Source organism: Puma concolor, chromosome C1 (genome assembly GCF_028749965.1).
Source record: "Puma concolor isolate L17-30 chromosome C1, mPumCon1.1.hap2, whole genome shotgun sequence".
Taxonomy (NCBI): domain Eukaryota; kingdom Metazoa; phylum Chordata; class Mammalia; order Carnivora; family Felidae; genus Puma; species Puma concolor.
Genome location: NC_141674.1, coordinates 2,176,775 through 2,312,899, shown reverse-complemented (window position 1 = coordinate 2,312,899; position 136,125 = coordinate 2,176,775). Strand labels below are relative to the sequence as shown.

The following is a 136,125-nucleotide window of genomic DNA, read 5'->3' as shown; positions in this document are numbered from 1 at the left end:
GCCTGAGGACAAGGAGAGGCAGAGTCAAGGGAGTCATAGAACAGTGAGGCTAGAGCCCTGATGGCACTGTGCCTGCAGTTGACCTCACTTCAGAACATGTTTCCATGAGATGGTGCATCTCTTTATGGTTAAACCATCTTGAGTTGGCTCTTCCATTACTTGAGATCCAAAGTGTCCTCATTTGCACAAATAGGAGAGTCATTAATTCATTCATTCATTCATACCGTCTTCACTGAGCACCCAGTACAGCTGGGTACTCTCTTCTTAGTACAAGGTATAAGAACACAAGAAAAAGTCCTCTGTCCCACATGCTCACCATAGAGGAGGGGAGACAATTAAGAGACATGCACCACCCAGGTGAGCATAAGACAATGAGGGAGAGTCTCTCCCAGTGAGGGATGGGTGGGGGGGCAGGCAAGGGAATAGAGTCAGGGAAGATCCTAGGGGAAGCAGACCTGTGAGCCATGGTTGGGTTGCTTCCTTATAGTACCTCGGATGGTCCATCTGACTACTGAAAAATGTTCCCTGTGTATAAACTTAGAGGGTCTCAACTGTGGCCAGACCTCCATGGTCCCTCAAATGTCCAAGCCTCATCAAGGTGGGAGTTGTAAAGGAGCACACAGGGGGATAAAGGAGAAAAAAGCAGTGGCCAAATTAAGGTTGAGCACCAGAATTTTGTTCTAAGATTTGTGAGTAAGGTCGCTTCAGTTTCAAAGACCCACACAAAGCTCTTTCAAATTTAATTGAGATTCATTCCTCACCATACTGGAAATGTCCACGAGAAGATCCTCCTGGAGCTCCCTGTTGAAGCCTAAAGCCTGTCCTCTAATGAGGCAGGACACTGGGGTGGCTGAGAGCCCCACAGCCTGGGATTGACCTCACCACTCGCTAGCTGAGTGACCTCGCAAGGCTCAATCATCTCCTGTGGGAAATGGGACAATAACAGTGCCTACTTTAGTGAATTAATATGAAGAGTCTATGGATAAGAGAAATAAAGTTCTTAGCACTGCTGCTGGTATACAGTCGCTGCTCAGTAAGTGTATTATTTTCTAGATACTTTCACTCCAATTAATGGTCTATAGGTGAAGATAACAGGGATTAGATTTACATTCCTAACTAAAAGAACCAGATAACAACAAAATAACCAAAAACAACAAAGGAAAAATGTATGAAACAACAGGTTTCATTCCATGGACATCAGGCAACAAAATCAAATAATTTCTGAGACAGAGGAAATAAACAAAGTGAGCCTAAAGATCTCCCTTGCTTGCTGCATTGGGTGAGTTTCCAGACTGCAGCACAGGCACAGGGAACACTGAGTGGAGAAGACAGCTGAGAATCCAGGGAGACCAAGGCATCCAGAGTTCACAGGACAGAACACTGGAGAGGAGAGAGCTTCAGAGAGAACTCTGGAGATCTGCAGAAGACCTCCTTCAAGTATTCAGAAGATGAGTGATCAGTGCACGTGGGTGAGGAAACTACCCACAACTGGGGAAAGAAGGTCCCAAAAAGGATTAGCAGGAACAGTGCCCAGTGCTCACACAAGGCTGAGAAGTACTGTTCCCACCACCAGTATAGGAAGTCCCATAATTCACAGGGCATTGGGTAGAGTACAAGAAGGGTCTTGCCTCAGTCATGGGGATTCATTATCCCAAAACCAGATGCTGGTCTGCTCTGGGGTAATTGCTACTGATTTGCTGGCCCCACCCAACAAATCTTAAAAACAAGACTTGAAGGGATCAGAATGTTCTCAAGTAACTTATCTGTATCCCAGAACAAAGCTCAGGACTATTTTAGATCTATAAAATATATCCAGTAACCAGCGATGTAAAATTTGAATAATGTCTGGCATCCAATCAAAAATCTCTTGACGGGGCACCTGGGTGGCTTGGTCGGTTAAGCGTCCGACTTCGGCTCAGGTCATGATCTCACGGTCCGTGGGTTCGAGCCCCGCGTCGGGCTCTGTGCTGACAGCTCGGAGCCTGGAGCCTGTTTCAGATTCTGTGTCTCCCTCTCTCTGTGGCCCTCCCCCACTCATGCTCTGTCTCTCTCTGTCTCAAAAATAAATAAACGTTAAAAAAAAAATTAAAAAAAATAAAAATTAAAAAATTTAAAAAAAAATCTCTTGACATGCAAACAAGTATGAAAATATGATTTGTGATAAGAGGAAAAATCAATTAAATCAGAGCTGACTTAGACGTTAGAATTAGCACACAAGAACATTTAAAAAGTTATTACATGGGAAGAATGGTCAAATTTGGTGAAGGGGATTGAGAAGCATAACCTTTCAGTTATAAAATAAATAAGTCTGGGTTCTGGGCATTAAGGAGGGCACTTGTTGGGATGAGCACTGGATGTTATATGTTAGTGATGAATCACTAAATTCTACTCTTGAAATCATTATTACACTATAAGTTAACTAACTTGGATTTAAATAAAATTTAAAAATAAAAAAAAAGAAAAGAAAGATAAACTTGCATGCCTAAAAGGAAAAATAATAATAAATAAATAGATAAGTCATGGGGATTAAAAAGTACAGTGTAGGGAATATTGTCAATAATATTGTATTAATAGCACTGTATGGTAACAGCTGGTAGCTACACTTATTGGGGTGAGAATTGAATAATGCATAGAATTGTTGAATCACACTGTTATACACCTAAAACTAATATAACATTGTATGTCAACTATACAATTTAAAAAAAAAAAAACTACCATGTGCCTAAAAAGAAAGCTAGCAAATTTCAAAGGTCCTTGCTCCCGAATAAATAAATAGTTACCACAGCCAATACAATATTGAAGGAAAAGAACAAAGATGGAGGACCGACACTACCTGTCTTCAAGACTTATTACGTAATCTACGGTGATCAAGACAATGTGTATTGATGAAAGAATAGACAAATAGGTCAAGGGAATAGAATAGAGTCCAGAAGTAGATCCCTGTAAATACAGTCAGCTTGTCTTTAACCAGGAGCAAAGGCAGGACAATGAGGCAAAGTTCTCTTTGACAAACTGGAACAATCATACATCCACATGCAAAAAAGTAAACTTAGGGGCACCTGGGTGACTTTGTCAGGTAGGCATCCGACTCCTGATTTCAGCTCAGGTCAGGATCTCACGGTTCATGAGATCAAGCCTCACGTTAGGCTCTGCACTAACAGTATGAAGCCTGCTTGGGATTCTCTCTCCTCTTTCTCTGCCCTCCCCCCACTCACACATTCTCAAGCATTCTTGCTCTCTCTCTGTGTCTTTCAAAATAAATAAACAAACTTTTTGAAAAAAAAGTAAATTTATAGGGCACCTGGGTGGTTCAGTTGGTTGAACACCAGACTTTAGCTCAGTCATGATCTCGCAGTTCATGAGTTTGAGCCCCATGCTGGGTTCTGTGCTGACAGCGTGGAACATGGAGCCTGCTTCGGGTTCTGTGTCTCCCTCTCTCTCTCTCTCTCTCTCGCTGCCCTCCCCCTGCTGTGCACTCACTCACTCTCTGTCTCTCTCTCTCTCTCTCAAAAATAAACATTAAAAAAAAATAGACTTTATTTTTAAAAAGTTAATTTAGATACAGGACTTACACCCGTCACAAAAATTAACTTAAAATGGATCATAGATATAAATGTAAATGCAAAACTATACAACCTTTAGCAGATAACATAGGAGAAAACCTAGTTGGCCTTAGATTTGGCGATGCCCTTGTAGAGACAACACCAAAGACATAATCCATGAAAGAACTAATTAAAAAGCTGAACTCCAGGGACGCCTGGGTGGCTCAGTTGGTTAAGCATCTGACTTAGGCTCAGGTCACGGTTTGTGAGTTCGAGCCCTGAATCGGGCTTTCTGCTGTCAGTGCAGAGCCCACTTCAGATCCTCTGTCTCCCTCTCTCTCTGCCCCTCCCCAATCTCTCTCTCTCTCTGTCTCTCTCTCTCTCTCTGTCTCTCAAAAATATACATGAAAATTGTTTTTTTAAAGCTGAACTTCATTAAAATTAAAAACTTCTGCTCTGTGAAAACCAATGTCAAGATAATGAGAAGATAAGCTCAGACCAGGAGAAAATATTTGCAAAAGACACGGCTGATAAAAGAATGCTAACCAAAATATACAAAGAACTCTTAAAACTCAACAATAAGAAAACAAAGTATCCAATTTAAAATGGGCAAAAGACCTGAACAGATACTTTACCAAAGAAGATATACACATGGCAAATAATATGAAAAGATGCCCCACATCACATGTCATCAGGAAAAATGCAAATTAAAACAACAATAAGACACCACTGCACACCTATTCAAATGGCCAAAATCCAGAATACTAACAATACCAAATGTGGAGTAATAAGAATTCTCATTCATTACTGGTCAGAATGCAACATGATGCAGCCACTTTGGAAGACAGTTTTGTGGTTTCTTACAAAACTTGACACACCCTTACCGTATGAGCCAGCAAGCATGCTCTTTGGTATTAATCCAAATGGATTGAAAAGTTATGTCCACACAAAAACCTGCACAGAGATGTTTACAGCAGCTTTATTCATAATTGCCAAACCTTGGGAGCAGCCAAGGTGCCCTTCAGTAGGTGAATGGATGATGAACTATGGTGCATCCAGACAATCAAATATTACTCAGAGCTAAAAAAGAAATGAGCTATCAAGCCATGAAAAGATGTGGATCACTGGTTTAAATGTGATTGCTAAGTGAAAGATGCCAATCTGAAAAGACCACCTATGCATGATTCCAACTGTATGACATTTGGAAAGGATAAAACTGTGAAGACCATAAAAATATCAGCAGTTCACAGGGGTAGAGGAGGGAGGGATGAATAGACAGAGCACAGGGGATTCTTAGGGCAGTGAAAATACTCTGTATGAGATTACAACAGTTAGTACATGTCATTATACACCTTCCTAAACCTGTAGAATGTACAACACCAAGAATGAACCTTAGTGTAAACTGTGGACTTTGGGTGATAATGACATGCTGACGTAGCTTCCTCCTTTGGTTATATATATATATATATATATATATATATATATATATACACATATATAACTCTGATGTTGATAATGGGAGAGGCTATGCACATGTGGGGGCACAAAGTATATGGGAAATCTCTGTACCTTCCCCTCATTTTTGTTGTGAACCTAAAACTGCTCTAAGAAACAGTCTTTCTAAAAACAAGAAAAAAGAAAAAGTTACCACAATCACATATATTCAAAAAGTTAGAAACATGGAAAATATTTAAAAGGCCCAAATCAAATCTCTAGACATGAAAATCACAATATCTGAAATGAAAAATACACCGAATGAAATTAGCAGCAGATTAGACATTAAAGGGGAATGACCAATGAATTTAAAGACATGGCAATAGAAAGTATCCTAAACTGGGGCACCTGGGTGGCTCAGTCGGTTGGGCGTCTGACTTCAGCTCAGGTCACAATCTCAAGGTTCGTGGATTCGAGCCCTGCGTCAGGCTCTGTGCTGACAGCTTGGAACCTGGAGGCTGCTTCAGATTCTGTGTCTCCCTCTCCCTCTGCCCCTCCCCTGCTCATGCTCTGTCTCTCAAAAATAAATAAATGTAAAAAGAATAAAAAAAAAAAGTATCCTAAACAAAACACAAACAGAAAAAATTAATTTTGAAAAAATACCAGAGAATTAGTGAGCTGAGGAATAACTTCACACAGTCTGATAGAGTGTAACTAGAATCACCAAAGTTGAAGAGGAACATAAAACCTAGTTAAAGAAATAATGGCTTAAAATATTCCAAATTTGACAAAAACTACAAACCCACAGATTCAAGAAGCTCAGCGAACTTCCAGCACAGGAAACATAAGTGCACACCATTTGCTTAACCTCAATGATAAAGAGAAATCTGCAAAATAGCCAGAGGAAAAAGATATGTTACATAAAGAGAAACAAAAATCAGAATGACAGCCGATTTCTTATTGCAAACAATGTAAGCAAGAAGACAGTGGATCAACATCTTTAAATCACTGAATTTTTTTTTTAAATGTCAACGTGGAATTTTATACAGTGAGTTATCTTTTTTTAAGAAGTAGAAGTTTTATTTGGGTATAGTTGATACAATATGTTACATTAGTTTCAGGTGCAAAACATAGTGATCAAACAAATCTGTACATTATCTACACTCACAAGTGCAGCCATCATCTGTCACCATACAACACTATTAAAATACCATTGACTGTATTTCCTCTGCTGTACCTGTCATCCCCGTGACTTATTCATTCCATAACTGGAAGCCTTATAGGGTGAAATTATCTTTTAAAAATGAAGGCAAGGATTCCAACTTCAGATAAGATAGAGTAAACACACCCCACCTGGTGTCTCCTACTAAACTCAACTATAACACCTGGACACATATATGCACGAGTTATTTGAGAGTTTTGAAAAGTAAATGGTGGCAGGCAGATTGAGAAAGAAAACCAGATATTTTTTAAGTACCACTAAATCAGTAGTGAATTCACCAGCTTTTTCCTCCAGTGTCCCCTGGTCTGCACACAGTGCAGCTCACAACCCCTGGGCATTGGCACAGAGAAAAGTTAAGGGAAGGCTTCTAATTCTGAAAGAATGGGGGCGCCTGGGTGCCTCAGTCGGGTGAGCGTCTGACTTCAGTTCAGCTCATGATCTCGCAATCCGTGAGTTCAAGCCCCACGTCGGGTTCTGTGCTGACAGCTCAGAGCCTGGAGCCTGCTTTGGATTCTGTGTCCCCACCTCTCTCTGCCCTTCCCCGACCTGTGCTCTGTCTCGATCTGTCTCTCAAAAATAAATAAATGAAATAAATGTTAAAAAAGGACTTAAAGGAGAAAGAATGGAGCCTCCTAATGCTCAGAAAAAATGTGGGCACCCCACATCTTTTCTCTCTACCTTCTCACACCCCAGATCCCACGTGGTCCTGTGACAGTGTTGGCAGGACCACAACAGAAACCATTAGGAGCGAAAACTTTGAGGCAGAGGAATCTTCCTTTCCAGTTAGTGGATCTGTGACCACAAGGGTAGGGGAAGCCCCACTGCTCTTTTTCCTCTGTCTTTCTCCATCACTGGCACCAGAAAAGGGTAGAGCCACAGAAGTGCATGTCAGAGCAGGGTCTCTAGAGCCCTAGGTTCCAGGCCAAAGGACCAAATCGAGCCAGAGATTACAGGGAAGAGTGCAGAGAGGGAAAAGCTCTGGAAAGCAGCCCCATAAAGTCGCTATGAACTCCTGGTCTCTCCTCCCAAGCCACACATGGCACGAATCTGATTGTAGGTGGTATATCAAAGACTTCAAGAACTGAACCACTTCTGGTTCAAAGACTGGCCCCTCAGCAGAGCACACATGGGAAAGATATGAAGGGTGTTCCAAAGGCTTTGAAAACTGTACTGACATTGAAACCACAACCCACACAAGATGTGTTGGATCATGTGGCTGGAACCCAACCTAGCTTTATTGCTTGCTAAAGCAAAAACACCACCATTCTTCAAAGTATATAACCAGAACACAGAGTCTCATAACACTCACAATGTCCAGGATACAATCCAAAATTACATGGCATATGATGAACCAGGAAAATCTCAACTCACATGGAGAACATCAACAACCATCACCGATGCCAAGATGACACAGATGTTGCAATTATCTGACAAAGATTTTAAAGCAGCCATCAGGAAAATTCTCCAAACAGCAAACACGAACACTCTTGAAACAAAAGGGAAAATAGGAAATCTCACTGAGCAAAGTAGACGACACAAAGAAAAACCAAACGGAAACTTCAGAATTGAACAACACAATCATTGAAATTTTAACACTCACTGGATAGGGCCATAGTAGGTCAGCTACAATAAGTCAAAGAGTCAGTGAAGTTCAAGGTAGATCCATAGAGATGATCAATTCTTAACAACGCAGAGAATAACAGTTGGAAAAGTAAATGCAGGGTCAGCGACTTATGGGACAATTAAAAAGCAAAAGGTCCAATATTCACATCATCGGAGTCCCAGAAAGAGGCAAGAAAGAACACAGTGTGCAAACAATACTAAAGAAATAGTGGCTGAGGAGCCTCCCACATTTGGTGACAGACAAACCTCCAGGTTGAAGAATCTCAGTGAACCACAAACAGGACAAACCCAGAGAAACCCCAATCTTGAATCCACAAAAGAGGCCGGTTCTAAAGTGACGTGGCCTTCTTTTCCTTTCCTAACATTTTCTCTCAAACTCCAACAGTTAAATTCAGCATGTGGAGAGTCATGGCAGCAGCTTCCAGGAGATCACATGGCCTTCTAGTTGGGCGGTGGGGAGGGATGGAGAGAAAGCTGGAGCCACCAGAGGTGTTCCCCACCTTGGCTCCTTGACCCAGGGTCCATCTCCCCTCCCCAGGCTCCTCCCAGCCTCCAGGGGGTACCCTGGACTCTCTGCCCTTCACATGCCACCATGGCTTCACCCTACGTCCTCGGTACCTTCAGCCTCACCTGTACTAGTGTCCCTTTCCCCCATGGGACCGTGCGGGATGGTGACTTGGCTGCTCACACCCAACAGAGCTATGAACGGTTTGAGCCCCTCTCTTCCCTGAAGACCCCCAGCATATTTGGAGGAGAGCACAGGACCTCCGGTTCCTCCTTGGAGACAGAAAGACCTCGACTCCACCTCTAACCTTTAAAGCAGCTGAGGTCAGAGTAGAGGGGACGAAGGGATCTGAGAGATGCAGAGGAAGTGTCTCCATGCCAGTGTAAGGGACACATTGACCTTCCAGCTCCAGACGCATGGTACCTGCTTGTGGGTCAACTGCCTTCGTCTTTGGCAGCCCTCCACCAGCTCTGGGACCTGCTGTGACTCCCCTTTGTGACTCTCCTCCTGCCAGGAGGGGAAAGCAGCACACACACACACACACACACACTTCTAATGCTTTCAGCCCACACACAGTCCTGTGTCAGGGTTGGGGACTCCTCCCCGCCCCCAATCAGGTGGAGAGTGCAAACACAGAAAACAGCTCAGACCTCTGGTGTCAGCCCCCTCCCCACGCCCAGCCTTCATCTACAACTGAGAGGACCACGTAGTGCCCGGTGACAGCACTGCTTGGTCTGCTAGCAATCCCCATGGAATTTCCCCCACACACGTTACCCGACCCGCAGGGCTCTTGGCTTTCTCGCTCTCCTGACACTGCTGCCGGGTCCAGTACGGCTAAGTCGGAAACCAGGACGGGTCTCAGTGTCGCCGTTCTCAGCCTCCCACAGCTCCACAGTGCGGTCTGATGCCCTGTGCAGGGAGAGCTTCCAGGGGCCCGTTTGCTGTTCCCCCAGCTGGGCTGTGCAGACTGAACTATTGGTGCAGATGTGTTTCCAGTTTGTGACTGAACTAAGGGGCCGGGGTAGGCGTTTGGTCCGGAATGGGCTCCTCCAGACACCACCCATGCGACAACAGTGCGGACAGACGCCAATGGCTAGAAGGGCCTCAGACAGGAGGGAACAACCTGGAAAAGGGCAGGGGTCTCAGCCCGAGGCAGTCACTGGGCATCTGGGTCGTGCAGGGAAGGAATTGGGGTCTGTGTGGGTGGAGGCCCCCAGGGGCCTCGCCTCAGGGCAGGAAGAAGGGTGTGGGCACCGTGTTGCCCAAGTACCATTCGGACCACGCTCCAGGTGAGTCAGGGGCCGCAGAGCCCGGGGACCATGCGACCCCTTGGCTGCCAAGTCCCCTCTGCCTCCTGACACAAGAAACGTCCTCGACGTTCTCCATTCTCCCTGCAGGAACGCAGGCCCTGGAGCTGGACGTCATACGGTCAAAGCCCAGCTCTGCCACTTGCCAGTGTGACCTCGGGTGAGTCTCCACCTCCCTGTGTCGGTCAGGTGGGGAAAAGACGGCGCCCTGCTGAGTGCTGAATGAGCCCACGTTAGAAACTCCCCCAGACTTGGCTTCTCCACCCAAAATGTGCCGCTCAACCACAAACGGGCTGCCCCCCCCACCCAGTCACTGCCACCAACGACAACTTCCCCTCCCCGAAGGAACAGAATATGGCTGTTTTTTCGTTTCTGGGGCAATAGTAATGAAGCATCAGAGTGGGGGGCAGGGAGCGGAACTTTAACCACTCACATTTCTTCCCCCCAGCGCTGGAGGCTGAAGTCGGAGATCAAGGCGTCGTTGGCCGGTGGCTCCTTCTGAGCCTGAGCGGAACCTGCTTGTGGCTGTCTTCATGTTCACACGGCATTCTTGCTGAATGTCCAGATTTCCCCTCAAGGACGCCGCCAGCCCTACTGGATCAGAGGCTCATTTTACCTTAATAACCTCTTTAAAGACCCTCCCTCTAAATAGGGTCACATTCTGAGATACGCCCATTAGGGCTTCAGCACGTGGGGCCGGGGCACCGTGCACCTGTCACCAGCCCTCTGGGTTAACGCCTTCCCTGTGCGTGAGCTCACGCAGAGGACTCTTCACGTCACACCGTGGAGCGTGTGACACCCACAGCCCCCACCAGGCCACAGCTGGGCCCCCTCAAACTGCCCGCGTGTCTATTTTCTGCTCCGTTGTGGGGGAAGACAAGTCCTTTGTAGGACAGTTTCTTAGGACAGAGATTGCTCTTTGTACTTGGAGCTTCCGAGGAGCAGGGGAATGTCAAGCTGGGAAGGAGCACGGAGAGCCAGTGACAGGCATCCCATCCCGTGTCCAGGTGACCCCGCAGCCAGCAGCCGCAGACACGTGACAGACAGTGCTCACGTGGGCTCCCCGGCCGCCAGCACTATGCCAGCGGCCTCAGGGCACCGCCATCCTCCGCACATCTGCAAGAGCGGAAGGGCAGGAAGCTCACTTCCCAAATTGTCCGGGTCCCAGTTTCCCTCGCCAAGAAAAACACAAGCACCGGGCAGTCGCTCCCTGCTTGTTCTCGCCGCTTACGGACTCTCTCTGGTTCTGATCATCGCCCACTGTGCTGGGAGCCGCATCAGAGGGCGGCCCGAGGACCCTGGTGACTCACAGCTGGGCCCAAGCGTGACCCCGAGAACCCACAGGGCCACTTGCTCGCGGCACGTCAGCGAGGCCTGGAGTGGGGGTCCCCCGCCCCCCTGCCGAGACCGCTGGGAAGCATTCAGAGAAGTTCCATCGGTGCGAACTTAATAAACTGTGGCATGAAATATTTATCCACTTAGACCAGCTTAAGTAAGTCAAGTGTGCTGGAAATCAGCATCGTGCTTTCATTTTTAATGAGCCTTCTGTACAGCAGCCCCTTCTGTCACTGTCAGGTGCTGGGGGGCAGGAGTTCCCAGAGCCCAATGCAATTTTAATCTCCCTCCACAAAGATGCTGAATAATGGACCACGTTTGCTCGCGGGAGCCTTGCCCGAGGCCCGGGAAAGTTGGCCTCTGATCTAAGCAAGTCCCATGTTTGCTCAGGAGTCTCCTCTTTGCTCCCCCTCTTCTCTGAGCACCAGACACACTGGTGACTGCTTAGGCACAGCCCACAGGGGCTGTGGTTGGCTGAACGATGGCCCCCAAAGGTGCCCCCCTACCAGCCCCGGGACCCATAAATGCGTCACCTTGCGTGGCCAAGGGGACTTTGCAGATGTGAGGAAGTTAAGGACCTTGAGGTGGGGATCATCCCGGATTATGTGGGCAGACCCAGTGTCATTGCAAGGTCCCCATAAGAGGGAGGTGTGGGGGTGTCACAGAGAGCTGTTTTGCAGGCAGAGGAAGGGTCCACAAGCCAAGGAATGTGAGCACCTCTCAAGAGAAAGCAAAGGAACAGATTCTCCCGTAGAGCCTCCAGAAGGAGCACAGCCAGGAAGACCCATTTTAGACTCCCGATGCCCAGACGGCCAAAGACAACAGCACTAGGTTCCAACAGCACTAGGAGATTGATACAAGGACTTTCTCTCTTCTCATCCTGGCCACCCCAGTTCTCCAGATGCCCGGCTTCAAACCCACCTCCCACCCCTTCCCGGCCCCGGGGCCTGGGTCAGGTGCCTCAGTCCTCTCGGACATAATCCTAAATCTCGGGGCAGCTGGGATCGTGTATCCGCCGCTCCGCCCCCTTGCCGAGCAGTCTGAGGACAGCGCGGAAGGTGGCACCAGCACGTTGGAAGCCCCACGGGAAGTGGGAAGTGTCCCCACGTCAGTGCTGCTGTGTCTCGAGACAGAGCCTCGGGGAAAGGTGAAAGAAAGAGCCTCCACGGCTCAGGTAGGAGTAATTGCGGCTGCAGGTAGCAATGCGGCTCTGGGTGGAGGGAGGATTTGGGCCAGCAAAGTCCCACGAGGAACTCTGTGACTCACTGTCTGGGACCATGACCTCGGCGGCCTCCGCCTCCCTCCCAAGCCTAGCACCGCCTCGGAGAGAGAACTGAGCTCCCGAACATTTCGATTCATGCATCCCATGTTCTGAGCCCCGGGGGGCGGGGGGCGGGGGGGAGCAGACAGGGCCCCTGCCCTCCGGAAGCCCGAGGACTGGGTGGAAGGATATTGCTGGACTGCAGTGAACTCCTTCAGGCGGGGACACAGGGGAGGATCCCGCCTCCCAGGGGCAGGGAGGGCTTCCTGGAGGAGAGGGTGACTGAGTACCCACTGGGCCAGATGGGCCCAGCTAGGAATGGTGTTGGCCATCTGCTTGGAGACAGACGTGTCCGCAGCTCACCGTGACTCTAGAATCCACGAGAGGTGCTAAGGCCCACCCAGGGCGGGGGCTGCAGAGGAGGAAGCTGATTCCCTGAGGGGCCGGGAGGTACAGAGACTTGCAGGTGACCGGCTGCTTCTGGCCGGGGTGCCTGGAGCGACAGAGGCCTGAGGGCCGGCCAAGATCATGGCCAGTGGCAAAGGTCGGAGCCGGGCTGCAGAACACAGGAGTGAGCTTGACTTGGAACCACAGATTTCCAGGACCGGGAGAGCCTCTGCGGGCAGACCCAGCGGCTGCCACCCAGGCTTTGCCCGGGGGACAGGGAACCTCAGAACAAGGCAGAGGACGCTGTCCGTTGGCCAAGAGCTCTGTCTGAAGAGCGGATCCTGTTGCTCCCACGGCAGGGATTTCACCCTCCCGTTCCGCGTCCTTCTCTCCGTGGCTGGCAGCCGGGAGAGCTACTGTCACCGTCCCCGCCCACAGTGATGGGGCACTGCTGCTGCCCAAGAGGCCACCCTGGAAGGGGTGGGCGCAGGCAAGTTAAGGGCCCGTGCCAGAGGACAGGCAAGCGGGGTCCTGAGGAAGGAGGAGGAAGGCTGCGGACGTGGCACTCCCGGCTGGGCAGCAGGACCCGAACCAGCTCCTCAAACGACTCCCGAGGTCCATCTTTCCAGCAAAACCCTCAGGAGGGCAAACCTCACCCAGGGCTCACTTGGGCAGCCAGTCGGTGACTCCGCAGGCAGATGTCAGGGTGTCCCCACTGACCTCGAACTTGCTCTTAATCTAACTCCGCCAGTGCCTCTCATACCCATCCATCCATCACCAAGGAAACATGCGATGCAAGGTCCCCAGTGACACCAACCTGTCTGGACCACAGGGGGGCTGGGACGGGGCTCCCCCTTCTCACGGCCAACAGGCTGTTCCCAGGGGCAGCTCCCCACACAGGCCAAGGGGCTGAAACCTCGTGGCCGCGGAGCCTCAGTGCTGGGCAGCTGGCGTGTCCAGGCACGGCCAATTTCCTTCGTGTGCCCTATAAAAAGGTGGGTGTCCGGGGAGGTGCCGTTCGTCCCCTGGGGCCCTGGGACACACACCAGATCTGGCACCCCTCTCACTGCCCAGCCTGAGGAGTCGTCTTTTCTCACCCCCACCCCAGGCAAGCCAGCCCCTTAACCCACACTGTGTGATGTCCAGGGATCGGGCCCCAACCCTAACACATCACTGGGGTGGTGAGGTCTATATCCCAATCTCCCTCTTGTCGTAAGGACAGTGGTCACTGGACGAGAGTCCACCCTAACCCAGTTTGGCCTCGTAACATGCATGATGACATCTGCAAATAAGGTCACATTCACAGGTACCAGGTTTAGACCTGAGCGTGTGTTTGGGACGCAATTCTGCCCAGTGCAGCTGCCAACATCGAACCAGAGTAAAACCAGGCACTACATGCCCCTGGGTGGGAGAACTCAGCGCCTCACCAAGGGGACCACACCGGCGTCCCACGGGGCCGCTGGCTTCAGCTGCCTCTCGCCAGCAGTTCCCGAGGATGGGGGGACATGACAAACCACACGGTGACGATGCGGTCAGCAAACCCAGAGTGTGGGTCCAGTGGCCCAGGCCTCTCACAGACAAGGTGTGAGGGAAAGAAAGGGATACGTGTGGAACCTGTGTGTTAAAAGAGACTTAAGGACAGATCAGCTCTGGGGTACCTGGGGGGCTCAGTCGGTTGAGCGTCCGACTCCTGATTTCGGCTCAGGTCGCAATCTCGCGCTTCGTGGGTTTGAGACCCTCGTCGGGCGCCACGCTGACGGTGCAGAAACTGCCTGGGATTCTCCGCCTCCCTCTCTCTCCGCTCCTCTCCCGCGTGTGCCCTCATGCACGCCACCCCCCTCTCCCTCTCAAAACGAAACTTTTTTTTTAATGTTTTATTTATTTTTGGGACAGAGAGAGACAGAGCATGAGCGGGGGAGGGGCAGAGAGAGAGGGAGACACAGAATCGGAAACAGGCTCCAGGCTCCAAGCCATCAGCCCAGAGCCCGACGCGGGGCTCAAACTCACAGACCTCGAGATCGTGACCTGAGCCGAAGTCGGACACTCAACCGACTGAGCCACCCAGGCGCCCCAAAACGAAACATTTTAAATAAATAAATAAATAAATAAATAAAAATAATGAGTGAGACTAAACCAGGTTCCATTTCTCGACGTGGGTGGGGGCATCGAGGCTGTTTGCTTTGATAATCCGTGAAGCTAACATTTGTCTCACCGTTTTTCTGTACCCGTGCTTTATTTTGCAATGAAAAGGTTTTGAAAGTTAACTACTATAATGATCATTAAAATCACCATCATTAGCCTTGAATCATGCTACAAGTGTTTCTAAAGAGTCCCCTGGGCCTAAGACTATGCTGGGTACCAAGCATTAGGCGATGAGGAAAACAGACCTGGTCCCTGCAGTCGTGAAACTGACCACCTGGGGCGGGTAGGTGGCGGGCAGGTGAAAGTCTGCCTGCGTAACAGCACGTCTAACTGCATTGTCCCGGCATGAGCTACGCGGGACGGGTAGCTCAGGAGACCCTGAGTCTGGGTCCTGGGACGCGTGAGGCCTTCCGGAAGGGTGGATATGAAACCAAGAGACGTTCTCCGTTTCCGCTGCAGAAAGAATGCGTTTTGCTTCGTGGGAGGGATGGTGACATACGACAGCTAGCCTGTATTGACAGTCACCGTGTCCTGGGTGTGCTTGCTAAGAGCCTGACGCAGTGCCTCGGTTATCACAACCCCCGTCTGTCCGCGAAGGGGGAAGAAAGAAGCGCTGGCTGGTGCGTGTGGCACGTTTTTAGCTGCCGTGTCATTCACACACGAGAGCGAAAGCACCGCGTGAGTGTTCGTTTTGGAGCCGGGCAGTGACATGCACCCACAGAGCCACCACCCCAGGGGGACAGCAGTAGTCTTCTCCGTCAGCCCCGAAAGTTCCCTGGGGCCCCAGCCCCACCCATGTCTTCCAGAGGCCTCGCTTTTGTGTCCTGAACCCCTGATCCGGGCGGATCTGCCCCAATCCGGGTGACTCTCTCCCTAAAGCAGAGGCCAGGGCTGGCCGCCATCCCCAAGGCCCCTGACACATCACTGCCCACTGTCACCCCCAAACCTGCCAACCTGGGCAGGAAAAAATGCCAGCCGGCTGACGCCCGGGGAAGGGGGCAGACGGGTGTGGCTCACAGGCTCCTGTCACCCTCGGATCACAGAGTTCGCCCAGCCCACCTGCATTCATGGGGTGAGGGCCTGGGAACCACAGCGGCCTCAGGCAGCAGGCTGGGAAGATTCCAGAGCAATCCCAGGGGAGGGGGGAGACGGGGGAGGAGTTCCCGAGTGGTCAAAAGTGCCCCGGGGACTGGACAGTCTCTGTCTCTTTCTCCCGGGCTCCCAATGGGCAGAGGATGGCAGCTCGCGTTTGGATCTTTCTCCAACAGTCCTACCGGCTGATGAAAACCTCCCTGGAATTTAAGCAGGTGCACAGTCCCCGGAGGTCACTTATCCCCCGCTTCCTGGTGGCCCAGCCTTGACAACACATGTGCCTTGATCACCAGGAAAAGTGGCAAAGATACTACGGGGGTGTCCGAATAAGCCCAGCCCCCCACCCCCACCCCTGCCCACTCGCAGAGTATCACTTCCCTAGCAGCAAAGAGCACAGCCATCCACTGAGAAGGGGGTTGTCGCGACAGAGATGCCTGCCGTGCCCTATTTGGAAAAGGAAAAAGACCGTCCCTGCAAAAGCAGCTGACGTCCGTGGGCTAAGATTAAATGGCAGGAGGAGCTGGCCTCCACGCTGGCCTTCCCAGCACACAAAGCCTTCCTCCCAACCGAGAAGGAGCCCCACGTGAGCAGCGGAGCTACAAATAGCACTGGAGAGGGCGAGCCCTTTGTCGCCGGAGAGTCGCCTGACGGGGGTTCAGAGGCGGGAGGGAGGCAGCCAGGGGCGTCTTGCCGGAAGGATCAGGATCACGCAGCACCATGCTTCTGTGTCCCAACAGCCCTCTGCCCCCTCTTCGGCGAGTGTCCGGGATGGGGATCCTGGAAATAAGTCCCCACCCTGTACACGGCATCCGGGAGGGCTCTGGGTCTCAGCCGTGCGGTCACACTCTGACATCACTCCAGCATCCCAGCTGTTTGCAGTGGGTGTTTTTGGATGAGAATTCTACCTGGAATTAGTTCAAGAGTTTCGTAGGAAATCTGCTGTATGAATGTCACCGCAGTGAGGTCGGGGGCCGGTTTTCATCCCCCCCCCCCCGCCCCACCCCGTGAGCTAATTCCGCATGTGCTTATTCCTAAAAAGGAGGTTAAGTACCCACTCCTATTCCCCGGCCAAGACTGCGATGCAATCTGACGTTTTCCTGTGTGCCCTTCACAAGGCAAGCCTCAGGAGGGGCCCCCTTCAAAATGCTGGCAGCCCCACTCTCCCGGGCCCCCTCCCACCGGGCCGGTCACCCCAGGAGCAGACGACGCATGGAGGTGAGCAGAGCCAGGGTCTGTGGCCAAGCCTGGGCTTTGCAGCCACATGACATAGTCACTTCCTGGGTTGGCGCCCATCTGGGTGGCTTCTCTGTGCCGCCTGAAACACCCAGAGTCGTCACCCATACTGCCCCCGCTTTCAGAGGGGAACTCGGGCACGAAGGGGTTAAGGAGCAAAGTCAAGTCCACATGCTCTTCACTCACATCAGACAAATGAGTCAGGGCTGGGAGAACCCAAATCTCACTGCTGTCACGAAGGGGTGCAGCTCTGTGGCCGAACCAGTCGGGCCACCTGCCCCGGGGCACACCCACCCAGCTGGCTGCCTCATCGGTCTGTGCGCAGAGAGGAAGGAAGGAGAGAGACCCAGTCCCTTCGGCCCATGACGTGTCCTATTTTGTCTGCCTCCCACTGGGAAAGGTGGACCACCCAGCAGGTTCACTCCTGGTGGAGGGAGGGGAGAGAGAGAGAGAGCACAGGGCAAGAGGTGCCGAGCCTTCCGTGAAGGGTCGCGCCCGAGGGAGGAACATCAGGGACAGGCAGTGACCACCCACCCGGACGCCCAGGCCTCACGGGGACACAGAGACTATGCCCAGAGCCCGCTGTGACATGGGACAGGTTGAGGAGAGACCAGCTGACCTGCTTCGTGCAGCGTCCCCTCCCCCTGAGGAGGCCGCACCTCTGCCGAGAGCTTACTGTGCGAGCCGGCCTCGGCCAGTCAGGAAGGCAGGCATCCTGCCCACGTTTCAGGAAAAGGGAGTTTCTTATGCGAATTATGGCTTCTGAGAATGTGGGGGCGTGGCTGGGGGAGTGAAGGTCTGGGAGGGGTGGGGAGAAAACCACAAGCCCCTCCAGCCAGAAACAGCAGCAGGTGGGGGGGGGAACTGAGTCCCAGGAGCCGAGGCCCCGGGTGTCGGCCCCAAGAGGGGCCACGCACGGTTCTACAGAGGGCCAGCTGAGAAAGCCGCTGTGTCCGGTGCCACCACCTCTGGCCACCAGGGCCACCTGAGAACACAGCCTCTGCTGCACCACACCCCGCAGACCTCACGCTGGCCAACCTCCCCCCCAGCCCGGAGGCGGCTTCCGGCCTTGGCGGGAAGGGCCTGGCGAGTGGACAAGAGACCACCCAGCCCTCTGGCGGGGGTGGTGGACATGATGGGGTCTGATCCTCAGGAACGGGGTTGGGGGGGACCCTGTGGCACTTGGGGGGCTGCACCTCCCCCGTGGTGGACTGGAGAGGTATGCAGGAGACGGTCCAGCGTGGCCAGAGCACCAAGGGACTCTTCAGAATGACGGCAGACAGATTCTCCCTTCTCTTCCCTTCCTGGAGGTACCCATGAGTCAGGGGAGGCTGGGAAGCACCGGTCAAGCCACGAGGGGGAGAAGCTGGGATGACGAGGGGGTGGGGGTGACGGCCAGAACAGCTGGGAGGGGGCTGGGAGGGCGGGGGAGGGGCACCGGTGGTGCGTGTTATGCAGTAAAGGAGAGGCTTTCCCGGGGATGGCGAGGTCGAGTTGACATGGCCTTTACTCCATCAGACCCGCTGTGACCGTGCAGAGCTCACCCAGGTCCAGAGGGACGCTCTTCAGCACTTGCTGGCTGCTGCTTCTCAACCTCCATTTCTTCTGTCTTAGGAAACTCCAGTTGTGTCCCGTCTCGATGTGTGAGTCTGGGCTCTCCAGACGAACGGACACAAAACGATGTGTGCACATGTGGAGAGAGAGAGAGATTTGGTTCAAGGAATTGGCTCACACAATTATGGAAGCTGCAAGGACGGACAGGCCGGCTGGGGACCCAGGAAAAGCTGATGTCGCAGTTCAAGTCCCAAGTCCGCCTGCCACAGAATTCCCTCTTGCCTGGGGGACACCAGTCAGGGCCTTCAGCTGATTGGATGAGGCCCACCACATCACGGAGGGCAATCTGCTTTTCGCTCAAATCCCACTGATTTAAATGTCAGTCTCATCCAAAAACACCCTCATAGAAACATCCAAAATAATGGACAGCCCCGTACCCAGACACTGTGGCCCAGCCAAGTCGACACATGAGATGAACGGCCATGTTTTGTCTTCAGACAAGGTGCCCCCGGGGGGCCGGCTGTCTTTGCCAGTCCTTTGCTGCAGTCGGGAATCCAGCCGTACGTCCGGCAGTGGGATGGGCAGGGTGGCGGGGTCGGCTGCCCTCGTGTCTTCCTTATTCCCCAGCAGGCAGGCTGCCCTCGGCGTCAGAGGCCGACAGCTCACGAGCCCGTGGGAGACCCGGTCTCACGGGTCCTCGGGCCTCTGTGGCGGGGCCCTTCCCGCCTCACACCCGGACCCAGGCTACCGGCTTCCGAAGCACCAGCTCTTTGTACTGATGTCAACACTCACTGCCTCCCCGCACTCCCGACCCCTACCTGCCCCGGTCTATCCCCAGCGTCCTCATGGGGCCCCGCACGCCGTGAAATCTGCTTAGCGGTATCTGGACACTGATTTCCATACCCCCACCCCCGGACCCTCACCTTCACGGGGCAGGCGTGTGGGGCTACTCGTGTCTACAGCAGTGTCCCCAACATTGTCTGCACCGTTGTCAGGAGCAAAACAGATGCTCCGTGAATGCATGTTAGATAAACGGATAATCAGTACTTCGAAACTGTATTCTAGGGGCCCTTGGGTGGCTCAGTCGGTTAAGGGACTGGCTTCGGCTCAGGTCGTGATCTCGCGGTTTGTGAGTTCGAGCCCCGCGTCGGGCTCTGTGCGGACGGCTCGGAGCCTGGAGCCTGCTTCGGATTCTGTGTCTCCCTCTCTCTTTGTCCCTCCTCTGCTGGCGCTCAGTCTCTCTCTCAATAAATGAATAAACATTAAAAAACATTTTATTAACCGTATTCTAACCTAAGCCTGTCTGGTTGAGGCCACAGACAGTGCCTCCTGGCTTCTGTCCACCATCTTCAACACCCACACACCTGTACTGTTACCTTCCCCGGGTCCACGTCAGGCACTCCTTGGGCTTTTAGAAGCCGAAATAGCAAGAGTGGGACACGGGCTGCCTGGGCATCCCTGGGGACAGGTGTCAACACAGGATCGAGGGCAAGGGGGGTGACTTCCTGAGCCTTGTCCAGAGGGCAGAGAAGTGAGGGGTGGGCTACACCCAGGCACCAAACGGCCATGTTTCTTAAAGGTGCGGCTCGCCTGGGCCTTGGGGTCTAGAGGTGGGAATGCGGTCTGGGTAGAAAGAAGCTTGTGCCAAACTTGTGTTCCTCGGCTCCCCGGCCCCGGCCCGTCTCCACAGAGAAGATCCCAACCCGGTCACAAGAGGCCCAGTCTGATGGCAGTCAGGAGAGCGTGCCGTAGAGAGACCCCAAACTGGGGTCTAGGGCAGGGCCAGGGAGCTGCGGTTAAAACAGGGGTCACAGCTGGAGAGCTGCACAAAACCACTCTCTGCCTGGGCCCCCCCTTCGGCCCAGGGGCCAGCGAGCACAGACAGCCGTGGAAAAATCACGGGTGGTGACCCAGGAAAAGCAGTCAGCCCGGCGCCCGGCCCTCCCAGCATGGACCACGCACTCTCCAGTGAGGACTCTGCATCCCCTTGTGACACGAGCTGGCATCCAGGTGCTGCCGGGACCCAGGCCAGGCTAGGGTGCCCCTCGAAGCCCCCGCTCCAGTCCCCCAGGCGCAGCCTGCTGGGTGATGGGTCCAGTAGCTCGAGGGAGTCGCCGCCGTGTGTTGACTTCGGCAGGCGGGCGGCCCTGACCTCCACGTCCTGGCTTCATTCTGTCTCCACTCACTGCCAGACACCCAGGCGGTCCTGCAAGCTCTCGGGTCACAAGGCAGCTCAGGACCGCACCCAGAAGGCTCTGTTCTGGAGGAGCCCTGTGTCTGTGACGGGTCTCTCGTTCCCTGCAAAGAGAAGCCGTGGTGCTCGATGCCCCCTGCTGTGCCTGCTGGATGGTCCGACGGCAGGTCTGGGTGCTCAGTTCCAGCCCCGTCTCTGGACCCGGGCCGAGTTCCTGATAAAGGGCACACCCCAGGCAGAGTGTCTGTGGGGACTGTCCACGTTCCATCAAGGCCGGCCTCTCTGGAAGCACGAGACTCACGGCCCTAAAGCCTCTGGGACCCACGGGCCGGTGGGGTCCCTCCTCCTGCTGGGCTGGGGGCTCGGGTGTGCGCCCCAGGAGAGAAGCTGAGGAAGGAACGAGGTTTGAACACACAGCATGGGAAAGAAAGCTGGGGGGAGAGTAAGTAGTAGCTGGAGTGACAAACAGAGACACGGAGAACGCGGTCCTGCCCACAGGGACACGCTCACCCCCAGGAGCCCCCCAGCCAGCGCCCCCAAGGCTCCATCGGGGCCTCGGCATCCTCCCTCGCGACTGAGGAATCTGGACCAGCACGACCCTCCCTCCATCAGGACTCATCGGAGGCCCCACAAAGGAAGACATGTCTTCTAGAAGGAGCCATGGAGTGGGGCTCGGGCAGAGAAGGAAAGTCTGCAACCTGGGCCTACGTCCCAAGTCCTGGCTGTGCCTCCTGGCCCCATGGCAGAGGCCCCTTGGGCGTGGGGGGCCCAGCTTGGCCCTCCTGGCCGCGCTGGGGAGAGCTCCGCGGAGGGACTGGGCTCGGGACAGCAGAGGGTGGAAGAGGGCAGGGTGAGCAGAGCTCCACCCCCCACCAGGACCCCCAGCACAGACCGCGCACGGGCGTCCCTGAGGACCTGATCGGCGTTGCCTCCAGACCAGCGGGTGGGCGCTGCGCGGGGGTCCCCGCAGGCGGCGGGCAGGTGGGTTCCTCTGTGACGAGCCGGCACTGAGCGGCTGCCACTTCCCGTGCTTAATACGCGATTCTGATTTCACGCCCGGTGCCCCCCAGGGTGTGGGGAACCCAGAGGCACCGTCTCTACAGAGGTAGCTGCCCCCGACCGGCCCCGGCCCATCCACAGATTCTGCACGTCGTTAGGGAAGGAGCCACCTTCCCTGCCCCGCACCTGCCGCCCTCCTCCGGAGCCTCCCGGAGCAGGAGCCGCGGCCGCGGCTGCAGTTCCCTGTCTCATCCTGCCCCCTGCTGCCAGGACCCAGACGCCAGACTCCGCAGGGTGAGGGCGCCCAGGACGGCTCTCCAGCCCCGGCTCAGCACCCCGCATTCCCCTCCGTGGGGGACAGGGGGCCTCTGCCCCGCACCCCACGATGCCTCAGTCTCCCCAGGTCTAAATGGGTGCAGTGAATGAACCACCTCCGGGTGCTTTGAAAATCACGTGATGTGACGCCCGGAAGAGGCTGGCTTAGAACAGTGCCAGGCACAAACGGAGGCACCCTCGGAACATGTAAGCGTCCCTGTGCCCACCCCATCGGCGCGGGGGCTCAGATGCTAGAATGGCCCCCATGTCGCCTGACTTGGTTATTCAGTCAACAGTGACCAGGGACCTGCTAAGGGCCCGGCTTCCGTCCCAGCAGGCCCACCTCTGTGTCATCCCCCTTGGCAGGTGGACACCCCATTCTCTATAAAGGTGAGAGCCTCGTGCTGATCAGGAGCTGGGGTGGCCGAGTCTGCAAAGCTGGGCCACCACACATCTCCCGATGCCTGTGCACCCTGCTTGCCCGGCCGTCCCCAGAAGACCGCACGGCACCTCCAGTGCCAGCCAACAGGCACAGTGCTGAACCAGTGACCTCATAGTTCAAAGCGTCCTCAGCATAAAGGCTGCCCAGGCCGGCAGGATTAAGAGGTCTGTGGGCATGTGGGCCTGGACCGCCGGACCTCAGTAGCCGCTCTGCTGTCTCAGAGACTCGGGCACACGGATGCTGACTGTCCTGGCTGGAAAGTTTTAAAAACCTTTGCCAATAAACAAATAAACTTAAGGGGCGCCTGGGTGGCTCAGTCGGTTGAGCGTCCGACTTCAGCTCAGGTCATGATCTCGTAGCTCGTGAGTTCGGGCCCCGTGTCGGGCTCTGTGCTGACAGCTCAGAGCCTGGAGCTGCTTCGGATTCTGTGTCTCCCTCTTTCTCTGCCCCTCCCCAGCTCACACTTTGGCTCTCTCACTCTCTCTCTCTCAAAAATAAATAAACATTTAAAAAAAAACAACTCCAGGTCGTAAGTGGACAGCACCACCTCTTTGGAGACCCAGGTAATTAATTTCTGACTGGCAGGGAAGGCTGGCCTCTGGTGCACACAAGTGGTCAGTGTCTCTCGGGGTCGGGCTGGGGACAGGAGGCTCGCCCGGTCCCCGTGGTCCTGGGAGAGGCAAGGCTGTGCGGGCGGCCCCTGGGCTCTCGCTGGCCTCACCTCGGAGCCGTGCAAATATTAAAACATCGTTGTCTGTGTGCCTCTCCTCTGGAAGATTGCATCCCCACGACAATGGGATCAAAAACTTTTAGTAAATTAAAAAATTACTCAAAAGAACATTTCCCTCTTACCGAGAAAAAGGCAGGTGACTCTCATTTTCCTGAGAGGAAGAATGTTCTGTAAAACCGCTCCCTTTGTAATCAGGTACATACAATGGGCATTAGTTCCAGGGAATTCAGCAGCAATCGGGAGAAAAGAGATAAGAAATTTCCACCCAGCCTAGGAAAGAGGGCGAGGGAGGTACAGACCCACCAGGACACTTTATATCCGCTTTTCCGTGCTGGCGGGGGCGGGGCAAAGAGTTTAATCTGGCCTTTGTCCCCCCACTTCTGGGCAGTCATGTCTAAAATGTCCTGCCTGACCGGAGGGTCTGCCTTCCTGGGGGCCGTGGGTCACCCTGGGTAATCCAACAAGGGGACCCAGAGTGGTAGTCGTAGGGTAGGGCCGGCCCTGCCAGAAACACAGACCCTGTGATTTAGAGTGGGACTTGGGGTCACAGGGATCAGTCCCCCGGAGACTGAGATCAACAATGTGGGCCACCAACCAATCGATAAGCAGTTGGTCAATCATCAGTCATACCTCTGAAAGGCAGCCCATCGAAGGAGCGTGTGGGGCAGCGAGGCTCCGGAGAGTTCCCTGATGGCAGTCCTCCATGTGTGTCGTCACACTCCACGGCCGAGAGAACATGTCCTGACTCCAGGGGCAGGGGACAACAGAAACCGCCTTGAGCACTTTCCAGGACCTGTTAATGTGTCTCTTCCTTTGGCTGATCTCCACCCGTATCCTTTCCCTGTAAGAGACCATAACCGTGGGGGTAACAGCCCTCGGTGAGCAACATGAGTCCTTCTAGAGAATCAGCTCGCCTGAGGGTGGTCTGGGGACTCCCAAGCTGGCAACTGAAGTGAGGTCTTGTGTGGACGGCATCCTTACACTTTGAAGTTGGGCTAAGCTCATGCTGTGTGTGTGAGAGAGAGACAGAGCAAGAGACAGAGAGAGAGAATGAATATCGTTCCCACAATCCCCCAACTCCTGATCTGGTGCGGATGCGTCTTCTAGAATACCGAAGTTCTATATCCTGGGACTGACAAAATCCAGGGGAAGACATCACCCCCACCTTTTCACCTCTAAATTCATGCCAACTGTGTTAGTTTGAAAATGCCCAAGAATTCCAGATGGTTCAGTCATAAAACCCTCGACGAGGCACAAACCTTGTTCGCTGCTCCTTGTGCGTGAGCCAACACCCCGCGAACCAAGAGCCATGTGTGGAGACCAGATAACAAAGCAGGCCCCGCCTGCCACTTTGTGCCCAGACTTCGAAAAGGCGACTGGAAGAAGGCAAGCTGGAACCGTTCCACGCAGCAGCCGGGAGAGGACCGGGGAGCAAGCCAGCCTTGGCAACGGCACCACCTGAGAAGCAAGGTTACGTCCGTGACATTAGCTCACACCTGTTAGCTGCTGTGAATGGGGCCGCCTGGCTAAGCCACTTAAGTTTACGTACAATATCATTTATCCGGCACGTAGCTGCCTCAGATGCACTGACCTGAATCTGCTCTGGATTCTTAGCAAGCAGCCAGACGGGGACGCAGCCGCGGGGACAGGAGTAGACAGATGCCCTTCGGGGATGGCGGGGGTTCCCTCGTGCAGAGGAGCCAGAGCGAGGGCGGGCCAACCAGGTGCCACGCTGTTCCCAGTGCCCGTGGCACACGGGAGAGAGACCCCCGCTGATGGACGCGGGGCCGTGGGGGCACGGGGGCACTGCCGGTGTCCCTTAGGACCAGGGCTTGGTCGTAACATCCGGTACCATTTTGTGATTTAACCACTTCCCCTATCGGATACCTTTCTTTGTCCCCCGAGCTGGCCACCACCCACGTGACGTGGGGACCTAGAGGGTTCTTCCTGACCTTGCCTTGTTTCTGAACAAATGCTGCTCATGCAAAATCTCTCCAGCCCAAACTGTGCATATTAACAGCGTGTCTTTCTTGTGCTCGAAAGGCCACTGAAAGGAAGGCGTGTCTTTCGTGCGCTTGAAAGGCCACTGGAAGGAAGGGCCTTGTGTGCTGTCACGTCCTGCGGGGGGGGACACTTGTGCCTCCCAGCACTGGCCCTTCCCTACCTGCCCTTCCCACCGCCCTCAAGGGCCTCCGTCACCTGTACTGACAACCCAGGAGGATGCGGACACCTGGGAGCATATCTGCTGCCCCGAGGACACCCGTCTGACTTGGAATCTGATAACGTTTCGCTCTTCAAGGCCACAGCCAGAAACGGACTGAGACCTGGGGTTAGTTGTTCCTGGTGCTACCAAGTATGGGACACCAGCGAGAACTGGCAGGGCCACCGCTGTGCCTTCTGCTGGGTGGCCGTCCCCCAGCATCGGTGGTGGCCAGGCCCTGCCGATGCTTGGGGTGCCCGGAACACAGACCGTCCCACCACGAGTGACTCCCGTGCGGCCGCAGAAGGGAAAACAGACACCCGCTAACGATCACCACATTTGTGGGCAAATTTCATCTCTCCGGCGGCTGCCCCTAACGTGTCACTCGCTGATGCTTAGCCGAAGGAGCCGAAAGGGCCGTGGGACACGGAAGCGTTTGTGCGCGGGAGGCAGAAACAAACCTGGTGAGAGCGTCTAATTGACACGTCGGGCTCCCCAGCCCCAACCTCACCCGGCCGTTTCACAGGATCCTAAGCTGATTTCTACCTGCACAGCTGGCTGGAGGGCGAGGGAGCTCTCAAAATTGGGCTTTTCCATCCTGTGGTTTTCTTCCTGCCTGCTCAAGGCTTCTCATGAAACGGCATTGTCCTCATCCAGCTGGAAATGTAGTCTCTTCCGGGCTCCGCAAATCCCGGGCTCTTTGCTCAGAGGACACTGTGGCTGCGGTCCCCCCGCCCCGCCGCCCCCAGTGGGTGTGTTTATTGTTCTCTGCGTCGTCAGGGCAAAGGGAGACGGGGTGGTCCCTACAGCTCTCTGCTCACTTGCAGCCGCTTCCCTCGGTCTCCCTGGTCACATGCCCCACCCTCCTTAGCGGGAACCACATCTTCCTGTGGTCAGGGCCCCGGCGGTTCGGTGGTGCCTGCGATATTTCTACCAATGCCGAAGCGCACGGAACTCCATCAATGTTTGCTGAACGACATGAACGCATAACGGTAACAGTCACTGTGTGCGCAGGTGTCGGGAGACGGGTTTGGGGAGATCCTGGCCAATTTCCACTGGTGCAGCTCTGGTGGGGAGCGGAGGCATCGTAAGGATGTTCCTTCATGCGCGTTCACATCTCGATACTTCCCAAAATGACTTTGTGTGACTATCAGTGGAAACAGAGCGCTGTTGGATTTGGGGGACACACACTTGATTACAGAAAAGACAGAAGGCAACATCGGAAGCCAAGGGGATGCGGAAAACCAGTACCGAGAAATCCTGAGTCGGGACCCCTGGTAGTGGCGTGTCCTCGGGGTCACGGCTGTGAGCGGGGAGAACACCGCCCCCTCCCCACCCCCCTGTCCAATGAGCCCCGAGCCAGAGGATCCCGCCCCGGATAATGACCTTCCACTGATCATGAACTTACTGACGCATGAGCAGGTGTAACCACCCACACTGGCACACTGTTCCCAACAGGGTGTAGGGGATTTGAAGCCCAACACGGCCCAGTGTTCCCAAACATTTTAATGCCACAAACTGTTTGATTAGCCTGCAAAGTGGGCCACAAAAAAAGCTCATCAGTGTGTAGCTACCGGGGAAGCTTTGTGAAGGGGCAACATCGGGCATCCCCCCCACCCCTGCTCAGGCGTGCATCCCCCACCCCCGCCAGCCCCTCTCAGGCACGTGCACATGCGCCCTACACGCTCAGCAGCACTGCCTCTTCCAGAAACCTCTTCTCGCCCAACCTACCTCTACAAGACACCACTTCCTGCCCAATGCTGGCGCCCTCTGGAACATCGTGGCACTTCCTGGCGGCCGCAGCAGGAGCTCTGCCTGCCCTCCCCCCTGCTCTCTGCAGCCACGAGCCCACACACCCTTCTCCGACCACGTCCGGAAGACGCCTCACCCCTAGTAGGGTCTTGGTGAATCTGTGTGGTATTTCTTTTTTTTTTTTTTAACGTTTATTCATTTTTGAGACAGAGAGAGACAGAGCATGAATGGGGGAAGGTCAGAGAGAGAGGGAGACACAGAATCTGAAACAGGCTCCAGGCTCTGAGCTGTCAGCACAGAGCCCGACACGGGGCTCGAACTCACGGACCGCGAGATCATGACCTGAGCCAAAGTCGGCCGCCCAACCGACCGAGCCACCCAGGCGCCCCTGTGTGGTATTTCTTAACCCAGGTGAGGAATTAAGATCTTTTCAACAGCACACGGCTGCCTACCGTAGGGCTGTGATTGCCCAGCCACGTACAGTGAAAACCAGGCTGCGAGCTTTTCCTTTCCCTTTTTTTTTTCAATCAATGCTGAAATGTATCACACCCCTTTTCTAAATAGACTGGTTTTCAGAGCACTTCAGGTGCACAGCAAAGTTTAAAAGATACAGAGATTTGCCCTGACCCCCACACCCATAGCCTCCCCACTATCAACATCCCCCCCGCCCAGAGTGGGACACTTTCTATTGTTGCTGAACAAGTGTGGACACATCATCGTCCCCGAGAGCCCACAGTTTATCCTGGGGTTCGCTCCTGCTGTTGTACATTCTATGGGTTTGGACAAAAATAGAGACTGCTCACCCAGACCCGCCTCACTGCCCTGAGACTCCCTTGTCCTCAGCTCATCCGCCTGCCCCACCCCCATCCCCAGGCAACTGGCCTGGTCGCTACACCTAGTGTTGCCTTTTCTAGAAGGTCACGTACTTGGAAGCATGTATTTTTTTTCTGCTTGGCTTCTCTCTCTTAGCATGATGTGTTTAAGGTTCCTTCATGGCTTGGGGCACCTGGGTGGCTCAGCCGGTTAAGCGTCCGACTTCAGCTCAGGTCATGATCTCGCGGTCTGTGAGTTCTAGCCCCGTGTCGGGCTCTGTGCTGACAGCTCGGAGCCTGGAGCCTGCTTCGGATTCTGTGTCTCGCTCTCTCTCTTTCTGCCCCTCCCTTACTCACACTCTGTCTCTCTCTCTCTCTCTCTCTCGAAAATAAATAAAACATTTAAAAAAAATTTTTAAAGGTTCCTCCATGGCTTGATGGCTCGTTTCTTTGCAGCGCTGAATAATATTCCATTTGTGGATGGACCATTTTATTTATCCACTCGCCTTCTCAAAAGGACTTCTTGGTTGCTTCCAAGTTTTAGCAGTTACAAATAAGGCTGCTATCAACATCCTTGTGCAGGTTTTTGTGCGGACATAGCTTCAACTTCTTTTTTTTTTTAAGTTTATTTATTTTGAGGGAGAGAGAGAGAGAGAGAGAGCACGTGCGTGTGCACGTGCAAGAACAGGGGAGGGGCAGAGGGAAAGAGAGAATCCTAAGAAGGTTCCACACTATCAGCACAGAGCCCACCCGCGGGGCTCCACCCCACAAACCGTGAGATCACGGCCTGAGCCGGAATCAAGAGCCAGACATTCGAGCGACTGAGCCACCCAGGCGCCCCCATAAGTTTCACCTCCTTTGGGTGAATACGAACGAATGTGACTGCTGGATCGTATGGGACGAACATGTCCGGTTCTGTAAGAAACCACCAAACTGTCTTCCAAAGTGGCTGTGCCATTTTGCATTCCCACCAGCCACGGGTTTCTGCCTCACGTTCTTCTGTGAGCTTTTTTGCGTATGGCTTTCCCTCGCTTTTTAAAAAACTATTGTATGTGTTTTTAAATGTAAAGGGTCAGCATATAAGAGACAATCCCTCGTCATACAGGCCACCGTGTGCTGGCGGTAAGGAGACGCACTCCAGGCCAGGATGACCTCAGCGAACAAATCCGCTGACTTAATCAATTGAAAATTCTCTTCAACTTTCTCGCCAGGCCTGCCAGTGTTTGTGAAAGGCAAATACTGAGCTGTGGACATACCAGTGTTTGAGGAGTGAGTTTGCGTGATGGGCGAGAATACAAAGTTTCCTTGGAATATTCAATCCTCGATTTCTTTGTGTGCATTATCCCCACCATCCATCCATTCAACAAATATTTGCTGAGCACCTAGCATGTCCCGGCCACCGAGCTGGGTTCTGAGGCCGCGGTGGTGAGCACAACACGGTCCTCGCCTTCAGGGAGCTTACGGTCCCCATGGGGGGCCGACCACAAGCCAGAACCCCAACAACATCACACGCCTGCCACTGTGAGAGCGGCCCTCACTGTACGTCCACGCAGGAAGGCGGGGAACAGTTCAGCTGGAAGAGGGAACTGAATCGCACGTGCAGAACCGTGCGGAGGCGTGAGCCTGGGTTCCGGTCTGTCTCTGTGCCCTGCGGGATTCATGGCATCCCGACGCCGGGAGCCAGAGGATCCAAGAAGGGATCCTCCACCAGCTCGAGGCCTCCCACCCCACCAGGAGGGGCGGCCGTGGCCCAGGTGTGGGCTCCTGCCTGCTTCCTCCCACCGGGCCTGAAAGGGGCTCGGTCCCGAAGGGAAAGAGGTGACCCTGAATAACTGTCACTGTCACTTCCCACAAGAAGCCTGACTCCCTGAGCAGAGCTGGCACCTCCACCCCCACATGATGTCCCCCGATGTGGCTTCTCCCCCGTGGCTCTTATCAGATTTACAATTCCTTGTGTGATTATTCCACCAACGCCCACCCCCATCCCTGCTGGACTAAAAGGCAGACCTGGCGATTCACTGGAGCAGGCCACCATTGTAACCCTGGGCCTGGCTCAGTCATAGAGGAGCTCAGCACACATGAGGGGCTTAGCACACATGAGGGGCTTAGCACACATGAGGGGTTCAGCACACATGGGGGCTCAGCACACATGAGGGGTTCAGCACACATGAGGGGCTCAGCATACGTGAGGGGCTAAGCACACATGAGGGGCTCAGCATACGTGAGGGGCTAAGCACACATGAGGGGCTCAGCATACGTGAGGGGCTAAGCACACGTGAGGGGCTCAGCACACATGAGGGACTCACCACACATGAGGGGCTCAGCACACATCAGGGGTTCAGCACACGTGAGGGGCTCAGCATACGTGAGGGACTAAGCACACATGAGGGGCTCAGCACACATCAGGTGTTCAGCACACATGAGGGGCTCAGCACACATGAGGGGCTCAGCACACATATACTAAGTGACTGAGTGAGTGAGTGTGCCATGCTCTGGGACAGAAAAGAGCTAACTTGCCCCTGTCCTGAAGGAAAAGCAGAATGCTAAATAAAGCCATAATGAGGAAACTCAGGTTGTGAGCGGCAGGAGGACGGCTGGTAATGTCCCCCTCCCCCTGGGGACCTGCAGTTTAAGCCGATTTGAGGTCTGAAGCATGGGATTAGCCCGGAAAGATAGGTGGGGGGCCGGGAGAGCAGGTTTTCCAGGAAGAAGGCAGAGCCCAGGCCGGGAGGGGGAGGGGATCTGCTGCACTCTGAGCGCCAGGAGGGGAGCAGGGGAGGGTAAGGGGAAAGGGCAGCAGGCGCCCCACCTGCTACACGTTCATCCAACAAACATTCACTAAGCACCTACTATGTGCTGGGCCTTACAGGTCATATTAAGACCGGCTCTTGGGGTACAGCTCCATCGGGTAAGCTGCCGACTCTTGATTTCGGCTCAGGTCACGATTCCACAGTTCGTGAGTTGGAGTCCCGTGTCGGGCTCTGTGCTGGCAGCACAGAGCCTGCTTGGGATTCTCTCTCTGCCCCTCCCCTGTTCTTTCTCTCTCTCTCTCTAAACAAATAAATAGACTTTAAAAAAAAAAAGACTTATTTAAAAAAAAGGACCAGCTCTTGATCCCAGAAGCAGGGGGGAAGCAACAGAGAGCTTCAGCAGGGGGTCAGGCCACCACTGGGAAGTGACCGCCCCACTGCCGTGGGCAGCGTGGGCAGGAGGAGAAGGGGGTCCAGCCATGCGGCTGTGCAGGAATGGTCGCTGATTCGAAGCAGGGGCTGAGGGAGTGTCACCTATCCCGGGTGGCCCTGGGTGTCAGGCCGGAGCAGCTGGGGGGCTGGAAACACCATTCACACAAACCCAGGGGAGGGGGCGCAGGGCAAATGTGTGAACAGAGATGAAGCATCCCCCTCTGGGAGGCGGTGCTCAGGGGCACCGAGGGCTCGGGCCTCACCGAGTCAGGCGCGCTCGGGTAGCAGTCCCGACATCAGCGGACACCACGATCCCCTTCGAGGCAAACGCTAGCTGGTGACAGTCAGCTCCTAGTTTATGAGAACCGGAGCTCTGAAGGACCCCAGAATAAAACCACTGAACCTAGTTTATCAGGAAACCAATTTCAGTGAAAATGGGACAGGTGTTTAACGCGGTTCGGCCTTGGGTGTTTCTTCAACAGCTGGCAGTGGTTAGATTAGTTTCCCTTTCAAATGGATTTTTCCTGCCAATCCACATTTGTCTTCTCCCTTCCGCGGAGACCACGGGAAACAGGCAGCCGGGTGGACAAGCACGTGTGAGCACACGAGCGTGCCTGTGTGCACACCAACACTGCGTGTGCTTTCACTCACGGCCCAAAGCAGACCCCACATGAGGCCTAATCGAAGGGGCTCCGCCTAATTACCCGAAGATGCCTCTGCAAGGAGAGGGTAGTGTGAAAGGGGGGGAGACCTGGCAGGATCCTTAAGTACCCTCACTTTTTATGCACTAAAAAGAGGCATCGAGTGTATTTCCAGGCTTTGAGGGAGTCATTCCGCAGGAGCAGAGCACGTTAGTGTTTCTGGAGGAGAATATGAATCACCCTCTGCTACGGAACAATGCACACGGGACCCTCGAGCGGTACCTGACGCGGGAGCACAACACAGGTCACTTTTCAACCTGTACAGTTTAACCAGAAGATCTAATCCTTCTGACAAAACTGCCTGGTTTAAATGTCCTCACCTGTAAACACATGATAATAAAGTAAACACCACTGTCATTGACTCGCAAAGCACACGTATGGCTGCTTCCGCCTTTGTGCCACGACTCCGGGAGGCCAGTTCCAGAGGGGCACCAGCAAGCAGGGTTAGAGGACAGGGCTGGGCATCCCTCAGCCCCCAAAGGGGGTGGGGGGGTTGATGGGCTGGAGGACAGGGCTGGGCGTCCCTCGGCCCCCGGGGGCCCACCGAGTCCTCTTCGAGGCACAGGTCCTAGGGCCCAGAGCTGGGGGCCTGGAGTGTTTAAAGGCAAGGCTGGATTTCATCTAACTTTAAAACTCTCAAAGGCAGACACTGGCTTTAATGCACAGTCCCTGAGCTGCCAAAAGCCAGGACGCCGGAGAGGGGAGAGGGCAGCGCCTTTGGGACCATCACCGTGAGGCCAGGGCTGCAGAGAAGCGGGACTGAAAGGGCTGAACCCGGGAGGTACGGCCGTCCGAGGGCCAGCTGCGCTCCACCGGCGCCGGGGAGAGGCTCGAGGCTGGGGGCGCCGGGGTCCCTACGGGCAGCTTAGGGGCAGAACCACGCAGGGCCTCACCGGCCCACCTCCGAGATCCGGGGCTTCGCCAGCCCCCAGGCCGGGCGCACCCTAGCGCTGCCGGGCATTCACACGCCAGGGCAGGAGCCCATCTCCGGGGCGAGGATGAAAGAGACCGCCCTCTTGTGAACAACCACTTCCCGCCATCCGCCCAGACACGTGGCCGGGCTTCCGGGGGGGTGCCCCTCACAAACATGGCCGCCGCCACGCTTAAACGGGGCCGCCACGAGGGTGCCCCTCACAAATATGGCCTCCGCCCCGCCCATTACGCCCAGCGCCGACTTTGTTGGGTCACATGCCGGAGGATGCCGGGCTGTGATTGGCCAAACTTCTGGTGCCGTCAGACGCCGGGCGCGGGCCGAGGGCCGCCGGGTCGCTGCTCCTCCGAGAAGCGTTAGGCCGGGACGCGGGGGTTCGGGCAGTGCTGGGGGCGGCAGCGCGCCGCTCACACTCATGAGGAGCCGGAAGGTGAGGCGCCGAGACCGAGCGGGAGCCGTGCCGATGAGGCTGGGGCTCCCGCCACCCATTGTCTGGGGAGTTGAGGAGGCCGCGGTATGCCCTGGGCCGGGGGCTGCCTCTGCTCGAGACTCCCTGCCCTCGCACTCGGGTCTGAGGTCTGAGACCACGTCCGGGAGGGTTTCCACATCACGACCCTGGGTGGGGGGCGGGTTTGGGGTCACGCTTTTGGGTAGTGGGGGGGGGTTCCCACATTACACCCCTGCGGCGGGGGGAGTCTTGGGTCACGCTTCTAGGTAGGGGCTCCCACATTACGGCCCCGTAGGCGGGCGCGGGTCCTGGGGCATGCTTCTGGGTAGGGGGGCTCTCAGCTTACGGCCCTGAGTGGGGGGGCAGGTCCTGGGTCAGCCTTCTGGGTAGCAGGCTGCCAGATTACGGCCGGGGGGGGGGGGCGGGTCCTGGGTCAAGGTTCTGGGTAGGGGGCTCCCAGATTACTGCCCGAGTTGGAGAGAGGGGTACTGGGTCGCTCTTCAGGGTAGGGGGCTGCCGGACCACATCCCAGGAAAGGGGGCCTCCCTGTCCAGAACTGGTCTGGACCCCTGAGTACTGCTGCCGCCACCCAAGCCCTCTGTTCTTCAGCATGTGAGCTCAGCCTGGCCCCAGTCACTTCAAGTGCAGAGGGGGAGAGGACTGACCCGGCACTGGTTCCTGGCACTCTGTACCTGGCGACGGACCGGGACACAGAGCACCCGGTGCCCAAGGAGCGGGTCCTTTTCCGGGCGGGGGGGTGGGGGGGGTCTTACCAGCCTGGCCTCTCTTTTGATGGAATCTTTTGGCCCACATTTAAAGTTACTGGTCTGGTTGGATGCGCGCATGCCACTTTACTTTTGTTTTCTTTATGCACGTCTGTTATCTTTGTTCCTTGTGTAGATGGATGAAAATGAATGTTTTCTGGTGGGCATTTGTGTTTTCTTTCTAGCAGTTGCTCTAGGTTTCACCGTATGCATTGTAACTTAGTGGAATCGGCTTTGTGGTGTGTAAATGGGGTGACTGATCGGTCAGGGGCCCCCACATGTGGGGCGGCAGTGGCGTGGAAGCCAGTGGCCCGGGGCGTGAAAATTCACCTGAGGCCGAACCCAGGAGCTGGAAGGGCGCAGTGCAGGAGGGGCTGCTGGGAGGCAGTGGGCGGGGCTGCGGGAAAGCGGGAAGAAGCGGAGGTGTGACCACCAATGGGGTTCTCCCTTTTCGGGACCTGTGCCGGTTGTAAGTAGCCCATTGGCCAGTTGGGGCCTATGGCTATTTCCGGGGGCGGAGTCGCCTCGTGGGTCTGTTTTCAGACAGGTGGGCGCCGGCGCCCTTTCTGCACCCGGTTGCTCCAGCCTGTTTGCCTAAAAGCGGCCTCTACAAGCTCCAGATTTGTCGTGAGACCTAAAAATGTACCTTTATTCCCTTCACCCACTTTCTTGGTATGTCGGGATACCTGTTATATCTATTAGCGTTAGAAACCCAACGACCTGTTCTGATCGTTTCTCCATGTGTGGTCCTCTCGTTGCCCCAATGGTCCTGCTCCCACCCCCGTCTTTTGTGCTGTAACTGGCAAATAAGTCACATTCCTTTTTTTTTTTTTTTTTTAATGTTTTTATTTCTTTTTGAGACAGAGAAAGACAGAGCGTGAGCAGGGGAGGGGCAGAGAGAGAGGGAGACACAAATTCTGAAGCAGGCTCCGGGCTCCGAGCTGTCAGCACAGAGGCCGACGCGGGGCTCGAACTCACGGAGTGTGAGATCATGACCTGTGCTGAAGTCGGACGCTTAACCGACTGAGCCACCCAGGCACCCCAAAGCACATTCCTGTCTACGTTGTATAATGTTATTTCTACAACCGCTTATAAATCACCAAGAAAGGAAGCACCCGTGCTTGTACGCTGTCGGTAAGCATCGGCAAAAGGGCGCCCTCTTTCTGTGAACTTGAACGGGAGTTCGGGGCCACTTGCTGTCAGCCTGCAGAGCTCCCCCCCCCTCCGCCCCGTACCTCTGGCAAGAAACACGGGCAGCGTTCTCTCCGCTTATCCGGAAGTGTCTCTTGCTTTGATCGCTTTGCTAGATACAGGGTTCTTGGTTGGCACATTTCTTCTTGAAGAACTTTGACTATGTTTGACTATATCCATTGCCCCTCCTCAGTTAGCGGTGTGTTTGTTTATCGGGCTCCCCTGGTGAGTGTTTCCTCTGCCACTTTCAAGAGTTCTCTGTTCTTAGGCTTTCAGCCTTTAAGCGGCGCCGTCTGTTTACACAGCTCTTTCCATTTCTCTTATTGGGAGTTTAGTTTCTGGACATTCCTGTGTGTGAAGGTGGTTGGTTTTTTTTTGTTTGTTTTTGTTTTTTTTCAATAACTGGGAAGTTTCAGCCATTATTTCTCTGTGTATCTTTTCTCTCCTTCCCTCCCCTTCCTGGCACTCCCATTACACATATGTTGGTGCCCTTGATTGAGTCCCATGTTTCTTGAAGACTCTTCATTTTTCTTCATTCTTTTTTCTCGTTTGACTTGCATGACCTTGGGTTTGCTTATTATTTCTTCTGCCAGTTCCCTCCAGTGAAGTGTTTATTTCAGTTCTTGTACTTTTTCACTACAGAATTTCCTTTTGGTTCCTTTTCATAATTTCTTTTTATCGTCATCATTCTGTATTGGATGCAACATTGTCAAATTTTTTATTCCTAACTGTGGTTCCTTTTAGCCTTTGGACATGTTCATCATGGCCACTTGGAAGGCTTTTTCTGGTAAACTCCACCCCAGGCACCATCACAGGTTCTTGGAACATCGCCAGCTCTTGTTCCGCTGTAGACATCTGCCTTCCTCTCGCACGCGCCATCATTTCTTGTTGAACCTGGACATAGCAGATAGTGCAGCAGTTCTGGGTACCTGTCTCCCACCCCCACCCCCACCCCCACGGCCTATTTTTTATAGGCTTTTTATTTGGTGACTGGGTAGATTTCTTCTATGGGAGTCTTTTTCCCCTCTCACCGGGGCAGCTGGGACGCGCCCCTGCCTGCCGGGCAGCCCGCATCCTCCCTGGGGTGGCGCTCTTCCTCTCCTCCCCTGACCACACCCAGCTGTCCCAGTAAATGCCTGTTGATTGCTCAATTGTTTTCAGCAATAGCCTGGGGCATAAATTGCTCTGCCGATAATCCAGTCTAGCTGTGGCTTCTTTGAAGGCCTAGTTTCTGGGGTCAGTGTTGGATGTTTGTGCTGACCCCAGGAGGGCTCTTCCAGCTGCATTATTCCCTGGTTGTCACCTGCAGACTATCTGACCTAAAGTTTATCTTGATGTCTCTTTCTAACTGCCTTTCTCCACAACCTCTAGTGTTCTGGAGAGCCCCTTTACGCATGAGCTTTATCCACACTCTTTGCAAAAGAAGTCAGTTCTGTAGGGAACAGATTAAGAATTCTGATTAGGAACTCTGTTTTACGTCTGTCCCTCCCTGGGCGAAATGACAGTGCCTTCACTGGTGTGACACCTCTGCCCCTGAGCTCTTGGAGGAAGGCTTGCTTCTCCTGGCCTGGACCCACCTCCTCCCAGCAGGGGCAAGGGTGGTGGGACCCGCCTCGCGCCTGGGAGCCCAGCGTCCTGGTGGTGGCGGTCTGGTGGCAGTCTGGAGTCCATACACCACTGAATTTTGTGGGTGGTCTTGAATAACATTCTTTTACCCTTTGCATGCCATAGGACCATTTCCAGAAGTCTTAAATGGTTTTCATTCTTGCCAGTTCTGTGGGGGTCAGCGGGGTTCCTTGTGCTGACCCGTTGGAAGTCAGTCTTGTCCTGCCCTTTTGGGAAACCGCAGTGTTGCCTGTGACATCCCAGTTTTTAACCACTCGCTTGGAAGGCAGAAGACCGACGACGGGAAGCAAAGCAGCTGTCCAAGGCAGAAGAAACTGCCGGATCCCGTGTGGGAGCTGGCGCCTGGGGGGTGGCTCCACCCACAACGAACCTGAAGCCAGCGCGATGCCATGCCGGATGTGACATGCCATGCCGGATGTGACGGCAGCTCCTGAGAGATGGCCTATACCCGCCAAGAGAGCCTCTGCAGGGGGCCCAGAAGTGAAGGTTAAGGAGCCCGCCTGGGGAGCCTGGAGCCCCCCGCCTCAGAGGTGAAGCTGGAAGGCATCGGGAAGCACACAGCTGCGCAGAAGGGCCTGAGCGCCTCGGCGGCACAGAGCCAGGACTGCTGCTCCCCGGTTCCGTCCCTGGGGAGCGGGCGGCTCCTGGAGCTCATGTCGGGGAGAGCCGTGCGTGATGAAGCAGGGTGAGGAGGACTTTGAGGCCACGCATCCCTGTGTAACCTCACACAGGCCCCTCACCGGAGCCGCCATCCTCTTAAGAGGAGGCTGTTCAGGCCCCAAGCACAGCACGTGCTAGCTACATCAGCACTCGGTGATAGCGGCAGCCATCCTCAAGGCCAGTCGTGTCTCTCAACCAGCACCGAGCACAGTCACAAGGGGGAGTGTCGGGAGCAGGACTCGTAGGGGAAGAGAGGACAGTTGGTGGCCTGGGACTAAGGCGGCCGTTCCCTCCTGGGAGGTAGGAGGACTTCGGGGGTCATCTGGGCAGGGCAGGGAGGACGGGCGTGCTGGAACCGCTGCAGACTCCCCCACAAGTGGCTGTGAGCCCAGACCCTGCTGCACCCACCCGGCAGGACCTTCACCTGGCCTGGAGCGCCGTGTCCCCGCTGTGCGCACAGGCCACGGCCTTTCCTTTTCCTTCCATCCTGAATGCCGTATGGGACAATCCAGTATCTCATGGCCTGGGTGAGCCGCCACCTCCAGGGGCCTCTGGAGACCTCCAGGGCTGCAGATGGGGATGGGTGGGACGCCATTACAGATTTCTAAACTAGCGGTCTCCGTTTTGATTGGTTTCCTCTTCCTTCCCCCGGCCCCTCGGCCCCCAGCCCCTGCCCTTCCACCTGCATGCCGGCCCACCCTTGCTCACCACGTGCACTTGGTATCCATTCCAGAACAGAATAAGGAATTAGTGGAAAAATGGTGAGGGATGCCTGCGTGGCTCAGTCGGTTAAGTGAACAACTCTTGATTTCAGCTCAGGTCATGACCTCACGGTTTGTGAGTTCAAGCCCCACATCGGGTTCTGTGCTGATGGCTCAGAGTCTGCTTGGGATTTTCTGTCTTCCCTCTGCCTCTCCTCCGTGTGTGCACACCGCTCTCAAAAATAAATATTTATTTAAAAAGAGAAAAAGCGTGGAATTCAGATAAATCTGTAGTTTAGTGAACAGGGGTGAGCCAATGCTAACTTTTCCATTTTGCCAGACGTACCGTGGGTTATAAGTTTTACTTTTTCATTAATTCTTTTCTTGCATTAGAAGACTCTTGCATTCGGAGTAAACTGGCGGCAGACCGTGTTAAGATTAGTCCAAAGTCAACTGCTTTAAACCAGTAGAACCGGGACTGTTTCCACCTGTAATTTGAGGGAGGGAGCGATGGCGGTGGGGATGCCTTTTTGTTTTTTCATATTACCTTTTATCAGGAACTCAGATACCATGTAAAAGTTCAAGAACCTTCTGAGGAGACTGCTTCTAAACGTTTGCAGCTAGTTTAGTATCTGTTAACCTACAAATGGAGGTATAAGGTGACGGGGACAGACTGTCCCCAAGCTTCTGAGGCCGTTGGAAAGAGTAGGTCTGCATCTTCAATCCAAGACAGTTTAGTTTGAATTTGCACAAGGCCACAGGGGACTTTCCAGAAAGGTGAAGAGGGGGGTGGGAAGGACTCAACAGGGTTTTCTTCGGTTAGGAAGTCGCTGTGTCCAGGCTCGCGTCTCACAAGAGCGTTTTCTGACGCCTTGGGTCCTGGTCTAGCTCACAGGTGAAGTGCGGTCTTCGGTGCGCCTGAGAGCCCGCCGTCGCTCAGCCAGGTTGGCCTCTGCTCGGGAAGCCAGCATCGCCACGTCTGCCAGGACGGTATGTCAGGTGAGTCTCGGTAACACAGAGCTGCCGGATATCGACCGGTGTGGCCATTTGTATGCGAAATGTTCGCCCTGAGATGGGTCGTGTTAGAAAAGTGTCGTGGTGCTTCTGTCCCAGAGGAGAGAACCGCGTAACTGCTTTCAGAGGAAGGTGCGCTCTCCAGCCCAGGGCCGTGCTTTTGGAGCGTTCGCCCGTCCATGGGCAGGGGTGTCTCAGACTCCGACTCACTGTGCACCTTTGCTGGTCATTCCTTGCCGCCTTTTGCGTGGTGTCAGCTGCCATGGCACCACGCTTCTTTAGCCCTGACCGCTTCGGGAGAGAGGTTTGCCTCTGTCTGTGCCGAGCGATCCTAGCCCACGAAGTTGCTGTAAGCTCAGCCTGCCTCGGGCCGCGCTCCGGGGTCTGGTTGGGACTTGGGTTTTACACCAACAACTAGCGTAGAGTTTCAGTGGCCTACGCTGCTTTAAAGACTGCAGTCCATTTAGTAAATCCTGGCTGTGCACCTGCTCGGGGTCACAGAACGGCTTCCGTCCGAGCAGAGATGTGTGCGACCCGGAGTCCCGCGCTGTAACTACGATATGGTGGTTTGTGCTTCCGAAGGTACCTCAGGAAGTAAGAGGCCCCGGTGGGTGTGTGTCTAGATTCTTCCCCAACCGCCAGTTTACATCGTATCCCTCCGAGGGAGACAGTGACGTGACCCCATCATGCAAGTGGCAACAACGTCTCTTGCTTAAGGTGTGAGGAGGGCTCGCCCCCGGGACGGAGGCCTCCTGACTCGCCGTCCGCCTCACCATCCTACACGTGTCTGGTTCTCTCACACACTTTTCTCTCCACAGACTTCCTCATCACACAAAGCCGCCGACAGGCGAACTTCCAAGAAGTTCAAGTATGACAAAGGTCATCTTGTGAAATCAGAATTACAGAAACGAGTTCCCAAGAGCGATAGTGCTGCTCTGCCCAAGATACCACCCGAGCGCCCCTGTGACAGTGACCCTCTGGGGTTTGCCGAAGACCCCACGGCGCCTCCAGGAAGGGGAGCTGGTGCCCCGACAGAGCCGGCGGCCACGGGCGGCCCCCTCGGGCATGGCACCGCTGTGGGCGACACTCGCCCCGCAGAGACTGAAGATGGCCCGTCCCCACCGGCACACGGGCCCCTCACGGGAGAGGACCCCCACGGCAGCCGCACCGCACGGGGCGGGGCGGCACTGCAGACAGATGACAGCGTCTTTCTGGACGAGGACAGCAACCAGCCGATGCCCGTGGGCCGGTTCTTCGGGAACGTGGAGCTCATGCAGGTAAGACTGGCACCTCCGTGGCTGCCCCCGCGCGGGGCACGCGCTTGGCCGGCTCTCTGCTCTCCCTGCACGTGGCACTGCCTCGGGGACAGGCTTCGGTCCCCACGAGCAGACAGACCAGTCACTAAGTGGGCGCACCCCTTCCCCATCCTCAGCGGCAGGTGGTTGCCAGGGCACAGCTGCTTCTGGGAGGCCTCCTTCCCGCTCGGCCCTCGGGGTGGGGGCAGGGGGCCTGGCAGGTGACTCTGGGCCTCCCCGCACGGTCACGGGTGGGGAGCAACTGCCCACACTTGTGGGGCGTCCTCTTCCGTTTAACCCTTGCGTCCCCCACGTCAGCCGGTGGGGGACGAGTCCTCGCCCAAGAGCCGACAGGTGCGGTGGGCTGGCGGTGGCTGAGGGAGTGTTTCCTTCCCCCAAGGACCTTCCCCCGGCGTCTTCGTCTTGTCCTTCAATGAGCAGACGAGAATTCAGGAAGATGCATTTCAGAGCCAAAGACGATGAAGAGGATGATGATGGTGTAGAAGTGTAGAGAATAAAACACGAATTTGACAGTCAGTAGTAGTCTGACAGTTGAGCAAGTTCTGGGATTCACACGACCTTATCTCCCAAGAAAACGTGTCCTTCACCACACGTTGAAGCTGACCCACAAACGCCCTAGTGCAGAACGCCAGATACCTGCAGCATGGACACGTGTGACCCAGAACGTTCTCCGAGATCGTGCGGTTTCTGATATCCGTGTGTGCGGACGATGGCTTGAGTCCCCTGAGGGGGCTGGGAGATCTTTCTAAAGAAAACTGCTCACTTAAGCTCTTTAGTTTTGATAACACATGCGTTTATTTTCCATTATCAAAATTTGATCATTCTCATGATTGAGTCAGTGCCAGTTCTTAAAGAACTCTCCTTCTATTTCTGTACATGAAGCTAATGTTTACCTTGGGAATTTTGCAAAACACATACGACTAAGAAATAAAATATATTTTGGAAGTATTTTTAAAGAGTCTCATGTTCCTAAAACTCCATGCTTGTCTACAATATTTGAGAGTCGAGTGGGGAAAACGAATCCTTTCCCACCTGTATTTGCTAAGGCTGGGTCAGCCTTCGTACCTGCTCCCTGGGTTGTGGGCAGAGGTGAGGCCCGAGAGTTGAGAGCTGAGGCTGTGCCCTTGAAGGGAGAGGGCCCCTCCGTGTAGACTGAGGGGTTCCTGAGATAGCGGCGCTCAGCACAGTCCTCGCCCCGTGCGGTGTGGTTACAGAGCGGGTGGGCAGGTGAGGAACACCCACGAGGGATCCCCACGACTGACCGAGGGAGGCTGCCTGCGATTCAGGAAGACTGGGATTTTCTTGAGGAGCATCAGAGGCTGTTCTTCAGCTGCGGTCGTCCCCCTCGTCCGCGGGGTCGGAAGCAAATGTCCTCCCTGTGACGCAAGGTCAGAAGGTTGGAAGTAGCCCAACTCCGTGTCACCTGCCCGCATCATCAACCTCCTTCATCCCAGCACACGGGCATTTGTCATGAGGGCGGGACGGCACATTGTCATGACCACTCTCCTTTACTGTTGGTTCCTTCCTGTGCCCGATGCGAGGTTCAACTTTATCACAGGTGCGTGTACAGAAGAGAACTTGGCACGTAGCCGGTTCGGGACCACCTCTGCTTCAGGCTTCCACTGGGGGTCTTGGAAGGAACCCCCTGCCGATAAGCAGGGGCGGGGCACTCCAGTAACAGGAGCTCAGTCCTGACAGCAGCTACATTTAACCGTATTACAATGTCCTGTGAGGCACGGAAGGATCTCACGTGAAAGATCATTCGGGGCAGGTAGGTCGCTGAGTTGCCCTATAAGCTTTTCGAGCCCCTCCAACACCCACCCGAGACACTGCCCAATGTGACCATTAGCAGCTGTGACCACCGACTCTGGATAATTTTGTGGTTTATTGATCAACAAACTACTTAATAACTTGAAATTGTTGCTTATAAAGGCATTTTGACGGCAGCCAGGAAAAACAACTAACTAGTTGGGGTTACTGCAGAATTAACTAATGATCACAGCACCTGAGTTAGTGGTGAACGACTGCGTCAGATGCCAGGAGTCTCTGGCCTACGTACCGGCCTCTGGGAGAAGCATCGGCCTGACCTGCAGAAGAGCCTTGCTATCACGTTCCCACCAAAATGCAGAACGAAACCGAGCGTGCGCCTGGGGGCCCCACCCCTGCTCCCACTGCGTGGCCTCCTGGGGTGGCGAGCGGGCCAGAGACGGTTACTCCCAGGTGAGGGGTGCTGCAGGAAGCAAGCAGGTGTCCCCTGCAGAGACGGCACAGACAGCATGGAGCTGGGGAAACCGTGCTGTGCTCACGTGCTGCAGGACCAAGCGTTGGGCTGAGGCCCGTTGGGAATGACCTTAGCAGTACAAAAGGAATGCAGACTAAGCCCTGGGGACAAAATAAAGTTTCAGAAGGCATAGCGAAATACACGTTAGAATTACTTATGACCTAGCAGGCCCTGTGACAGTGTGAATTTTTAGGAAGCATCTCTACTTACTGGTCTTCACGAAGTGCTGCCCAAGTGGTTGGCTGAGCAGCAGAGGCGTTCCACGCGGTCTTAAACGCCCACTGCACAGGGACCCCCCACGGGCCTCAGGCTGGACGATCCCCACAACTGCTAGGACTCAGGAAAGGATATACTCCCAGTCCCCGTTTATCGCAGGAAGGACGCTTGGGGCAAAGTGCAGAGGCCTCGAGCTGGTGGAGGAGACCTGGCTTCCCTCTCCAGCCAGATGTGAGGCAGTGCATGTGAGGGCTGCCGACCCGGGAAGCTCACCCAGACCTTGGGGCCGCCCAGGGTCTTGTTGGAGTCACACGAGCTTGGAATGCCCACCCGAGGACCTCGGACTTGGACCCCAGCCCGGCCCAGGTCACTGGCTGGTGACAGACACCCCCCAGGGCGGGGTGTTCCTGGAGCCTCAGGCAGGCTGGAGACCGGCCTGTCCTGGCAATGGGCACTCGGGGCCCCTTCCTAAATTGCTTCAAGGGCTTCCTAGAGTGTTTGGGGTTGAAATGCCCCCTTTCCAGGCCTCGCCTCACCAGAGCCCTTGTGCCTTGCTCACACTGGTCCAAGGGCCTCCTCTGCGGACCCTTCACCTCGTCCCTCCCCCCCCAGCTCTGCACGCCGACTCCCTCCCTGGGCCTCCCTCGCTCTCCAGCCAGCTCCCTCTTAAAGGCTGACTGCCGGCCGCCTCCCTCCTGCAGGCCCTGGGTCTGGAGGTCCTCCCTCTGCAGACTTGCTGACCAAAGAGCCGGCCCACAGCAAGTGACGGGCCTGCCGGTACGAGGGACCTCCTGCCCGGACCACCCAGCATTCCTGCACCCACAGATCACCAGACTCAACACTCCCAGCCGCTACGTTTTAACTCCCTTCTTTTGTTGAAAACGGACAGCCTATGACCCCGTTTTGCAAAGAGGTCGCGCTGCTGCTGGGCTGGAGAAGGAGGGTCCACCGGGACAGCAGGGCGCGCTTCCCACGGGCCCCGACTCCCCCACGGTCTGGGCTTCCCCATCCAGCCAGGTAAACACCACGTGCTGAGGTGGCACTCGTACGGTTCCACACAGGATCAACTCGCTCTGAGATCTCGATTTCCGAAAATGGAATAATGATTTTGGCTCAGGTCACCATCTCACAGCTCGTGAGTGCAGGCCTTCAATCAGGCTCTGTGCTGACAGCACAGAGCCTGCCTGGGATTCTCTGTGTGCCTTTCACTCTCTCTCTGCCTCTCCCTTGCTCATGCTTGCTTGCTCATTCTCTCAGAAATAAATTAAAACCTTTGAAAAAAAAAATCACTAACCCCTATTTTTATCCTCATTTTCATCATTCCCAGTGAGTGCAAACTTTTTTGATAAGTCTTTTTCTGAAAAATCTTTATTGCTTTTTATGATTATACAATAAATGTAAAAATTCAAATATTAAAATCTGTGATTTTAAAAAATCAATGTTTAAAGGATCATGAAATAAGTGATCATTTCAAAAACTTCAAGTATTATAAAATACATGATTTAGGAAATTGGCTCTTTAAAATCCGGTACCCCCCACCCACCCACCGTCCTCCAGGACTACTGCTGTCCTGACGGTGTGTTTCCTGACTGTCTTGTACGTGCGTGTGACATACACTCGTGGGCTTTTATAAAACCAACAGATCGTCCTCTGCATGGTCAAGCCACTGGATGCTTTGTGCACTTGACAGCTTCCCTTTTCCGTATGAAACACACAGAGCTGCCACGTGGCTGTGCCTTAGGTCCACATGGAAGACGAACCCAGAAATTAATGGCCTCTGACAGCTTCTGAGCTACAAAGCCAGCGGTTTCCCGCGGTTCAGCACGATACCACAAGCGGGACTCACCTGTGGACAGGCATTCAGAGGGTTTCCCGCTTTCTGCCATCATAAACCATACAGCAGCGCGTGTCCCTGCGCATTCTTTACAAACATTTCACCCTGAATGGGTTGCCACTCTTTGGAGCATCCGGAAAAGTCCAGCAGATATAGCCTCACATCCGCCCGGGAGCAGAGACCCAGCAGAGAGCTGACACAGAATGCCCGCGCCTCGGACCAGCGCAGCCACGTCGGGCCTGACACTGCGTCTCTGCGGGGGCCGCCCAGCAGGGACGGAAGGGCTCCTGAGCCAACCGCGCGCCCCAGGGCACGGCTAGCCTGTCCGCTGGCACTCGGGCCGTCGGAGGTGCGAACACAGATTCGGAAGTGTAGCGAGGTCAGAACTTGTAGGAGGGCTCTGTGAAGTTTTTCCACAAACCACTGCAGCGGCAAAAGCGTAGTAACAGTGCCCAACGGGAGGACGTGCCCGCCGGGGGAGGAGGTGCCACACTTGGCCCATCACTGGCACTTGCGGGCCGGCTGCCGTCTCTTCGGCTTCGTCTGGGGTCTGTAGATCCTGCGTGGGTCACAGCGGAGCCCGTGGCTGGTTTTCTTATGGCAGGCGATGTGGACCAGCTTCAGGTTGTGTGCAGTGAAAAGCAGGCCGTAGAAGTACTCCCAGGACACCTCCCTGCCGGCCCGCTCCGCAACGGCGGCCTCCAGCGTGGGGATGACAGTGCGCCTCTTTTCTATTCTGCAGGGCAAGGCGAGACAGGGTCACGGTTGCTGCCGGCGTCCCACGGCCCCTACCGAGTAGCCTGCTATGGCAGCACGGGGACACGTTGGAGGGCTTCACCCGGTCACTGTGGCCCAAATGGGAGCTGACGTTTGGGGGCGTACAGGAGGACACGTGGCCAGAGGTTCAGGTATCAAAAGGAGCCGCACTTGGAAACACGCCCGAGGAGCAGCGGGGCAGTGACCCCTCCTCTGGCCGCGGCTGTCAGCAGGGGCAGCGCTGGGGGGACGGTCCTCACCGCATGCGGCCCCAGGGCCAGCAGCTTGAATGTCTCACGGAGGAGGGCTGGCGGTGCGTGTTTGTAAGTACTGAGAAGTACACAGGGCAAGGGGGTGGAGCCCTATGCCACCCATCCCCACTGACACCCGTCTCCGTGGTGACACAGGAGCACCTCCCCTGCTGAACCGCAGAAGTAAAGCTGAGCCCCTATCCTCCCTGGGGAGAGTCTTAAGGGCCTGACGTCTGTCTTCCCAACCACGACCTTGTGCTTGTGTGTGTGTCCACTGGAGACAATCGCGATACTGCTTTGTGTAAACCTGTTCTGCTTACACACCATTCGAAGCCCGCGTACTGACAGGTAAAGCTTGCGAACTGAGCTTATAACACGAGGAATAGAAACAAGGCCAGGAGGGCCACTGCAGCATGCTGGGCCCACCTGTCCCTACAACACGGAGAAACACTGAAGAAAAGGGAAAAGAGGTACAAAGCTGAGCAGGTGAGGGCTCCCCACTGCCAGGAACTCAAGTCCACACTTGATCCGCAGGGGCGAGCCACCCTCCTGCAGCCCACTGGGGCTCTGGTCCCGACAGAGGCCCAAGGGGAGGGCCAGGGAGGTGGGACCGAGACCCCAGTCCAGCCATTAAAGCGGAAGGGAAGCGGCAGGGGCGCCCGGGGCTCCGGGAGGGAGGGGAAGCCACCCTACCCTCTACCTACTGCTGCCTGCCCAGCCCCAGAAGAGGGGGGCGCCCGCTGACCCCGACCGCTCCTGTGGCTGCGCGACGCTGGAGGGCTGGCTGGGGGCGGCCTTGCTCCCCATGGCGCCTTTCACCCTCAAGGAGGCCAGGCCAGGGCCCTCCCCACTGACGCCAGCGCTCAAAGAGAAGGAGCCCCAGCGCGCAAGCACGTATCAGGCGTCCGCTGGCGTCCTGTGTGCTGGAGCCACATGGCCGAGCCTCGGTCAGCAGCGGGAGGGGTGAGGACAACACACAAGGTAGAGGCCCCAGGAGGCATGATTCGGGCGCACCAACAGCGTGACCATTTCCACAGTCACCAGGAAACCCAGGACCCTCGGCTCACCGTTCACACAGACCCATAGTCCGACTGCACCTGCCACAGGGGACGGGACCCAAGGCAGAAATTAATACTCCACTGTTTCAGAGCCATGGGAAGCCCTGGCTTTCCGTGAGTGTCCGGCAGAAACAAATGCAAAACCACCCTGTGGGGACAGGACAAGCCAGTGCACAGAAAACACAGTCCCCACCGAGGGTGGACTCTGAATCCAGACGCACAGATTTCACAAGGAGCACGCCGCAAAGGTCGAGGACCCCGGCGGAGGACCTGGGCTAGAGCACTCTGAAACAGACCGCTGAGAGGCCTCGGAGGGCTCCCCGACACCACCCCCACAGCACAAGGGAGACAGGACGAGAAGGTCCAACGTGCGGCCAGCGGGAGCTCCAAAAAAGCCGGACAGAGAGAAGCCGAGAAGGGGTAACTAAAAAATACTTAGGTGTTTTCCAAAACGAAAGAGAAACTTGTCTTTGGAACAAAGACAAGCCCTGGTCAGAATTTAAGGATCTAAACCCACACACACGCCATGTTCAAAGAGAAAGGGGAAATCTGAAATGTCCGCAGAAACGGCAGAGAACAGGCTGTGGGCAGAATTCTCCCAAGCAGACGCCGGGAGAGTGTGAGCACGTCTTCAAAGTTCTGAAGGCGGGACACCCACCGCCCAGAATTCAGTATCGCTAAATGACCACGCAGGAGTAGAGGCCAGAGGGACATTTTCCAAGACCAAAGAACATTTAGTGCCCACAGGACCCTCCTGGGAGAAACGAGCCTGAAATAGGACAGAAAACCGGAAGTCAGACGTGTGCAGAGAAGCAGGCCGATTTGCCGGAAAACAGAAGTACTGTATTGAGACAGAGAAAATGCACCTGAAACCAGGGTGTCAGACAACCCTGCTCCAGCCTCTGCTGCTTCGTCTGCACTCTGCTCCAGGCTGGCCTGCTCCGCCCCTTGAGTGCTGGGACCGCCCCCAGATCGATGTCCCCACGCCCCAGCGGGGCACGGAAAGTAGCCGACAGATGACCTGGAGAACCCGGCAATCGTCTCTGGGTGCTCCGTGCACATCGAAGGGGTGAGACCCAGCACCCTGCCTAGAGGGGAGCGCAGCTCCTCAGCTCAGGCACCAGGACAGCCTCCTCACCTGAACGTGCACCCCAATCCCCAGCACCCGGGTAACGGTGCGCGGAGCCCGAGAATCTGCATTCCTGACCAGTCCCCACATGCTGAGGACGCTGCCGGTCCACGGGCCACACCCACATGGCCATGCAGGTCGGTCCCGCGTGCGCGCTCAACCCAGGGGGCTCTGTAATAGCGGAAGGTGGACGGCCAGAAGCGCCTACCGGGATGGAAATGGATATTCAAACGATACTGTCTTGAAAGAGCGAGGCACTCTGCACCTGCTGAAATGAGTGCACGAAACCCACAAACGCATCCCCGCGAGCACGACATAGGACGGAAAAGCCCGGTGTAGAGTCACCACGTGTGATACCACTTACGTCCGTTTTCAAATCATACCTACGGGGTAAAGGTCTATATAAACAGGCATCACAGGGACGCTCGCAAATGGCAGCAGAGCGGTTCCCCAGCGAGGACAGGGGTGCATCCAGGAGGGGTGGAAAGTGAGCCTCAGCTGTCCCTGTCATGTCCTACATATGTGCAAAGCCACCTGTCCCCAAAGTGATAGAGCCACTTGAAGGGCACTGGAAGACCTCTGTCTTCACAAAGCAGAGACAAGGACATCATTATGTTCCAGAAAAGAGTCTGTGAAGATAACACAATTTTACTTGTGCGCCTTTTTGAGAAAGAGCTCGTCCACGTGGAAGAACACTGCTGCCGGCCTCCACGCACCCCAGTGAAAGCAGGAAATGCCCCGCGCACAGTAACCACCCAGAGCCCCTGCTCTGAGCACCTCCTGCTTGGTTGGGGCAGGACACCCCCAGAGTGCGATGCGGTGAGAGCCACCCACTGGGCCCCACAGGTGGAGCCGGACGTGACCGAGGGGCCACGTACCAGGTCGCACGCACGTGGACAAGGACCTGGACCAGCTCCTGTCGGAGGCCCCCACCGTGGAGGGCACCTAATCAGGCAGGTTAGGAGTGGGCACCTGCACCCATCCCCACGCACACCCAGGACACCTTTGGGTCCACAACCCACAAGCTCGGCACATGAAACACGAGGCAGCCGGCAGGCAGGCCACGGACGCCACGGCAGGGACAGGCCCCCGCAGGTGCCCCGTGGGTCTGTGAGCTCAGTTCTCAACAACAAGCACTCCTGACCTCTGCGGAACCCGTACTCACATGTGGTCCAGGTTCCACGTACTGAAGAGGATCCGGCTCTCCCTGTTACCATAGGGGTTGATGGAGTGTTTGGATGCACAGCTGTCCACGTCAAAGGGACCCTAGGCAACAGAGAGCAAGCTCAGGTCCTCGAAGGGCCTTACCCCGGGTCTCAGGCAAGCGGGAGGCGCTGACTGACGAGCCCCCGGTAGGGGACTTAGTCCTGGTAAACGGTGTGCTGCTTGGGGCAATCAGGAACCCTGTCTTTGGAACGGCGCCCCCTCTCCCTCGTTACCCCCAGTAAGATACTTGTTAGGAATGCCGGATTCCCAACCGAGCGCCTGCTGGGTCCCACACCCGCCTCCAGGGCCTGCTCCGTACCCTCAGTGGCACTAGAAAAGCCACCAGTGGGGACGGAGCATTTTGCTGGAAATGCATGGGGTCCAGGAGGCCGGGAAGGAAGCACGGGCAGTGAAACAGCCCCTGCCCGTCCTCGCAAAGGTCGCCGGCCCCAAGCCTCCAGACTGTGACCCTGTTCCCCAGAGGTGGTAGCACTTGTTGGGAAGCGGTATCTCTGTCATTTATCCGAGTGTCCAGGAGGAGGCCCAGGACCCTGCTCCCAGCTGCTGCCACCACACCCCGCCAGGGAGTGGAGTCAGGCCACACTAATGCCCGAAGGGTCACATCTGGCCACCAGTCCTGAAATCTGAGCCGTCACCTAGACGGCTGCCCGGGGACACACCACGTTTCAGAAGCTCTGAAACCGTCCTCTCCTCTGCCCACCACCCTCCTCCCGAGGGGGCCAAGTGGTGCCCTCCGTCCCCAGTGCCCCGCGTACTTACTCCCTGCCACCGGCGTTTCTCGAAGGAGGGCCCCGGCCCGCGGCAGCAACACCGCCCGGGAAGTGGGCAGAAGACCTGTGAGGAGCAGCTGGGGGCCGGGAGGTGGGGGGTCTTTCCCGGCACCGTCCGGGGGTTCCAGGGCCACTGAAGCCAGAGAACCACGAGCTGAGCTGATGCCCGGAGGGCCGCCCCGGCCCCGGCCCCCGGCTCACCTGGCAGGAGAACCAGCCTTCGGGTGTGCAGAGCCGGCTGTCCGCCTCGGCTCCTCTGTCGAAGTAGCTGCTGTGGTACTGCTCCGCCCTGAGCTTCCGGCACATGAGGCCAACAATCCGGACGTACTCCTCCTGAGCCTCCGCGCCCACCATGGAGGCAGAAGCGCTCACCTTGAAGACGCCAAGGGACATCGCTGAAGGCTGGCGCGGTCGGGGGACTCCGAGTCCACTCGGTGCCACGGCCCTCGGGGACCCTGCCGCCTGGGGTCCCAGTGCGCTGAGTTCACACGGTCCCTGGCCGGCCAAGCCCGGCCAGCTTCTCTGGGCCCGTGACGTGCAGCCGGGGTCAGGGTCGGCCACGTAACAGACTCAAGCTCCGGGAGTCCTGGCCCCGTCTCCCTGGCGCTCGCCGCTGCCACGTGGGAAGAAACTGAAGAAGAGGCAGGCAGGCGAGGAACGTCACCCGCCCGCCACCCACGCTGCCCACTCAAGCTGGAGGGAGGCTCACAACAATGCAGCCAAATGCTGAGCACCCAGGGGGAGGCAGAGAAAGACCCCCCCCTCCTCCCCACGGGGCTCCTGGTCGAGTGCGAGCAACAGGACAGCAGACACATTAACAGGGCACAGACCCCGGCAGGGTCTGTGTGGTGCCGAGGGGGTCACAGCCTGAGAGACAGGCCGGGGCGGCCAGGGCAGGAAGCACGCTCTCGGCAGCAGCAGGGGGCAGGCAAGGGTGGCCAGGTGGAGCGGAGGTGGAAGGACAGAGAAGGTGGGAGAGCCGGGCCAGACCACAGGGGCCTAAACACCGCGGTCCTGAGCTTTCCTTCTCAGTGGAGCACGGGCCGTGCATCGTCCTGCACCATAGACCCTGCGATCTACGGTCCAAGAAACGCGGGCAGGCATGGAGGGAGAGGGGGAGGGAGCGGGGCAGGAAGAACATCTGCAAAGTCAGGGGGCAAGACGGCCTCGGGACTGCCTTCCAAGCACACGAGCACAGGGGCAGCTCCCCCCCCAACACGCCTCTGCAGGGAGCACCCAATCTCACCCCTGCGTGGAGGGCCCGGCGCAGGGGTCACGGGATCTTGGCCTGGACTCCTGTCCACTCTGAGGAGCTGACCTCTTACATGTTTCATCCTTACAGAGGTCAGCGCCTAGGGAACGCACCCCACCTCTGTCCCATCGTACGAGGTCGGAAGGCAGCTGCACAGACCCCCACCCTCATGGCAAAAGGCGAGTGCCACGGGACCAAATTTTCCTCTGAGCGGGACGGGATACCGCTCCAGCTCTGCCCTCCGTGCCGCCAATCTGTCCGTGGGCTCTGCTTCTTCGCTGAGGGGGCAGCAGGACAGAGGCCACATTGGGCACAGATTTCTCTGGGGACGGACAGCCACGTCCAGTGAGAGCACCGAAGCTTTAAATCTCCATCTGTGTTCGCTTCTCGGATCTCCCAGGGGGGAGGAAGGATGTCATCTCCTTCCTGGGCCCGTGGAGTCAGAGCTCACACCCACAACGGCTCGGAGCACCCCAAAAGCAGATGCAGCTCAGCCCTTCCCAGTTCTCGGAGGTCAGGCCCCCCACCCAGGGCCACAGCCTGGAGACAGAAGTGTCCTCGTGGGGAAAGAGGCCAGGACCCACCCACGTGGGCGTCTGTCACAGCCAGTGCCGGATGAAGACAAGTTCACGTCAAAATCCAACCACCTGACGGGTGATGATGTTCACAGGTCGGTTCTATTCAAAACCCACACTGAGACTCCAGCGCAAAAAGAAAGGGGGCCAAGGCCCCAGGTGCCACCGGGCGCCAGCTCAGGCCAGCTCAGGGCAGAGTGCGGGGAGCCGGCCGCTAGCTGCACCCCAGGGACACCGCGAGCTGGGCCCCGGCGGGGCCGTCCGCCTGCAGAGGCGCGTAGCTCCGGGCACCGTCTCCACGCCTCGCCTCGACCCCGTGCCCGCCACCGCACACCCACCTCTCTCAGGTAGCTCCGGATACGGCTCTCGCAGCTGTACCTCAGGTAGCCAGACTTATTCTTGAATCGAGACTCCAGACCTGCCAGGAGCAAGAGAAGACGAGACCCCCCTGGAGTCCACGGCCATCCTCTCCCGGGCGGCAGGCTGCAAGTGCCACCCGCCTCGTCTGAGAAACGTGCTGATCGTGTCCCGTTCATGGGCTCCCGCCCTCTGCCTGGAGAGGGTTCTCTGGCCCACCTGCATCGTGGGCATCTAGACACCACAGAGGGGCTTCGGCTCCAGGCACCCGAACCCCCTCTCCTGCAGTCCAAGGGCGGCTCCGGCGGGCCTGAAGGCCGCGCCCCGAGGTGGACACGCCCAAGTGTCCACGGCCGGGTGACAGACAAGCAAAACGCGGTCCGGCCACACCACAGAACGAGATCCAGCCTGAAGGAGGGAGATCCTGCAGCACGCGTGCACCCGAGGGCACTGTGTCTCGTGGAGCAGGCCAGGCTCAGGGCCGAGTCCCGTGTGATCCCCCGGAGGAGGCCCCGAGGGAAGTCAGATCCAGACCGGGTGGAGGGTGGGGGCTGGGAGGGGACATAGGGACGGCTGCCGTTGAGGAACGTGAGAAGGTTCTGGAGACGGATGCTGGTGGTGGCTGCACGCCACAGAGAATGTGCTCGACCCTAGACCGTACGCTTAGAATGATTCAGACGGAACACGTTACGTCACGTACGCTTTCCCACAACTGACAGAGGAGTAAGGAGGCCAGTCCCGGGGCCTCTAGCACACAGAAGCCAGGCAGGCCCCCCGCCCAGGGACTGCAGTGGGACCTGGTGTCCCCTGCGTGGCCAGCTCCCAGCAAGCCCCACCCCTGCTCCGGGCCCCGGAGTACCTTCGAACCACGGCGGGTCCTCGGCCCTGGTCTCAGCCTCGGTGTTCTCGCTGACGGTGTGCAGGAGGTCGGCCAGCAGCTTCTGCCGCAGCGGGGCCTGCTCCCCGGAGAGCAGCTGCCGGGCAGCCTGGATGAGCCCCGCCTGCGGCTTGTGGAACGCGTGGAGGAAGTGATGGATGTCACTCACATCTGCCACCAGAAGAGTCACAGACAGAAAAGCCGGCGGTCCTTTGAGCGCTGCGGTGAGGAAGGGGTCTCCGCACGCCCAGCATCACCACGCTTCTGGACCTGCCAGACCTCAGGGGCGTCCGGGGCCCCGGGCTTGCCCGGATGCCAGCTAGCCCTTCCCCTGGGCCTGGCTGCCCACCCCTCAGCGTGGGGAGGGGCTGGATGTGGAGGCACCACAGCTGGTGGGTCGCTGCCCTTCTCTTCCCCAAACGAAACCTCCCACGTCTCTAGGCCTCCTTCCGGACCTCCCTCCTGGAGCCTCCCACACCCACCTGACTGCAGCCCAGCCAGCGCTTAGAACCCAGTGGAACCACGGTCTACCGCGACCCTTCGTGACACCTTGGCCAACAGAAGCGGCAACCCACAGAAAGAACGATGCTCCCACGGCCCAGCGGGTCGTTCCAGGGACAAGAGGCTGTTCAGTGCTCGAAAATCAACCAGTATAAACCCACCCTTCGTGGGCTAAAGAAAAAGAGTCACATGATCATATCCACTGACGAGAAAGGCAGGAGGGAAACGCTTCCGGGCCCAGGGCTTGGTGACAAGTTTCCAGTCTTCACGTGCAGAGCATGAGCACAAAAGGAAAGCACGGGCAATGTGGGCTTCATCGAAATGGAAAACTTGTTCTGTGAAAGAGCCTGTTCTGGGGATGTAAAGACAAGCTACGGAGCAGGAGGAAATCCCTAGAAGCCACGCGTCTACCAAGACTCATATCCAGTACGTATTCTGAGAAAAACCCGAAACTCAACAGTTAAAACTCCAATTAGAAAATGGACAAAATACAAACAGACAAAGACACGCCTTCTGGGCGAGGACGGGCGGACAGCCTGCTAGCCCAGGGAAAGATGGTCAACTGCACTACCAGCAGGAACACAAAGCTGTCCACACGGAGACACTTTGCACGCCCATCAGAATGGCTAAAATAGAAGAGTGGCGAAGCCAGAAGTGGGGGAGGCTGCTGAGGCCGTGGGACAGGCGTTCCCACTCTGGAAAACAGCCCGTTTCTTTAAAAACAACGACAACAATGTGGGGCGCCCTGGGGGGCTCAGTCGGTGAAGTATCCAACTCTTGATTATGGCTCAGGTCATGATCTCACGGTTCATGGGTTCGAGCCTCACGTCGGGCTCTGCACTGGCAGTGTGGAACTTGCTTGGGATTCTCACACTTCCCTGCTCTCTGCATCCCCTACTTGTGCTCTCTCTCTCTCAAAATAAATAAATAAACTTAAAAAAAATATTGAGATGCAATCCCAATCTCTCATGATTCACACACTTGAACAAGTCCGTGTTTCTTAGTCTGTTCACTTCGCCACCACGAAATGGGAAAGAAAAGGAAAAGCCAGGCAGGCTCTCAGCCCTGTCCTGCCCAGTCCCCACCTCCTGCAAGGGGCCGTCCCAGGAGGCATCACAGTGACTCTGCTTTCTGGCTGCCTCCTCTAGAAGGACAAGGCCCCAAAGAGATAGAGTGCTTGCAACCTTGGAGCAGACACTAGATGTGACTGCTAACAGCGGAGTCCCAACCGCAGGGCAAAGCCACACGTACACCACACTAGGGCCCCTTTCTGTCCCTTCGGCCAAAGAGGCAGATATCTCTGTCTTCAGGGCTCCCACTTCCTGGAGCACCAGAAGCATCTCCTGAAATGTAAGCCACTTTGCACAAGAGCCAGGAAGGCACACTCGCTCTGCCCCTGGCCTACAGCTCCAATGTGCAACTTGTCATCGAGCTGGTTCTTAAATCCGGATGCCCCTAAAGAATCACGCCTGGAAGCGATGCCTCTGATGGGCCCCCAACGTGACAGCACATCAGCAAACACCAACAGAGCAGACAGAGCACAACCTGAGCCACCACCGCTCCCTTCGCACGGCCCGACGACACAGGATGGCGTCTCTCTCTGGCTCTGCCTTACCCACAAACCTGTGCAGGTCCCAACCCCCAGATCCCTCCCTTCTGCCCTCTGGAGTTACTAGGACACCCAGAACGAACATAAAATTCACATAACTTAGAAAAGACACCTAAAACACCCAACTGGACAACCAGGCTCCCGACTCAGGGCTCCCCCCTGGGGAGCTCAGAGCGAGAAGATTCTCCGTTTCCCTGGCTGGTCCCCCACAGCAGGCCCTCAGCACCTCCAAAGCCGGGCCGGCTTCCCCGCCACTCTCCCACGTCCCCACCACTTACAGCCTTGCCAGGTCTGGCCTGAGGTGAGAAGCACGAGTTCCGAGTTGTCAGGGACACTCGAGAAGTAGTCTCCGGTGAGCTCGGTGCCGTCTTCGTAGAGGCACAGGCGGGAGCCGGTGATGGGGAGCTGCGGAGAGGGAGGGTAGGGCAGGAAGCTAACGTCTCGGGTCTTGGGCGGGCCGCCTGGGAGCATTAACCTGAGGCCCTTCCACCTGCGGTCCTCACAATCAGAAAAAAACTGTGTTTTAAAAAATCGTGCCGGGGTTACACGTCGTTCGAAAATATGACAAGTCACATAAAAATATATACCTAGCGGTGTCGACTCCACAGGATTCGCCACACAGATCCTTTCGAAACGGGCTCCTTAAAGGCACTTAAAATCGGAGCCCGTTTCAGAAAATGATGCCTGACTGCTTCCACTAAGCCCATAAACACACCCCCACCAATGAGGACACATCACCCGACTGGTATCAGGACACGCCCGCTCAGCACACTCCGTTTTCCTGAGCGATGATTAAAGCGAACATCTTCCTGAAAATGACTCATTGCCTCTGGCTGACAAAGTGTGAACGGCACACGGTCCGCTGGTTTCCTAACACTGTCCCTCCACGCTCGTCAGCTTTATGAGCGTTCAGGGCAACTCCTGACGGTCCCGCCCCCACACGCACACACACACACACACACACACACACCCCCACAACCCGCGCTGTTCCAGGTCCAGGTCAAGACAACAAATACAGTGAGACTCCAGTGAGAATGAGGACTGCAATCCCTGCGACAACAGTGCTGGTCTGTGAACACAACTCCTTCATTTCACGGAAGGGGAAACTGAGGCCCAGAGAGGCCCACTGACTGTGCCCTGGAGCACACAGCAAGTTAGCAGATATGCACTAGAACAGGGAGTCCCAGAATCTCAGGCCAGAGCTGCCGTAATCTTCACGGTCAGAAGAGGGAGGTGTTGCGCCAGAACCCTCCAGAAACTCCCGCTGAAGGGCTGAGTGACTACAGGAAGAAGTCTGAGGAGGCGCCAGGTCCCATGGACCCCGGCCCGGGGCACGTGCAAGTGAAGGCACCCGAACCCCGGCCCCGGGCACCCGCAAGTGAAGGCACCCGAACCCCGGCCCCGGGCACCTGCAAGTGAAGGCACCCGAACCCCGGCCCCGGGCACCTGGAAGTGGAAGCACCCCTTCCGCAGCACCTCCTGGTAGCTCCTCCCCGCCACCCCAAACTTCTTCGTCCTGTGCAGAGCCCGCAGCTTGAACGTCTTGGGCTTCCGGAACACCGTAAACATCCTCAGGACCTCCGGCCCCGCCGGCGGCACCTGCTTGGCCGGCCACTCAGGCTGTTGTTCGCCCAGGACCCAGAAATCAGCTGAGCGGCGGGGGTGCGGAGCTCGGTGGGCTCTGCGACCGAGACCCGGGCCGCGCGCTGTCCCCCCGGAAACTCCATTACCCAGAAGGCCCGGGGAAGCAGAGGTGCAGCCCCGCCTTGCGCGCAGACGCCGTCCTCCGGGGACTTCATCACCCAGAAGGCCTGGGGAAGTGGAGCGGCAGCCCCGCCTGTGCGCAGGCGCCGTCCTCCCCGAGACTCCATTACCCAGAAGGCCCGGAGAAGTGGAGGCGGGGAGACGCCGCTTTGTGCGCAGGCGCGGCCCAGCCCGGCCCGTCTGGTTGTCATGAGAGCGGCGGCCGCGGCCCTGGCGCTGGGCGCAGGCGGCCGGGGCTGCTCCTCGGCGGCCACCGCCGCTGCGGCTCGGGGGTGCGGGCCGGCCCGGGGCGGTGGAGGAGGCGCCGCCTGAGCGCCGGAAGCCGCTGCCGAGGGGCGGCGGAGGGCCCTGGGAGCCGTGAGGGCGCCGAGGTCCGGGCGGGCCTTCCGTTCTGACAGGTACCGGGAGTCCCGACGACACCGCGCGGGGCCTGGCGGTGTGGGCGCGGCCGGGGGCCGGAGGGCGGAGGCCGAGGGGCTTGGGGGCAGGGGCAGGGGGCCGGGCCCGGGAGCGCGTACGGAGCGGGGTGCCCGGGCCCGGGTGAGCGCTGCCCGCGCTCCGCCCGCCGCAGCCCAGGGTCCGGCCTGCGGTTGCCTCCAGTCGGCGTCGCATTTAGCGTCGGGTACTTTCTGCACGTCGCGACCTCCGTGTTCGGGCCGCACGGCTGACGGGGACCCGAGTGAGTGAGGAATGCGGTCGTGCCGCCGTGCGGGTTCGGTGCGGCTCCCCACCCCCGCCTCCCCACCCATCTTCGGTTTCGGACGTGCGCTCGGCGGCACTTGCGGCCTTTAAGATTACCTGGCCAACCGTTCTTCACCCGCCTAACAGTTAGGTTTCCGCAAAAGAACAATGGAAACAAGGTTTGTCTCCTAATCTTGTAGCCAAACGTTCGGAAGTTGCTGAATTGTTTCGCTTTGATTCATGGAGGTCAACGATCCTGAGAACATCTCAGAAAGTTGCGTTTTGATAGACTTGGTGAGGCTACCGCTGAGCTGCCTTCGTCCACGCAGCCGCTAGCGTGTGCCGCAAGGCCGAGGTGAGAGCCGTTGCTGCTGCTGCCGCGGTCCTACTTGCCGGGAGCCGAGTATTTCGGGGAGCTTTGATTTTCCCCAAAATATCAGTGGTGAGGTTCACAGAGGCTGATAATAGCGTCCTGTAGTAACACTCCAGGTATCACGCAGCCCTTGAAGGTTCCCACAAAGGGTCCCACAAAGGGTGCAGGGTGGAAGGGCCGTGGAAGAAGGTGGACAGAAAGGAATCGTTTCCAAACAGTGGGGTAGTGTTGTCCTCACAGTGCCCAGGCGTTCCTCCTACCTGGGTCCTGAAGGCCCGCACTCTGTCTGGGGCTTACTGAGACAGTGTAGTAAATGGACACCTCCTTCGTTAGGACTCTGGAAGTCTCATGTTTAAGTCTTAGCACCTTAGCAGAGAGGACTGCTCAAGGGCAGAGACTCCGGAACCCGAGCGGCTAAACACAGATTCTGCCCACACAGCTTACTACCTGTGTAACTTTGAGCAACAGCCTGTCCGTGTCTCGGCTTCCTTATCCCTGAGGTTGGCGTGAACAAACCTATGTCAGTGTGACAAAGGTGTAAGTGTGTGTCTAGGGCTGAGGACAGTCCTTGGCGCACAGCAAGTGCTTCAAAGGTAGTGTCCACATGATCACATTCAGCTGAAGGTACCTCGTAGACACCTACAGTTCCAAGGTGGAACAGGAAGTCGTGGGCCCTGCCCTTGAAGGTGATTGAGGGATTTAGGGGCGCCTGGGTGGCTCAGGCGGTTGAGCGTCTGACTTCGGTTCAGGTCATGATCTCATGGCTCGTGCAGCTTGTGCAGTGCAGAGCCTGCTTTGGAGCCTCTGTCTCCCTGCCTCTCTCTCTCTCTCTATCTGTCTGTCTCTCCCACCCCATTCGCACGTGCACACACACAGTCTCTTGTCTCTCTGTCTCTCAGAAACATAAAAAGTTTTTTTAAAAAGATGATTGAGGGATTTGAGGAATTCAGAGCAGAGACATAGAACTTTCAGTTCGGCTGGACTTCAGAATTCATGATAAGAAGTGGGGGTTCGGGGCGCCTGGGTGGCGCAGTCGGTTAAGCGTCCGACTTCAGCCAGGTCACGATCTCGCGGTCCGTGAGTTCGAGCCCCGCGTCGGGCTCTGGGCTGATGGCTCAGAGCCTGGAGCCTGTTTCCGATTCTGTGTCTCCCTCTCTCTCTGCCCCTCCCCTGTTCATGCTCTCTCTCTGTCCCCAAAAAAAAAAAAAAGAAGTGGGGGTTCAAACAGCAGACTGGGTCAGGACACAGATGACCCTTCAACCCGGGATAGGGAGCACATCTGGAGCTCTGAGTGAAGACACAGATGCTGATGAGCCCAGCTGGGCGTGAGGAGAAGCACAGGATAGTTGGGGGAGGGAGGAGTGCTGCAGACAGGGAGACTTGGCCACAGGCCACAGTCGTCCTCTAGAAAAGAGTGGTGGAGAAGAGGAGATTCAGTCCTACTCAGCCATCTGCAGGATGGTCGGGGCGTGGGGAGTGAGTGCAGGCTGAGAGCCCCTGCAGAGGACGAATCCCTGCCCTGGTGAGGCCAGAGGTGGGGCTCCACCCACACCCCTGCAGGCACACCCCAAATATAATCACTGCCTTTCATTACCTTCTGGGCGAGTTTCAGCTTTCCTCCGGTACTGTGACATCCTGCAGTGAGCTTGCATCAGAAATAACCAGGCTCCCTAATGATGGTTTATTTTTCTATTTGGAATGCCTTTGTTCCCACAGCCCAAGAAACGTTAGCAAGTACCAGCCAGTAATTTATGCATGTGGGCCTTTTCAGGTTCAGGATGGAAGTAAAAGAAAGATCTAGATCACACACCAAGCACATTAAAATAAGCAAAATTTCTTGCGGGATATGTTTATATGTCACATCCCATTCAGAATTTCAGTTGACAGTATGTCCTATCCCAGAGAACTTTCTGGAGAATTCTTTATTATCCATGTTAGTGAGGATTCTTCTGATTGCGGATACTTAAAGGTAGTTCGGATTGGCTTACTGAAGAGGAATCTGATTGGCTCAACGACTCGAAAATAACCCAAAGCTTATGAGTAGTTTGGGCTTTAAATGTGGCTGAACCTCAGGGTTCCCAAGGTGGCTGTTGCCCCGTGTCAGCCCGCTCTCTGGCAGGACCTCCCCACAGGAGGCTTCCAGGAGGCCCCTGGGAAATATTCTGCGGCCGTAGCCCCAGCAGGAAGAATACTTCTCTCTCCCAGTAGCCGCGGCAGAGTCCTTGGGGAGAGCCTCGCTGGTCCAGTGTGGGTCCTGCTCTCCTGTTCCCGTCCCTGAACTAGCTGCCAGGGAGGGATGTGGAGCGTGCGGGGGAAACTGCAGGCGGGTGCCGTCTTCACACAGGGACAGGATGGCAAAACCAGACGTCGCAACATCCACCCTCAAAATGATATTCAGCTGTGAGCGGCTCACTAAAAAATGGCATAAAACATTCGTTCGACCAATGGCTAAGTATCTGCTATGAGTCAGTCACTCCCGCAGGCCCCGGGTGCCACTTCGGCATCCGACCCGCCTCCCTGGAGTCCTGCTCTCCCTTCTGCGGGCGTGTGCTTGCCGTCAGCCGTTACCACGCTGCTGATCAAACTGCCCCTTTCCTCTTACTTTTGTGTAACTTGTTAACACGCTGGTGACATTGCTTTCTAACTCAGATTTAACAAAAAATAAAAATTTGGTATTTTTATCTTAGCAAAACTGTGTTTTTACCATAACAAAGTGCCACAAACTGGATGGCTTAGGACAACAAAACTTTGGAGGCTAGAGGCTCGAAATCCAGCTGCCGGCAGGGCCACGCTCTTTCTGAAGGGGCCACCGCCCCTGCCGGTCCCAGCTTCTGGTGGTGACAGCAGTACTTGCCGGGATGGGTCGTTGGCTTGTAGACATATCGCCCCGGGCGCTTGGCCCTTTCCTTGGCTGTGTGTGTGTCTGTGTCTCCTAAATGGACTCTGGTGCTGCTGTATCGGGCCCGCCCTGCTCCAGGACGCCCTTATCCCAACCTCATTACATCTGCAAAGACCCTATTTCCGAAAAAGGTCATATTCACAGGCACTGGGAGTTAGGACCTCAACCTATCTTTGGAGGGACACAGTTCAGCCCACAACGTGATCATGTTTTTAGGACATGTGTTTGGGAAAAGTCAAGGTAAATGATCCCTTAAGTAGAATTAGAGGCTCCTGTGAAAAATGCTTAACAAAAAACTAGATTCTTTCAAAGTGATGGGGAAATTCTGAATATGTTGTGAATTATGTCGTCTGTTAGCAAGGCACGAACTGACCCTTTCCGTGGTCTAAAACGTTGCCGATTCCTTTCTCTTAAAGAAGTCTTTCCTGCCCTTACAACCAGCCCGGCGCCCAGGATGCCGCACAAGATTGGCTTCGTTGTTGTCAGCTCCTCTGGGCACGAAGATGGCTTCAGTGCCCGGGAACTAATGATCCACGCACCTACCGTCAGTGGGTGGAGGTCACCGAGGTGAGGTGGGCCCGGCAGGGGTGGGGGGGCGAGGGCGGGCCGGCGGGCTCCCTTCCTGCTAAGTTTCTGCTCTATTGCAACTCAGGCCTCAGAACCACACTGCTGTTTTCGTGCCGCGGTGCCGTCTGCGTAGTGATGCAGTGGGCGTTTTCCCTCTTTCTGTGTTTTTAAAGAAAATTCGTTGGATCTTTTTCCCTCAGAGCATTAAGTGACGTTGGCTTCAGAAATGCACAAATACGGGGAGAGGGCGGAAACTGACCGGCCACGGTTGTTGAACTGTCTCCCCTGACTGTCCGCCGGGCCTCGCGTCCTCACTGTGCCCCGTGCCGGCTTGTGTGTCTGCAGGTCCCTGCTTTCACAGCCGAGCTCCTGTGGGCAAGGTTTTGTTAGCCCCAAACTTTAACCAAGAACGTCTCTTTCAATTGATCGTCTGGAATATTTGTACACCTTTTAAACTGTCCGTTGCTTGAGTAACATTATACGAGTTGGTATTTTTCTGAAACTAAGCCTTTTCCTTAGAGGTCGTCAGTCTTCCCCAAAGGTGAAACCATAGGAGTCCCATCATGCAAGTGCCTGACAGGCTTCCTGCCTGTGGGGCCAGCTCCCCAGTGCGCCCCACCCCTCCCCAGTGTCCACGCCTCTCACGCTTCCCACCGTCCCGTTGTGGCCTCTTCAGTGTCCCTCAACGACAGCTTTGATACGTGCACAAACTCTGTAAGCTGCATTTGAACAACTGAGTTACAGGCCCGGTTTTTGAAGGATTTTAAAAAGCCTAGAACTTCTGATTTTGTCTGGTGTCTTATTTTTCTTTAAATAATTTTGGAGGTTTTTTGTTTTTTTTTAACATACTATAGGATTTTCAGAGTGTCCTTGTGCCCAGAATGATCTCACCACCGAGTATGACGTTTGTGCTTAGCATTTGAAAATAGTAACTATCTTAAACGTCTAAAGCCACACTTGACCACCGTGAGCGACTGAGGAGTGTTCGAGTCACAAGCTGCTGGGTTCCTGGTTCCCGGTGTTTACTAGCTGTCTTCTGCTTGGTTCTGGTTCCCGGTGTTCACTAGCTGCCTTCTGCCCCAGAGCCATCTCTCTTACGAGCTTTTCATCTTTAAAACCTCAAAACCTTAGTGCTGGCAGATTTCTGGTGACTGTGCCTCCGGGGCGAAAGTCCATCAGATCTGTGCTCACCCGCCCCGTCACCCCTGCACGTCCCTTGGAGCTAGAGCTGGACTTAGAGGCTGAGCAGATTCTCCTGCATTCAGCCTGGTGTTCCTTTGTTCACTCTTCCCTTCCTCTTTTCTGTGTGCTGCTGGGAAGCAGGCACTCGTCATGCAGCAGTGGGGAGGGAGGGAGGCCACAGCGGATGGGGAGGAGGGCCCCAGCTGGCAAAGCAGGGGACCAGGAGACTGGCTGCACGGGATGGGGGAAGGTGGCAGGGGTCAGGAGTTTTTGTCTGTCACGTCTAATAACATCTATGGGTGTCTGCGTGGAAATGTCAGGTCACAGCTAGATCGTAGGCTTGGACCCAGGCAACGTTTAGTTGGGGCTCCTTGACGCAGGAGGTTTCTAAAGCCGTGGTCAGATAGGTCCCCTATGGTGAGTGTGGGGAGAGGAAGGAGCCTGGAACCCAGCCCAGGGGAGGGCGCCCTAAGGTAGGAGGAGGCCAGGAGCTGCGGACTGAACAGAGCAGGACTGGGAAGTCCACTGCACATGGCCTTGGCCAGAGTTGGCTGTGGCAGCATATGCCCTGGAGGGACTGGGGAGGGTGCGTGAAGAGCTGAGCTGGTGGCCACAGACAGCTCCTGCGTGACATTGGCAGCCAGGCCCCAGTGCGGTCACAGGAGGGGTTTCTTAGGATGGGGGGTTCTTAAGAGTGCATCTGTGTGTTGTTGGAAGTTTCGAGGGCAGGCTGGCTCTATCACTGTTCAGGAGGCTGGGGGGGGGGGGGCGGGGCACCGGCAGGGACACCACCCCATTCGGGGAGTGAGCAGCCCCATCTGAGGTTCTTGTCTTCTCAGTGGAGAGGGAGGCGCCTGGAGAGGTGGCGGAGGAGGGCCAGGGAGCACAACCAGGGGGCAGGAGTGAGCACACCCTGCAGGCCGCCGAGCCCCTTCTACCCGTCCCCTCCTTGGGTGCGTCCCCCTCCCGGGGCCCTGGATGCCCCACCATTGTGAGCCAGGGTGTGCCAGCTCAGCGGGCGCGGCGTCTACTGCCCACACGCTGTGCTCTGTTGTTCATCGTGATCAGATCACGCAGCGTGAGGGCTGTGCTGACACTGCGGTTCTCTGACTTCCAGTGTAGGTTCTTAACGCGCTGTGTCGCGTACTAAGCAAAATTAGAAGCTCCACAGTGGCCAGTCGCAGGCTTCTGCGGACCACCAGGCACGCGTGGCCCTCGCTCAGTGTTGATTCTTGCCCGGCACCCTTCGCTCGGGATTCGCCAAGCACATGGTTTTCCTGAAGCATCTGGGTTCCTGGGGAAAACCCTTCGGCCCTGCTTGCCCACTAGAACAGCCTCTTAAGACTGAAGTATTGATCTCGTGGTAAACCTCAGGTTTCATTTTGGACTGTTTTCTACCGTGAAAAGTCTGACTCACACAGGTCGGGTGTGAACTAGAGCCTCAGCCCCTCCTTGCGAAGCTGGAGGCTGGAGGGAGCAGCCGTGCCGCGTGGGGCCCTCACGTCAGCACCCGGACCGCCTTGCTACGTGGGGAGCGCCACGCACATGGCTGGAAACCGCAGCCGTGACCGTGTGGGAAAAACAATGGTTTGCTTTCAGATTTTGCCAGTTTCCGCAAGAGATCGTTCTCCAGATGGTGGAGAGGTGTCGAATAAGAAAGCTGCAGCTGCTCGCCCACCAGTACATGATCCCCAGCAAAGTGGAGTTCTACGTCAGCGAGAGCCTGCCCGAGTACTTCGTGCCCTACCAGGCGGAGCGCTTTCGAAGGCTCGGGTGAGCGTGACCTGGAAAGGTCTGGTGGGAACTGTCAACCCGACTGCCTGTCTCAGTGCGATGCAAACCAACGGATCGCCCCCTGCAGTTGGTCCTGTGTCACAGACTTGTCTTTGCTGCCGGGGGACATGGTGTCTGAGCAGCCGCCCCACGTAGAATATGCTCTGTAAGCAGGGCTGTCGTTTTCATCCATAGAGCTCGTCTCTGCCTTCAGATCTAGAACTTGTTTTAAGAAGCCTGGTTAGAATGCAACTTCTGAGCTTTTTCCCTAGGTCTTTCCACTCTAGACTTAAGTTGTATTTAACCCTGTGGAGTTCAGTGGTAGCAGCGGCCACTTCCGCTGCGCAGGACGGTCCCTGTCAACGTGACTCTGGCGCGTGCTCTCTTTCAGCTATGTCTCTCTCTGTGACAACGAGAAGACGGGCTGCAGAGCCCGGGAGCTGAAGTCCGTCTACGTGGACGCGGTGGGACAGTTTCTCAAGCTGACCTTTCACGAAAACCACCTCAACAAGTACAACATATATAATCAGGTGAGACGCGGGCCCTCCCCTTGACCGCCCCCCGCCTCCTGGTGGCATTGCGTGGGCCCGCACCCCTTGGCAAAGACATTTCAAGTCTTTCTCTAAGATGGTAACTTTTACGGAAGGGCGGTAGGCCGTTCCGAGCCACACTGTCCCATCAGGAGCCGCTGCCGCACACGGACGTTGCACCCTGGGGGCCTGGGCACCCAAGCGCGAGGGGCTGCGCGGGTTAACTGGACACTGGAGTTCAGAGGCTTCACGTGAGGAAGAGAGTCATTTCCACAGTGAAGTGATAATATTGTGGCCATGTTCAGTTTAAAATCGACGTCATTCTTTTCACAGTTTTTTACTGTGTCCATTAGAAAACTTGGGGCATCTGGGTGGCTCAGTCGGTTAAGCATCTGACTCTTGGTTTTGGCTCAGTTCATGATCTCGCAGTTTGTGTGATCGAGCCCCGAGTGGGGTTCCACACTGACAGTGAAGAGCCTGCTTGGGATTTCCCTCTCACCTCTCTCTCTGCCCCTCCCTTGTGTGCACGCACACACTCCCTCTCTCTCTCTCTCTCTCGAAATAAATAAACTCAAAAAAAACAAAAAGGAAATTTAAAATTACCTGTGTGATTTGCACCGTTTCTGTTAGAGGACACTCTTCTAGGTAAACCCACTAAATTTTGCAAGATAAATCAACCCCCTGGGAGAAATTGGGGATGTGATGAAATGTTGCATGTAGTCAAGCTCCAAGCAAATAGCTCTCATCTTTTCCTTCCTCCCTTCCCATCTTTCTTTTTCTTTTCTCTTTTTCAGTTTTGTTTTGTCTCGGGCATGATTAATGTAGTAGAAATCAACTGTGTCCACAGCAGACTCTTAATTAGCACAGATACTTTCAACACTCCCTTCCCCCTCCAAGAGGAATGGAAACATTCCACCAAATCAAAGTTTTATATTCAGCCAGTGACTTAGAGGCAAGCTCTGAGACGTTACTTGGTCCATTGCAGCCATGCTTGACCATAAACTAGAAGACTGACACTTTCTCCTCCCCATCTTGTGTGTGTGAACCTGCAGTTCCCCTCACTTCATTCTGGTAGTGATCCTCAGGAAAGGGAGGATGTGGGAAGGGGACTCCTCCCCCTTCAGGGAATCACTGATCCAGACAGACTGAGGTACGTCAATGTAGAGTTTCAGTTCGTTGTCTAGTTTACCAAGATCATGTGGATGGGCCCCAACACTTGACTGTGAGGAAGCAGTTCAACACGAGGCTGTGTTAAACCTGTGGAGGTTTTGGGGCGCCTGGGGGGCTCAGTCGGTTACGCGTCCAACTTTGGCTCAGGTCATGATCTCACGGTCCACGGGTTCGAGCCCCATGTCGGGCTCTGTGCTGACAGCTCAGAGCCTGGAGTCTGCTTCAGTGTCTGTGTCTCCCTCTCTCTCTGCCCTTCCCCCCGCTCGCACTTTGTCTCTTTCTCTCCTTCAAAAATAAATACACATTAAAAATAATTTTTTTAATTAAAAAAAAACCAATCTGTGGAGGTCTTTTAGCCTTTTTTGTTTTAATATACTTTAGACGTTAAAATAGCCACTCGATTTGGTATTAGAATATCAACTTATGTGATTCGTAGAAACTATTCGTGGTAATTCTATACACTAGAATTCAATACACTTGGCATTTTACAATGAATGTGCTTTGATGTACATCATCCTCGATGACAGTATGAGTGGGCAGCTTGTCTTAAAGGGAGTAAGTCACAAATCTGATACTTAATTTCTGTTGGTCAACTCTCCCTTAGGTTGCTCTGGTTGCAGTAAATATCATTGGAGACCCTGCAGATTTTGGTGATGAAAGCAATATTGTAAGTTTGGGAAGTTTCATTCCTAGAGAAGAAAATGTATTTCTAGCAAGAGGGGATTGATCACTTTTGTCACATAAAGTGTCCTCTTGAAAATGTTTATAAAATTGTCTGTTGAATAACTAGCAGATAATTTTTAGCAGCTATAGTGTATTAAAGTTTCTTTCACTCAAGAATTTGAACTGTCCTTCCAAAAGACTAGGGTCCTTAAAGCCTGCTGACACCTTCCTATCACGTCACCTCTTAGTTAAGGTTTTGTGTTGATCCTGTTTTCCTCTGAGACGCTAAGCAGAATGTTTTGCTCCCAAAGACCTCTAGAGAGAAGCTGATTGATCATTATCTGGGGCACAACACCGAGGACCCAGCTCTGGAAGGAACTTGTACTGGGTAAGAGTCCCTCCTCCCAAGGCCATCAACTCCTGTGACGCTCCTCAGAATCACCAAAGTGTGAGTCACCTCCAGAGGATTCTGGACTCGAGAGCCTCTCAGTTCAATTCTGAGCTAGATAAGCCACTGATGCGATTGACTTAAATACACTTAAAGATTAAGGTCACTGTTTTCTTTAGCACATCTTCATTTATTGCCCTTCAGAGACATCTTCATTTCTCGTGTGTTCAGGTATTACTGGAAAGTTCCTAAAATGCATGCAGGTAAAGGATCTGTCCACCGTGCTTTGATATTTTATTGGCACAGGCAACTTTCTGGGTAAGAATTAAAGGAATTAGTTGACCCGAATTGTCAGTTCCTAGAGCCTTCATCTTATGTCTGCTTTAAACACTCCCCGCTCACACGCACCCTGTGACGGCTGGGCTGCAGGCCCAAGGGAGGCTCCCCTGGGAGCGAGGCTCACTGTCCACTGGTGTGTGTACTTGGGACACAAGTGCCTCCTGAGCCACAGAGAGAATCTGTCCATGTTTTATGCAAGCAGAGGAGCCCGGCTTAGGAATGAATTACTCTGTGTCAGCAGTCTGGACTGCCTTGCTTCCTGCGGAGCGTCCCCGGGCCCGCCGCCTGGCAGTTACGGCATGGGTGTAAGGATGTGAGTAGGGACACTGTCCCTACGTGTGTATAAAAATAATGAGGAAAGTGACCTCTCACCTCCACAGGCCGCTCGGCCTCCCGCAGACGCTCCCTGCGCCCCACAGGGTGACAGCAGTGCCCTCCTTACCTTTCCGGGTGAGGACTGACAGTGATCCCTCCACGTCCGTCAGCACCACCCCCCGGACGGCTCCTCGGCTCTGCCCTCAGTGAAGCCCCAGGGGTGGAACAGGGACCGCCACCTGTTGGTCTTAGTAACAGGTGGTTACTGTTCTGGTTGGTCTTAGTAGCTCCCACAGAAGTTCTTTAGGTTATTTGGACTCTGTTTACGTTAGTTCTTTATCAAGTTAGCCCGCTGGAGCGGTGGTACACAGCGTGCCCATCCTGACTCATCCGCAGGGCTTTGCTGAAGGCACAGAGAGGTCGGTAGAAAGCCTGTGTGCTGTGTCGTGCGGCGGCACCAGGCATAAAGGTGCTCGGGTCACCGCCAGGAGGTACTCGTGGACCGTGGGGAGACCCGCGCTCCTGAAACTGCCCAGCGCCCTGGAATTGTGACCAAGGGGCCAGAGGACAGGTGCCACTCTTCTCTTTGTGGCATTTTCATAGTGAGATGGAGTCTTTGCTTTCATCTCTAGGACTTTTGGGCAAAGCAACTTTGACTGAAGAGTATAGAATAGGTTTAGGCGGAAATGGTTAATCTTGTACCAGTACCAAAGCATGTTACTGCCTGGTCATCACTGACCTTTGTTTCTTTTTGAGAGGGAGGGCAAGAGTGAGCAAGGGGCAGAGAGAGAGAGGTGGGGGGAGAATCCCACAGAGGCTCCACACCGTGCAGAGCCCAAAGTGGGGCTCAAGTTCACCCAACACAGGGCTCAAATCCCTGAACCGTGAGACCGTGACCTGAGCCGAAGTTGGATGCTTAACCGACTGAGCCCCCCAGATGCCCCTAGCTGTTCTCTCTCCCTTCCCGTCATCGAGATTAATTGATGTTGTTCTAAGCTGCTGAAGCTGACCCCACCACCAGGTCTGGTGGAGTGCTGAATTCCAGGGGTGGGGAAGGGCTGGGGGGCTGTGAACAATGATATCAGACAACTAGGCTTTTATGATGAGTAATATTTTCATCAAAATCTACCTATATATAAATTTTTTTTAACGTTTATTTACTTTTAAAGGAGAGAGAGACAGAGTGTGAGCGGGGGGGGGGGGGGAGACAGAGAGAGGGGGGACACAGAATCCGAAGCAGGCTTCAGGCTCCAAGCTGTCAACACAGAGCCCAACACGGGGCTTGAACCCATGAACCATGAAATCATGACCTGAGCCAAAGTCAGAAGCTTAAATGACTGAGCCACCCAGGCGCCCTCTGTATATAAAAATTTCTGGGGCGCCTGGGTGGCGCAGTCGGTTAAGCGTCCGACTTCAGCCAGGTCACGATCTCGCGGTCCGTGAGTTTGAGCCCCGCGTCGGGCTCTGGGCTGATGGCTCAGAGCCTGGAGCCTGTTTCTGATTCTGTGTCTCCCTCTCTCTCTGCCCCTCCCCCGTTCATGCTCTGTCTCTCTCTGTCCCAAAAATAAATAAATGTTGAAAAAAAATTTAAAAAAAAAAAAAAAAAAATTTCTAAGCCAAAGCCAACAACTGGCTTACTTTGTGTAGCTCATACAGCAGACGGAGACTCTGAAACATGTCCTCAGCATTTTTGTTGAGCGGTTACATTGGCATTGCTGTTTTAAATGTCAGACCCAGGAGAAGGCTGCCAGCCTGCTGTGGAATTTGAAAGAAAGAGTGGGGTGACAGTTAATCATAAATGGGCTGTTCAGATAACCAAAAAGGTCATTTATTCCTGGAAGGATTTTTCTGGTCTCCCCAGGAGTTGGGATGTCCCACAGATGGACACTTAGAGGAGAAGGCCAGGCAAAGTGCTTCTCCATCTATGGCGCCCGTCAGAGGGTGGTGCTGGTGTCAGGCATGCTGGGCGCCTGGACTCCTGGCCCCACAAGTCAGACTCCTTAAGGATGGTGCATAGAAATGTGTTCATTTTAGTTCGGGTTTTCCCCGTCCTTCAGATGATTGACGTGCACTGTCCTGTCCCCGGTGCCCAGAACAGAGCTGGGCACGGAGTCTGCACTCAAAGTATCTGTTGAAGAGTAAATAAAACGTTAAAAAAGGAATAAAATTTAAAAAAAAAGAAATACCTGTTGAAGAATGCAGCAAAGGCTCAGACGCCCCAAGTACAGTTTAACTAATGGCCAAGAGCATAAGCTGTGGAGTCAGAAAGACCTGCTTGCACTGAGAGCTGGGTGACTGAAGCCCGTCACAGTTTTTCTGAGCCTCTGCTTTCCCAGGCAAGAAGGCTCCAGGAGCAGAAGTGGTGGGGGTGCCGTGTCTGCAACCCTGTCTTCGGCACTGGACCCTCGGGGCTCCCTCCACCACTGCCCTGTCCACTCTGAAATACCCGTTTCGTTCCTTTAGGAAATCTGACTACATTTCTCCACTAGATGACTTAGCTTTCGATATGTACCAAGATCCAGAAGTTGCCCAGATTATACGTAAATTAGACGAAAGAAAACGCGAAGCCGTCCAAAAGGAACGTTACGACTATGCCAAGAAGCTGAAACAAGCTATTGCAGATTTGCAAAAGGTACTGCTTCTGGAGAGAGCGGCCCCCCCTCAGTTCTGTGAGAAGGCCGCCCGTGACCCCGATGCGTGGCACGACAAAGGCCCGTGGACGTTTAGCGTGGGTCCAAAGACATAAGCAAAACGAAGTTAGGGACGGTCCAGCCCCTAGGTTAAGCGTAAGTGAAGGCACAGGCCCCGCCTCTTCAGACCTCGTCCTCCACGGCCGCGTCACTGTCCTGAAGTGCCAGGGAACCCAAGAGGTTTATGGTCCCTGTGACTCGCGCAGGGTCTTAGATGCTGGGGCAGGGACACGCAGCGCCCCTCATGGGCCTGCGTGGCTGCTGCTCCGTGGCCCCAGCCCAACCCCCCTCCCCGCCCCCCCCCGCGAGTGATGCCGTCACCCAAGCCTCGTGGGGCAAGCCGTGCGTGTGCCCAAGGCGCGCGGGCCCGCATGAGGCAGAGTGACCCTGTGTGCTTCAGGTGGGCGAGCGCCTCGGGCGGTACGAGGTGGAGAAGCGCTGCGCAGTGGAGAAGGAGGACTACGACCGCGCCAAGGAGAAGCAGCAGCAGATGGAACGGTTCCGCAGCCAAGTGTACGAGCAGCTGCGGCTGCACAGCCTTGTGGACGCCGAGCTGGTAGGTGCGCGGGCCGCCCTGAAGGGCCGCTCGCCCACAGCGTGCATTTGTGAGACACACGTGGCCCTGTGGCGCTCAGGTCACAGTTCAGATAGGTGACCTCAGGGGCACCTGCGGGGACTCAGTCAGTGGAGCACCCAACCCCTGATTTCAGCCCGGGTCACGATCTCCTGGTCGTGGGTTCGAGCCCCGCGTCAGCCTGCTCAGGGTTCTCTCGCTCCCTCTGCCTCTCTCCCCTGCTTGTGCGTGTGCGCACGTGTGTTCTTTTTCTAAAATAAAACTTTAAAAAACTTTCTTAACTCAAAGATCCAAAGAAAAGATAGGTGACTTCAGCTCCCTCGGCCTCCGTGGGAGGTGCTGCTGGACACGAGCGGTGAGACTCACGGGGGAGGAGGAGGGGAACGGGCCGGGGCCCGTATCTCCCCGCATCTCCCCAGCCCGGTTTCCTCGTCTGCCAGCCCTTCTCACGTGTGCCTCGTGGCCTCGGGAGCATCGAGTGTGAACAGTCCCGACAGCCCCGGCTCGTTAAAGACGGTCTCCTGGGAGATGCCGTACCTCGGACCTTTAGAGCCCACACGGGCAGTGGTGTCCATCCCACATCACAGGCTAGGAAACTGAGGCCCAGAGCCGCTACAACGGAGTCCGTGTGAGAACGCGCACCCTGCCGCGGCACTGCTGGGCTCAGATCCGGCCCCATTGCTGGCGGTGTGATCTCAGGGCCATTCCTCGATTTCCTTACCCTATGTACGAGGCGTACCTCAAAGGAGATTGTCCGGTGCACTTCCCTCCGTGCCCAGTGCGAGCTAACCGATGTCACGATGACACAGAGGCACCCGCTTTTGCAGCCACAGGGCGTAGCGCACAGCCGTGCCGGGTTTGGGTCTCGCCAGGCGCGCTCTGCCCACGTACCTCGTCTCTGCTGGCAGGTGTGCACGCGCACTTCCGCCCTGCAGTGACCCAGGCTGTATGCTCGCGGTTACGCTGGCGCTCTGGCGTGCCACCACTTCTGTAGCACACACAGCCGTCGAGAGACGGGTCAGATGGGGTGACAGGACTGGGGGCCACCGTCGGTGCACACGGTCCATCTGCCTTCCTCAGCTGTCGTGCCCTCCCCCCCCACCCCCAGAATGGCGCGGCAGCAGCCCCGGGAATGAAGGGTCCCGTTTCTCCCCAGGTGCGAAGGCCTCCTGACCTGCCCCTGCAGCCCCTGGCGCACTCTGGCAGTCCTCGCCACCAGCAGCCAGCGCTCTCTCGACCGCGAGAGGACAGAGCCCCAGAAAGCCTGCGTGCAGAGCCCTTCCTTCAGGAAAAGCCTCCGGCACGTCCCCTGGGCCCTCCTCAGCCCGCCACAGCGGACCAGGCCCCGCCCGCCGCGGACCCTCACTTCAGGACCCACGTAGGTAACTCAGTTTCACGTTGGGTGCAGCACAATCAAGAGACATGCAGTGAGGACCCGTTGGTGCCCGGGCTCTCCCAGCGCAGGGATCAGGGCACATGCCTGCACAGCCCCCACCCGTCCCGCGTTCCAGGACAGGGACGTAAGTGCCGAAGCCTAAGCAGCCTGCAGGTAATCACCCCTTCCGGGGAGGCCCTGTGTGCACTTGGACCGGCCGGGCCTCCCACCGCAGGCGGCCTGGGACACGCTGGCCTCCGGAGCCTGTGCTTCACCTGTAAGCAGGCGCAAGCAGCAGCCGGAAGGATTGCTTCCAGGAATAAATGAGACAGTGTTTGTGCGGCCTAACATAAGCTGCCTTCGGTAGACCCTCAGGACGAGTCACGTGCTTGTCACGTACACATGCAAGGTACCGTGCTTCCAGAATCTTCTGTGTTGTAGGTAACAGAAAACCCGGCTAAACTGGGGGCCTGCTGGCTTCAGTAACGAGGGACTCGAGGGCCCGCATAGGTTCGGGCTTGGTTTGATTCAGCAGCTCAGCAGTGTCCTCGACGCCCGCTGCCTTCCTGTCTCAACTCTGCTTCCTGTGGGTCCGAGGCGCCCTGGGGCTGGACCTGCCACATGGCTTCAGGTGCACACGGCGTCCCGTCCAAAGGGACCGTGCACACCTGAACGTATCCGTCACGTGCTGGCCCAGAAGTGTGACAGGGACCAGAGGAGGGCCTCACCAGAGCTCCCGTCCGTGCGCCAGGCGGTGTGGCCGGTGGCCTCTGGGAGGGGAGGCAGGGTGCCAGGCGGGCACGGGGAGGGTCTGCTGCAGCCTGAGGCCCAGGAAAGCCAGCGAGGACGGCACTGGTGTGGCTGCCTCCCCAGGAGCATCTTGTCTGTAACTTCATTGCTTTAAGTCATATTTAATACCTCGGCACATGATACTCTAACGTCCCCTTTGTTACCACATCAACGTGTTTTACAGCAGAGTAGATTTTAGAAGATGAGAAACTCATTCTCGCACACGGTGTACCCCCCGTTTATGTCTCAGTGGGTATTAAGTGTGAGTGAAGTGTCCCGGTGACACCTGCCTCGGGAAATGACTCAGCAATTCTGCTCTGACTTAATTTTCTGGAAGTCTGCTACATACTTACTTGTCGAGTTGCGTGTCAGTCTCCGCGTGGGGATGAAGCCCCAGGAGGCGGGGAGTCCGTGTCGCCCACTGCCTGGGCCAGGGGCCCGACGAACACCTGTGGGGCTGAGCGCCCGCCCGGAGCAGCAAGAAGAGCAGAAGGCTGCCCTGAGGTCCTCGGCTGGGCCGCCTGTCTTCCTAGAAGTCTGCCGGATGACAAGCACGTTTAAAATGAGGCCTGATCGTTATTTCTAAGTCATAAAGTATGGAAAAAAACAGAAGTCTTGTCAAGAAAACGCAATGACTTGTACCCTAGTCAGTTCCATGTCCTGTGAACTGTAATTACCAGCAGTGAATAGCACCTGACGCAGAATTCGGGCCACTTTGTTGTTAGGTCTGTAGTGAACTTAGAAAGGAATAGAGACCCTGTCTAATTTTTCCTATTAAATCCTACCATCGTGTAAGTTGTCCTAATCTGATGAAACTGATATTTAGCGAAATACTGTTGTTCAGACCAGGTAAGCACAGAGCAGTAAGCCTGCAGTGTAGACATGGTGTTGGCAGTAGGGGAGCCCCGCCGGAGCTCTGTAGCCGCCCTTCCTCTCCTGTAGCTCCAGGCCGTGCCCTACGATGAGCGGCCCCTTCCTGCTACCCAGAAGCAGCCTGTGGCGGCCCTGGAACCAGAGAAGAGTGACTGGGATAGCAGCGAGGCTCCCAGAGGAGCTGCCACTGGGGAGCCGGAGCCCTTAACAGAGAAGGCATTGAGAGAGGCCAGCGCTGCCGTGGACGTGCTCGGAGAAGCCCTGGTAACGAGCGGGCCCCGCGGGTGGGCACGGGTCACGGGGAGGGACGAGGGTGGGAAAGCGCCCACGGCTCTGTGTCTGAGATGTCCTTGGCTTCCTGTTGTCCTTGTTGTTCAATTGAAGCCTTCTGATAATTATTAATTATATAAAACAGCAGATGCATAAGCTAGAACTTAAGATTTTATGAACAAGTATTGAAGATACTGTCTAGTATTGCCAGAGCCCGTGTTGAAAATCTGCCCCTCCCAGAACACCTGCTAAACCGGGGGGGCGGGGGGGGGCGGGGAATGATGGCAAAACAAAACAGAGGATGGCAGTCTCCTCTTTTTTTTTTTTTTTTTCAACGTTTATTTATTTTGGGGACAGAGAGAGACAGAGCATGAACAGGGGAGGGGCAGAGAGAGAGGGAGACACAGAATCGGAAACAGGCTCCAGGCTCTGAGCCATCAGCCCAGAGCCTGACGCGGGGCTCAAACTCACGGACCGCGAGATCGTGACCTGGCTGAAGTCGGACGCTTAACCGACTGCGCCCCCCAGGCGCCCCAGCAGTCTCCTCTTGAAATGAGCCCAGTGGGCCTCTCCCTGGTCCCCGGGCCCCTGGGCGCCAGCTTCACAGTATTTCTCCTGGTGGAACTTCTGATACTTTCCGTATTTTAGCAGGGCCTTCAGTGTTCTGCGTTAGAGAAATTATTCTTTAAGTGTACGTATTAATTCTGTTCTCACGAGAGATTTTTCTCCGTCCGGAACAAACAGAGGCTGGGGTCGCAGGGTCCTGGGGGGCGGCGTGACATCACTGAAATGCCTGCACGGAGTAAGGCAGCCTCCGGTCTGTGGTAGGTCGCTGGGGCCTATTCCAAGACGTGGTCGTACCGGGAAGATGCGCTGCTCGCACTGTGCAAACAGCTGATGCAGATGCCCACTGGAGCCCCCAAGGAGGAGCTGAAGAACGTTCTGCGAGCGTCCATCTTCCTCGTGAGGAGAGCCGTCAGAGACCTCGTGACCCCAGTGAGTCCCCTCCGCCCCTCAGTGGCCCCGGCTCTACGGGTGAGGTGCCCCCGGGGCTCGGGGTAGCCCAGGAGGGGGCACGGGTGTCGCTGGGAATCAAGGTTCTGTGGCACGAAGCGTGCTCAGCGAAGGGCGTCGGAGTCCGTCTCCGCCCGGCCACGCGCCCTACTCTCGAACGGCACCAGCTTTGCCGCGCTCTTTAAAGCAGCATTCGCTGAGGCCGGGCTCCCCGCCACCCGCAGGCACTCAGTTGACGTTTTTATGTTTCACAAGCCCAAGGAGCCCGGGGCCATTAGCGAATCCCCCGACCCCACAGGGGCCGTGACAGTGAGCTCGCCCAGCGGCACCGCCGTCCGCATTTCCCCGGCCCGGCAGGAAGGTCAGGTGCTTGGCGTCCAGGGCGAAGCGGGTGCCTCCTGACACGTGAGGTGCGGGCACGTGTCTTCCCAGCTCGAGGCGCCGTGTTCAGGAAGTGGTTTTCAGCTCGCCCTCTGCGGCCCTTCCCGCAGCACGTGATGTTCAGCACGATGCTCATGTTTATCGTTCACAGTAAATGTCAGAGGAGCGCCTCGGCTTTTATCACTTTCTCCTTAGGTCTTTCAGGCTTCTTTGAAATTGCTGAAAATGATAATTACACAATATATTCCCAAACACAAACTGAGTAAGCTCGAAACGGCCCACTGTGTGGAGAGAACCGTTCCCGTTCTGCTCACCAGGACCGGAGACTCCTCTGCTCGCCTCCGCATCATAGCTTCCAATTTTATCCAGGTACGGATGCCGCCGTGAAACTTGAAACGGCAAAGAAGCGTGTCACTGCCGCCGTTGGGCCTTGCGAGGTTCTGTCTCCCCAAAGAGCATCACCCATTCTCCTTCGTGACGCCCTGCCCTGCGTCTCTTGTGCTCTGAAAGCTGAGTTTTGCCTTAGATGTAAACTTCGGTAAAGTATAGTTTGGCTCGTCTGGTATTTGTCTGCGTCGACACGCGCTAGTAACTTCTAGTGAAACTAGACGGAAAGCTGAACCAGAATAGGAAATCGGGGGCAAAGAGATAAACGTGCAATGACCTCAGTCTAAGTAGTTGTGTTCTTGCCGCAAACGAGCCTCCTCCAGGCCAGGCATCGTGGGAAATCCCGAGGGAGCTCTTGCCCCGAGGTCCATGCTTGGGCTTCAGCAAGTCTGTGGACCCCGTAAGTCCTGTACAGCATTCTCAGAGCGATCCTTTTTAGTGTGAAGAACCATCGATCTCGTTTTGTTCAACAAACTTGAGTTTGTGGAGTATGAAAAAGGAGGAGGGAGTTCTGCTAATAAGGTAAAAGTGACCCCAGAGTCCTACAGGACACCCCCTCTCGCTTGTGACTCAGTTTGGGGAGATGGCAGTTTTCAAAAGGGGTGTTGAAAATGAGAGCGTGTCTTTCCTCCATGAAGCCGTTTTCAAGACCTCTGGTTTCTGAGTAGTTTGGAGGTGCCGCGGTGCGGTGCCCTAGTCCGGCAGCAGACCGCAGGGCCAGCCGTGAACGAGCTGTGGGCAGGGTTGGCTGCCCACGCACCTGTGATCGTGGGCAGAGTCCCTCAGGGGCCCGGATGTAAAGGGAACTTCTGGAAAAGCCAGAGGCTGTTTGAGGGGGTATGGCCTGCTGACTGTTAACGGATTTTTTTCCATATTGCGGCCCATATGCTTTAGTGTCCTGTCGTTTTCTTTCTGTGTCTGGTTGCTGAGTGATAAACACGTTAATTACAGGAAGACGTGTCTGTTGCTAGTGGACTTACGTGCTGTCCTGTGAGCCCCCAAGGCCCCCGTCCACCAGCCGTCTGTGACTGCTGTGCTCTCAGTTGATGTTTCCTAAATAGTAGCACAGCACTCATTTCTTTGAGAATTTTAGAAATTAGAAAACCTTTTTCTTACAGTTGGGAAATCCTGAGAAGAGAAATCTTAAGTTTTCGATCACATTTTGTGGAAATCTTTCATTTATCTTTGGGTGATCATGGTTTTATTTCTCATGCTTTAGGGTTTTTTGTTTTTGTTTTGAGAAGGAGCAAGTGTGAGTGGGGAGAGGAGCAGAGGGGCAGAGGGGCTGGGAGGGAATCTTAAACAGCCTCCACGCTCAGCACAGAGCCCGACACGGGGCTCAATCCCGTGACCCTGGGATCACGACCTGAGCCGAAATCAAGAGTCGGACCCTCAACCGACTGAGCCTCACGGGCTCCTTTAGGGTTTTATTTTTAATCAGTACACCTGGAATAGAAACACGAGCATATTTGGAGGATCATGCTAAATTATACTAAGTGGCCTCTAGCGTTTTCCAGTAAAAATTAACAAGTTCTGTTGGTTTTTATAGGAAATGGCCTTGTTTAAGGAAGTTAGGTCTCTCCAGATTATCCCACCTTACTTGGTACAGCCGTTAAAAGCCAACTCTTCGGCTCATTTGGCAATGAGTCAGATGGACCTCCTGGCCCGGCTCCTGAGAGACCTGGGCACCGGGAACACGGGTTTCACCGTCGATAACGTGATGAAGGTAAGTGCACCTGTGTGTGTGCTGCCGTGGCCTCCGCACGGGAGGTGGGCCTGGGGTGTGGTGGGTGTCCGGTCACTGCTTGTTGAACGAACAAACGAATGCATGACCTCAGAAAGACAGTCACTGTTTCGTGTCACAAACGAGTGCACCAGAAGTCTCCCTGCTGTTGGCTGTGCCCCGAGTTGGTAACTGGTCTGTACAGATCTTGGCCGCAGTGGACAGGTCACAGAGAGGCGGGTGCCGAGTCCGCAAGAACGTCAGGTTTACGGAAGTGCAGGGAGTTTGTGTGCCTGGACAACCTAGTGCAACTAAGAAGCCGCTGGAGAGACACGGCCACAGCAGAGGCCCCGCGTCCCTGGTGCCACATGGCCCGCACAGAAGCTCCGTGCATGCCACCAGCGTGTTGGCCGGACGCGGACACATGGTGCCCGGTGCAGCCGCCCCGTACTCGCTCCTGTCGGTGCGGGAGGGCAGAGTCTGCGGCGTGATTTCAGTGCCGTCTCTCCCTCCTCTGTGGACTCCGCGTGCCTGGCTCCCGTAGGAGCTTCGACTTGCAGTCTGTTGGCCATCAGTGGTCGCTCCTGAGCTCCTGTCTCTTCTTCTACAAATGCCAGGGGCAGCCGGTGGTAGCCCCCATACACAGTACCCAGCCGCCTCCACCACTTCTGGCGGCAGCAGCCCCGCGGCCACGGGGACCTCCATGTTTCTCGCCCCCACGTTCACTCCGTGCTCCCCAGCACAGAGCCTGGAGCCTGCCCCGCACACTTAAATTCCTGTTACGGGCGCCCCGCTCCACGGTGCCAACGTCAGCATCGGTTCTGGAAGCTGGCGGGGGCGGTGCCCGCGGCTCTCCCCTGCAGTCCTGGTTCTGGAGGAGAGACGGCGCTCTGGCCCACGCAGGCCCTCAGGGCCGCCGCTTCCTCCTGGGTCGCCACCACCAGCTTTCACGCACAACCTGGGAGGTCACTGAATGAAGGAAGCGACGAGAGGGTGGTGAGGGTATCCTTATGGGCCAGGCTGCTCCCGCCACACTTCCTGTGACCGCAGTGGCCCCCACACACAGGACCTGGGTAGGGTGCCACGGCTGTGTGCACTGAAGAAGGAGGCTGGCCTGTCGAGCCCGTAGCCACATTCGGGTCCATCTGAATGCTGGAAGGAGTGATCCTGATGGAAGGAAAAGAAGAAAGAAATGAACAGAAGTGGGAAGGAGGGGTCAGTTACCGCAGGAGCAAAGTCCCTGCAAAGGGTACAGAGCAAAGTACCCTTTACTCTGGTAAAGACTCAGCGGGCTGGCTGTGTGTGGAGCAGGGAACACATGGGCTTCACGGAAGCCGGACCCGATGGCAGAGGTTCAAGAGACAAGAAGGAATATGGAACGCCCCCTGGACGTCTGAGAAGGTGAAGTGACTGGAAATGCCTCAGTCGGTGCCCTGTGCACCGGGGTCCCCGTGACACCTGCGGTGGCCAGTCACCACGTGCCTCAAGTCTGCAGGCACAGTCCACGCGGCCCACGACTACGCAGGAGAAGACGGGGTCCCAGATTCGAAGGGTGTGCGTGAATGCTGGAAGTGACCTAGCGATGGACCGCACTGTCCAGGCTGGACGCCCAGGGCAGGGACGGCTGGAGGGAGGTGACAGACAGGAGGAGACGGTGGTGGGTGCAGGAATGGACCGGAGCCCCAGTGGGGTTGGGGAGCTGTCAGGGAGGGAGTACAAGAAAGTGGGGAAGGGAGGAGACCTGGGGGCGAGCCGCTCCGGGGGGCGGTGGGGGGTAGGCAGGCTCTGGGGTAAAACCAAAGAGCCTGTGGCCAGGCTGACGCCGTGGGAAGTGAGCAGCCTGGCGCCCAGACCACCACGGGGAGGTGTCGGTCCGCTGTCGCGGCAGCACCATTCTGCGATGGGGTGAACGTGTCACCACAGGTCCCCGTGACAGCGCCTGCGGCCGAAACACATGGGCGTCCTTGACAGAGGAGTGTCGAGCAGGAAAAGAAAGCTCCAGAAAGATAAGCGCAGGATGCTGTTTAAAACATTAAACACACCATGGTACACGCACACTGATGCTAGTGGACTAGTGGACGGGTAGGAGCTTGCAGGCCTGCTTCGGGAGAGCCACGCCTCCAAGGAGCACAGGAGGACAGTGGGCCCAGGAGGCTTCCACTGGAGACTCACGCCATCACCGCGGTGCCTTGCTTCTGAAAGACAGAGGTCCCACAGAGACACGGCAGAATTACAGCTTTGGTGATGTGGATGGTGGATGTGTAAAATTTACCACCTTTGCTCTCCTCCGTGATTGGAATGTTTTGTAATATTTAACGTGAAGTTTATGGAAGGTTGTAACCTAAACAAATGCTTGTTAGTGTGTTAAGTGGAAAAGAGTAAAACAAAGTTACATATACGACCAGAGTTCAATCACGTGTGTGAGACACACGGTGAGAAACTCTCTGTCATAATGGAATTGTGTGGGTGGTGGTCTGTTTTTTGAATTTTCGTCATGTGCCTTTATTTCTTTTATGCTGGAAAAAATACTGTTATTATAAGAATCAGTAACCACAAGAACCCCTCCCAACTTTATTTTTAGTTTTCAGTGAGTGCCCTGGAGCACAGAGTGTATGAGGTTCGAGAGACAGCGGTTAGAATTATTTTGGACATGTATAAACAGCACCGGGCTTTTATTCTAGAGTACCTCCCTCCAGACGACAACACCACGCGCAAGAACGTTCTCTATAAAACAATTTTTGACGGATTTGCTAAAATAGACGGCAGACCTACAGATGCTGACACGAAGGTACGCTAGTTTGTGTGAAACTGTGATGTGATCCTGTAGCGAAGGGGTTATTTGGTCCCCAACCAAAGTGACAGAGGAGCTCCACGTAGAGGAAGCCAGCACCCTGAGCTCAGGTGCAGGCCCTTCACTTGCTGCCGGTGCGACCCTCAGTTTCGGAGCAACGACAGCTGAGAGAACGTGGGCGATTTTATCTGCCAGTAAATGTTTTCAGGCCGATCTGGCGAATTTACTTTGAACCCTCATTACATTGTCAGTGACCGTTCTAACATATAAGAGATGTAATTGATATGCCGTAATTCCCTCCCAATTTCGGAGACCATCCTAAAAAGCTGTTCTAACGAAAAAATAATTTTCATATCAGGCACAGAAGAAAGCGGCTACAGAAGAAGCGGAAAAACAAAAGAAAGAAGAAATTAAAGCTTTACAAGGGCAGTTGGCAGTGCTCTCCGAAATTCAGGCCGGAGTCCAGCCTGGCAAGGTCAGCGCATCCTTCCCCGGTCGCCGCTGTCGGCCCCCCAGACAGACGCACGGCAGGCTCGCGTGACTTTCTGTGGCCTCAGGCGGGTGGCTGTGTGTGTTCTCTGCTGCGAGTGCTTCTAAAACTAGTCTGGGGTGAATAAAGGGACCTCCCACTAGCTGCTCTGCGTTCGATTCTGGGTCCCCACTCTTCACCTCCGAGGCGGTGGCACGAGCGGCTCGCAGCCGCTAATGTCTAAAAACAGGGCTGCCTGGGGGGAGGTTTCCTAGAGAGGAAACTTCTGGGCCAAATGGTCCTGGTACAAGGACATTTCCTCTCCGGAGCTCCCGGCCTCCTTCAGGGGCAAAGGAGGAAAATATGGCTGAATGTGAAGATGCGATTCCCGTGCACTAAAAAGGGGGGGTTCAGGTAGACCTTCCACCTCAGGGAGCCCCGGGTCCTCCGCCTCGGGGGGACGTCGTCCGCGGGGGGTCAGGAGGTGCTTGGGGGATATAAACACCGGCTGCGTGCCACTGATTTCGTAATTTGGTTCCTTGAGTAGAAAGAACATCTCTCTAAAAGAAAGAAAGGGGGAGAGGGGGTGGGCAGTAGCCACGGAGGAGCGTGAAGTGTCAGCTGTGCGGGAGAGAAGGTTCCAGGGCGTGGCGCCCAGCAGCGTCCCTGCCACGAACAGTGCTGCTCTGACCTTCATCCCTTGGGTCCGCCAGTGGGCTGGGGACGGTGTGTGCCAGAGAACAGAACAGGCAAAACTCCCCATCCCCAGGGACCCTGTCCTCTCTCGGCGGCATCCAACAGCAATCCAGATACTCAGGGAGCTTGTGAGAGAGAGTGGGGGACCGCAGAGGAGCGGCTTCGGAGGAGGGGCTGCCGCCTGGCGCCTTGCTCCGGGGGGCCTCTCGTGGAGCTTGTCTTGGGAAAGGCCTGGCGACAGGAGGCCAGAGCCCAAGCCTGAGCACCAGGGGCCCTCAGGGGCGGCCGGAGCCGGGCGGCTGGCACACGGGGCACCAAAGATAACGAGCTGAGTGGACAGCTGAGTGACTCAGGAAGCTGTCTGAGGGTTTCAAGCAAGAGTAAATCTGCTCTCCGAGGCCTTCACAGGGCCACCAGCCTTCACGCAGGAGGACTCCTGAGTAGTGCCCCCAGCCTGGAGAGAGGACCGTGCGGGCAGAGGCGAGGAGGGTGGCCTGTGCGTGCGTGAAGTGCAGCCTAGGATTCGCCGGTGGGCTCGTGGAGGTTGCGTGGGGGGAGGGGGAGAAGCCCAGATCTCTCCCGGTTTGTGCCCCAGTTTGCACCTGGGGCACTGGAGCCTCGTCCACAGCAGGGTGGGCGGGGCAGCTGCTAGGCCTGGTCAGGAGAAGCCGGGGCCTGGGACCCCCAGGGAGAGAAGGCTGAACGCTTGCTCATCCACACAGGGGGGTGGCGAGCTGGGGGGCCAGGGAGGGCACCCCTAGCATGAGCAGCTAGGAAAGGGGAGACGGCTGAGGAAATGGCGTTTGAGGGGCACCCTGGGCATCCACAGGGCAGGGCGATGGTCACGTGCTGCCCAGAGCTCACAGCACCAAGGTGAGCCGCTGGAGAGCCAGCGGGGAGCAGGGGAGCGGGGAGGGCAGGGGAGCGGCAGCAGGGACAGGAGCCTGAGGCAGGGACTTGAGAGGGTAAGACACGTATTTGGGCGTTGGGAGCTCACAGAGCTGTGTTACTTGTTGGTAGAAAGTCTAAAAACAGGGCCGCCTTGGGGGCTCAGTCAGTTGAGCATCTGACTTGGGCTCAGGTCATGATCTCGCAGTTTGTGGGTTCAGGCCCCGCGTCGGGCTCTGTGCTGACAGCTCCGAGCCTGGAGCCTGCTTCCGGTTCTGTGTCTCCCTCTCTCTCTGCCCCTCCCCTGCTCATGCTCTGTCTCTCAAAAATAAGTAAATGTTAAAAACAAAAAGAAAAAAGAGAGTCTGAAAACAGAAGAATGTGCTTTCAGGGTCAACACACCCTGGACAGACTGTGTGCAGCCATTTGTCCCTGACCTTTCTGCTCTTGTGTCTTAGGAGGCGACGGCAGGCCCCGCGCTGGAGGCAGACAGTCAGGGTAGGTGCTCGGTCCCCTCGGCCATTCAGCAAATACTGGAGGGCGGGACATTGTACGACCTTTGTTAACTCACGTGCTTTTAAGTGTATTTCACACCAAACTGGTTACTAAAACTTTGAAAATAATTTCTACAAAAGGTCATTTTAAAAAATAACCTTTTTTTTTTTTTTTTTTTTTTTTTTCATTTTTTCTTTCTCATTTCAGTTACGGAAGGAGGGAAGGCAGCCGCATGTCCTGCCCTGGAAGTCCCCACCGCTCACTACTTAGATAAGTGCGTGGGGTCATCCTCAGCCCGGTGTATAGAGATGGAAGGGACCGGCCACATAAAACGCGACTCAGTAGATATTTTCGCCCCAGCGTACTGCGAGCCTGTGGACTGATAGGCTCGCGTCACTCATTTGTACAAGTTGGAAAATTGCCCTCCACGCTGACGGGCTTAACTCTGGGTGTGTCCGGTTTCCCCGCACTTTACCCAACACTGCTTGGCGGCCGATTGTCAGAGGGCTGTTAAAGGTACCAGATGTGACAACAGCGAAGCACATCCCCTGTGCGGCCGCCACAGCGCGTGTGCAAGGAATTTCAGTAGAACACCTTTGCCTTTTTTTCCGACGCAAGTTAGCGTTTCTGCCTGATTGTGCTGGTGGGTTAGAACTTGTGGGACCCGAAGCCGACTTGTGTCAAACAAGTGGGCCGCCCCCCCCCCCCCCCCGCCCACGGAGCCTCCGGCCAGGGCAGCAGGCCGCCCAGGGAAGGCGAGGGCGCGCGTGCGTCCAGGCCCCTCCGTGCCTCATCTCTCGCTCCTGTCTCGTTTCAGTTTATGTATCTTCTGTGGGGAGAGGAGTGAGTCCTTCACGGAGGAGGGCCTGGACCTGCACTACTGGAAGCAGTGTCTCATGCTGACAAGATGCACCTGCTGCAGGCAGGTCAGGCGCCCGGCTGCACGCGGTCCCTCCACAGCCCGTCACAGACCTGCCCCACGTGTAGCGCTCCCCGGGCAGAAGTCGCGGGGAAAGTGGCTGAATGGCTGTCACCCCGTTTTCTTACTTTTTCCCGCTATTTTAAGCGAGCCGTGTCCCACGTACGTAAACGTGCAGGCGCACCTCAGCGGTAGGGTTCCGTTCCGGACCACCCCGGGAACACACAGAGCGCAAGAAAGCGAGTCACGTGACCTTTGTGGCTTCCCGGGGCGCAGGGAAGTTACGTGTGCTGTGGCCTGTGGTCTGTTCAGTGTGTGAGCCGCACCTAAAAAACGACGTGCGTGCATCACACACGTACTAAAAAACGCCGGCCAGCATTTGGGCTTCTGGCAAAGTCCTATTCGCTGATCACAGGTCACCGTCACACGTACGACAGTGAAAATGTTTGACGTGTTGCAAGAATTATTAAAAAACGTGATACGGACGCAAAGTGCGCAAATGCCGCCGGGACGGTGGTGGTGAATGACCCCGTCAGTGCAGGGTCGCCGCAGCCCCTCTGTCTGCAGAGAACGCGGCATCTGCGAAGCACGTGACAGGAGGTGCCCGTCCGTAAAGCCATGAGTGTGAGAGCCCGTGGAGCCCCCACAAAATAACATACCCGTGTCCCCAGCACCCAGGCCCCTCAAAATGCACCACCTCCCCCCGCCCTGAGTCACCCCACCGTCCTGATTTCTGACACCACAAGTTAATGTTGCTTGCGTTTTGGGTTTACGTGATAGAACCCTACAAAATGTACCTACTTTATGTCAGGTTGGTCTTCCAGCTTTATAGTGTTCCGTTGTTTGAGCAGTCCACGATTCATCCCTCCATCCTACTGTTTTTGGAACTCAGGTTGCGTCCGGTTAGAGCCTATCACGAATAACGCTGCCACAGACATTCTTGTATCGCTCCCAGTGCGCCTGCGAACGCGCCTTTTTGGGTGCACCCCCGGGGGCAGAGTGGCTGGGCGAGCCAGCACTGGGCTGCGGGGCTGACGCAGGCCGTGCTCCGGAGGGGTCTTAAGGGCGTGGGGGGCTGTGCCACATCCTCGCCAGCTCCATGGTTCCTGCCCACAGTGAGGTGCGGCCCCTGTCCATCCATCTCTTGGCCACCCGAGTGCCCTCTTTTGTAAAATAGCTTCTAGTCTCTTGCTCACGTTTTGAATTGCGTTGCCGGTCCCGCTCTACTGATCTGTAGTCATGCTTCAGGTGCACGGACCGGAGTCCTTGGCCAGCCCCAGGTGCCATAGTTGCCCTCTCCCGCTTGGGGTCTGGCCTGTTTGTCACCCCAGTGTGTCTTTTAAGTTTAAACGCTGTCCACCTTGTTCTTCTTGCCCGTGGTTTACGCGTTGTGTATCTTGTTTAAGAAAACTCCCACCCCCGGATTTGCATGTCTTCTCTGATGTAGTAAGGCCTTCCTTTTAATAAAGGAGGAGAATGAACTTCTGGCCTCTACCTTGGGGCTCTTGCAGGCTACACAGCAGCTCTCAAGTAGGCAGAGCCCCCCCCCACCCCCCACAGCCTGGCAGTGCAGACTTCTAGCCTCCCCCCAACTCCCAGCCCGTGTTGGTGGCTGGATTCCCAGCAGGTGTATGAGTCCGTGCATAGTGGTCACTCCTGCTGAACGTGCCTGGGTGGTGAGAGACTCTCCTAACAGTCTTTTTGTGACCCCGTCTCTGCACATTCTTACAAGCAACAGGGAGGCGGGATTTGAACCCAGAGGCCACACGGCTAAGCTGTTCCGCGGCTTCCTGCGTGTGCTGCGGGGGTTAGCCATTGCTCCTCCGTCCCCCACCTTGGCAGTGTCCTCTGTGCGCTACCACCATAACACGAGGAGGGAGACACGGGGGCCACGGGGTCTTCAGCAGAGTATAGCGAGCACCTGAGGAAGCCCCCTGGGGCCGGTGGGGTCAGGACCGAGTGAGAGAAGAGGTGTGCGTGTTCCGCCCCTGGGGAACAAGTGCAAGGTGGTGCCGCACACGCCCCGTGCTCTCAGCACCCTGCTTCCTTCTGCATTTCTGGATGCAGGTGGTCGAGATCTCCAGCCTGACGGAGCACCTGCTGACCGAATGCGACAAGAAAGACGGGTTTGGAAAGTGTTACCGCTGCAATGAGGCTGTTCTGAAGGAAGAGCTGCCCAGACACATAAAAGCAAAGGATTGTAATCGTGAGTGCCTGCTCGGCCCCGCCCAGACCCCTCGGTGCCCGCTGTGCCCCGGGCCCTGCCCGGGGAGGCCCCTTGTGGAGCGCTGGCCCGTCCCGTGTCTATAGCTCCTGGCTCAGGTCTCGGGAGGAGCTGAGCCTTGTCCCGCTGATGCCGTTTCAGCCGCCAAACCGGAGAAGCTGGCAAACCGCTGTCCTCTGTGCCACGAGAACTTCTCACCGGGGGAGGAGGTGAGGACCTAACTGGAGCGTGACCCTACCTGGGGCTGACCCGGCGACGATGCTGTCAGGGCTGGGCCGCGGGTGGGGGACCGTGAGTGTTCGGGGAGCACCCTGGTCCTGCTTCTGGTCCGCTTGACATGCTGTCACCTGCCGTCTCCCGTGAGTTCTCCCTCCTGTAGCGCCGTGGACCCTCTGCGGGGGCCTCAGCTCTGGGTGGGTGAGCACGAGGGGCTTTCACCTCTGTCTGGGCGCGGCACCCCTCTGTGCGCTGGGGCCCTGAGTGGCGTCTGGGCCAGACGTGCGGGTCTCTTCTCATTACTGCCATCCAGCCCAGTGCAGTTGGGAGGTTCTACCTCGCAGACGACTGCAAGCTCTCCTCCCTTCCCTGGCACCGGCGACTCTGGCTTCCGGTTCCCACCCCCCTCCTCCCTGGGCCCCCTGCTCTGACCAGAGCAGGTCTGAGGCTCGTGTCGGTGGTTCAGCTGACACGACAGTGGTGATGTCCTCCACGTGCCAGGCAGGGCGGTTCTGGGGACCTGCCTCTGGCTCCGTCGCTTCCACTCCAGCCCCCTTAACCGCTGCACCTGCAGTTCCCCACGGGTCCCGCCACGGGCTCTCCCTGCCCCAACCGTCTGGGATGTGCCCATGAGACGGCTCAGACCCAGCCGTGCTCTGCAGCTCGCCCTCGACCTCTGAGAGCACATAGCAGACGGGCCTGCACCCATGCCGTCGTCCCAGGCCTATCGTCCCTCTCTCAGAAAACGTCAGATACACAACACAATGCGCGGCAGAGCAGAGGGGCCCGCAGGCACCCCTCACGTCCCATCGCCAGCTCGTGTGGCCGTGGGCTCACAGCCACCCCTGCCTCATGTGCACCCAGCTGTGGCTCCCCGCCCAGGCCACACTGAGGTGCAGCCAGACAGCACGTCGCTTCCTCTGGAAATGCTCTGCCTTGAAGCTCCAGAAACAGTGCTCGTGGAGGCGCTCTCGAGAGCATACCCCAGCCTCCCCTCGGGGTCAGTGTTCCGGCCCTCGCGGAGGCCGCACGTGGAGACGCTGGATGTGTTTCTAAGTAGCCTCCTCTGTGTGCTCTGTTTTAGAGTTTGGTGAGAAGCGGTCTGCCTGGCAGGGTTTCCCGTGGGCTGGGTTTCCCGTGGGCTGGGTTTCCTGTGGGCTGGGTTTGTGGATGGCCTCCCTCCCGGCACCGTTAAGAGGTCGTTCCCGCCCGGTTCCTATGAATCGCAGGTGGGCTCTATAGGCCGGGTCCGTTTAAACCTCAGACTTGCCCGCAGCCACTTCTTAGCCAGTGGCCCGCCCTTCCGTGACCGGGCACATCCCACGACCTTCAGGGACCGTCAGGTCCACACAGCCCAGCCTGCCACCCTTCAGTCATCAGCTGGGCCGCCGCTTCCGAGAGAAGCGTCCCTCCCTCTGCCCTGCAGTCGCTCCCGGGCGAGAACGTGTGTGCCTCCCGCATGGTCCACGGGCTGCACAGGAGCAAGCCGCTCACCAGCGTGTCCCTTAGTGTCGTAAACATGCAGACTGAACCGGTGTCCTGCAGCCCCTCTGAGGCCTGAGTCGCCTGGTCTCTGGCCAGCGCAGCCTCTCGGGCTCCTGGCCTTTTTGGTCGGACCCCGGTGTTCTCAGCACCCCCCGGCTGTTGTCACGGTCTGCCCACTCCATGCCGACCCTGCCCAGGCCGGCCCCGGACCTGGGCTCCCTCCGGTGGAAATGGATATTTTAGAACAGCATCGGTGTCTCCCATGCTCACAGCTACCGAGTTGGTCACTGTCGCTGGCCTTCCCGATGGACAGAGCCGGGTGAACATGCTAACATGACCACCTCGTGAGTTCAGCCGAACATTTCCGACGCATCCTGTGTCTCCCGGCGTCCCCTTTCCCCAGCCCAAGGGTTGGGTTCTCAGAGCCCCGGAGATGCCAGACCCGCCTGCCACCCGTCGTCCACGCGCACTGCGCGACCCCACACGCAGCACGTGCCTGGCGGCAGTGCCCAAACTCGGGGCCGCGAGTCCCCGTTCACGTCCTTTCCGTGTCCCCTGGCGGTGGGGGGTCCACGAGCTGTTTCACGGCCACAATGCATTTACAGTCACCTGCTTTATTGTGTATTCGGTTTTCAGGGGGGGGGGGTAAAATTAAGTCCTGTAATTATATAATAAACACTCGACCGGTTCTGAAGTCTGTAAAATGGGACATATGCACAGAAGAACAGAGAGCAGCTGCAGTCCCTGCCCCTGCCCACCACCCCTCCTTCCTAACAGGGCCATTTTTAGTGGTTTTCCCTTTTAAAAGTCGTGTAAGTAGTCCTCACGTGCACACGCCTTCTCTCCGTTCGCATGTGAAACTCAGGCTTTGTGTCCGGGGTCGGATTTCTACCGCGACACTAGCTGTCACGGGACACCCGGTCCCTGTGTGGCTGCCGTCATCTCCTGCTCCGTGCGATGCAGACCTCAGCCCCTCTCCTCCTGGCAGCTGTGTCCCCCGGCGTCCGACAGCTCGCGGCTCCAAGGCCGCCAGCAGGCCTCTCGGACTTCTCTGCTTGTTCTCGGTTCAGTGGTCCATGCCTGCAGCCAGTCACCACACGCTTGGCGGCTCAAACATCCTTCTATGATGTCAGTTTCTGTGGGGCAGGAGTCGTGGGCACAACTGAACGGGTCCTCTGCTCCAGGAGTCACCAGGCTGCAGCGACACGTAGACTGGGCCGCGTTCTCATCCGTGGGCTCGGCTGTGGGGGGGGGGGTCTCCCGAGCTCCCCCAGTGCTGGCAGAATTCTGTCACTACAGGACTGGGGTCCCTGTTTTCTGCCGGCTGGCAGCCAGGGGCCACTCCCCGCTCCTGGAGGTCACCCTGCCCCGTGTACTCCCCGAATCCACTCACGTGCACGTGCTTATGTGACAACAGTCCGAGCGCGCTGTGCTCGGAGGTGACGAGGACCGAGGGGCTCCGCGTGCCGCGTCAGGATGTGAGGTGCGGCCACGTGGGGAGCTGCGGCCGCCTCTGGTTTCAGGTCTGACAGGAGCTCAGCTCGTCTGCTCCCTCTCGGTCGCCTGGTTGACGCAGCGTGTGCCTCCTCTTTTGTTTCAGGCGTGGAAGGCTCACCTCATGGGCCCTGCCGGCTGCACGATGAACCTGCGCAAGACGCACGTGCTGCACAAGGCTCTGCCGCCAGGTGAGTCCTGGGGCCTTGCTGCACGTGGGTGCCACGTGGCGGGGTCCCCGCACCTCTGGGGTCACACAGACGTGCTTCCCTCCCGTCTTCGTGTCCGGCCGATGGCCCCTAGCGAGTAGGCTGATGTGTGCCCAGACCTCTTGTCGTCAGCACCACGCTCGCTCTTGCCTGAGGGCTCCCGCCGCGTCCTTCGGGCGCACGCCCCTGCTCCCGGCTCTCTGCATCGCCAAAGCCGAGCGCTTGGAAACAGACGGCTAGTAGACTCACAGATATCGCCGCTCCCTGCCTCGTAAATTGTAATTGCAGCTGCTTTGTGTTAGATTGAGAACGCCGACAGGAAAGCAGGGCGTTTTTCATTAGAAAATTCTTCCTGACGAAAAACCGTGGACGGACGTTCTTACTTCAGGGGCGTTAATAAGTGAGAGAATAATAAAAACGAGTGTGACGGGATGTGGGCTCTGGGCTCCACCTGCCAGATACCCGGCCGAGGGCTGAGTGTGGCTGATGCCCCCCCCCCCCCCCGCCCTCGCACCCGGCCACCTCTCTCATAACGGAGGGAATATGGGCACCTGGAGGGGGGGCCTGCCCGGGGCGACTCAGCCTGGAAGCGAAGCTGTAGTCACGTGGCTGCTGCTTTTCTTCGTTTCTGGAGCTGAGTCTCTACAGCCGACACCCGGGTAAATGAGCAAGTTCTCTTTCTTCCTGCCCTCGGGCCAGGCGTCTCCTCTGAGCCCGTTGGGGACGCACGAGCCTTGCTCCTCAGCCCGGCAGCCAGCTCCCACACGTGCCCTGCTCAGCCGGGCCGCCTGTGGACCGAGTGGCCGCTGTGCTGCCCCCTGCAGACCCCGCTGGTGCTCTGCTTCTCCCCAGAGCCTGATGACACCTGGCCGCCATGCCCTCGCTGTGGCTTGGTGCTCTGTTGGTGTGTTAGTCTCCCTGCTGACACGGGGCCTGTGTGTTGTGTGTTGTGTGTCCAGCAGGTAAAGGCCCAGCCACGACCAAATCAGGGACCTCCGTATCCAAGGTCGGAAGCAAGATCCCTACCCCAAAGGGACTGAGCAAAAGCTCTGGCAGAACATACACAAAGCGGTGACGTGACCCACATTCTGTCTCCTTCGTCCCCACGAGGGACTGAGCAAGTTTCTTGATTGCGAACCATCTCTCCTAAGATCCGCCTTTGGACGTGGCGACCCTGTGCTCCGCCCCTGCCGTCCCTCCGCCCATGGCCCTGCTGTCCTCAGCTGCCACTCCCTGTGAGGGGCTGACGCAAGAGCCTGCGTCCGGGGTTCAGACCAAGCTCAGCGCGGTTTGAAGCAACCAGGCTTCTGGCCTCCGAGGCCGCCGTTGCCAGAAGCGCAGCCACTCCGTTTGAAGGGGACCGACCTCCCTGTCCGGGTCGGGTGTCCTGCGAGCAGAGCGCCCTCTCCTCAAGCGCTTGGAGTGGTTTCCATAAAGGCTTCGCTATAAACCTCGTGCACGTCGGTCTCTCACGTGGCAGAATTTCCGCAGGGCTTTGGCTCACTGGGCCGCGCGAACCAGCCGGAGAGAGACGGCGGGCACGGATCTCGGCGGGCGCCGGCCCCTGCCCAGCGCACCTCCCCACTGTGTGCGGACCCTGCACCTCCCGCCGTCACGAGAGGGAAAGCCGCACCTGCGGTCGCCACGCATGGGTCCCCCTGCAGCACCTGCCCCGCTAGGGCCCCCCCCCCGACCCCCACCCCTGCCACCGTGCGGAGTGCTGGGTCCCGCCCGACCCCAAGCTGCAGCCCCTGGGAGCCGAGCCTGCCACCCTGTGGCTCCATCGGAGCTCTCCTCCCGGTGCTTCCAGCTCCTTCCTTCTAGAACCACACCTGTGGTTCTAGAACAGAGTTAGGACCCGCCTCTCCACCGATTGTCCTGCACCCTGAACACGTGTCGGTCAGAACAGCCCTCTCAAAGCCCTGAGCAGGCACGGCCTCGCCCTCGACCCTGGTGGGGAGCAGCCGCGCTTGGTTAACACGCGCGAACGAGGCTTCAGCGCGGACCAGCAGACTCGGGTGTCTGCTTTGGGCCTGTCCTGCCCCTCACAGATCTACGAATCGGAGCCCTAAGTTCATTTGTCTCAAACACGCCCCGTGACACTTCAAACCCCAACATGGCTTAAAATGAAGAGACCAGCCCTCGTGTCCCACAGAAGCGGTTCCCGGGCTTCGTGTCCAGGTGGCCGCGGGGCAAAGCCAGGGTGTGTCTGAAACCTGCTGGGAAGCGTCCCGTCTCCCTTGTGCCGGCCTGCGCTCCCTCTGCCTGCCGGGCCCCCAGAGACCCAGGGAGGCCGGCCCTTCCCACCCCGCCCGCGGCCCAGCATGCTTCCGTTCTCCCGAGTGGTAGGCAAGTAGACAGCAGGCCTCCGGGGTGCCGCTGAGAAATGGGTGGGATTTGTACCGCGTCATCAGCATACACACCTGTTTACTTCCCCGCCACGTGAAAGAAAACACGTTTCAGAAAACCCCTCCTAGCCGTTGGAGCAGTGCGTCCCCTGAGTGGGTTAGTGACGGGGAGTTTGCACTAACCACTCTCCGTTCTGGGTGAACTAACACTTTCTCATATGGTTGACTCAAAATACAGCAAGAATAGGACGAAGAGAACTGCCTTTGCAAAAAATAACTCAAGAAATAAGTAGTGGGGAGAAAGAACGTAAACCTTCATCAGACAGAGCAGAACACAGACGCCGAGGGAAGTGGGACGCGACCCCTCCTGGCTTCACAGACCGCGGCCGCGACCTGGTCCCTCCTCCTCCAGGCGAGCCGCTCCGTAACACGAGCAGTGATGAGAAACGCTGATCGAGGAGCCATTCTCTTCCCTCTAATCAGCACTTGCAAAAAACATGTATGTAATATTTTCCATATATCGTAACTTCAAAAAGATTCATAAAAATATTTCACTTTAGTGATTGAACAGTTGGATGCGTTCAAGACCGGTTAGCCTTGCTGGTTACAGAAGGAGCGGGCGTTTCTGTCGAAGTGAGCCCTGCTTCGCGGCTACAAAGAGCTTTGCAGAGTTAGAGGCTATTAAGGAACTGAAAACAAAGGACAGGCAATTCTGAAGGAAGCATAGGATCCCTTGGCCATTTATAAATAAAAATGTAAATTTGGAACAAGAATTAATAATTTTCACTATGAATATGTTGCGGATATTTATTTCTCTTATTTTCATATTTCAAAATATTTTAATTTAAAAGAAATGTGTCTATAAATTTGGCATCAGAATACACATGTAAATACCTTTAATGAAAATTTTTAACTTTTTAATGTTTTAATATAGTTTTCTATTTGTCTTTATTTCAGGCACCAGAATTATAGTATCTAACCCATATATTTTTGTTGTTATTTCAGGGCCTAGGGGTCAGTTTACTCTGAGCATGTTAACACAATAAAAAGGTCACAAAACATCCTGTCGCTTTTATTTCAAGATTGTAACTAAAAGGTGAACGAGTCACATGCACTCTGGCCCACACCGGGCATGGCTGGGGCGGGTTGGGGCGTGGGGGGGGGGGGGGGGCGAGCCTGGCCCCACGTGGGGTGTGTCGAAAGGAGTTTCCCGCTGAAGAAGCTAAAGAATTTTAAGTGCGTGTAAATTGGAGAGAATCACTGACCCGCTTTATCTTGTGGGACAAAGTCGGAATGTTGAGGGGGGGAGGGCTGCACTTACGGTCTCTGCACGGGCTCTTCCCTTTTGACGGAGGAACTTTTGCCAGCCAACAAGGCTATTTTGCTTTCAAATAAGTAAAGCGGCAGTATTTCCTCTGTTGATTTCTGGAGTGTTTTTAAGCTTTTATTAGTTTTGGTAATTGTATAATTGCTACTGTTTTGAAGTTATAACGTACAGGTGCTAGGTGTGTGCACTGCACGAGTGCAGGACGAAAGAGCACGCTTTCCAAAGAAGCCAAGGGCAAGCGAGGGGCGTGCGCTGCACTCACACCTGCAGAGATGTGCGAGAGGGAAAGAACCCGTCCGTGTGCTGTTCGAATTAGATGTTCATTTGTGCCGTTGCGTATTTGCTCTTAAAACCTAGGCCCGCTGAGCGGTTTGGTGCGTGTGCAGCAGCCTTCCTGGCTCTTGCCCCTCGGGGCTTTGGGGCCTCCACCCACCTCATCCCGGATGAGGCCCGGGCTGAGCCCCCTGGCTCTGAAATGCAGGCCACCAGAGAAAGTGGTCAGTGGGTCGGTGACCTTCTGTGCTGCTCCTGCAGAGCGTGTCCCCCCGGGGTCTCCCGGGACCTTTCGAGGCCCGCACGACACAGCTGAGGATATCCTCAATGGTACACAGGGACACCGGCTTCCTGGAAGGCAGTGAGCCCAAATGTGCACCTGGGTCGTGATGGGTCAGACCAGGGAGGCCCGTGGACAGCAGCTGATCCCTGCCTCAGTTTCCCCTCTGTGGAGTGGAGCCAAATAGAAGGTGCTGAAGAGGCCCAGCCTGGGCAGTGAGTCTGCAAGTTTGGGGAGGGAGCCCACACTTAAGCTGAGGGGTCCCCCCAGCCCTTCATCCCTCATTAGGCTGTAGCAGCAAGGGGCTGGGGAACAGGGAGACCCAGGCATGGACCACCCCCTGCCCACAAGGGCTCAAAACCCCACCGAGCTTCCCAGACCCCAGACCTGCCCACCTGAGTCACTGTGCTGGGATTCCAGGGGAGGGGCCTGGAGAGTGGGGAGGGCTGAGGTCAGACTCCCCATTGGTTGGATTTCCTTGTGCACAGGAGGAGGTCATCCCTAAGCAAAGCCCTTTTGTGTGCTGTGGTCCTGCAGGTTGAGGACCCCCCAGGACTCCCCAGGAGAGGTCCTGGTACCTCTCAGTGTCCTGGGACCAGTGTCCTGCCTGAAGGTGGGGGACATTGTGGGAACCAATGCCAGGGTTCTGGATGGAGATCTCTCTCTCCCCATGGGGTAGGGAGCACCTTGGGAGTGCTGTTTACCAAATTCCGGGATCCTGGAATGCTGGGGGGGGGGGGGGGAGGGGCGCAGTCCCTGGTGGCTGGGGGAGGCCAGAGGGCGAGCCTGCAGATGTCCGGGCCTGGCTCCAAGTCTCAGCCTGGGCGGGGCTGGGACAGAACAGGGCCAGGAACAGAAAAAATAATCACTTACCTTCTTCCTATTGAAAGTTTAAAAGTTTGCTTTTTAACACCAACACCTGTCACCTACCTGGAGCTGATGTTTTGTATTTTCTGCTCCTGGACGAGGTAGAGATTTGTGAAACGACACAAACACAACAACTAAACAACCCGTCTTTGGAATCCAGTATAATCATGAACGTCCGTGCACGAGAAAGGTGCATGGAGACACTTACAAAGATGGAAAACACGCAGACGACAAAGGATCAGTACCCAAAAGACGCGGAATTCCTACTGTCATCAGGAAAGGGACCGGCAGGCCTCCAGCCAGGCTTTCTGTGTGAGTGAAAACAGGTAGGTAATTCCAGAACATGGCACCCAAGTGTTCTGCTCCTGCTGGGACAGGTCATCGTGAGCAGAGTTACTGATGGCACACACTCACCCCCTCATGGTCCCACAGCTCACGAGTCTGACGGGGTCTCACTGGACTGAGACGGGGCTCAGCGGGGTGCACCCCTTTGTGGGCGCTCCGAGCAGAACCCGGCCTCTAGAGGCACCCCCTTTCCTGAACCCGGGGCCCCTCCCCCCACATTCAAGGCCAGCACCTCAAGGTCACCGACTATCCACCTTAGTTCCATTCGCAGCTTCAATTCCCCTGTGCCATAAAACCTAATACGCTCCCCGCTTCCGGGGTTAGGACGTGGACTTTGTTGGGGGCCATTACTCCGCCCACCGTACGTGTAAGGACACCACATGACTAATGTCTACATCACGTTTCAAAAAGGCCCTCACAACCCGGAGGATATTCAGAAAAAGTTTAACAAAGATTACTGATGGCGATACCAGAAAAAAATAACAATACTGGCAGGCACTTCAGTATTTACATAAAAACAGTATTTTTACTAAAAGTTGTTCACAATTCATATGACAAAAATATCAGGGCAACTTAATATCCAATGCATTTGAAATAATTTATAGGGGCGCCTGGGTGGCTCAGTCGGTTAAGCGTCCGACTTCGGCTCAGGTCATGATCTCACGGTCCGTGAGTTCGAGCCCCACGTCGGGCTCTGTGCTGACAGCTTGGAGCCTGGAGCCTGTTTCAGATTCTGTGTCTCCCTCTCTCTCTGACCCTCCCCCGTTCATGCTCTGTCTCTCTGTCTCAAAAATAAACATTAAAAAAAAATTTTTAATAATTTATAAACATGTTACAAAATATGAAGTGAACTATAAATTCACAAAGGTAAGTATTAAGTGTAAGTAACCATTCAATAAGCAAATAAAATAGAGGATAAAATTTATAAAAATATTAAAAAATGCTCCTTTTCATTCCACGCTGGTGGGGACGTAGTATTCAGAGAAGACTCTGTGTGTGGAACGACACTGTCTCTAATGATAATGAGAAGCAGTTTTTTCCACAGGAAGCACCTCCCGTGTGTCCCAGGAGCCCTCGGAAATGCCACTGCTGAGTTATTCCGTCACTTTCCAAATCATCCCGCAACAGAAGCTTGTGCCTTCTTGGTCGGTACTTTCTTTCTTCTCTTGAGGATTAGGCAGGTATACAAGAACACTTCCTGAGCAAGTGCAGGTCACTTTGTCAGATTAGCAATGCTGACTCAGTGCATAGTTTAAATTTTCAGAATTTTTAAAATAACAACAGCAAACCACTGGAAATGGTCCGGGCTCCTTCCAGATCTCATTGATTTGGTGCTGTCTTTCCTCATGGTCACAAGATGGCTACTACAGCACCAAGGATCCCATCCTACTTCCAGTGTGCTAAGCCAAAACAAAGGTGGTTAAGAGAGAACGGGCTTTCTCCTCACATGCCTCTGTCTTCTCAGGAAAGAAAAACTCCCCAGGAGCCCGCAGCAGAAATCCATTTTGCTTACGGACCAGGTTGAAGTCAGTCTATCCTCAGAATAACTGTTGGCAAAGAGACTTCCGTGACCAGCCCTGATTCTTCCCCTGGGGCAGGGCAGGCGCCACCTACACAAAGCCTTGTGGGAGCAGAGGTGGCGGAGCTCAGCCAGGGCAGGAACTGCAGAGGGGATGAAGCAGAGACGTTCCGTTGTGGCGGCGGCTTGAGAGGATTCAAGGCTGAGTTCCTTCCAGCCCTGACTGTGATTCTAAAGAACTTTCCCTCAACACCGATGGAGGCTTCCATTACAGATTCACACTTAGGTGCCTCCTCCTAGTTCTTGCCACATGACCAGGAGGCAGGCACACCAGCCCAGAGTGCGCACTGGGTCGTTGGCTCCCTCGCCCCCTGCCCACAGCGGATGCACTCCAGCTACACTCCGGGCAAGCAGTTTCACTCGGTCGCCCGTCCCTTCCCTCTTTAAAAGCTGGCCCACACAGGGGCGCTGGGGTGGCTCAGTCGGTGAAGCGTCCGACTTCGGCTCAGGTCATGATCTCACACTCCGTGAGTTGGAGCCCCGTGTCAGGCTCCGTGCTGACAGCTCAGAGCCTGGAGCCTGCTTCACATTCTGTGTCTCCCTCTCTCTCTGCCCCTCCCCCTGCTCATGCTCTGTCTCAAAAATTTAAAAACAAAAAACATTAAAAAAAATAATCATGATAAATAAATAAATAAATAAAAGCTGGCCCACACAGCGTCACAAGGTTGGCTCAGAGGCATTAGCGGGGCTCCAGAGAAACAAGTCACTTGCTAACCACCTGCATAATCTGTTGGAGACCTGTTGGCAGTGTTCGGGGGACCGGAGGCCCCCTTGCTTTACAAGGTAGTAAACTCGGCCTTGCTTCTCAGGAAACGTCTCAACACTTGGCTGCCTACGTAGACTTACCACATAGGAACGTATCCCTAAATAATATCACCTTGAGCTTGACGTGTTTTTAAGCCATGCAAATGGAATCACACTGCATATCCTTCTGCGCGACCTTGAGAATCACCATGCTGTCGTCGCCGAATACTCACTCCCGACGCGCTCACCCATTTTAGGAGATGTCTCACCCAGTACTGATCCATTCTCCTGTTGATGGACATCTGGTTTGCTTCCAGTGTTGGCTACTATAAAACCATTAATGTTCTCATAGCCGGTCAGGAGGGCAATATAAATAGCATGAGCTGGTGGACTCATTCCCAAAAATCTACTCCGGAGAAACCAAGAAATCCCTGGGGAAGGCTAAAGTTCTGCGGCGCTTGGGTGGCGTGGCTCTAGCAGGACGCAGAGCACGAGGTCCTGCAGGTTCTGAGCTGCAGCCAGCTCGGAAAGGAGGGCCAGATGCAGGCTCCGAGTTCTGCCCCCACTGATGCCTGTCCTTCACAGATGGAGTTGGTCGCAAAGGCAACCAAGGCAAAACACCATCTTTCCTCTGGGTGACGTGCTGCGGGGAGGGGGGCGGGTTCCCAGTTAGCCCGAGGACCCCGCTGGAGAAAAATACGGCATGTTCACAATTTACTTCTAATACTAGACAGCAGACCATCCACAGCTGCCTGTCACGTGGATGAATCCCAAAGGCATGGTGTGGAAGGAAAGCAGCCAGGCTCGGCGAACACCCTGCACATCATACAGGAAGCTCTGATGTGTGGTGTCCGGGCCCAAGAAAGCCACGCCCCTTGGGGCACCAGGGGGCTGAGGAGACGCAATAACCTGTTTCTTGTGCATGATGGCTACACGGATGTGTTCAATTGGGGCAAAATTCAAAGTGTGCACACTTTTCTGGGTGTAGATCACACTTCAATACAAAGTTCAAAAATTCCAAAACAAAACGAAGCAACGGAACCCCCCCAACCCCTGGGGTGGGGCGTTAATGAGCAGAGGGGCAGCTACCCTGAGCTCGCACTCCCCCTTCCCTCCTCCAACGCCCCAGCTGGAGTGGTGCCTGACCAGGGAAAACTGACCCATCCCCAAGCACCTTCTCAACCCTGCCACCCACTCAACACCTGGGAACTGGGGGCCATCCCGGGCCGACCCGCAGCCCAGACCATTAATTAGGCCAGAATCTCTCTCTAACCAGGGGCCAGGCCTCAGTCATTGGTAATCTCCCGCTTCTGATGCGAGAGCCACTCATCTGTGGACGACACAGCTGCCCTGGGTGCTGGTGCAAACCAGGAGATTCGATCCCAGACCCCTGTGCGAGGGCGGACCTGGGGTGGAGGGGCTGTCGGGGCGATCAGGGCGCGGCGCCAGACCCGGGGAGACGAGCGGGGCGTGGGGCCGGACCGGGGAGGGGGTCGCGCGGAGCGCGGGGCGGGACCCACGGGGCGATTGGGGTGCGGGGCTGGACCCGAGGGGCGGTCAAGGGCGATCAGGGCGAGGAACCGGACCCGGGGCAGCGGGAGGCGAGGGGCTGGACCCGGGAGGCGGGTCGCCTCCCCAGGACGCGCCGCTCCGCTACGGTGACTCTTCGAGGTGCGGCCTCCGGAGCGCCGGCAAAGGCCCTCGGCCGCCAGGAGGCACCTCTCTGCCACTCTTCCCCGGTAGGCGCCCGCCCCGCCCCTCCTCGCTTCGCCCCGCCCCCTGCGCGACCAGTCCCGCCCCGCGCGTTCTCTCCTCCCGGCCCGAGCCGGAAGTGACGCGCCGTGCCCCGGAAGTGTCCCGGGAGCTGCAGCGGAAGCGGCGGCGCCATGGCGGCGGCGGCGGCGGCTCCCGTCCCCGAAGCCTGGCCCGAGCTGGAGCTGGCGGAGCGCGAGCGGCGGCGCGAGCTGCTGCTGACGGGGCCCGGGCTGGAACAGCGGGTGCGCGCGGCGGGCGGGCGGCTGCCGCCGAGGCTCTTCACGCTGCCGCTGCTGCACTACCTGGAGGTGAGCGGCTGCGGGAGCCTGCGCGAGCCGGGTCCGGGCCTGGCGCAGGGCCTCCCGCAGCTGCACAGCCTCGTGCTGCGGCGCAACGCGCTGGGGCCCGGCCTGAGCCCCGAGCTCGGCCCGCTGCCCGCGCTGCGCGTGCTCGACCTGTCCGGCAACGCGCTGGAGGCGCTGCCGCCGGGCCAGGGCCTGGGCCCCGCCGAGCCGCCGGGCCTCCCGCAGCTGCAGAGCCTCAACCTCAGCGGCAACAGGCTGCGCGAGCTGCCCGCCGACCTGGCGCGCTGCGCCCCTCGCCTGCAGACCCTCAACCTCACCGGCAACCGCCTGGACTCCTTCCCCGCCGCGCTCTTCCGCCCCGGCGCGCTGCCCCTGCTCAGCGAACTGGCGGCCGCCGACAACTGCCTCCGAGAGCTCAGCCCCGACATCGCCCATCTGGCCTCGCTCAAGGTCAGCGGGGACTGCGAGCCGGGGCCCTGGAGGAGCGGTGGGGAGGGAGCTGCTCCCGGGCGAGCCGTCCCGGGGACGCCGCAGTCCCAGCCGCCCTCCCTCCCGTGACCGGGCTCCCCATCCTCACGTGGTTAGCTCAACAGCAGGGCCCCACGCCTAAATTTCTGTGTCTTCACGCATTTGTGAAATGATTCAGTGACTCTGGGCGGGGGGGTACCCAGGCAAGGCCCGGAGATGTGATTTACCGGGATTTCGCATAATGCCACACGGTGTGATTTCCTGTATGCTGTTCCCTTCGCCCCGACGACCGCCTTCTAAAGTAAGAGCTGTTATTCCTGGTTTCCCGAAGGCCGGAAGGGGTTGCCGAGTCCACAACAAATCATTTGGGCTTTTCTCTAGACTCCGTTGTCCAGAGGCTGCTAACGTACTACTCCCGTTAGGTCTGCAGGCCCCAGCGTAATGCTGGCTGAGACAGGTGTGCAGGAGAGGGGAGGATGGACGTTGCAGAGCCCTGCCCTAACTCCAGTCTTGAGGCTCCTGGGCAGCCCTCTTTCCCTGTGTTCCCTTTTCCTTTTGTCCTGAAAAAAGCAGGTCTTTGTTTCTTTTTGCTCCTACTTTTCATCCTTCTCATGCAGACCTTTTTTTTTTTTTTTTAATGTTTATTTGAGAGAGCATGCACACACAGGAGAGGGGCACAGAGAGAGAAAGAATCCCAAGCAGGTCTCCGGGCTCAAATTCCCAAACGGTGAGGTCGTGACCTGAGCTGAGATCAAGAGTCAGGCATTTAACTGGCTGAGCTCCCCCCACCCCCCACCCCCCCACCCCCCCCCCCCCCCGCCGGGCACCCCATGCAGACTTTTTTTAAGCAGTAAAATGTGTATACAGTTTAGCAACTGATCTATTTCCAGCCGAAGTTACTCTTAAGGTGTTGCCACCTAATTTAACAAACGTGTATGTCTGTGTAAAGATGTGTTTGCAAGCGTGCATGAATATGTGTGCACGTGTGTGTGTGTGTGTGTGTAGTTAAGAGAAACGGACGAGGCTTCTCAGCAGAGTGCTTGCTGGCATTTCCAGAAGAGGCTGTGGGGGGTGCTCCTGGGACCTGTTGGTCACCCCCGGCTATAAGGTGTCCCTTTATGGCAGAGGTGTGACGGGTGATGTACAACGCTGCTCACTCGGGTCTGTTCGGTCTCTTGGTTTTCCAGAAGGTTGACGGGCCAGGTGTGTAGCTGAGCGCGGTCCCTCGAGGGCAGGATCGGGTGTTGTACTTCACCGGAATCGCTTGCCAGTGTGTACGACTGCTTCGTTTCAGACGTTCTGTACCGCGTCCGTGGTGCCCACCGGTGACGCGTGTGGCCTTTATCGTGTGCAGACACCTGCATTCAGGTCAGGGTGCGTCCCCTCTGCTGAGCCCCCTGGCCTCCTCCACTCTGGCCGCTGCTAGGCCCCCATCGGCTCTCCTCCCCACGAAGACGCCTGTGTCTTGGGGAGGGTCGTGCCAGAGCCGCTTGGAATCCCTCTTGGACTCAGCTGTCCTTCGGGGGCCTCTCTGAAACGATACCTCCGTGAGGAGCGGTACCAGATCCGTGCGAGGCCGCGTTGCCCTGTGTGCGCGCTGGGGTCCTGAGTACAAACGTGTTCTCGTCCTTGTGGGTGCTGCGGGGAGGCGGCGTGGGTGGAGAACTGAGCTCACAGGCGGAGGTGGGGGTCCCCTCAGCGTGTCCTGGCGTTGCTGCCGGTTCCTGCGCCTGTGAGAGAGACTGGGGACGGCCACAGTGCCGTGAACAGGGGCAGTGGTGCTGCGGTCACCGTGACTGAGGACCGTGCCAAGACCTTGTGGCCGAAAACAACACCAGTCATGTCACGTGCTGCGCGTTTTCCATCCCGGGCTTGCCATAGATCACATGTGCTCGGGGCTGGGCTCCGCTGCGATGCTGTGCCGGCTCCTCTGGCCCCATGTCATCTCGGCTCCTCTCCCCGCGTGGCAGGGTGGCCCAGTTCTCCAACCACAGGGCTCCTTGAAGAAGGGGCTTGGAACCAGCACCCTGGCTCCCACTGCACCCACTGGTTAAGTGAGCGAGCCCAGTCCAGATTCGTGGGGAGAGACGCCACACAAGATGTAAATGCCCAGAGGCTCGGTTCCACGGGGGCCACCAGAGTAGCATCCCACGGGCCCCCACTTGTCCCCTCACTTCCCCTGAGGCAGGGAGATGCGTGCCTCATGCACCCTCCCCCAGGAAGCTGCCCCGGATGGGGGCCCCAGACCCTCTTCCCCACTCCCGCCACCTGGGACGAGGGAGCCCGAGAGAGCGCTGCGTATCCACTGTGCCATAACCTCACCACCTACTTAACTGCCCGGACCCAGCCCGCCCTGTCGCCGTCCTGCTGTCTGGCCATCCAGCTTGGCTCCCCATGGGAGACCTAAGAGAATCTGGAGTGGTTTCTCCTGGTGGCATGTGTCCTTGCTCTGGGGTTCTGTCACCTGTGGTGCACCAGGGATGATGGCCCATTGTGTCACCCTTGCCTTTGTCATAGGCGACTGACTCAGGCCGGGGTGCTGGCCTTCAGGGCTGACAGAGGAATGGGCCTGGCAGCTGGAAGCCGGCTGGAAGGCCACACCAGCCAGGCCTTCCCCTGTTTCAGGGCCCGTGCTCACTGGGACCGTCCACGTGGCTCACAGATGGGACTCCCACTGTGGTCAGGTTTCCCAGAGAAACCAAACTTTGCATGTGAAACCCCTGTCCAGCCCCAAGGAGCCCTTCGTCCATCTCTATCTTTTCAGCAGGGCAGAGGTGACAGGCTCACTGGGTGCCCGGGTCACGTCTGGGTCCCCTTGGCCAACACGCCCTTGGCTGACATGTTGTTTTCGGTTCGCCCATTCGCCCAGCCGGGGATCTAGGACCCCCCACCCCAGCAGCACATCCCAGCAGAAGGGATGTTCCCAGAAGGCAGTCAGCGGCCTCACCCAGGTCGGAGATGCTTGTGTTACCGGCAGGAAGGGAGTAAGCGGGTGTCCTCGTGGGTCGGCTCCAGGCAGAGGCAGGTTCCTGGACGCCACTCCCTTCAGCCTCTGTGCATTTTGTACCTTTTGGGGATTGGCACTTACAGTCCAGACTCCACTTCCTCCGTCGGAAAGCAAGAGTTCTGTTCCCCGGTCCTGCGTGATTTCAGCCGCGTACAGGCGTTACCTGTCATCTCGGCGTCTCCTGAAGGTCCTGTCTTCCATTAGTGTTGCTTTTCTAGGCGTGAGACCTCATGGAGTCTGCTGCTGTGGTGCCCAGCGCCAACGGAGTGCAGGCTTGGTGTGGGGGGCGGCTTGTCCTCTTACGTGCAGGTGTCCGCATCACTACAAGGCCCCCACCTCTAGAGCCTGGCACAACTTCCCTGATCTGCTGCTTCCTCCCCTCCCTGTTTATACTCCCACAGGGTCGCAGCACAGGGCCTGAAATGTCCATTATTCGGTCATTGTTGCCTCTGAAAGCAGAGCTCCCCTGGCCCCCCAGTAACCCCACACCTTTGTCCTCTGTGGAGACCTCCCGGCCTGCAGCGGCTGTGGCTGAAGTGGCCGGGCAGTGAGGCCCCGTCCCCCAGTCTCCCCTCCTTGCCGGCTCTTCCTCTGCTACCTGCGCGCTCTGTCTACCCGGCTGGCTGGTTCCGTACAGCAGTGAGGGCCGTCCCAGTGCAGTCCTTGAGCCGGCCAAAGCCCCCTGGACAGTGCGGCCGACTCAAAGCTGGCATGTGCGGGGGGGGGCTGACCTCAGAATGTCAGCCCCTCGCTGCCACTCACAAGCCTCCGTGTGGCAGAGACCGGGACAGGCCGTGATACAGTCCATTCATCCCCCACTCCCATTCCCACTTAAGCCGGGGAGAAGGGCCCAGTGAGGCACGAAATGGGCACAATTGTACGAAATTGCGTTGCCCACAGCCTCTCAGGCCCCTTGGTCCCCCAAGGTGACTAAAAGTCATGCCTCCTTTCCTCGTCCCCATCCTGAGTGCAAGATGGGAGCCTGCCGCCCTGCTGAGGCCCCAGCATAGCCTTTAGAGGCTCCTCTGCGACACCGTCCCTTCCCCCAGCTCTGACCCCCTCCTCCACTCTGGCTCCCCGGCTTCTCAGCAGTTTGATGGCCTGAGCCAGGACAGCTCTGTTGGTAACTGAGTCTGTGAAGTTCTGTCCGAAGCCCTCTGTACCAGCCAAAGTGGAGGCATCTTCTGGATCATCAGAGCCCCTGCCCCCTTTCCAGTTCGTGATGAAGTCTGTCACCCTCTTTATCCGGGCCCGTTAACATCCCAGCCAGAACCAGGACTGGTCAGCGGTCTCGCCCACCAAGTGTGAGCTCTTGCCGTAGGTTTGCGTGCAGATGGCTGCCTGCCGGTGTGCTTTGACCCTGGGTGCAGTCCAGACAGGCCCCCTGTGCCCCAGAGCTCTCCCCAAGCCGCCCTCCCCCGCGCTTACTCCAGCTGACCAGATAGGAGGGTTTCTTCCGAGGCCCTATGCCCCCTGTCTGCTCTTAGCCATGCCGAGCAAGGCCAGGCCAGAGCTTCCCACTGGCCCAGGAGGAGAACAAGAAAGGGGCTCTGTGCACGGTGCCCCGCGCTGCCTGGGAGGAGAGCAGAGGGGACAGCGGCTGGCCTCTTCCTGGGGGCCTGTCCTCTACCCGGCTGCAGAAGGGGAAGCCGAGACCCCACGACCGGAAGATGCTGCCTCGGTGCCCTGGGGTCTGACCTCGCTCCTTAGTGTTCCTCCTGCCCCGCCTGACCCCTCAGGGCGGCCCGTTGGTAACACGTCTCTGTGCTGCTGATTCCCGCACACGGTTTTGTCAGAGCCCAGGCAGCAGGAGCGGCGGTAGGTTCTTGTGCGAGGCTTCCATGCGCCTCTTTAGGCTGCGACACCCCTCCCTGGGTCCAGACGCAGGCCGAGAGCAGGCCAGGGTCGGAGCCACTCTGCCGTTTTGTGCGCGCAGAGTTGGAGCACCGTGCACCGTGTTCCTGCACGAAGGGTGATGCCGTGTTCTGTCTGTTTAGTTCGTCTAATTTTTAAAATCTCAGCACCGTTTTGTGGGGAGCGTGTTTCTGAAGCACGCAGTGTTCATGACCGCACGTTCTCTGTGTCCTGTGCTCCTCCTCTAACCTTGTCCATTGGGACAGTTGTCACAGGGAACTTGCAGGGGAGCAGGAAGAGGAGGACAGGCATTCTGTGGGGACCGTTGGCAACCACCGTCCCCCCCCCCCAGCCCCCCGTCCCCCTCAGGGCTCCTTGGTGGCGGTAGTGGGCGTCAGTCTGGGCACAGACCGCAGGGGAGGCGGGGGTGCTGGAGGAGGCGGCACGGCCCCGTGGCTGGGTGGGCTGCGTGTGACCGGGTCCTCTGTGTCCCTCGCAGACGCTGGACCTCTCCAACAACCAGCTCAGCGAGGTCCCGGCGGAGCTGGCTGACTGCCCCAAGCTCAAGGAGGTCAACTTCCGGGGGAACAAGCTGACGGACCGGCGGCTGGAGAAGATGGTCCGCGGCTGCCAGACCAGGTCCATCCTGGAGTACCTGCGCGCCGGGGGCCGGGGCGGCGGGCGGGGCGGGGGCAAGGCGCACGGCCCGGAGAAGGACGAGGCCCGCAGGAGGCGGCGTGAGCGGCGGAGGAGGGAGAGCGGCGAGGCGGAGGACGAGGCGGTGGGCGACGCCGGCCGGATGCTGCTCCGGGTGCTGCACGTGTCCGAGAGCCCCGCCCCGCTGACGGTGCGGGTCAGCCCCACGGTCAGGGACGTCCGGCCGTTCATCGTGGGGGCCATCGTGAGGGGCCTAGACCTGCAGACGGGGAACGCGCTCAGACGGCTCCTCACCTCCCAGGTGGGTGTGCGCGGCCCGCGGTGGGGGGGGGGGAGGGGGGCGAGGTGGCCCGGTGTCACGCTGTGCATGGCGGGACCTGGCTCCGGGCACGGGTGAGGATGACACCCGCTGGGTGCGCCCCAGGGCAGGTCGGACCTGGGCCTCGGCCCCAGGAGGCTGCCTGCCTGTCAGCTCGTCCAGAGAGACCCTTCCAGGCCTGCCTCGTTTCTGAAGGCTTTGTTGCGATGGGAGATGAGCGTTTCTCGAGTTTCTGACGTCTTGGGGGATGGGATTTGGGGTTTCTGTAATGAATTGCACAGTTGGTTTCATAGAAGACAGTACGGAGATCGTCAGCACTGGCCAGCCTGTTGTCGTGTGAGCTGTTTAGTTTTTGTTCGGGTTTTAGCTAGCCGAACTTCCTGATTTGTTTTTGTATGCAGTCTGCCAGCTTTTAAAGTAAAAACCCCATCTTTGAAGTTTGCAGACCCCCCCTCCCCCCCCCCCCCCCAGTGTGGCCCGTGGGGACAGAGGCAGCTTTCTGGAAGCTCATGTTCAGGGAGGAAGCAAAGGGCACTCCCAGCCGGGAGTTTAAAACCCAGAGATCGGTGTTTTGGAAGGAAACCATGCTGGGGTAGTTTTCTTTTTAAGTCCTACTTCTGTTTATTCAGTCATAAATTCTAGTTCAAGGAGGGTTCTTGGAAGTCTCAAATACTCTGTTCCAGAGTTAGAGAAACAAGAAATTCTGCCAGTAAACAGATAAGATAATCATCCGGGGAAGTTTCCACAAAGTACATTTTTGGCTGGGGAGGCTGAGGGGGAGGCCAGGGGGGCAGGGCATCGGGGGCAGGGCGCTGAGCTCTGGGTGCCTCGGGCCGTGTGTTGCAGACCAAGCTCCACGAGGAGCTCTGTGAGAAGAGAACGGCCGCCACCATCGCCACCCACGACCTCAGAGCCGTCCGCGGGCCCCTGCTGTACGACACCCGCCCGCCGCAGGACCTCAAGGTGACGCCCTGCGCCCCTCCCTGCCTGCCGCTGCAGCGGCCCTGTCCGCGTGCCCCCCTGACAGGTGCGCTCTGGTGACGCCAGTTCTGAGATAGAATCTCAGGCTGCTCCTGGCGGGTTCGTCAGGCCCGTTGTAAAAGTGAACTCCTCAGGGAAGGTAGCAGCTGGAAAGTGGTTTCCTTCGTGTGGTCACTTTTAAGCAAAACTTGTGGTTTATAGCAAACCGCAAAACCCCTCGTGTGGAGCTGATCTTCGTGGGCCTGGCTGGTCCAGGTCTGCCCCCTCCCTCGGGTCGTCCAGGGGCCGCGGGCCTGGGAGATGCCGTCGTTTGCGGGTGGGCTGGAGGCTGCGCTCCGCCTTGAGGGGACGAGTGGTGGTGAGGTCCCCGAGGGGCGCTCATGCATGCCGGAGAGGGGCCCCGTGGTCACAGGGCTCCCCGAGGGAGAGCCAAGAGGGGACGTTGATACCAATGGCCCAGTGAGCACAGGAGGCCCCCCCCCCCCCCCGGAGCTCACGGAGGAGTGTCCGCCCCACAGATCGTCCCCTTGGGGCGCAGAGAAGTCAAGGCCAAGGACCTGGTGCGGCAGCTACAGCTGGAGGCCGAGGAGCACAGGAAGCAGAAGAAGAGGCAGAACGTCTCAGGCCTGCACAGGTCAGCGGGCGTCCCCTCGGGGCGCTGCCCCACCCCCGCTCGCTCCCAGGCTGACTGGCGTGCATCCTTCTCTTCTCCTCCCCAATGTTGAGAAAACCTCCCAGACCTCGTTCCCCAGGCTATTAGGGACTCTTGCCTGGGGTGAGACCAGCGCTGCTAGGCCTCTCCTCTCAAGGGCCCCGGGGCTCAGATGCCACTTTGGGGAGAACAGTCTTTCTCAGGTGCAGGCTCTGTGGCCTGGAGGGACAGCGGGGTCCACGCCGGATGCACAGGGACACAGGAGGGCACTGCGGTCACCCCCTATGTTCTGTCCATGTGACGCGGGGCACGGGTTGGTGAAGGGCGACCCGTGGCCACAGAACCAAGAGGGCACCCAGCCTGCCGGCCACCGTTCCCGTGTGAGCACAGGCTGTAGAATGTCCTTCGTCCAGAGCTGAGGACACATTCGCTGGTGTTGCACCGACTCTGTGTAAAGAACCGATTTGTCCGGGCCTCTAGGCACGTTTTCTCGTAGTGTCGTCTCCACTCTGTGTTTCCTCCCTCACAGGTACCTGCACTTACTGGACGGTAAAGAAAGCTACCCCTGCCTTGTGGATGCAGATGGCGATGTGATCTCCTTCCCGCCCATAACCAACAGCGAGAAGACGAAGGTAGGGTGCCTCTGCACATGCGCGTCTGGGGCTGTTTCACGTGCAGACTTAGCACAAGCGTCAGTCGTCCAGTGACGTGATGTCCCATGGGACGGACGCGCAGGCCTGAGAGCCCGGGCTGCTTGCACAGAGCTGGGCGTCCCCGTCACACTCAATGCCGCACCAAGGGCCCCCGTGTGCACGGCGTTCTGGCTCATGCCTGTCTTCGGGAAGGGGACAGACACTGTCTTAGAGGCTTTTTTTTGGAACAGTTGCTTATGTCTTACTTTCAACAACCTTATTCTTTTCTGAAATCCTTCTCATTTCCTTTTAAGATTAAGAAAACCACCTCAGATTTGTTTTTGGAAGTAACAAGCGCCACGAGTCTACAGATATGTAAAGAGATCATGGACGCCCTGGTGCTGGTGAGCCAGCCTCCTCATCTCGCCCAGTCGGCGCTCTGGCCGCGAGGCACCGATGACATGTGTCGTCCCCCCCCCCCCCCATCTTCCTGCCACCCCTCGCATGGCTGCCTTTGCTGCGTATCTTTCCTGATCACCTCTAAAAAGATGTTTTTCTTTTGCAGAAAATGGCAGAAATCAACAAATATACTTTAGAAAATAAAGAGGACGGATCCGTTTCAGATACTGAAGCCGACACACTTTCTGGACAGCTCCCGGAGCCCAGCTCGAACACAAGTGCAGACAAGGCTGGGAACGCCTCCCTGGTGGTGGAGCAGGTCCGGGTGGTGGATGAGGAAGGGCACCTGAGGGTGGTGTACCCCTCCAAGACGGACCTGGGCCTCGCCGCTCCCCACGTGACCGTGATCCGCTGAGCCCCGGGCCGCGGCAGGGCGTGTGTGCGGTGCTGTTATGTTGTTTGTTAAGTTTCACCTCGGTGGTTTTTAAGATGCGCATCCCTTGCTTTTCCAGACGATTCTGTCACAGATGATGCGGTGTTGTCGCGTGCTTAGGTGACTTTGCCTTTCGGCACCAAACTGATTGTACTAACGCTTTGTATGAAGTTTCTCAAATACTGGAGTGAGCCGTTCAGGATGTTTGTTCCGAAATCACGTAGACACAGCGACTAACGTCATTCAGGGGAGAAAGACACTGATTGGTTTTGCTATTCAGATCTAAACTGGGAAGCTGAACAATGTGCGTTTTACAGAACCACACAATTATTTTTCTACGATACAGCAGCTTTTAAAATCGCACCGAACCAGTAGTGCAGCTTAGAGGCCTGGACTGACGCCATGTCCCTAGCTGGCCACAAATCATCTTTTTATGAAAAGAATATTTTTATGTGATCTTGGAATTGGCAAAGGCATTTTTCTTAATACTGTGGATGCTTTAGGGGTAGAGCCGCACAGGTCCCTCGTGCGGCCCTGGCAGGGCAGAAAGAGGATCGGGGCTTTGCTCGCTTGTGCACTCGCACCACAGGGACGGGCAGATGTTGGACCATGCAGCTCAGGGCCAGCACGCAGGTTTCCGGTGCAGAACAGGCTTCACAGACGCACAGGACACCTCTGCCGTCAGCTGGCCCAAGGACGGACAGTGGCCATGGCCGCATGAGGGGTGAACTGTTGTGCAGCATCTTGTGTTTTAGGGATTTCCAGTTTTGAATGTCTGGGCCCATAGACCACCAGTGAGAGTGTGTGTGTGTGTGTGTGTGCGTGCGCACGTGCGTGTGTGTGTGTTTACGTGTGTGAGCACACACACTCCTCCTTGGAGGCAGAACGTGCTTGCAGCCAGGCACCAGCCAGCCACAGAGTAGGTGGGTTTTACTGGCCTCTGCCTCCTAGGCGGCCTGGATGTCAAGAAACTGCCTCCCTGGCTTTTGTCATTTACTGACTCCGTCTGTTTCGTGTTCTGTGACTTGCAAAAGACGAGCCGTGTGTTCTGCTGATTTGGGGAGCATTTGCAAGAGGCCACGCTGAACCCAGGCCCTTAGCCGCCAGGACCAGACACGTGTGAAGCTTGAGCCTCCTCCTGGGTGGGGGAGGGGGCGGGGTGGGCACACTCACAAAGCCACTCGGTTCTCTCAGAGCTCAGCCAACCTGCTTTGTAGGACAGGACCCAGCTGCCTTGAGACCCTGTCCCGGCTCTGGTCACCTCCAAGCCTTCCCGTTGGCCCCTGAAGGCGGCGGCTGCTGGGCTGGGCTGGGCTGGGCTGGGCTGAAGCAGGTGCACCAGGGTGGCTCTGCCTGGTCTTGGGAACCCCAGACCTGCCAAATGTCTGTGTTCGTGGCTCTGGCTTGTCATCTCATGAGCCTTGGGCGATCGGGACAGCAACTGCTGGCACCATGGCCGACTCGGGGTCTGCAGCTGGGCCACGGCCGAGCGGTTCTCTTGGCTCCTGGCACTCGGTTCCGTGGTCAGGCCCTGTCTGGTCTGTGACCTCGCTGACGTGGATGGAGACGCCAGCCCCGCCGCCTGTGACCCAGCTCAGCCCCGGGTGAGATGCTGGATGTACTCAACTCACCGCAGAAAGAGGATGGTCTTCCCTTGGCCGGCCCAACCCACTCATAAACCCGGACACTCTTTCTCTTTGCCAGCGCGGCCCTCTAATAAACATTTAATAAGAACATCTCTGCTCCTCCCCAGTGAAGCCTTTCCTGCCAGTATCCCGGGGAAGTGTCTGTGGGGAAACTGAGGACCTGGACCCACCCCACCCCACCCCCACCTGCCAGCAAAGAGCAAGAGGCACTGAATCATCACAGTCTCAGCCCAGAGAGGCTGCTGGGCTCTCCAGGCCTGGGGGGGGGGGGGGGGGGCAGACCCCCACCTAGGGGCAAGATGGCAGGGCGCCACATCCCTTTCCCAGCATCCTCCCCTACCCCCCGGGCCGGAAGGGGGCTCCCCAGGCTATGTGGCCCCAGGGGGCCATGGGGCAGGAACCACCACCTCTGTTGCAGCCAATCCGGCTGTGGCCAGGCCCGGGGACCACACCTGAGCGGGGGGAGGGGTCGTGTGCACCAGAGGCCGGGCTGCTGGCGGAGCCCAGGGAAGGGGACGCTGTGTAGGGAATGGACTGTGCACCCCACTCTCACCCGGGGGCTTAGGGGCCTCAGGGCACGAAGTCCGCATCAAACGGCCCATCATCTGTCCCCCGTGGGGACCCCAGTCCAGGGAGTAGGTATGTGGACCCACAGGGCTCACTGGGCGGGGCTAGATGAGCTGCACAGGCTGAGGACACCTCCCTCCCCTGATCCCGCCAGCACCCACGTGCCTGGACAGCACCTGCTCACTGCCCCTCCTTACCCCACCCTATCCTCCCGCCCCTCCCCCGCCCACTGTACTCCAGCCTTGTCCCCGGCCAGTTCCATCTGACCTGCCCTTCAGCAGACCCACTCCGTCCTGCCCTCCGGCTGCCCATGGAGCATGACCCTAGAGCCTGCAAGGCATTTCGGGAGCTAGGGAGGCCAGAACGGCCGTAGAGCGAGCAGCTGTGGGCCTCCTTTCCGTCCAACACCCCAGCCCGGCTCTCGGCAGCGGCTACACCCAGCCTCGGGGAGGCCCAGCCCCTGCACCTCAGGAGCAGAGTGCCAACCTCCTGGAGTCCACGGAGGCCATGCAGCCCAACTGAGCCCCACCCACCCAGTGCCCACCCTGTGGTGGCTCCAGCTGGGGCACCAAAGTTGGGCTGGACAGACGTGGGCCTGCAGTGTGGAAGCCCAAACGGAGCTGGGAGGTGGAGTCTTTTGGAGACAGGTGCTGAGGCCCAGAGGTGGGGGGGCTGGCTGGACCAGACCCTCTGCCGCTGTCCCCTAACCAGCCCTCCTTGCCCCCAGCCCGCAGCCGATCGCTACTGAAGCATCGCTGCTTGGAGACCCCCGCCCAGGACAGACCCCACCAGGTGCTCCGCTTTCCTGGTGGACAGGGCCTGGCTGGGATCACCTGGGTGCAGCCCTGCCCGACGGGCAGGCCGGTCTTTGCGGGGGGGGGGGGGGGGTCTCTGCCCTTCCCCTCCAGCTCAGCCTCAGACACACGGGCTTGCCACGTGGCCTTCAACCTCAAGCCCCACAAGGACAGTGTCTGTCCTTCATCTCCAGCCCTCAGTCCTTGGGGAAGAAGCACTCTCCTAACTTTGTGTTTCTGCCACAAAGGGTCTGCGGGGCCAGAGATGTGAGCTTGCGGTGGGGTGAGTAGGTGCGGGTGAGCACAGGCCCAGGAGGGCAGGTCTCGGGAATCCGCTGGGCAGGCAGGAGCAGCCTGAGCCTCGAGAGTCCGTTGGGCGAGGCAGGAAGACGTCCCGCCACCTGCCAGCCCTCAGGCCGACCCCCAGGGGCTCGCTTCCCACCAGAGGGCGCAGCCGACACACACGGAGTCCCAGAGCCAAGTGGGAGGAAGGGCCCTTCCCAGAAGCCTCCCACTGTTGTCCGAGGGCCTCCAGCTGGCCTCACGTGGGCAGGCGCCTGGGGGGCCCCCGTGGGAGAGGCCCTCACCCAACCTTCATGCAACAGACTTTTAATAGACTGCATCGGTGCACAGGTTCCCATCCGCCCTGGGCATGGCAGGGGCAGCGGCCTTCCTGCTGGCTCCAAGCCCCGGAGCAACCATGCCCACCCCACCGCAGACAACACTTGAGGGTGGCTCCCGCTCCCCACCCTGCCCAGGATCGACTTCCAGGATGGGGTCTCAGCCCAGGGAGGGGGGGGGCAGAGGGACGTACACAGCCCCGCCTCCCCCAGAGCCATGCTTACAAAACAAGAGGGCCCAGAGGCCCACCCAGGCACCCCCAGCCCCATACAGCGCCCGCTCAGGGAGGACCCAGAGGGTGTGTCCTGTGGTCCCAGCTCAGACTGGGCCGAGTCTCCCGGCCACGTGTGCCCCTGGCTGGCTGCCTGTGCGAGGCATGTGTATATGTCATCGAGGACCTGTGTTCCTGTTCCTCTGCGTGCCCCTGGATGGCCAGTGACTGCTTGCTGCACAGTGGGGTCTGTGGGGGGGCGGTGAGTCTATGCACGTGGAGGAAACCTGGTGTATACGAGGATCCGTGTACATGAGGGTCTGTGCATGCAAAGGGGATTCTGGTGTACAGGGGTGTCCGCCCGGGCCCGCGTCCCCGGGCACATGCGTGCATGCTGGGAAGCCTTATTTGCACTTGTGCACGTAGTAGCCGGTGACGTAGCCCAGGATGAAGACGGCCCAGAAGAGGGCCACTCCGCCCAGCACCTTCAGGGCGATGCCCAGCTTGCCTGAGCACAGCTTCCGGGAGATCCTGGAGAGGGAACCGCCAGCACGTGAGCCCGAGTGGGCTGCGGGGGCTGCGGGGGCTGGGCGGTGGGGGGGGGGGGGGGTAGGGTGGGGCAGTGGCCCCGAAGGAGGAGGGCCTGGCACTCTGCTGACAGGCCGAGGGCGTGACCCAGCGGGCGGGGCTCCTCCCCCCAGCCCTCACCTGGCCCAGCTTGAGGCCTCCTCCGTGCTGGACACGGCAGCCACGTGGACTTCGTCCCGGCTGCTGTCATCCCACCTGCTGTACTGGACGCCACTCTGCTGGGTCTGCATGCTGCCCGGGCTACGGCCAGAGGGGCAGGGGAGGGGCTGAGGGGATGGGGAGGGGGGCTGAGGGGGCGGGAGGGGGTGGGGGAGCTGAGGGGGCGGGGCGCAGGCTGAGGGGGTAGGGGCGGGCTCCTTTACAGGAACCTTCTCACCTGGCTCAGCAGGTGTACCGACGCCAAGTGGTCAAGCCACTTGCCAGGTCACATGGGAGCCGGCAAAGCGGGAATCCAACCCAGGGAGGCTGCAAATCCGCCAAACCCTACCCTCAGGAATGTGAGAGGCTGCCTCCACCCAGGCCAGGCCCTCGCGGGGGCCTCCGGGACAGCTGCTGGGCCCTGGAGACTGGACGCGGCGGGTCCTTGGCCGGATAACTGCTGCCCCCCTCCCCGTCCCCAACAGATCAGGCCCCAGAGCTTCCCCGGAGGCGGGGAAGGACAGGGACGGGGCGGCGGCTGGTACAGGCTGGCTGGCTGGCCGGGGCAGGCCGGCGGCCCTGTCCTGTGTCCTCTGGCCTGCTCGACTTGCAGCCCCTCCCCCGACACCGCCTGGGGGAGAAGCTGGGGCCTGGGGGGGGGGGGGCGGAGTCCAGGCGCCTCTCTTCCCGGGACCCCCTCCCACGGACACTTGGGGAGGGGCTTAAAGGCACAGCGGGCCCCTGAACGGCCTCTTGCCCACCCAGACACTGCTGAAACCCAGCAGTTCTTAAACTCCTGACGTGCCTCCCGGGTCCCAGGCCAGTGGGAGGAAGGGAGGGAGCCCATCTCGGAGCCTCAAGGCCTGCCTCTCAGGCGGGAGCCACCTGCTTGGTGACAGCCACTCGGGTCAGTGGCCGTTCTCAGGCCCAAGGGAGGCCAAGCGCACACTGAGTGTGGGTTCCACTTTCCCAGGTGGGTCTGGGAAAGGGGCTACTGGGCCGACTCTGTTAGCTGTCTACCTAAGGTCCACCTCCTTCCACCTGGGGGCACAATCCTTAGCCGGTTCCAGGCAGCAAGGTGCTGCCCTAAATGACAGCCGGGGGCTAATTCAAGCTTAATACCTTGGCCGCTGGGCGTAGCAGGAGCTGCAGGGTTTTTGCTCTCAAGAGAGAAATAGCAGCGGCTTCTTTCTGGCCGCCCTGCAGTGATGGCCGGAGCTGCAGCAGCCATTTTGCTACCGGATATCCAGGCAGCGCCAGCCCTGACAGGGTGGGGGTCTCCAAATCCACACCGATTACCCACCTGTGGGCTTCTTTGTGTGACAAGACTCAACCCACACCTGTTCAAGCCTGGGACAAGGAGTTCCCGTCGTGTGCACCAGAAAGCATTCCCAACTGATGGAGACTGTGGCTTTCAAGCTGCCCTGACTGGACAAAGCCCCTAGAAGCCAGTGAAGTGCCCAGAGCTGGGCTCCTGAGGGCCTCACTCTCCAGCCCCTCACTGGAAGGTCCCGCCCTGTAGCAAGAGCCTGGGGCTGTGCTGCCCAGAGCCACCAGCCAAGCTGGGGGCCCTCGCGGGTACCACCGCATACCTTAGACCCCTTCGCTCCCAAAGCACCCCCGAGGAGCCCACAACTTACAAAGGGAGAGTCCTGGCGAGGAAACCCAGACTCAGGCGCCCAGGAAGGTGGTCAGGTGGTCAGAGCCTGGCCAGTAGGTCTCACCTCCTCCCAGGCCACAGGTCAAGGTCCGAGGTGCGGCCGATGCCTCCAACCTGAAAAACAGGGGGGAAAACACCCACAGAAAATAAAGTGTAGAGGACCGGCTCTGCGAGGAGCCGGGGAGGTAAAGGAGGAGCCCTGGGGTGTCCCGGGGCGGCCAGCAGGAACCAGATGGCCCTTTCCGGCTCGTGGCCGTCCCTCCACGGGTTGGGCCGGGGCGGGGAGAGGGGGTCGCTTGGCCGGACCAGACCCTCCCCTGCCTCCTACCCCGCAATTCCGCTCTCCCGGGCGACGCTCACAGGCCCGGCGGGCCGCGGCCAGGTCCACCTCCGCGGTCCGCCCGCACCAGGAAGCTGCGCCCCGACGCGTGTCCCACGGGCCCCTCGGCCCCCGGGCCTCCGAGCAGCGCAGACGTGTAGCCGGCCGGGAGGGGCGGGGCCTGGGGCGGGGCTAGGGGCGGGGCTAGGGGCGAAGCGAGCGGGGAAGCCGAGCCCAGGCCGCCGGTGCTCCCGGGGGCGCCGCCGGAGGGCGTGCAAACTGCAGGGAAGGAAGGCAGTAGGTGCCGCGGGGGCGAGAGGGCCCGCAGGGGAGAGGGGACCGCGGGAAAGAGAAGCGTGTGAGGGAGGGCGTAGCAGGGGCGAGGGCACGCTGGGAAGGGGCGCTGCGAGGGAGAGGAGCTGTCAGGCTCGAGGGGCGGCTGGGGAGAGAGGCCGAAGGAGTCGCTGGGCCCTGGGGGGTCCCAGGCGTGAGAGCGGGGGTCCTCCACCAAGACCGCGCAGGGACGGGCTCGGTCGCAGAAGCGGGGCCCGGAGCCTCCGGACGCGCCTGGGTCTGATCCGAGAGTTGAGGCGGCCTGCAGGGGTGGGGTGGGGGGGCGCTGCGGAGCTCCCCGCTGGTCCCTCCAGTTCGCGCCCTGGGCGAGGCGGGTCTGGCTGCGCGCACAGGTGCGGGCGGAGAGCACAGCCGCGCCTGATGGGTTCCTTCATTCAGCGCGTTTATGTGCCCGAAGCCTGCGGTGCGCAGGACGCAGACAGAGGTGCCTGGCCGGCCGCCTGGAGCTGTCCCTCCCGCAGAGTGATGGAAAGGAACAGCAGCAGGAAAAACGGCCTCCATCCACCCTCTTCCAAAGGGGTCGCCCCAGCCAGGGAAGCCCCCATTTCGGAGGTGGCCCCCCCGTGGGCCCAACTGAAGGAGCCTATAGGCACCCAGGCTCAGGCCTTCAAAGCCCAGGGCCTCTGGAGGGGGCCCTTGCTCCGTGTGGGGGTCTCCCCAGGAAGGAGCCAGGGATGCAGATCGGGGCTGCGGATGGAACCCAAGCCCCCACGAGTCCCGGAGGGAAAGAGAAGCTGAGCCCATGGCCAAGGACAGGGTTTAATTCTAAAGCGAGAAGACCGGGCCACACACGATGGCCCCCGAGCTGGGGCCCAGCGTCTGAGGGGCGGGGGGCGCGTGGGCAGGCGGGCTTTACTTGGAGGCCAGCTTCTTGGACTTGCTCTGGGAGGAAGGGGCCTCCGACTGGTGCAGGGGAGGCATCCTGATGCCTTTCTGTTTCAGCTGATTGTAGTAGTCGGCTCGCTCAGAGATGATCCTCTGGGGAGGAGCACAGGCCGTGGCTGCGGGGGCGCCGCTGCTCCACCACCCCCCCACCAAGGGCAGCCGGCAGCAGGGCCTGCACGGAGCTCTGAGCGCTGACACCAGCTCTCCAGGGGGAAAAGCTGTGGTCTTGCAGCATTTGCAAACTTCTGTGCAGAAAACGCTCCCACCGCTGCTGGTCAGGCCCCGGGAGATGAAGCCCACAGAACTCGGAGTGGGGAAGAGAGCCCCTCCCCCCACGGGCTGCGGTCGCTCTCCCCTGAAGCAGCACTAGGTCCCCTGCGAATCTCCAGCAGCCCCCGACCGAGAGACCTCAGAGGCCACGGAGCCTGTCCCTCCAGGCCCTTCTGTCCTGCCTCCTCCCTCACCTCTCCTGCTTCACCACCGGTCACTGTTTTGTGTCCTTTGTGTCCGACACTGGCAGGGGAAAGGATTCTTCCCTGACTACTGGGTGGTACCGAGGACCCTTCCCTCCCTCTCTCTCCCTCTCCTCCCCCTTCTTCTCTCTCCCTCTCCTCCCCCTCCTTCTCTCTCCCTCTCCTCCCCCTTTTCTTCTCTGCCCCCTCCCTCTCCCTCTCCCCAAGCAATGGTAGCCAGGCTGCAGAGACCTCCCCCCAGGTCCTCATGCAGGGCCCCCCTCCCCTGAGACCTTTGCCACCCTGCGGGATCGCCACTGGCCGCGGCCCCACCCCCACGGCGCAGAGGAAAGAAATCAGGTCTCAGGGAAACGCGGGGCCCTGGAAGGGGACAGGCCCTGGTGGCAAGCGCCCTGCCGTGGGAGGCTTGCGGCGTGGGGACCGAAGCAGCCCCTGTGAGCAGCACACCAGGCTGCACAGAGCACGTTTGGGTCAGGGGCTCGGCTCCCAGGGCCCTCTCCCCACCACGCCCCGAGGCAGACGCGCTGTCTCCCACGTGCAGAGGGAAACTCCGTGGCTCTGAACTCAAGTGACCCGGCCACAGCTTCTCAGCCGAGGACCACAGGGGTGGTGACTGACCCCTGCCGGCCCCAAAGTCTGCACCATGTTCCCTGCACCACGGTGCCCCTGTGAGGCCTCTGTTTGGGGTCAGCAAGATGACAGCGCGGGCCAAGGCCAGGGAGGGGTCTGTGCCAGGGTCCTGCCTGAACAGATGACTATCCCAGCTGAGGCCATGCCGAGGTGCTGAGAAGCATCCCTGAAGAGGCTGGGTGGGCCAGGGTCCCTGCTGCGGGGGAACCTCCAGGACTCCAGCAGCTGGGCCCCCCGCCCCTGTGCATCCCCCGCGGACTTGCTGCTGGGGATCACCGAAGGCCAAGAGCGGCTAGCCTCGCCAGCTGTACAACATCGCCACCCTTTCGGGGGGTCCGGTCCCCCTCTGCCTGAGCAGAGAGTAAGCATGATCCCCGGGTGACGGCGAACAGTGACACAGAAGCAGAATGGGGGTCCATGGCATCCATGCTGTCTTCTCCCCTCCGCCTCTGGCTGCAAATTAGTCAGCTCCCGCCCGGAGACGCGGCCTCGGGGACAAGGAGGCAGCCCAGCGCCAAATGTACCTGCAAGGCCTCCAGAATGTCATTGTCAGAGATCTCAGTGGCCAAGGACTTGATCCCGGAGGTGCTGAAGGTGGCCTGGATGATGTTGTTTCTTAGTCTTTCGAGCTGTGAGCAAAGGGAAGGAGCGGGGGAGTCACCACCCCGGCTTGAAGCTTTTCAGAAGGTAGACGTTCCCTCGCTTTTCACAGCCGCAGAAAGCGGAAGAGGTCGGAGAGGCCGGCTGGTCTGCCCGGGAGCTACAAGGGGCCGGATCCAAACCCAGGCCCAGGGGGGCCTGACACCAAGGCTTTAAGACTTTCTACTGCTTTTTTTTCCTTTTTAATTGAAAAAGAAATGGTTTTAAAAGGCCGGTGGGGGGGGGGTACCAGAGCTCTGAACAACCCCCCACCGGGCCACCCCCTTCCCCTAGGGAACTGGTGCAGCCCCCTCCCGACCCCAGGGCACCCTACGAGCCTGTCAGCCCCTCCCTGTTAGCATTGGAGGGGGCACTTGGGGGTCCCTCCCTCCTTGCCTCGTGCTGCTGGCGGTAACTAGCCGCTGACAGGGCATTAACCGGGTGTTGACGAGGACGGGGCTCAGGCTGTCCGGTCTCGCTGCCATCGGCCTGGCTGTGCACGTGCAGGGCCCCAGCCCGCCTCCGCCCGCCTGTACCCCACAAGCCCTCAGACAGGGCCCCCCGAGTTCTGGTGGCGGCACGCTAGCAGCTCCTCGGCCCCCGCGTCCAGAAGCCCCGACAGAGCAGGAGGGCCAAGGGGGAACCAGCCTGAAGAGGCTGCAGGAGGGTCCACTTTGGCTCCGGGACAGAGGGGATGTTAGGAGCCCCGGGACCTTGAGCGGGGGGCGGGGGGGGCTCCCATGTTTTCCAGTGTGGACCGATGCCAGCTCGGTGTTGGCATCGCACTGGTATGGGGGTCTCGCCCTCTCTACTGGAGGTGGCCGTCAGCTGGGGGTGTCCGGCCACAGTGCCCCACGCCCGGGCTGTCTCAGGCATCTCTGGCAGGTCCTGGCACCCCTTCCTGCCAACCTCAGGCCTAGGCTCACCCTCTCAGCACAGCGCTCCAGGCCCTACTAGACAGACTTGAGACCCCAGCACCCAGCACCCCGCTAACGCTCCAGCTGGGTGGGACACCACTTGATGAAAGATAGCAGGTGTTGGGGGGGGTGCTCGGTGATGCCCTCAGAGCTGCCCAGCAGGAGGCTGGCCCCCCACGGGGAGTTGGGCGCACCTGGGTGGCCCCAGGCACTCTGGGTGGGAAAGAGAGAGGACCTTTCCCTTTGCTGCTTTTCGGATTCTAAATCAAGTCAGCTCTTCCGCCGGTTTCCTTTTCTGCCGGGGGGGGGGGGGGTCCCTCATAGCAGAGGGCACCTTGGCCTCCCTCTGTGCCTCTGCTCACGTTCCATGCCATGTACGGGCTCCGATATGGGATCCTGTTCTTCAAATCCCAGCACCACCCCTGCGCGGCCCTGGGGGCTCAGACGCATTACTTAACCTCCTGTGCTGCGGGTGCCTTTACGTACACAGTGAGGACACTGAGAATACCTGCTTGTAGCTTTGTGCACGAGGTTAGAAGACTTCAGCGAGCTGCTTCAAATGCTGTCGGACCCATGGCAAGCACCCCGTAGCTTGCAAGGAGATGGTGGCATTACTAGCATACCCCCTGACCGCAGAGCCCCCCTTCCTGGCCGGCCAAGCCCTGGTGCCCACTCCCAGCACAAGCCAAGGCAGCGACTCCATCCACGAAGCGGGCAAGGCTGCCCCCGCCTCGGGGCTGAAGTGTGCAAGGCCCCTCACACCTCTGCTGTCTCCACCACCATTTCTGGAGTGCAACTCTGCGCCAGGGGGGCCGGGATACGAGGGGGGAAGAGCCTGAGCCCCTGCTCACTCCCTGAGCTCCCCAGGCCGGGGCGCCCTGGCTCTGCACGCGGGGCCTACCCGGGACTGCGCGCTCTCCAGGGCCACGCGGGCCTGCAGCTCCGCCTGCTGGATCATCTCGTTCCTGCTCCCCATCTCCTCCTGCAGCCACTTCTGTCTCTGCAGCTGGCCCTCCTTCTGGCTCACCTGGTCCTGCAGCTGGCTGACCTTGGCCTCCAGCTCCGAGATGATGTGTTCCTGCTTGGCGAGTCTGCTCTGCAGCTCCGCCACTTGCTGCGGGGGCGGGGGGGGGAGGGAGGACGGGGGAATAGGGTCGCCCGTGTTCCCCACCCCTTTGTCCCCCCAAGACGGCCGGCGTCACCGAGTTCAAGCCAGATGTGGAGCCAGCAGTGGCGAGGAGCCTCTGTGTGCACCTGTGTTCCAGCCACTGCTGATGGGGGTGCCGCCTGACGGAGGGGGGCCCCCGACTGACTGCGAAGGGGGTTCGCGGCTCATGTCCCCCACGCTGCGTCAGGACTTACAGCAAAAACAGCAAGATCTGGCTGACCGTTAACCACGCCTGGCGGTCACCTGGCGGAGGAGAAAGTTGTCCTTCTCCATGAGGCCCATCATCTCTTCGTGTTTCTTGTCTTCCCTGAGGTTGGAGAACTGGAAGGCAGAAGGGGGGTTGGCTCAGGGAACGGGAGGACGGGCGGGACACCGGTGTCCACCCGTCTGCCCGAGCCTCAGTGCCACAGAAGCCGCAGGACCCCTGCCAAGGGCAGGGAGAAGGACAGGGGGCCTGCGAACATGCAGGGAGCTGGGCAGAGCCAAGGCGGATGGGTGCTGAGCCAGCGGCGGGGAAAGCTGATGAGCCCAGCTCCCTCCCGGAGTCCCCCAGTCTCAGGAGTTGGAGGTGCGGCTGCTTCTGGGTGTAGAGGCTCCTGTGGGGTGGGGGTCGGTGGTGACTATCTCAGGAACGGAGTGGCAGACCGGTCCCCAACCTTGAGCGGCGAGGAGCCTGCCCCTTGTCCGCCTGGCGGGAGGCTGGGGGCCGGGGTTTGGCAGAGGGGCTCCGGCGGGGGAGGTGCCAGGCTCAGTGTGGGGGTGGCGGCCCCAGGCTCCAGATGTGGGCTCCCCCCCACCCCCCGGGCCTCTGGCAACACCAGCAGCTGGGCCTTCACATCACAGGCCAGAAACCCTCCCAGGTGCCAGATTCCGGGGCAATCTGAGCAAATTAAGAGGAAAGCCCTAACGAGACGACCTTGAACGCTGGGCTGACGGGGGCCCGTGTGCCCTTGTGCGTGAAGCACAAAATGAGCACCGCGTGGCCACTCCGCTCGGCCCTGACGCTGGAGCAAAGCTCTCTCGCGAACGACAGAGACCGAGGCGGAGGGACACAGGACACCTGCAGGAGAGAGAGGGATGTTGCAGCAATTAAGCCCGGCAGCCAGGTGTGTTGCGCGAGGTCAGACCGGCCACGGATCTTGAGGTAAAAGAAGATACGAGGACTTTCGGAGAACAAGGCGGAGGGGGAAGCGTCAGTGTGACAAAGGCAGGAGGGAGGAGGCTGCGGAGAAAGTGCGGAGAACGTGGAAAGCACGGCAGACGGACCAGGAGACGGGAAGAGGAGGGGGAACCAGGTCTAGGGATGACGCCAGGAGGACGGAAGGTTCGAGAGACAAGAGGAGGAAACGAAAAACCGAGATAAACGTGAGCTTCCAGAACCACAGGACATGCGTTCCTGGTTGGTCCCGGAGAGCCCAGGACAGTGAACGGGCCGCGATGGCACAAGTCCGCCAGCTTTCAGGGCACCGGGGACCAGGACGCACTCGGCCTGGGCCCGAGTGAGCGAGAGGCGGGGACACACTGACGGAAGGCGCTGTCCCGGCCACACTCTGCCGCCAAGTAGAAGCAGGCCGTTCGCGGAGTGCGGTGTCCCCCCAGTTTATACCTACTCGTTTTTTTATCAAAAGATCGCTGCAGGATGTGCTCCCATGAAGACGCGGGAGTAGGTCAGAAGAGAGAGTGGACCTTAATCCTCATTCCGGAAGCCCGTGTTTCAGCCCCAGGCGGGCGTGTGCTGCTGACAACGTGCCCCCACCCCCACCCCCCTGGGGCTCCTGGGTGGGGGACACCGGCGGGAGGCGGACCTCCCTGCGTTGGGGACCCCAGGCAGGGGAGGAAGGAGGAAGCAATAGATAATGTGATGATGCAGAAAGTTCCAGAATGGGCGTTGGAAGCATGCCGTCCGGGAACCTGCAGAGCGATTCCTAAGGAAGAGTTGAGAGCAGTCGCCGCAGGGGAGGGGCGCGTGAGGAGGAGGAGGGTGGACACACCTATTGGGGCGAAGAGCCTGTGGGACTCCTTGATTCTTTACGCTGTGAGTGTGAAAAACTTCGAGAAAACACGGTGCTCAGCTACGGGCGGGTGGACGCGGGGCGGGGGGTCCTGGGAAGTGGCCCGGAGCCGAGCGGCCCGGGGTGGACGGTGCGGGGCTGCCCGGGCTCCCGGCTCCCAGTGCCAGGGTGACAGGGGCACGGCCACCTTGTTGGACATGGCGCGTAGCTGGTCCTCCCGCTCCCGAAGCTCCCTCTGCAGGGCCTCGCTCTCCGTGTGCACCTGCCGCAGCCGGGACTCCTGGAAACCCACTCGGCGTTGTAAGGACGTGATGGCACCTGAGTGAGCGCCGCGGAGGAGAGGAGCGAGAGCAGGGGCCTGAGAAGCCGGGCTGAGGGTGGCGGCCTCCCGCCCCGCGGGCCTCGGTCCCTGGCCCCCCCCCCCCCAGGCTCCCAGGCCCCGGGGCCGCACCTGTCGCGAGCGAGTATCTGGTCCTGGTCACCTGCAGCTCGTCCTGGAGCTCCCAGATCACCTGCTCGTATTCCTCCAGCTGGGCCACCAGCTCCCGCTCGAAGGCCTCTTCCAGGGAGCTCGAACTTCTCTTAGACTGAGCCTCGGCCCCCTGCACCTCCTCCTCCTCCAGCTGCTCCACCTCCACCTCAACCCCCTCCTCGGGCGCGGCCTCCCCGCTGCCCGTTCCGCCCTCTGCTTCTCCGGCCTCGTCTTCTTGGCCGCCATCCACTTCCGGGTCCTTGCCCCTGTGGGTCGCGGAACACTCGTCCTGCGGCTGGGACACGGAAGGCACGCCGGGCAGGAGTGCACTGGGCGTGGGGCCGCGGCCCCCCAGCTGGGGCAGGGTCAGCCTCGTCCACTCGGAGACCCTGGCACCCCCCGGGGCGGGGGGGGGGGCTGGAGTCCCGCCACCCTGCACCTGTTCCCCCCAGGTGTGTCTGAGGGCCTGCGACTGGGGAAAGGCCAGCAGGTGACAGCTACGGGTGGGACACCGTGGCCTGGGCCCCGCCCGGCTGCCCTGCAGATGTGGCCCGGGGTCAGGCCTCCCCCCGCCACCCGCCACCCCCCCCCCCCTTTCCCAACAGGCCCGCCCCTGCCTTCTGTGCTGCAACTCCTCCTCGTCTCTGAAGAAGGTTCTCAGGATGCTCAGCTTCCCCAAGGGCTTTGGTGCAGACTCTGAGGGCTGCTCCTGTAAGACGCCTGTGTGAGCCTCGGCTCCCCCGGGGGGTGAGACCTGTCCTTCTGGAAGGGGACGGCAGCCTCTCCATGTTGCAGGGGAGGGAGGGGAGCCAGTGTCCTCCTGCCAAGGGTGCTGTGTTGCTGAGAAGGGGGGCCGTGTCCTGCACGTGAGCAGGCCCATGTTTCCTGTGGCTCACAGCTCTCTAAGCGCCCCCGGGGGGGCTGGGGAGCAGGGAAGGCAGGCTGACACCCCCAGGCCCCCGGAGATTCCTGCTGCCCCTGCCTGCTGGCACCGTGCCATCGGCGTCTGGTCCAGCTCTCTCTGGTGGCATCTCGGGGGTCCCCACCCCTGCCTCATGTGTGCCCCCAGCATAATGCTGGGCTGTATCCTCAGGGATGAAAGAAATCAAGTTTTAGAAAGACCAGGCGACTGCTTCCCCGGGCCCTACCGGCACCTGCCTGGTTCAGCCCTCTGTCCAGACCTGGGAAGGGGCAGCACCGCGCCCCCCCCCCCCCCCCCCCCCCCCCCCCGCTTTATAGGCAAGGACACTGAACGTCCTGCAGGCAGAACAGACCTGGCTCAACTGAGCCGCCACACCCACCGGGTCCATGTCTCAGCCCCGGACACCACCTTCAGGGCTCCTTCCATCCTTCAGGATCTCGGAGGATCCGGCCCTCATCTTACTGGAAGGAAGCGGAGTCCAGACACACACACAGCCCGCCCCAGGGACCAAGCAAGCGGGCAGCAAAGCACAGGGGTCTGTTTCTACGCGGAGCCCCTGCCCCCACCAGGACGTGGCAGGCTTCCGGGACGACGGGGCACTTGCGGGGGGGCCCGAGGGCTACCCGGAGCTTTGGACCCTTGGCGGCAGAGCTCATAGCTCAGGCCCCCTGCTCACCCCGTGCCCTGACATACCAATATCTCTTGGCTTTTGCTTTGGAGGAGGAATTTCAGCTGCTTCTTCAAGGCCTCCCTCTCCTCCTGGAGGGCCGAGACCTCCTCGTCTTTCTTCCAAAGCAGGGCCTCCAGCTGGGACAGGCGCTGCACCTCCTCCCCCAGCGTGCGCAGGCAGTGATCCTGCACAGAAGCGCAGGTGGCCCCCATGTGCCGCTGGAGCCCCTCCCGGGCCCACCCTCTCGAGGCGCCTGCAGACCGGCAGCTCTGAGCCTAGGAAGGGCAGGCCTGCCGTTCAGGCACCCTGAAATCCCAGCCACCCCTGCCTAAGGGCAGGTCCCAAATCCTTGCCTGGGGGGGTGGGCTCCTGGTACCTGCCCTTCAGGCCTGGCCCCAGCCACCCACCCCCGCCCCGGGGCCTTGTCAGAGAGCCCCGCCCTCTGCCCCTCCACCTCCTGTGCTCAAGATCTCGGTGCCCCCAGTTCCTCAGAGTCGGAGACACGATACAGATGTTTTTGGACAAACGGAAACCAGAGGACTTGCCACCAGATCGGAGCTAAGGCCGGAGGGAGGTGGTCCAGGCACAGGTGCCGGAGGAAAAGGAGGCAGCTAGGAAGCCCTTCAGATGTTTGGGATTTAAGTGCCAGGCTTCCACGGGGCCCACGAGTCAAAGAAGCAGATGCGCCAAGGAGGTTAGAAGTTTGAAACGGAACAATGATCAACATCAAGACATATGGAGATTTGTAGGGTGAGGCCGAGGCCACGGAGGGCACGGATTCCGAGCCCCACGCGCACCGACTGGGGCCCGCAGGGAACCAACGGGCTAGCCATGCACCTCAGGGCTTCAGAGAAGAGCTGAGGCTGTGGCAGAGGAGAGGGTGGACGAAGATCTGGGAGGGTGGGGAGGGGAGAGGGGGCGGAGCCAGCAGCATGGCGGGGGGCGGAGCCAACAGGAGGGCGGAGCCAGCAGCGTGGGGGAGGGGCGGAGCCAGCAGCATGGCGGGGGGCGGAGCCAACAGGAGGGCGGAGCCAGCAGCGTGGGGGAGGGGCGGAGCCAGCAGCATGGCGGGAGGGCGGAGCCAGCAGGAGGGCGGAGCCAGCAGCATGGGGGGAGGGGCGGAGTCAGCAGCATGGTTGGGGGGGAAGAGGCGGAGCCAGCAGCATGGCGGGCGGGCGGAGCCAGCAGGAGGACAGAGCCAGCAGCATGACGGGAGGGCGGAGCCAGCAGCAAGGCGGGGGCGGGGGATCTGAAGGAATGCGGAACTGCTTATACAATTACATTAAAATGATTTTGCCAAGATCGCACCTCTTTCCCGTGCCATAGTGATCGAGACCCACGCATGTGTCCCAAACTGGACAGCGGTGGCTGGAAAGGGGATGTTCGGTGCGACTGGGGGCTTGTGGCTGCAGGTGGCTCTCTGGCCTCCCTCCAGTGATGAAGCATCACCTCGGCCAGTTCAGACCAGGCGGAGATGAGGGAAAGACAGCCCTAAGGACACCTTCCGAGCTTCTGGAGGCAGCCAAGCCTGCAGCCCTTCCCCAGGCCCGTTCACTTCCGCCTTTGGTAATACCCCTTCCCGCTGTTTGCAGAAGAACACCATGTTGCAAAGGACATTCTTTTACACAGATCTGTGTGGCTCTAGCTAATTAGAGCCTCAGGCTTTCCCCAAAGTGGTCCCAGGATATCAACACTTTCAAAGTTGTGAAACCTATCAGAAAATGTCGAGGCAGAGTTTCGGGAATCAAAGGTAACACGAAGACCCATGGACCCACACCCTCAGGGTTTTGTGTGCCCACCAGCTACTCAACATTTTGTGTGCTCATTTCCATGACGGCCATGAAAGCTTCACCAGCTTTAAGACAACTACAGAAGCAGGTTCTAAGAAAAGACTATTAACGTTGATAAACACCTAGCAGGACAGAGGGAGAGAAAGAGGGCAGGAGTTAGCACCATCAGGAATGGAAAAGAGGCATGCTTTCTCTCTGCAGAAATTAGAGGGGTAATAAAACACCATCCTGTACAGGACTAGGCCAATAAATTTGAAAATTTACATGAAACAGACACATTCCTAAAAAAAACAAAAAACAAAAACATCGCTTCCCCAAAATGAAACAAGAGGGAGAAGGAACTCTGAATATCTTTCAAGGAAGTGACTTCATTATTTGTAGAACCTTCTCTCTGAGGACTCTGCAGGAGTCCTCAGTGATGTTCTTCACCAATCTCGTGTAGACCCTTCCAGAGGATAGAGAACGGAAGGGAGAAAATGTCTCCCAACTTTTCGATGGTTTTTAAAACAAAACTTTTTAAGTTGATTATTTATTTTGAGAGAGAGAGAGAATCCCAAGCAGGCTCGGCATTGTCAGCATGGAGCCCGATGCGGGGTTCAAACCCATGAACCGTGAGATCATGCTCTGAGCCGAGATCCAGAGTCAGGCACTTAACCGACTGAGCCACCCGGGCACCGCTTGGTGGTTTGTTTCGAGGCCAGATTTACTCTGACACCAAAAGCAAACAAGAGAATTACCAGACAGTAAATTACGGGCCGTTCTCCGTCACAAACAAGGATGCAGAGAATCAAATCCCAACAAATCAACTCGTAGGTAGATCTTTGCACACCGAGCTGGTTGTTAATCTTTAAGAATACATCTTCCCAAGTGGAAATATCGGGTCAAAGGTATGTGAATGGTTGAGGTCATGACTCGTGGGGCGAGCTGCATGCCAGGGGGCGGGACCCACGCCAGCTTAACCCGCCGCCCACGGGGGTGAAGGCGCATGGGGGCTGCAGGATTTGGAAACGTCTGATTCACGGAACCGGAAGAGGGAGCTGGGGGTCAGCTTCGGCCGCGTCTGGGGACCTGCCTGAACAGCTGACCGGATCCAGGGACGAGAGCCCCCGGGTGGCCGCGGCCCTCCTCTCCAGCGGGATGCGGAGCTGGGGCATGCGGCTCAGGGTCTGTGCCCAGGGCTCCGCACACGGCCGTACCTTCTCATGGATGACGGAGATGTACCAGGGCACGCGCTTTCTCAGCTGGCTGTGCGCTAGGACTGGGCTGCTGGGGACCGGGCTTATCATCCGGGATTCGCTTGTCCTCAAGTAGTTGAACTCACAGGCGCTCTTACTAAAGGGAAGGAGGCGCCCTGTCGAGAAGCGGGGGGGCAGTCAGACTAGTCCCATGCTGAGCGGCCCCGGGGGCTTCCATGATCGTGTCCCTCCCCAGAAACCCTTCACTGCCCGGCGGGCTCACCACACCCCTACTTGTGACCACCCTCGTCCGTCCTTCCCCACCTGCCCATGTGTGTGTTGAAGAAAGGGAGGGAAATGGTGAAAGCAGCCCTTCGAGATTCCCGGGGCCTGGGGGCCAGGACAGCAGGGGTCATGCTGATGCCGCGGTGCGCCAGGTGGCCCAGACATTTGTGAGGGGTTTCCTGGCGTTCAGACAAAGGAGACCTCTGCGTGCAGAGATCGTCTTTGGATAAAGGAAAGAAAGTATATTCGCGTGTGGGAACAGTGTGTTCTACTCAAGGAGGGACGCACCCTGTGTCAGAGACACAGAGCCAGGCAGGTGGTCCCCACGGGGCAGGATCAGGGAGGCCTGGCGGGGGGGAGCAGGGGCCAGAGGCAGCTGCAGGCAGAGGCCTCGGGGCTGGCGTGATGAGGGGAGGACCCCGGTGGCAGCCGGCCCCGCCCTCACCGTCCACCTGCTGGCTGGAGAGCGGGTCCTGGGTCGCCTTCCAGGAATTGAGTGCCACGCGCAACTCCTCGGATAACTCGGCTGAGATGGCTGAACCTGCAGGGGGTTCGAGACGCCAGCTGATGGCCGCTAAGGCTACACCTTCCACGACCTCCAGGGCAGGGGCCACGCTTCCATGTCTTTGTAAACCTCAGGTGGCATTAAAGGTGCCGTGTCAGGGGACCTGCGGGAACCCTGGGACTGAACGGAGACACGGTTCCGTCCTCCTGCCCGCGTTGGTGTGCCGGCCCAGAGCAGCAGGTGCAGCTGAGTCTCTCCAAATGGAGGCACCCCTCCCCGGAAGGACCCCGCATCTCCTGTAAAAAAGGCTCAGCTTCATGGTATCTGAGAAGCCCCTCTGTCCCAAAGGGCAGACCCAGCTGCCCCCGAGCTGTCACGGTTCGCACCACGAGCAGCATGCAGGACGCAGTGTGGTCTCCCAGCCGTCCCGGCCAGCCCAGCCCACAAGTCCTGGATCGGGAGCACAGGCTGCTGAGGTTCCAGGCCTGACAAAGGGGAGCTGGTGGGGGCCCCCACCTCGGACACGAACAAGGCTCCTGTTCCCGGCCACAGCACTAAGCCTCCATTGCCCTGTCCCTACGGACAACGTCATGTGTGGGCACGTGGGCCCAGTGCAGGCTGGGACCTGAGGGGTATCGGGTGCTGCCTGGCCTGGCCAGTGCCCCTTGGTGACCACGGAGTGCCCGGCTGCCCTCTCAAAGCCTCCGGTTCTCCCGGGTCAGAACGGGGCGCGGCACCACCAGGCGGCTGTCGGGCTCCTCACAGGGGTTTGTTCCTGTCTTTGGCCTTATGACCCCTTTTTGGCAGCTTCCAGAATTTTCAACATTCTCCCCCCTCCCCCAAGAGTATTGAGTCGGCTGAAGGAGACGAGGGAAAAGAAGGAGGCTTTACTTTCCCTCCCTCCTCCCACCCCTCCTCCTCCCACCCCTCCTCCTCCCACCCTTCCCTCCTCCCACCCCCCTCCTCCCACCCCTCCCCCTCCCACCCCTCCCCCTCCCATCCCTCCGGCCTCTGCCTCTGCTGCTGGTTCCAGCTGGGGCTCCTGCCCACACAGCGAGTTTCAGCAGCAGCAGCAACCGCAGCCACCGCGCACAGCCACCGCGCACAGCCACCGCAGGCCACCGCTCTGGTTGACATGTGCCAGCAGGGAAGGCCGCCCAACTCCATGGGGGAAGGAGGCGGTTTCACGCGGGAGCCCCCTGGTCGGTGGCTCTCACCGTAAGGACACATGGACGTGGCCCTGGTGCTGAACCGAGGGCAGTCAGGCCGCGCGAGGAACACCTTTTTCAGCTCCTCCAGTTCGGCCGTGAAGCTGGTGTCTTCGGCGCTGGCGTCTTGCTTGCGTCCGTCCTGGCGGAGTGGGGACAACGAGACACTGAGAGAGGAGACCCTGGAAGCCACCTGCCCCTCTCCCCGAGCACCGCGAGCTTCAGGACAGCGTGTGCACCGGCTGGAGACACTGGCGGCATCCGCCTGGGGAGTCCTTGGGGACCCTGGGTTGGCTCTCTGGTCTCCTGGAGCCTGAGGTACATTCAGGGACCTTCCGGCTGTGCTTCCCGCACCCCCCCCCATCCTCTCCTCTCCCCGTTGGCTCCTCCTGGAGACCCCTCTGAGGAAGGCTCAAGGCGGACGGTGCCTCCTCGCTCACGGGCTCTGCATCCCCCAGAATGCTGCCCTTCTGGGGCCATCACCGGAGCGTATCTGGAGGCCTTCGGTCGAGGGGCAGAAGCAGGCCGTCCACCCGCCAGAACCCCGTACCATCTTCCCGTAGAAGCGGCTGAGGGCCCGAGCCGACGTGCTGAGGCCGCGCCACCCGCAGCTGCCGTGGCCGGCCACGCTCTGCAGGAGCAGCACGCCCTTCTCCAGCGGGTTGGGCTCCAGGCTGCGCTTCTTGGGGGGGAGGGCTCCGGCCCGCAGCATCCTCAGGGCAGGTGCAGAGACCGCGGTCGGGCAGCGGAAGGACGCCGTGGACGGTCGGCCTCTGCGGGAGCCGGGCTCGCGGGTACGCCTGCTCAGGCCCGGGCGGGACCGGCTCCGGAAGCCCTGCGTCCTGTGGGATCCGGGAAGCGTGTGTGGCATCACTGACGTCTCCATAGAAACAGGCCGTGCCATTTGGCCTAATTTTCTGTGATTCGTCTTAACTTCCTGCCCGCGAAGGGACCCAGAAGCTGTTCCCAGGAGAGGCGGCCGAGGCCCCGGCGGCCCGGTCCCTTCTTGTCTCTGTCCTCGCCCCCCATCAGTGCTCTGTCTTACCTGAAGTTGGACCCCGCTGCCGTGGCTCCGATATGGAAATTTAAGAAGCATTTCGTTTCTTGTATAATTTTTTTTTTAAGTTTATTTTGAGAGCACTCACGTGCGCACCAGCAGGGTAGGTGGGGAGGGGCAGAGAGAGAGAGAGAGAGAGAGAATCCCAAGCAGGCTCTGCACTGTCAGCACAGAGCCCAACACGCGGCTCGAACTCACCAACTGTGAGATCATGACCTGAGCCGAAGTCGGACGCTTCACCGACTGAGCCACCCAGGCGCCCCTCTCCCCTGAATTTTTGTGACAGACTCTTAATTTACACTCACTCCCTCTAAATTCATCCCCGCCCGTGCAAGCCTGCTCCCTCACCGCACCGCTTGTCTGAGAGCAGGGCTCCGTTAGCACAGCCTACAGCAAGGAGCGTGCGAGGCACCCCCAGGTCACACCGCGAGTGCCACCCTGTGTTCCCTGCAGGCGTCGGTCCAGGCGCGGGTCCCGTACTCACGTACACGGCGCACACCCACACGCGCACAGACCCGCGTACACACATTCACGCACGAAACCCCGTCTGGTTTGGGTGGGAACCCACATTCTCCTATGACTGGTCCCTGGGAAGCCACGTCCCCTCTCTGGGCCGGTTTTCTCATCTGTACAATGGGGGTAAAGATAATCCCCAGCTCACAGAGCCGGCGTGAGGATTCAATCGGGAAAAGTAGATAAAGAGCTGAGGCACGTAGTGAGGACGGCCTGTTGTTAACTATGATCATCGTTAACTCCCTTCGTCCTCAGTGCTGCCACCTGTTTGCCGTCCTAGAGGGACCGGGCCCAGCTGGGTAGTTGGGAAGGGGGACAAAACAGGGGCCTAATGAATCACATGTGGCACTGACCTCCGCTTTCACTGCTGTTCACCGTCAGCAGTTTGGACGCCAAGGAGCTCAGAAGCAAATTAGTTCTAACTTTGCCTTTCTGTCTGTCTTTTTGGCATTTGGGCTTTTCACTTATTCTCACTTACTGAGTGTCTGCCAAGCGCCAGACGCTGCCCTGGGCCCCAAGGGCGCCACGGAGTCCGTGGGACAGCCCGTGGCACGCCGTGGCAGCGGCCAGCCGGGCCCCAGGGGCTGAGCACAGCACGGCTTTTCTGGACCCTGCTGCCTGCCTCGCTGGGCACCACTGGCCACGTTGCAGAAAAATTCCTCCGACCCTCGTCAGGACGGAAAGGAAGACTTTATTCAAGGAGTAGAGCAGGCGAGAGAGATTGAACTCAACTCTGAATGCGGCAGGTGAGCGGGGCCCCCAGCCCAGGAGCAGCCTGAGGGGGTCGTGGATGGACCTTGCTAAGCGGGGCAGCAAGAGTGGGGGCTCCTCTCCGGGGGCAGGCCGAGGGCTCACGCACAGGGAGGGGAAGAAGAGGGGTGTGGTTGGATGACAAGGGGCCAGGGACTCTGAAAACCGGCCTTGCAGGACTCTTGCTAAAACTGACTTGGCCAAACATGGATGGGGGAGGCCAGGATGGGGGCCTCGGGGGCGAGAAGAGGGCTCAGAGGGGCCCCGTTAAAGTTGGGTCGAGGACAGAGTCTCTGTCTGTTGGTCAGGGACCCAGGCTGACGAGGCTCCACCTCCGTGACCAGCGTCGGAGGCAGGAGGTGGGAGCCCCGAGGGCCCCTGGTTAGCAGTGCTTTGGCCTGGAAGTGTGGCCACGCTCCCCCCCGCCCCGCCCCGCCCAAGCACACCACCTGGTGCACTGCATTGCAATGGGGGGGGGGGACACACAGCGACCGTTACCCCCCAAAAAGGTCTGTTGAAGTCCTAACCCCCAGAATCTCAGGATGTGGCCGGATTTGGAAATAGGGTCTTTACAGAGGTCATGAGGGTGGGTTCTGAGCCATCTGACTGGGGTCCTTATAAAAAGGGGAAACAGGGGCACCTGGGTGGCTCAGTCAGTTGGGCGTCGAACATCGGCTCAGGTCATGATCTCACAGTTCATGGGTTCGAGCCCCGTGTTGGGCTCTGTGCTGATAGCTCGGAGCCTGGGGCCAGCTTCAGATTCTGTGTCTCCCTCTCTCTCTGCCCCTCCTCTGCTTGTGCTCTGTCTCTCTCTCAAAAACAAATATAAAAAATTAAAAACAAAAAGGCAGAGAAGATGTCTGCCCACCCACGTTCACAGCAGCATTAGTGACAGTTGCCAAAAGGCAGGAGCAACCCAAATGCCCATCAACGGATGAATGGAGAAACACAATAGAGGAAATCCACAGAATGGAATCTCACTCAGCCCTGAGAAGGCAGGACATCCTGATGGCTGCCACAGCACAGATGGCCCCCGGGGACATTATGCTTCGTGAAAGAAGCCAGGCACAAAAGGACAAACCCTGTGTGATGCCACACGCACGCAGCACACAGAGGAGTCAGACTCCTCGAGACCGAAGGTGGGAGGGGGAATGGCGGTTAGCGTTTAGGGAGGAGAGTTTCAGTCTCAGTCTGCAAGACGGAAAGTGTCCTGGGGATGGACGGTGATGACGGCGGCACCACAGGGGGAATGTTGTGCCCTAATGCCACGGAGCGGTACGTTTGAAGTGGTCAATTTTGTGCTATTTATATTTTGCCCCAATTTTATTTAACAAATAACTTTTTAAAAGGTGTGGAAGAGGGGCACCTGGGCGTCCGACTATCGGTTCGGCTCAGGTCACGATCTCAGGGTTTGTGAGTTTCGGCCCTGCAACGGGCTCCGTGCTGCCCCTCCCCTGCTCACTCTCTCCGTCTCTCTCTCTCAACAATAAATAAACTTGGACAAAAGCTTATTAAAAGGTTTGGAAGAGTCCTTTTCTTCTCCTCTAACCATCCCTGACCATTCCCTCCTTCTCCAGCAGATGGAGAGGCGACAGGATGAGAAGGGGTTGGGAAAGACCCAGAAGAATTCTCGGGGTGGTCACGGGCCGAATGCAAGCCCACGTGCCCTAAGGTCCTAAGGCACCTGTTGGAGGCAATCTGAGTACGCTGTACCGCCCGGCTCCCTGCGTGGTTTGAGCATCTCCTGCGAGCCTGACGCGCTTCCAGGCCCTGGGATGGAAAGACGGCAGCCCAATCCTGGCTCTCCCGTTTCTCATGCTCCAGCAGAGGAAACAACAAAAACCGAGGCGCAGACGCATAGGAGCATTTCGGCTCGTGGTAAGGGTTCCTATGGAGATGCGCGGGGGTCGAGGGAGCCGGTAATGGCAGGTGCTGTGGACGGGTTGGAGAAGGTGGGCTGTTCCCCATGACGCCGGGGCCCAGACGCTGGGGAGTCCACCACGGGGAAATCGGGAGGAACAGCATTGCCAGCAGAGACCAACTCATCAGCTGGACGTGGGAGTGACCTTGGCTTGTTCAAAGAGCAGCGGAGGCCAGATTCTTGGGGACTGGACTCCTCTTGCTGGGGAGTGCCTATGTGGAAGGTGTAAGAGCTTTGGGGATGCAGCCAGAATCCCCAAGGGTGACTTTCACTGTACCGGTTTCCTGGGGCCGCCATGACAGCACCGTAGGCTGGGCGCACACAGCACGGGGTTGTTCTCCCGCACCTCTGAGGTCCAAGATCAAGGCGTCAACAGACCTGGCTCCTTCTAAGGACCGGGAGGGAGACTCTATTCCCAGCCTCTTCCCTAGCTAGCCTCTGGGGATCCGTGGCTGTAGAAGCACCTTCCCCACCTCTGCTTCATCTTTGCGTGGCGTTGTCCCTGTGTGCCTGTGTCCAAATTTCCCCTTTTTATAAGCACACCGGCCATCTTGGAAGAGGGGGCCCCCCTATTCCAGTATACCTCGTCTTGACCAAATACATCCGCACTGGCCCTGTTTCTTAAGAAGGTGACGTTCACAGGATTTCAGCATGCGAATTTGGGGGAGACACAATTCACCACCCATTAGAACTGCCTTCGGTCGAGCAGTAGTGATTTCAGGGAGTTCTCCAGACCTGATTCCCCGGCCTCAGGAAGGTGCCTGGTACATAGCAGGTGCCTGACAAATGTCTGGCTGAATGAAGTACCGTTTCTGGCTTCAAGGACTTTGAAGAAAAATGCAGTAAAAGCGGAGGACATTCCAGCTTATTTTAAACTTCAATTCAGGAAATATTTACAGCCAGGAAAAATGTCGGGCTTGTTTCAGGGGCTGGGGACAGCGCAGTGAGGTCTCTGGTCCTGTGGAGCTTACACTTTATCCTGAGACACTTGGTCTTCACCTTTACTGTTACTCAGATATGACCCAGGAAGGCATCCTGAGTTCAAAATCTAGAAATGGGATCACATCCCGACTGGATGGCTGCTTATCCAGTATCCTGCTATTTATTTATTTATTTATTTATTTATTTATTTATTTATTTATTTATTTATTTATTTAATTTTTCAACGCTTATTCATTTAAAGAAATTTTTTTTAACGTGTATTTATTATTGAGAGACAGAGCACGAGCAGGAGAGGGGCAGAGAGAGAGAGGGAGACACAGAATCTGAAGCAGGTTCCAGGCTCCGAGCTGTCAGCACAGAGCCCGAAGCGGGGCTCGAACTCACAGACCGCGAGATCGTGCCCTGAGCCGAAGTCGGACGCTTAACCGACTGAGCCACCCAGGTGTTCTCTCCTTTAACAGAACTTGGGTTTTACGCCTGGCACGGGTTAACCTCATGAAGACAACATTCCGCAGCTGTGCCAAAGAAGCCACTGGGTCTCCGGAGAGGTCTTTACATGGAGGCTCGCTGAGGTTCGAGTTGTGATCTTGTTACCTTCCACTCTCCCATCTTTCAAGCAAAGATGGATGTCCAAATTTCCACACCAGGAGTTGGCCTTGAGAATGAAACCATTTGGCCAAGAAAGACCAAGAAGGGGGGCACCCGGCTGGCTCCATAGTGGAATGTGCGACTCTTGACCTCAGGGTTGCGAGTTTGAACCCCGCGTTGGGTGTGGACATCACTTAAAAATTGCATTTTTAAGAAAAAACACAGAAAGCAAGACGAGAGAGAGAAGCCTGGCTCCCTGCTGATGGTCTCCCAGCCCTCCTCAGGACATCTTTAATGACACAGAGACAAAACCCCAGTTATACAAGCTTTTAGTGGGGTGGGAGTGGAGGTTGGATGACTTCTTTTCTTGCGGGCCGAAGGAAATTCATGATATGATCTTTGCAAGAAACTTTTATTTAAAAAAATAAATTCACCACCTCAAAATGCTTTCAGATTACTTGTGCAGCTAAACAGAAACTTGTAAAACAAGCCTATTTAATAACCTTTAACCCAAGGTGACAATCATTAGAGAAGTCAGTATTAAATAGAACACTTATCTTGGGGCA

At 57.6% G+C, this 136,125-nt stretch overlaps 6 protein-coding genes across 17 annotated transcripts; 3 read left to right on the top strand and 3 right to left on the bottom strand.

Annotated features, from left to right (window-relative positions):
* Positions 1-33,200: 33,200 nt before the first annotated feature.
* CC1H1orf174 (chromosome C1 C1orf174 homolog) lies at positions 33,201-41,563 on the top strand. 2 transcript variants are annotated; one of them, XM_086715490.1, is made up of 5 exons: positions 33,201-33,325; positions 39,174-39,284; positions 39,882-40,016; positions 40,118-40,576; positions 40,995-41,563. In XM_086715490.1, exons 1-5 carry the CDS (start codon positions 33,311-33,313, stop codon positions 41,103-41,105), a joined length of 831 nt encoding a protein of 276 aa, XP_086571616.1. In that variant the 5' UTR covers positions 33,201-33,310; the 3' UTR covers positions 41,106-41,563. The 2 variants fall into 2 exon arrangements, with proteins under 2 accessions (XP_086571616.1, XP_025767871.1); XM_025912086.2 differs by lacking the exon at positions 39,882-40,016.
* Positions 41,564-44,719: 3,156 nt separating this feature from the next.
* On the bottom strand, positions 44,720-57,075 carry DFFB (DNA fragmentation factor subunit beta). Of its 7 annotated transcripts, none has more exons than XR_015254394.1 (9): positions 56,755-57,075; positions 55,587-55,713; positions 53,181-53,417; positions 52,303-52,382; positions 50,339-50,509; positions 49,306-49,406; positions 47,878-48,769; positions 46,278-47,780; positions 45,558-45,682 (listed from the first exon to the last, which is right to left on the bottom strand). XR_015254394.1 is itself a non-coding variant. In XM_086715484.1 (7 exons), exons 1-7 carry the CDS (start codon positions 56,875-56,877, stop codon positions 45,448-45,450), a joined length of 1,074 nt encoding a protein of 357 aa, XP_086571610.1. In that variant the 5' UTR covers positions 56,878-57,068; the 3' UTR covers positions 44,720-45,447. The 7 variants fall into 7 exon arrangements, 3 of the variants coding, with proteins under 3 accessions (XP_086571610.1, XP_025767921.1, XP_086571611.1); XR_015254395.1 differs by having other exon boundaries at positions 46,278-48,032; positions 48,150-48,769; XR_015254396.1 differs by having other exon boundaries at positions 46,278-48,344; positions 48,524-48,769.
* An 878-nt stretch (positions 57,076-57,953) lies between these two features.
* On the top strand, positions 57,954-93,323 carry CEP104 (centrosomal protein 104). 2 transcript variants are annotated; one of them, XM_086715480.1, is made up of 21 exons: positions 57,954-58,108; positions 61,442-61,592; positions 64,374-64,547; positions 64,939-65,077; positions 66,852-66,914; positions 67,222-67,298; positions 70,416-70,584; positions 71,043-71,198; positions 72,373-72,594; positions 74,323-74,517; positions 75,352-75,519; positions 76,114-76,287; positions 77,855-78,031; positions 80,610-80,816; positions 81,178-81,294; positions 83,331-83,370; positions 83,575-83,641; positions 84,185-84,293; positions 86,354-86,492; positions 86,652-86,719; positions 89,812-90,346. In XM_086715480.1, exons 2-21 carry the CDS (start codon positions 61,480-61,482, stop codon positions 90,013-90,015), a joined length of 2,778 nt encoding a protein of 925 aa, XP_086571606.1. In that variant the 5' UTR covers positions 57,954-58,108; positions 61,442-61,479; the 3' UTR covers positions 90,016-90,346. The 2 variants fall into 2 exon arrangements, with proteins under 2 accessions (XP_086571606.1, XP_086571607.1); XM_086715481.1 differs by lacking the exon at positions 57,954-58,108 and adding an exon at positions 90,877-93,323 and having other exon boundaries at positions 61,444-61,592; positions 89,812-89,896.
* Positions 93,324-99,530: 6,207 nt separating this feature from the next.
* On the top strand, positions 99,531-110,875 carry LRRC47 (leucine rich repeat containing 47). Its single transcript, XM_086715482.1, has 7 exons — positions 99,531-100,187; positions 105,566-106,024; positions 106,889-107,005; positions 107,542-107,657; positions 108,205-108,307; positions 108,622-108,711; positions 108,873-110,875. The coding sequence occupies exons 1-7, from the start codon at positions 99,564-99,566 to the stop codon at positions 109,119-109,121; spliced, it is 1,758 nt and encodes a 585-aa protein (XP_086571608.1). The 5' UTR covers positions 99,531-99,563; the 3' UTR covers positions 109,122-110,875.
* A 1,864-nt stretch (positions 110,876-112,739) lies between these two features.
* SMIM1 (small integral membrane protein 1 (Vel blood group)) lies at positions 112,740-115,865 on the bottom strand. 4 transcript variants are annotated; one of them, XM_086715487.1, is made up of 5 exons: positions 115,693-115,865; positions 115,345-115,478; positions 115,008-115,145; positions 113,687-113,806; positions 112,740-113,509 (listed from the first exon to the last, which is right to left on the bottom strand). In XM_086715487.1, exons 4-5 carry the CDS (start codon positions 113,794-113,796, stop codon positions 113,383-113,385), a joined length of 237 nt encoding a protein of 78 aa, XP_086571613.1. In that variant the 5' UTR covers positions 113,797-113,806; positions 115,008-115,145; positions 115,345-115,478; positions 115,693-115,865; the 3' UTR covers positions 112,740-113,382. The 4 variants fall into 4 exon arrangements, with proteins under 4 accessions (XP_086571613.1, XP_086571614.1, XP_086571612.1 ...); XM_086715488.1 differs by lacking the exon at positions 115,008-115,145 and having other exon boundaries at positions 113,687-113,832; XM_086715486.1 differs by lacking the exon at positions 115,008-115,145.
* A 917-nt stretch (positions 115,866-116,782) lies between these two features.
* CCDC27 (coiled-coil domain containing 27) lies at positions 116,783-130,742 on the bottom strand. The gene is made up of 12 exons (XM_086720225.1): positions 130,339-130,742; positions 129,798-129,930; positions 128,521-128,616; positions 127,812-127,966; positions 124,849-125,010; positions 123,841-123,942; positions 123,213-123,771; positions 122,949-123,079; positions 120,993-121,070; positions 120,483-120,695; positions 118,550-118,654; positions 116,783-117,015 (listed from the first exon to the last, which is right to left on the bottom strand). The coding sequence occupies exons 1-12, from the start codon at positions 130,690-130,692 to the stop codon at positions 116,890-116,892; spliced, it is 2,214 nt and encodes a 737-aa protein (XP_086576351.1). The 5' UTR covers positions 130,693-130,742; the 3' UTR covers positions 116,783-116,889.
* Between the last annotated feature and the right edge of the window lie 5,383 nt (positions 130,743-136,125).

What these genes read in the sequence shown, in the direction of transcription:
- CC1H1orf174 (XM_086715490.1), top strand. An exon ending in CTGCCAGGACGGTATGTCAG is followed by an intron (nt 39,285 to 39,881) that starts GTGAGTCTCGGT and finishes GTGCTTCCGAAG; the next exon opens with GTACCTCAGGAAGTAAGAGG. An exon ending in GGAACGTGGAGCTCATGCAG is followed by an intron (nt 40,577 to 40,994) that starts GTAAGACTGGCA and finishes CCTTCCCCCAAG; the next exon opens with GACCTTCCCCCGGCGTCTTC.
- CEP104 (XM_086715480.1), top strand. Translation starts at nt 61,480, where the DNA reads ATGCCGCACAAGATTGGCTTCGTTGTTGTCAGCTCCTCTGGGCACGAA. An exon ending in AGTACAACATATATAATCAG is followed by an intron (nt 65,078 to 66,851) that starts GTGAGACGCGGG and finishes ACTCTCCCTTAG; the next exon opens with GTTGCTCTGGTTGCAGTAAA. An exon ending in GCCTTGTGGACGCCGAGCTG is followed by an intron (nt 71,199 to 72,372) that starts GTAGGTGCGCGG and finishes GTTTCTCCCCAG; the next exon opens with GTGCGAAGGCCTCCTGACCT.
- SMIM1 (XM_086715487.1), bottom strand. Translation starts at nt 113,796, where the DNA reads ATGCAGACCCAGCAGAGTGGCGTCCAGTACAGCAGGTGGGATGACAGC. An exon ending in GAGGCCTCAAGCTGGGCCAG is followed by an intron (nt 113,510 to 113,686) that starts GTGAGGGCTGGG and finishes TTCCCTCTCCAG; the next exon opens with GATCTCCCGGAAGCTGTGCT.
- LRRC47 (XM_086715482.1), top strand. Translation starts at nt 99,564, where the DNA reads ATGGCGGCGGCGGCGGCGGCTCCCGTCCCCGAAGCCTGGCCCGAGCTG. An exon ending in GCCCGCCGCAGGACCTCAAG is followed by an intron (nt 107,006 to 107,541) that starts GTGACGCCCTGC and finishes TCCGCCCCACAG; the next exon opens with ATCGTCCCCTTGGGGCGCAG. An exon ending in TCATGGACGCCCTGGTGCTG is followed by an intron (nt 108,712 to 108,872) that starts GTGAGCCAGCCT and finishes TTTCTTTTGCAG; the next exon opens with AAAATGGCAGAAATCAACAA.
- CCDC27 (XM_086720225.1), bottom strand. Translation starts at nt 130,692, where the DNA reads ATGGCACGGCCTGTTTCTATGGAGACGTCAGTGATGCCACACACGCTT. An exon ending in CTCCAGCCAGCAGGTGGACG is followed by an intron (nt 127,967 to 128,520) that starts GTGAGGGCGGGG and finishes GCTTCTCGACAG; the next exon opens with GGCGCCTCCTTCCCTTTAGT. An exon ending in TCTCCGTCATCCATGAGAAG is followed by an intron (nt 125,011 to 127,811) that starts GTACGGCCGTGT and finishes GCTTCTGTGCAG; the next exon opens with GATCACTGCCTGCGCACGCT.
- DFFB (XM_086715484.1), bottom strand. Translation starts at nt 56,877, where the DNA reads ATGTTTACGGTGTTCCGGAAGCCCAAGACGTTCAAGCTGCGGGCTCTG. An exon ending in GGACCCGCCGTGGTTCGAAG is followed by an intron (nt 52,383 to 53,180) that starts GTACTCCGGGGC and finishes TGCTCCTGGCAG; the next exon opens with GTCTGGAGTCTCGATTCAAG. An exon ending in ACGTGGAACCTGGACCACAT is followed by an intron (nt 45,683 to 49,305) that starts GTGAGTACGGGT and finishes CTTGCCCTGCAG; the next exon opens with AATAGAAAAGAGGCGCACTG.